Source organism: Pholis gunnellus (assembly GCF_910591455.1).
Source record: "Pholis gunnellus genome assembly, chromosome: 20".
NCBI classification, from domain to species: Eukaryota; Metazoa; Chordata; class Actinopteri; order Perciformes; family Pholidae; genus Pholis; species Pholis gunnellus.
In genome coordinates, this window is record NC_136547.1 from 6,447,934 (window position 1) to 6,592,112 (window position 144,179).

The 144,179-nt window shown below is 41.0% G+C and overlaps 1 protein-coding gene across 1 annotated transcript; it reads left to right on the top strand.

Moving 5' to 3' along the window:
* Window positions 1-35,015: 35,015 nt before the first annotated feature.
* Window positions 35,016-92,886, top strand: LOC306712242 (cadherin-12-like; the record flags this gene model as incomplete). The annotated part of the gene is made up of 11 exons (XM_079181423.1): window positions 35,016-35,261; window positions 51,409-51,703; window positions 55,757-55,876; window positions 58,322-58,489; window positions 61,842-62,029; window positions 74,631-74,884; window positions 78,942-79,078; window positions 83,424-83,545; window positions 87,524-87,641; window positions 89,518-89,769; window positions 92,375-92,886. The coding sequence occupies 11 exons, from the start codon at window positions 35,016-35,018 to the stop codon at window positions 92,884-92,886; spliced, it is 2,412 nt and encodes an 803-aa protein (XP_079037549.1).
* Between the last annotated feature and the right edge of the window lie 51,293 nt (window positions 92,887-144,179).

Sequence of the window (144,179 nt, forward strand, 5' to 3'; positions counted from 1 at the left end):
TTGAATACATTTGTGCCATATCTTTGAGAAATCCACCACAGACTCTCAGCCAACAGTGGCCAGTAGCAGTTGTGGTCATAAAAATCTCTGGAGGCTCAAGTGGATGATGCAGGGTGCTTCTTTGCCAATCCCTTTACTCTAGTTACTTTTCATAAAGTTGTTCTTTGTTGCGTCTCCATATTCGTGGGCGCTGAATAACGGGTTTTTCATCGCTTGCCAGCAGCAGAAAGACAAGGCAATTAGTGGGTTATATATGTAATACCCCCTCCCTTTGCATTTGTGATGAAATGCTTTCTATCCGACACCTTTTAATCATCGGGAGCCATCCAAACAATAAACAGTCATCTCTGCCTGGCCCTCAACTCAAGAACCTTAAACACAACCTCCTCGGCCCCCAATGGCAACTCGGGAAAGATTTCCTGTCACACAGGTGAATGACTATTAGTTTACTGACCCTAGAGGTAGAGGGAGATTGTAATGATTTCTACAGAGGGTGCTAGGGGGCCTTTCATTACAGGGACTGAGCTGCGCTGGAGCACTCCTGCAGTAAAGCGTGAGGTAGAAATAGATATGGAATCCACCATTCTGGTGAATTGATTACATCTCGCTGAGGACTCCAAGGCTATCAGCATGCTACTTTTTTTCTGCTTTTAAAGATAATGGCTTTGAAGCATCAATACAATTCCTACATGTTCATTTCCCCTTGAGTTAAGGGGAAAGAAAGAAGTGGAAATCCTTTGTATAAATCTGTCCGTTTTCCTTTGTCGTGATAAGATGACCACTAAGATGCAATGCTATTTATGGATGTGGGGGTCAGGGCTGCAATAACTACTGTGATTGTCAATTCATCTGTTTAGTCTCCAAGAAACCAAGGTGACAGCTTAACTTTGGTAGTTTTGACCAACCAACAGCACACAATTAAAAGTTATACAATATGTAAAAGTTGTTAAAAAATAATTATGAGATAATTCAAATTGGTTTTTGAGTTATTTTACTGCAGTAGATAAAACGCCAGGTGATAATTTCCATAAAAGCCAAAAATGATACTGACAAAGTAAGGCAAAGTTTAACAACACTACGCATTGCTACTACTCCAAATATTCTGTGATAGGATTGTGACGGTATACCTGTAGCACGGTGTACTATGATATTAAAATGAATGGATATCATAGAGAGTATGTTTGCTTCTCTACATTATTGAAAAAGAACACAAGGAACTGTGTGTGTGTGTGTGTGTGTGTTACAGACAGGAGCATTCTGGCTGTTCTGTCAGACACCTTAAGTAAATTTTAATAATAACAGCACATTAAATTTTTTTCAAACGCTCACAGCTGAAGTTCTTTTTCATCTGTGTTGCTAAGAAGTAAACTAACATGCTTCAGCTATATCAGATGGCCGAAGAGCAAAAGCTCCTATCTACAAAAATGCCTGGATCATTTTGCAGATAGGAGCTTTGGCACTTGGTGCAAGTTGGGAGAGGTTCTACAAAACGATGCTCTAAATGAAGTTTCAACGAAGGGCGGGATTATCTTGCAGACTGAATATGAGCAGCCTTCCTTGTTCTCGTCATCCAATGTGAAATCTGCCAATCAGAAAATTCTGCAGATAGGAGGTTTTTCACTTTGGCCGTATTTGCTAATTTCTAATGTTTATTCATTATAATTATTTTCGCATTACTTTTAAGAGTCAGTGAAACAGTTATCATACAGTGAAAATCTGAAAGAGTTACAACTATAGTATGATCTAAAACATAAAAAGCCGTGGGTTGTGTGGACTAGCAGCCTATATGTAGCGACAGCATTCCCCTCTTTTCAAGAAGCCTCTGAGATTAATTCTATCCTATACTGCAGGGGTTGCCAATAGGCGGACCGCGGTCCGGATCCGGACCCAGACGCTGTCCTATCCGGACCCGGACGTGTAACTGATGGATAATTGAGAATTATACATTTTGGCGGAGCTCTTCTATTTAAACCTGCACAGCTTTTCCAGCCTTTACGGCACTCGTTCAGCAGTCCAGGAAATACACCGACCAATCACATACGTTGTAAATCATCTCACGTGACGCTACTCAGCCAATCAACTATCTGTATTCTGAAACGCATCGTGAGCCGAGTGAGATTTGGACACAGACCAAGACGGAGACGGAGAGAGAGCAGTGGGAAAAGTAAGTCAGAGAATTTTACATGGTGTGCTCTAAAAAGAGAAGTGGACCACGAAAACAGAGCTTTTAACAAAGAATGGACAAACTCTTATTTGTTCATTCTTCCTGCTGGCGCTACTAAACGACTCGTATGTTCAGATACCGTGGCCATTATTAAATGCGCCGATGTGAAACGCCACTATGAGACCACCAAACACACATCTTTAGACCAAACACTCCAGTCTGAACTGAGGGCAAGATGTTGAGATGTGTAGAGATTGTTTATTATAAAGTTCACTGAGACCGTTATGATGTGAAATGGATTTAACAAAGAGAAGAAAAGAGTTCACTCCAGCCACACTTTCCTTTTTTCCTTTTCATTCATTTTTCAAAAATCAAGCAATTTCTTTTAAGATGCAAGTTTTTCAAAAATTCATTTGTGTATTTTATTTTTAGATGGAGCCCTTATTTTACTTGAAATGAGAGAACATTTATTTTTGTATTTCTATGTATTATTTATAATCCATCCAGTTAAATTTTAAAATGTAATTATATATTATATTTTAAAATATAATTGATGTGTACTTTATTTATTTGATTTGACAGTTGTTGACTACACAAAGACTTTGTTACTACTACTAGGCTTCTTGAATATATATATATATATATATATTGCACTAAATAGCGAAAGTTAGATATTGTAATGTTCCGGACCTTTGCACAAGGAGATTTTCTCAATCTGGACCTTTCGGAATTTTAATTGAATACCCCTGTACTATAGTATAACGTACTATATGCCATTCCGACTTTTTTTCGAAATACTTTATGATGACTTTATTTTCGCTTTTTCTGATATACTTTGCCATGACTTTTTCTTGTTACTTTTTTCGACATACTATCCAATTACTTTTTTTGAGATATTATACTATGAGTTTTTTTGACTTCTCCTGACATTCTATATTATGATTTCTTTCAACATACTACACTATGACTTTTTGACAAGAATTTTGACAAACTGTAATGACTATTTTATTACTCTTTTCAACATACTATATGTTGACCGTTTTTGCCATACTATACTATGACTTTTTTAATGACGTTTTCAACATACTATACTATACTACTATACCAAGTTATCACTTTTTTCGACGTATTCAATTCAATTGAATTGAATTCAATTCAATTCAATTCAATTTATTTTTGTATAGCCCAAAATCACAAATTTGCCTCAGAGGGCTTTACAATCTATACACATACGACATCCTCTGTCCCGGAGCCCTCACATCAGAACAGGAAAAACTCCCCCAAAAAAACCCCTTTAACGGGGAGAAAAGAGGGAGAGACCTGTGGGAGAGCAACAGAGGAGGGATCCCTCTCCCAGGATGGACAGAAGTGCAATAGATATCATGTGTACAGAATGAACAACATAACAGAGTTACAACACATTCAATGCATATGACAGAACCACGGCAGGAGACCAGACCAGGGTCCAGGTATAACCAGGATCCATGGACACCTGTGAGGCGAGAAAGCACAGAGACTCCGGTGAAGAAGCACAGTCAGTAATGCGCGTTAATGGTATCGGTAATATAAAATAGTAATGTGAGTAATAATAATAATGATAACATAACATACTATACTATGACTTTCTTTTTTTTCTTCTTTTTTTTTATGACTATTATGGCCATACTGTACTATTACTTTTTTTGACATTCTAAAGTATAACTTATAGCACCAAACATCCTGAGCCAAATGACGAAAAGTGGTAGCAGTCAAAGTCTATTCTGAACCCAAAGTTACAGGTCAGATATGCTACAGGAGTTTGGTGCGAGTATCTTACAACAGCGTCCTACATCGCTGAGTTTCTGCCCCCTGGTAAAATTGAAGACTGGACGACCATCTTTACACAATGCTGACGGCAGCCTGCGGCTTGCCCCACACACTGTGCAGGACTCAAGAGCGCGACTGTGTCTATTCCACAGTTCTAACGCTCACCGTCAGCATTGGCTCAGAGGAACCAGGGCTACTGCCTGGGTGATGAGTTGTTGAAGAGACTGAGGTTAAGTTGCACAAGCCATCTGGCTTTATACAGAAGATGACACGTCAACATTCTAATTTATTCGTGACATGGACACACATGTTCCATCCAGCATTCTATTCTATTCTGTTCTCAAGGGCAGATAATGTCTCCTTTTATGAATTCACTATTTGCTAGTCCAGCGTTCACCGTGTTTTCCATGGCACAGTTTTTTACAAAACTCCACACATTATGACCCATTAGCAGTAATGACATAACACTGTATATTACAAAAACAAACATTTTTGTCTATTGCTTTGCAGATTGCAGATATTTTAAATCATACATACAACAAGTCACAACAAAAGTTTAAGCTGTTGCAAATAACTCCACAATTTATCCTTTTAACATTGTTAAGCTGTCTATGTTTGCAAATTCATAATCAAATGCTAATATATTGCGTCCCGTGTACTGTACGGTATCTATATCCAAACCCAAATCTCACCTGCACCTGATTTTCGGAATTCGTCAATTGATGGATTTAAGACCTTAAAACTGTTTTGAACTGAATTATTTGGTGGATAACAGTTATTAAGACAAATAATAAGTCTTTCTATTCATTCTTTTTTGTTTGGGTGGCACGTTTCACTGCTCTGATTGGAAGAAAAGATTACCCAATTTGCATTTTACTACTATGACTACGATGTACTATACTAAAACGTTTTTATGACTTTATTCAACATGCTATACTACTTATATAGACTTATTTATGATTTAGAGGAATATAGCTGAAACAAGTGGTTTCAATAACCACAGATAAAGTCCCTGCACAGAAATGATAAGAATATAATCTTGTGGCTTTTTTGGGTGACACGACTTCACACCTGAATGAACTGAATTCAAAGCTGCAGGTCAATTCAGTTCATCTTTCTAAAATGAAGTACTTTATTTTAAGATGCACAATTTTTAAAAGCGTTCATGTATTTTATTTTTTACTCCATGCAGTCCATATTTTAATTTATTTAAATTCATGTATTTGATTATTAATTATAATTCATCCAGTTCAATTTGAAAACTGACAATAAATATTGTTGAGATATTATTCAATTGCACTTTCTATATTTGATTTGACAGTCAGTTGTTGACTTCATACAGACGTTAATACAACTGTTCGGCTACTTCGATACATATGGTCCTAAATCATCACGCAAGTTAGACGTTATTGTGACGTTCCGGACCTTTGCATGAATAAATTATCTCGAAATGGACCTCGGTGAATTTTAATTGAATACCTCTGCTATACTGTATGACACATTACATTTTCACTTTTATTCATCCACGTCAGACCTAATCTTCATTTCATTAAAAGAAAATGTGCTCCTTAAATCCCATCATTTTGCAGTGCAGCAGACACACCATCCTGTGAAGTACCTCTCACAACGTATAACATTTTACTGAACACACTTGAGCAAGTTACCCTCCCCAGCATATAGATTACCTCAAATGCAACCAGAGCATTGTATTCATTGTTTATTTTCCATCTGTTCACAATCTCCTACACCAAATGAATGTGTTATTTCAGTGTTGATACTGTGGTGCACACTGTAGAAGATGGCCTTTTCTATAAAGCCACTTTAAGAGGAAGGACAACTCCACAAAACTACAGTTGTGACTGCAAACCAACAGAACAAAACACATTGGGAATCTGCTCTGTATGATTCATAATATCTGAGGTGTAATTCAAAGTCTGTGCGCATAGGACGGCTTGCTGAAGTTTAATTTAAAATAGTTACCCATGGAAGTGGCTCCCTCCGGTCTCTCTCCCTCTAATCGTTATCATGGCAGAGAGGAAAATGACATCACAACTTACTGGAGTAGAATAGAGGCGGAGCTAGCACAGCAGCAGGCAGCGCTTTGATGTGGGACGATGGCAGCTAACTGCAAAAAAACTAAATATAAGCCTGTTGATTTCTATCATTATTATTATAATGATGTTTGGAGTATATGATTAGCCTGCCAGTCATGATGGAGGTCCCCCCTCTGTGACCACAACGACTTTAAAGTCTGGTTAACATGCCATGGGACTTGATTGATGATTTATTCAACCCTACAGAACTATGCATTTGTTTAATATAACATTAGCATCTTTAAGCTGCAGACAGCAGAGAGATATTGCTGATCATCAGAATTAGAATCGGCTTTATTGGCCTTGTAGCATACAAGGAATGTGACTCTGGTTTTTCGTTGCTAAATAAACAGGAAAAAAATTTAAATCTATATTAAAAAAAATCATGTTAGCTTTTTTTATATGATAGGAGAGATGGATGCAACGCCTTTTTTCAAAAGTGAAAATGTGCTAACACACCCGGTGACTGATGGGAGCAATAGACCCACAGACATGTGTTAATGTGATGCAACTTAACATTAATCTGCAAAGAAGAAGTAAGACGTTTCAAAACCAATCAAAAACAAAACAATCTGAACTGTGACTCCGAACTGTGGTCTTAGATGAGAGCGTAAGGACAAAGAAACACTTCCCTCTGTATCCATTCATGCTTATCTTACAACAAATGCCTCAGAGTAAAATGCCATTGAGGAGATATTGGGGACATTGTCATCTGTTCCTTAGTCCCCTATTCAGAAGAGTCCCAATTTAACATGAAATTACCCTCCCCGTGCATCTAAATCATTGTGACTCTTAAGGACATCTTTTTGTGTACAGGCGGTTTCCCTCAACAGCTTACCATTTTAAACGGGGTCGGCCCATATGCCTTCTATAAACCATGAACCTGGGGAGTGATAAAGCATTACACTCCCAACATTAAATAGAATAAGAAATCATCTTGACAGGCCCTAGATCTTGGCCTGGGTGAGTCTTCTTATGAGCGAGACTTCCTCAAGGTCAGCGTGATGGTACTTTCCCCACCGTGTGCAGTGCCTGTGATGAATAGGACACAGTGTGTGTGGGGGGCAAGAGGAGGGGATGGAAGGTGGGGTGTGTTGGAGATTCAGGGGGGTTAATGTATTGTGTTTACCTGTAAGGAGAGGCCGCGAGAGAGTATCCTGTTCTTCAGTGTTCACTAAGATTAAAGAGCCAACAAGAGCCGAGTGCCTTTTCAATTGTTAATGTCACAAAGTTTCAGAAGAAGACATACATCTGTGGCTAATCCATAGCAAAAAAATCAACTCAACTTCATTCAAGCCTAAGTAGGCTTAGGTTGAGGCTTAACTCATTAATGGAGGAGCTTTTTAAAACAAAAGTTACACAAAAGGTTTAAGTTTAAAAAAGCGTCACATCGAGGGGACCTACTGTAAAAGTACAGATTGGAATACTACAGACCACATAATGGTGACACAATCAGGACAGTTCATTCCTAAACTTATTGTTCCCTTAGAAAGTCTACTGAGTTTGACATGGTCATATGTAGAGATGCCACAATCACCATTGATTATCGTTGATTATACATATCGGCCAATACTGATAGTTGTTGATAGTTAGTTTTGTTATAGCAGCTGGTATACAAGACAAACTAACTATTTTCACCACCTCCAAAACTTCTAAATGCTATACTTGTTATTGTTACTGTCACCCATAGTTGTTATTTGCATAAGAACACACAAGTTAAATGATGAGGCAATAACGTATTGTATCTTTATTTAAAAATTGACTGATGAAAAAAAAAAAATCATGGAATTAGTAGTTTGATCTATGTATTAACTGCTTCAAGGTAAATTCTAACAGTTCACTCTAATGTCTATTTTATATTGCTGTGAAAACTTCTCCCTTCAAATAAATGGATTTATTCAAGTTTCTTGCCAAAAACTAAATTTTAGGAGATTATATTTGAACAAATGATAACATTATAAGCATACATTTTTGGACTGAATATCAGGTCATATGACAAAGTAAAATGCAATCTACACATTCAGCACAGTGAAATGGGCAGAGGAGGGTCATGTGCAGTTTTGTGTCCATGGTGGATAGATATACACACAGCGGTTATTTTTTCAAAGCAGTTTTTGGAGTTACCTTGAGAGTCTTTTGAAAGTGAGCTGAGGGCCAACACTGGGCAATCCAAATAACGTATTGCCAAAATGTAACACATTACAGGAGGGCAGCCTTACTTTGGAGGGCACAAATGTGTTTCTAGTGTGCTTCAAAGAAAATAAAAAAGAAGAGGATTGGAATCGAGAGGGTCTGGATTTTGACAATCAAATGCTTTGGTCAGTGCAACAGACAGATAAAAATGTGGCAACAGTATCAAACAGTGTTTCTTGCCTCGTACAGAAAGAAACCTGGCCGGTGTAACTGGCTCCAGGTACCCAGTAGGGAACTTCACAGGACCAACAAATGGACAGCACAAAACATGCTACACATCAGTTTGAGTCCATGGCGTGACACCTTTTCGTATTATTGTTCTTGTTAGCCATGGTACCAGAGTAGTATTGAATGTCAGGTATGAAACTAGATAACCAAGTTGTGCCAGTGTACTATTGTTGTAGTGCCGGATTCACCAAACAATTGTTCAATGCATTCACAGTTGACACTGTTAGTCACTTCAGGAGGCTCCCAGAGATTCAGCTAGTATTGTATTTGATGCAGTATCATACGACCTTTGGTTTCTTTGGGCTGGTGTGAAAACTGTTAATCGAATCCTGGTGCAGAACAAACAACCAAACAAGACCACATAACAAAAAGTGTGTCTGTCCGCCTCCAAGCAAACTCTGGTGAGGTTCATTTGTGGTGTGAAAGCAAACCAACCCACCACAGGACTGTATGAAATAAGTTATGTGATTGTTAGCATAATTTCAACTAATACTAATAAATCCATCTGTTGATTGTGAAATCTGTCCAGGAAGCGTTTTTTATTGTGTAAAAGCATAGCAGTGGTATATACCAGGTATTTCCCCTGATTAATAGGTCAAAAGATGTTAATACTACTGTGCTTTTTAGTTACTGCAAAGGCAAAATGTTGCCACATTGGTGACTGTTTCAGGCTACCGGTTAGCTATACTGTGTTGTCTTCGAAGTGTTGTTGCTTTTATTCGTGTGGATGCACGCAAGTTGGCAGGGAAAGAGAGGAGGAGAATATAGTGGGGGAATCGCACATTGAGTTGCCTGTCAGTCTGTATAACTTTGTGTGTGCTCCTCTGGTTCGTTTGTTAAAGTCAGTGAGAACTCACACAGCACAGGTGTCCATGCGTTGACCCTATCAAACAGCGTCCATACGTGTACATGGGGGCTGGATGTTGTCGTCACTGTCCACATTTATTGTTTTCTCTCAGTTCTAAATAGTATGAAAGTGGACACAGGATCACAGGAGTGGCCATTGTTCTAACTAGACCTTCACCGGTCCGGTCTGACTGCTGTTGATGTGAGCAGAACCGTGAGTCAGAGGAAGGCTCGGGGCTCTGTTCTTGACCGCTGTGACCTAGCCTGCTGAGTTTTACTGATGAGCACAGCTCCTTTTGACTTCATTGTGCAGCGCATAAACAACAACGTGCCCGCTCACCCTTGTGTCTGATCGTCCACACAATCCAGCGGACTGACACATCTATCACATTTCTTATATGGAGCCATAAATCACTCGGTTACGTCTTGGGAAACATCTCAACTTGAAATTGGATAAGTTTGGGATTTAATAACTTTCTGTGACATAACCTGTGTGGCATTATTAAAAATGTATAAAGGGAGCATTCCTTACTTAATTAGCTGTTTGTGTGGGAGGTTTGATCCAAAATGGACTGAGCACATGCGGTATTTTGCAGCTGAGTAAGCACCAACACAAGTAAGGTGGTAGACTTCAGATCTCATAATCTTTGAACCAAATTCTAATAAATATAATCAACCAAATACCAACAAACCTGTGCTGCGCTGTTCCCACAGACTCTCAGTCCTGATTATAAAACTAAAAACCTCTTTGCTACAAGGCTTTTTCTGTAAACTTCTGGTCCAGAAAGTTTTCCATTACGGTTCCACTTGTTCTCAATAAAGTGTAAGTGGGGCAGACTGTCAGACGCCGCTGCAGCTAAATTAGAGGTTATTTAAAGGGTTCTGGCGCTTTAAAACACTACCACCTTTGTCCACAGGGACCGCCAGAATCAACACAAAAAAAGTTCCTCGAGGTAACCAATAACAAACTGTCTCTTATCTCTTGAGAGAGAATTGACAAAAACGTAGCGGTGGTTCACTTTGGGAAATGGACTACAAAAAAGACACAGTTGACGGACATCTTGAGCATTTTACAGGCAACACGCAACCGTAAAACTTGGAAAATCTGATGTCTCCCAACCCTTCCCCCTTTGTCATTATGCAGAACTCTTGGCTTATGCATTCTGCGTTATAGTCATCAACGTAGCCACATTCTGCGATATGGCACATTGACTCTTAATCTATAATTCATTCACTGTAAATACACAAGAAACATAGCACAGCTCTGGGGCTCTGTTATATAGAGATCAAGCTAATCATTCAAGTTCAGTTATCATGGTTTAGATAGAAACGTATGAGGTTATGTTTGGCCCCCCCTCCCCAAATAAAATAAAAATCACGTGGTGCAATAACAACCAGCCACTGCTCTTCCAACAGGCATCAGTAAAATAATCAGTGGAATGATTTACTCTGTTAACTTCACTCCCGGAGAACTAGAATTAAGACACTGCAGATGTTTTTGGGCGAGTGGTGATTACGTCTCCACATGGTGATGCATGTGACAGCGTGACATTTGTACATTTAGATCTACAAATCATGCGTGATAACTGCATAAAACGGAATAAAATCAAGGCAAATAACTGGGACATGTGACTCACTGGAGAAACACATGGATGTGTGTTATCTTATCATTTGAGCATGAATTACATAATTAACAGTGGCTCTGGGGAAATCAGGGTTTGAGGCTTGAAACTGCTGGAGGAAGAGAAGCAGTGTCGTGTCGTCACAGACAGATGATGTCTCACAGCAGCTGCTCATCAAGCCGCGATCAATCCCCCCCCCCCCCCACCCTTACTTTAGAAAATCCTCATATAGATTATTTTTTCTCCATTTATGAGCGGACTCATTACCATTTCAACATGAGCGCTTGGTGAGCTCACACAGACTGGTACACTTGATTTATTTTCCAGTATTGTACAGGTATGGATGCAATTTCTAGTCATTAATACAACCATGTACATTTTGGGGGCGATTTATTAATACACTATTCCACAGTGAATCCAACGTAATGCGAAGATTATAGAAATGACTAACATCAAATGTTTATCTTTCATCTACAGGGATTGAAGTCAGAGTAATGAAATCAATATTAGAACCACTTGAACACTTGAAAGGAAAGATGAAAAGGACTCTTAACCTATTTCATCACAGTATCACATTACCTGTGCATATTTTAAATAAGGGAAAGAAACACTTCATAGGCTAGTTCTTATATTCACTTCAGCTCACAAAATGATGGATAAACAACTTCCATTTATTTTCTGGGGGAGATTTCCCTCTTTTCAAGGAATTTGCATTAACGTGCTCCCGTTTAAATACGTGACAATCGCTTTTCAAAGTTTACTTGCAAACTGGAACTGAATAATGTAGAGGAGAGGGGAAAAGAGCGGTATGTGAAGTTATTCATAAGCCTTTTATAGCCATTGTCAGCATTAGACTCCATCTATTCAATATTTCAATACAGCTTGCAAAGAATAAAGTACAAATGGAAAGAGAGCGAGTGAGAAGGCTCCTCTGTGGGACTTTTAGGGCCAGTATTGTTGCCACACCGACCACAGATATTGCGTACTATCTGGAATACAGAATAAGCCTTTCTAAAACTCAGCCAGTGCAGTATGAGAGAGCTGGTTCCATCCCCAAAAATAATAAAGGGGTTTATCCAAATAATTTAATATCTCAAATTCAGAAGGCAATCATGTCTGATTGTTAAAAACAAGAGCCTCTATTGTCAGACATCTCTGCAATGTCACTTCTCCTTAACTTAACAGAGGAACAAACAGACACACAGGCAATGACGAATAGAGCTTCCCTACACTACGGAAACAAAGTGGTGCAGACAGGCCATCGGCCAAATGAAGCGGCCGCATTCATGAGCAGGCAAAAACAGGAGCGCCTGTTCTCTTTACTTTTCCCACTCGGTGCCTGAGACGTTTAGATTGTTCCCTTCAGTGTGAGTCATGAAGCCCCCGTGCCCATGCTCATCCCCCTTTTCCCCTGATTTTGTATGCGATACCATTAAGCACCATTGACCCGGTGAGACGGAGCCATTGCAGAAAAGACTAATTCTTAATCTAGGATATTGCTTTCTCATTATGGCCTCTCTCCCTGTGGCCACTTGCGTGATAACTGTTTGATTAAGGCGGTTATGTCGCTGGGGAGCCTGAAGGAGCCCACCTTTTAATATTACCTGGCTGACTGATTACAACGGAGCTGCTGGAGGCTAACAGTGTTGAACTGAGATGCTTGATGAGGAATGCTGACGGGCCTTCCCAATTCACAAATATGAATCAATGAACAATGCTAACGCATTTTGCGACACACCACAAAGTGGATCTCACTGCCGATTCATTATTATTGGTGACCGCTCAGACGTCCATCTGTCAGTTTTGTTTCATTCCAATCGGCTGTGTGGGCATCACTTTATGCAAGAAAGAGCTGCAATGACTAATTGGAACAATTAAATGAATCGCCGGCTGTTTTGATAATCGACTTAAATGTGAGTATTTTCTGGTTTCTTTATTCCTCTATAACTGATTATCTTTGAGTCGTGTGACATTTCATACCAAACAAGTAATCGATTAATGGAGAAAACAGTCGGCAGATGAATCAAAGTAAGCATCGAGTTGCCGCCCGAGTGCAAGAGATAATATTTCAGCTGCTTTTTAAAGTTGCACATTGCATCATCCGCTTGCAGTGGAGTGTTGAATGTGGAGTACGGGTAAAGTAGCAGTCCACTTCAGTGGAATAAAGAGACTATCATACCTTCAAGGATGCTTTGATTAAACTCTCCGGCAATACCGCTCATGTCACTTTAATTAAGTGCCGAAAAACACTGGGCTCAGTGCCGCTTTCTGAATGCATTTGAGGTGCGACCGCTCCACTTTAATAGCGAGGCTCAGCTGAGGGTCCATTAGATTATCTGTGATTTGAGGCGGGGGGGGGGGGGGGGGGGGCTTGACAACCTGAAAAGAGAATCTGAGGAAGGAGGAGAGCCGCAGTCCAACCGTGTTCAGGGACGGAAAAACCCTCAGAGGGATAGGTCATCACACAATAAAGAAAGGCCACTGCAGTGACTTCTTATTTACTTTACAAATCGCTTTTCAATTTCCAACAAGCATCAAACTTATGGGCCGTACACTCCAGTGCGCTGAATATGTAACAAAAACAAAATGCTTCCCTTTCAATTGATGGCGCATCCCCCTCGCCTGTCGTAATGCTCTCAGTCAGCTTCGTATTGTTTCCAGTAATCACATACCAGGTGACAGCAGGCGGTGGAAGTGGCAAATAAAGGAGATCAAAACCGTTTCAGAGCCATAATCCCACAGAACATCCGCCGGAAAGTCACCGACTGCCGAAAGGTATCGCAGGTTAAAGTCCACGGTGTTTTTTTTTTTCAGCTGCCACTTATCTGTGAGTAGCATCGCCCGGCATTACGGCGTGCACAGCCGCAAACATCGGCAGCGTGCAGGGCCGATCACTAAAGCAGAGGAAGAAGAGATTCCATGAGGCGCATCGTTTGTAGCACACTGTGGTCACCGAGGGCCGCCTGAGGCAACATCCTCAGCACATTCTCCTCTTCTTCTTCTGAACTGCGTTTATTCATTAGATAATTACACAAAATTTCCTGTGTGTGCAGTGTGCAAAACGGTCCATTAGCTTGAGATGATGTGATCGGACCGCTGACTTTAGAAAAAGCCAAGTCGATGAAACGCTACGAGGAGATGTTTACTTCTTTGTTCCTCGTGCGTTAGCACTCGGCCCGCAGTGATACCATCAACCTCGCACACAGACACGCACGCACGCGTTGATGAACATGACCATTACGCTAGCGCACACGTGGCGAACAGACGCCTATTAACATAACCAATGTGACGCTCATAGCCATACATCAGCGAGTTCCGACCCTAATGCTTTTTGAGTTTATCTTTGCCCCGATAATGAGGCTCAGCTTAATGTGACTCTGTGTGCCTAATAACCCAGAAAGCCATGAAAATATTTGCTTTTTTTGTCTCCATCTCTTCGAGTTGGATTTTGCAGCACAGTTGAGCGGAAAATGGACGGCACGCGGGACCAAATGAAGGAGACGGTAAAAAAAAAAAAAAAAAAATAGCAAGGTTGGAATGGAGCGAGTTGAGGAGGAGTTGAGGTTGACTGGAGGCCACGGCAGGGGGACCAGTCTGAGGTGGATTCACTCCCGGGCCCCCCCCCCCCCCCCCCCCCCCCCCCTCCTGACAGGGACAGGAGAACAGGGAGTTCAACTGCATCACTTTAGGTTCACTGACTTGGCAAAATCTACCGTTTAATGAAATTAGGGGCAGAGAGCTTCGTCTGGAGGGGGTTTCATTTCAAGGACATAACTCAAATGAAGGAAGAATCCGCTCGGTTCTGTTACTGATGCTCTTGTTCAAGCATCCACCTCCCATTTTTCCACCTTAATAAAAAGACTTCCTGCCTGTTGAAGGGTTCTATGCATTCAGATGAGACCGGACACATCAGTAAATAAGTAAGTAGATGGACAAAAGGAGGACATGTTTCCACGGGGGCTTCTCATCCGTTCATGTCTCAGAGAAAGACGTGGCTCCTATTTAAAATCAATGTTGCGGTCGAAACATGTTACTTCAACCAGCTCCATCTGTTGTGACATTTGCAGTATGTTTTTTTTTTTTTCCACCGTGCTAAACATGAGATTGTTACACAACACTCAGGCCGTAATTCCACAGTAACAGCTGGCCAGTTGAGCCAAGCAAACGGATCTGATGCGGTCACAATACAACGTAGCTACAGAAAAGAAAAAAGGACATAAAAGCAAGTACTGCAGAAGTTAAGAATCATGACTCCACGCATGTAAAGTAACGGGACTGCATCTTTCACGGTTGAACAGTGACAAAATCCGTCTGCTATATTCACATGTGGCAAAACTCCAAACCACTTCAGTGGTAGTTCCTGCTCCAGTAGGGGCCTCCAGGTCTAGTTCATTGTTCGGCATGTGCCTTGTTTTTTTGGGTCAGGGTGGCACAAACATGTCGGCTTTCACTTTGACGTAAAGTGTTGTCCATTGAGCTTAATCAACCCGGCTAACCAGGCTAAACCCACTAGCATGCTGCCAAAACACTTCCCTGAGAAAAACAATAAAGTGGCGTTGTCACGACTGATAAAAAAAAAGATCTTTTATTTTATCTATTTTTAGACTGAAAAGAGCTGCGGGGTGTTTAAAACAAATAACAGAAGCTCAAAATATTGACCAAGTAAATGCAAATGTCCCCAGCATGAAGAATAGCCAATGTGCAATGCATAGCCCTGAGAGGAATATTCCAGCTAGACAAATAAGATGACAGCCTTTCTGATAATGTGACAGCCAAATAAGACAACAGAAGTAGAGCCTTGAAAGGTAAAGTCGGGCTGATTAATAGGAGCAGACAGCTAAAAAAACACAACAAAGCCGAGAGCAACACAGCAGCTGCATGCACAATGTATCGTGTTTCCTCTATATTCACTGTGCAGCAGCGCACCGCTGAGAGAGACAGCTGAAGTTAAGATAAAGTTGTCAGCGGCAGAAACAAAGAGGCTCGGTTTGTGTGTTTTTAGCTGAGCTAGTCAACAGAATATTCGGTTAAAACAGATCTGTGATACCTTTTTCCTCTCATTGTTCTCTAAGAAGTGATGCGGTATCGCCCTCTTGACAGCAACTTGGTCCTATGTAACTTTGGAGGCAATGTGGCCTTGTGTGCTCGGATTATTTTGGCATGCGGTTAACCCACCAGTCAAAATGTAGTTTTCTCTCTCCTGGCGTTTGCTGCTGGTGTTCTTCACCACTGCTCTGGAAGAAGTCAGCTTTAAAAATGACGTCTTTTCTTCTTAAGCTGCCTACTTCAACGTGTGTGTCTGAGCTGTAAACTGAATGATATGACCGCACTGTGATAATAGTGCTGGTGGACCAATGACATCTCTTAAAAAAAAAATTATAAAACAACCTTGGAAGAACAATTCTGACAGATTCGACCGTTTTTTACATTCTCTCCAGGGGATGTCTCCTGCCTCATGCCCCCCCCACACACACTTTGCTGCTATCAGCCCCTCTGAGCCCCTCGTTAACTTGTTCTGCAATGATGCTGTAGATGGTATTCGGCTCAGATGTGGGGGTGAAGTTACACTTTAAATAAGTGCTGTAATGAGGATCTAATGTATGGGGGCAACTGCGGCTAAGTGGAGAGCAGGGCCGTCCTTCAGTCAGAAGGCGGCGCGATCCCCGGCTCCGCTAGTCGCATGTCGATGTGTCCTTGAGCAAGACACTTGACCCCAATATTGCCCCCGTAGCTGTGCCTACGGTGTATGATTGTGATAGAATCTGAATTGAAAGTCGCTTTGGATAAAAGTAACTATTTCAAAAATGAACTGCTAAATATTTAAGGAGACTTTGATTAAACTTTCAAGTGTTAACTTTAAGAACACAGTGTTGTGGTAGAATGAGTGTTTTTTGCAACACGGGGAGAGAGATGAAAAGGAAAAAGTATGGTGTCATATATTTTTTAACTACAGTCGATACGACTTTCTCATTGCTAAAACGTGGGCATTGACTGCAGAGTTCCATTATAACTCCAATTAGGACTTTCTTTGTGATAAAGCAACCACTCACTTGTCACTGGCAATCATTGCCAGATGTCTGGATGCCTCTCATTGAGTACTCAGTGTGCTGTCGTATGATGAAACAAGGGATGAACATTATGTAGGCTTTGAAAAGCCATAATCGTCTGAAATTATAATTATATTACCTGCGAATACTACTGTTTACTGCATGAAAGTGACATTGTACACTTTCTAATTTGCCCTTGCAGTACGTGGGGGGGATGTTGCCGATACAATCCTCCGTCTAGCAAAGTAATGGCATCGCATTAAAATCCATTTTGAAGCCGTTATTGTTTATGTATCAGACTTCATTTAGGCTCCGTTGCTCATGGAGGTATCACAATTAGAACCGAGCAGTCGGCATCTGCACTGCATTGAATGCTCACACTAAAACACAGATGTGTTTAATGGTGTATGATGCTAACATTTTAATGTGCAATGCACTCATTCCAGTGTGTTTGCTTGTTTATCAGCAGAACAGAAAAGTTGTTTAAGTGCACAATAAAACTCTCTGCACTCCCCTTAATTCCCCTAATAAAGTCATCTGCTCAGGCTTTCTCATCGAGGAGGCAGACAGGTGTAGAATGTTGCTGACCTTAAGCGATGGATTCCCTTGTTTCCGTCTCTGGTGATCACACTGCTCCCTACACTTGATGTTGGGAGGGTGGAGGGGAGAAAAGAACAAAACTGGTGCAAAAGGACTTGTCGCGTGTGGAGTGACTAAATTGGCGTGACACGCGGTTCTTCAGGTGGTTTCATTTGACTCAAATCCGTTGTGCTGACATTCTGACACTTAAAGCCGAGGGAAATATCGATCAGCAGTCTCAAGGGGCATTTATGCAACTACCTCTGCGTGTTATCTAAAATCTATCAAAAATTTAGATTGTTGAAAATCTATTCATTATTAGAGCAAGACCAGCAAAGCTGCGTATTTCTGTCTGATGCCGGCACAGTGTTGCTCATCAGCCAGTCATGTCATCTGCCTCAGATTCAAAGGAACCTTCACCCTGGCTACAGCCCGTTAAACCCGCGCACTATATTTTCATTGAACTGGCCTTTGAGGTTTATTTTTATTAACTGTTCATTAATGGACATAATGTATCCCAGAGCTCTCTGTGCCATGGAAGAGGTGCTTTGTGGCCCCTCTGCCCTGAAGGATTTTTTCTTTTCATGTACAGTACTGTACGGGCTTATGTTCTTAGTTTGATGGTTGTATTAATTAGCGTCAAATTGGGCAGAAAACAGGAGCGCTGAGACAACCCGATAGGTTTGCTGTAAGTTAAACAATATTATCTAAAAATCATTATTTGGAGGTGAGACTTAACCCTCTGAACACAAAACTCACCGGCTGGATTGAAAAGCATGTTTTCTTTAAACAATCGCCAAAACTACACCGTTTATCCTCACCAGAAGCTATGAAAACAGTTGTTATTGTCAGAGTTTTGTCTTTCTGACGGACCTTGAACACATCATGTGCACGGAGCGTTTCTGTCACAAAAAGCAACCAAACAGAGCTTAAATTTGTGATATTTCATCAAAACAATTTCATTTTTGATGTCATTTGAAATCTCGCCCCCAAAGAACTGTTTGCTTTAATCAGATAATGTGAAAAACAATAAATGATTCGCTCTTCAGCGCAACTAGGAAGCCATGACTGATGATTTTCCTCAGACTAACAGTCACGTGACTGAAACTTCCACTGAACTTCTGGCTGCCAAGGACAGGATTTATGTCATGGTATACTGCACAAAACACATTGTGGTCTCTATGATGGTGTTGTTTCCAAAGAGATGCAGAAATCATATAGAATATATTACAGTTAAAACCAAGGCCCCAGAGGGTAAAATGTGACAAGAGCAAAGAAACGCACCAAAACTGCTCGGTTCAGAGGGTTAAAGTGAATGCATTAAATGTATTACGTGGGAGGATGAACGCATAACGAGGTCAAGTTGAGCAGACAAGTAGGTTTTGTATTGTTCAGATGGAAAAATGCAAAGATATTTGGAATCAATACATAACCCTCCCCACATCATTGGCAGATAAAGTGCAGCACAAGAAGCTTGAAGAACCCCATAGGTTGAACGGTAGATGAAATGCCCTCCAAGTCCAACATCTTCGAACAATAAGAAAGGTGTGCAAAAACATGGCAGACAGCTTGTACACACATGTGATCCATGCTCATCTGTAATGACACTAATCCATCTGGACAAATGGGTTTTATAAGGTCAGGGTCTCCTTGGTTGCCCCATAATAAAATATTAAACTTGTTATCCAAACAACACTGATCAATAGTTTATTCCTTTGTCGCACAGGGTCATTAAGAGAACACTGAATGTGCGTACACACCGCTTAGCGGCTCTGCGTAATAAACCTCGATGTTAGGGTGCAGCTCTCGGTACCAGGATCACAGAGGACCTCCTGCAGTCACTCTGCATCTTCGTCATTATTTGCCGCAGCAGATGTAACCAGAAAACAGAAAGACCTGTGGAGTTTGCTTACCTTGAATTTGTCAAAACCTGTAGACTCCAACATAATCAGAGCTTATCACAGCTTGCCTTTGCATGTGTTCTGCTAGTCGGCTGAGTAATACAAGACGAGTTCATTAGTCTTTGCAGTTGCAACTTTCATTGCAATGAATAAATATGGAAAAACGCGGCGTGAAGTCCTGTATTTCATTATCAAACAAAAGAGTTTTTTTTAAAACTACGGCTTGTCTGTAGGCGAAAATTCAAAAGAAAACACATAATTGACAACAAACGATCAAAAAAATGGGGAAAAGCCTTTTGTGTGTGATGGATCACATGCGTGTCAGAAACTGTGTTCTCTTCCCACAAGATTCAGCTGATTCAGCTGATTCAGAAGTTCTGTGGTGGAATAATTGAGATCTCCTTATCCTCCGTTTGATGTTCATCCATTTGATCTCGCTTACTGAATCCATTTGATGTATTAAATAATTAAGCAGACCTTTCTCTGTGAGTAAAAAAGAAAAAAGATTCTCATTGATTATTCTTAATGCTTATTGTACGACGGAAGATATGCCCTGAACCATACTCAGCAGCTGAAATGATTATAGTGTTTGCATGAACGAATTTCTCTTTCTGATGAGAAGCTCAACATGTGAATGTCAATAAATAGATTATTGGATTATTGTCAAATGCTGACTAAACCTGAATTCCTACGTTTGCTGTGGGGAAGGTTCATATACAGTAGTGATTCTATGTCTCTATATGTTGCCTAGTTTGATAGAACTTACATAATTGAATTATGTTGGTGTGTGTGTTCATTTGCGCTGGTACTTGCCTACCAAGGGGTAACCTGGTGAGGGTGTTTGAGGCAGTTATGTGGTCAAAATCATTCACCTTGTCAATGTCAGTGAGCTGTACTTCCTCATCGTGCTGTGTTGATGATACAAGGGGAAGAAAGACTGTTAATTGCTTTTTTTTGTATCGTTATGTGCACCTTCTCAAAACACTGAGCAGTGCTGGCCGATGCTTCTAGCAGCGATGCTCATTCTACATTCAACAACACGCAACCGAGACAAGACTCCCTCCAGCCTGCCTCACAATAATCTGGAGTTCATTAGGCCGTGGCTAAAGGGTAATTGCTAGTTCACCTTTAAGTGTGTTAAACTATTTCTGGGGTGAAATTGGGTCCAATCATTAGTAATTGTGTTTTCAAGAAAAATTCAATTTACACTCCTGCGTACCTGCCGCTAGATCCTACACACCCTCGAGTCACTGACGTACAGCAGTCTGGCTCCAAAAAGCCAATCTTTTTTTCTCTTATGTTTGATTCAATAAATATAGGAGGCCCCGCATGCATTATTTAGTAGTACTTAAGCTCTTGTTACTGTACATCTGCCTCGTGTTGTACCAATCTACTCCTTAGCTGTTCTGAGTATCCATTAAATGCCAAGATATTAATTGAAACATTAAATCCAACTTTATGTTCCAACACCATGCACACAAACAGCTGAGTTTGTCAGCAGAGACTGTAAAATGTATAATTAGCCTAAATTGAGAGCGCCGTCTTGCACTAATCAGTCTCCTATCAGGTACTTCTGCCAGCTCTCACAGCGCCGACAGTGTTGGCGTTACTCAGGCCTTTTGATTCTCGTCTTCGATTAAAGGAAAAATACTATGTTTTGATGGCCGTCCTATTCAAACATCCCTAGAGGACATTAAAAAAGATTTGGATTATCACAATACACCCGAATGTACCATAGGACTACCTCTACAAAAGATTTTTTTTATTCTGTTGCATACTGTGTAACTTTATGTGTTATTCCTTCCCAAGACAGTTTAAATTCCTGCTGACAATGGACAAAAAAGAAGAAAAAAACACACTGGCAAGCAGACATCTGAAATACTGTTCCATTGCTCTCTCCGAAAGTAAACAGAACTGAGCAGACATTGAGCAGACACCTTCCGCTGGAAGGTAAAACACAAAAAAGGCCAAATTGATACTTTATTTTAAAAACCATGCATTGTGAAAGTTTTGGAAGACGTGGCTCGAATTCATTTAAAAAAAAATCCTGTCTGAAAGCCCGCCAGACTGTGAAAAAGTAAAGAGTTTGCAGTCTTGTTTAAACAGCTTTAACATTTTATATCTGCACTATGCAAGCTGTTTTTTTTTGTCCTTGTATTTATCAGATACTACGAACTACGAATATCCTGCGACCCTTCTGGTGCTTTGGAGCACAATTCTTTAAATGTTTTTGTACAAACAGAAAGCTGTGATGTATTATTGGACACTAATTATGTTACAGGCTAACATTGTGATATAAGCTCATGCGCTTCCTTTCAGATAAATACTTACAGATGCAATGACAATACCTTTTGACAGACCATGTACAAGTACCTAAATTTGGGTACTTGCCAATTCCAAGTACCAAGTAATACAATTGCAACTCTACCAATGACTTAAATTCAAATAAATATACATGTTGCTGACATTTTAACATTTAACTTTATGTTTTCCTGATACAAACAGAGCTTTGTTTCCAGAATGGATGTTACTAATTAACAGTGCTATTAGTTTATTTAAAAACTGAGGTTTCGGAGTAGTTTTATAAACGAGTACATGAACACAGTATGGGACCCGATACAGGTATCGGTGCATCCCTATGAATGTTGCCTAGACAGTGAGTAAATGAATGCCGTGGATGGAGATATTGGACAGCCTTCCCTCCGCTAATGAATAGGAGATGATAAACAAGGTCACAGCAGGCGCCCCTGACCACGCTGATGGAGTACAATCGAGTGGTAATGCCGAAGCAGCGACGTGCAGAGGAAGATTCTTGGTATCAGACCACCAACACGTGGGTTTAAAGTTACACGAGGACAGGCACGTTCCGGCTGCTGCGCTGTGGCTGTATTTACAGTGCCGAGGAAGAGCGGAGATAGGAGGAAGCGACTCGCCGGGTGTCAATCAGGACCATATCCATGCAGGGACAAATTAATGGCAGAGCCAAGAAGGAAGGCAGGAATGATGGAGCCTTTCACTGCTACCAATCTTTATCAGTGCATCCAGGATAGCTGTGGCATCACAATGTGTGTACAGTGTGTATAGTGTGCATTGCCTCATTGCCAGTGCAAAGAAAGTAACTAGACCGACACCTTCAGAGGGTAAAACTCTGCAAAGCTTCCATTTAGGTACGGATGATAAATGCAGCATGTCCCCAATTTATTACATTCAAACATGTTTAACAAGGACTAGATTTATGAAATCTTAGTATAACATTCCCCTCTTTACTCACCCCTGTGGTTCAAAGATGGTCTCCTTGTAAAAAGCCTGGAGTTTGACACAGCTGACTGTGTCTAGCTCTGTATATGCAGACAAGCAATGTCAGAATTTAACTGCAAGGCATTATCTTTTGTTCAATTAGTGGCATCTCTTCTTTTACAATTTGTCAACATGATAAGCAGTCTTCATTCAAGATTAAATTCCCATGTAGAGGTGGAATAAAAGGGGGGAAACACGTCTCTATTTGAGTGCATGTGCTGTGCCAGAAGCATCATCCTGGTGGAAAAGGACAGTTCAAATTTGCATTTAGATTACTGTGGTAATAGAAAAAAACCAAGGTGATGAATCTTGTTCTGAAAAAAAGAGGCTAATGTTGTATTCTGAATGAAACTGTAAAGCTAAACACTGAATCTGTATGAAAAGATAGGAATCTATCACAATTAAATTAACAACAACAGCTAAGTCATAGTTATTCAACATGTCGGAAACATGACCATCCATGAACATGCACAGTGTTCATGCTCTACAGTGACTACTGTGTATGGACCATTTCTAAACAATGACGGCGTAACGCTGGGTGTGCGCATGCAGCTTGGAAGTACGGCGGAGTGCAACAGTTTATCCAGCAAAGATCAGGATTGCAGCCTGAACAAAATGACTTGCTAGATACGTGTGCTGCTCGTGAGAATACATTAGTATGTGGCCTGATATTTAGTGGCCGGATATAGCTGTGTATTTGCTGGAGAAACCGAGCGTGAAATGTTACACGAGTCAAAAACTATGAGGGTGAAAGTCATTAGATTCTTCCAGTTACATTTCAACACATTTAATAGCTTGCAGCCAGAGAAGCCAGCCGGTGTTTCAGATAAACGAGTGGCCGTGTTAACTGACTCCATTGTAGCTTATAGTGATGGTGTTTAAAACACAAACACTCATGAGTGTGTTCTTGTAAAAAAAACCTTCCAACACATTTTAAACATCTGTGTTTACATCTACACCAACCATTTACCCGAGTTACTACGCGCAACAGCATTCTGCTCACAGCCAGCGGTTAACAAGGTCACTCATTTAACTAAAACACCTGTTGCTCTGAAACAGGCAACACATTGTCACGCCAATGCATTAAGTAATGCAGCCTGGTCGCTGGCAACAACCTTCAAACTATGATGCTCTTCATACACCTCTAGTGTAAGCAATACACGTTTGCTCTGTCTCAGGTCAAGTTAGACTGATTCTTAAATAAATACCAATGCCAGGTTGTAATGTCGGATCATTTCCGACATTCTTTCTGCTACCTTACCATCGACATATCATGTCCACACAAGAAACAAGAACATCATATATGAAATATATAACAAAGCCATTGGAAATGATGAATCTACTGTATTCCAGTCAGGTACTTGCCACACACACCACACACATGTGCTGATTGTCATATTCATGAGCCCCACATTGTTTGTCAATAGTGCATTCCAAGAGGGCTTTATTTGTTGTCAGCGACTGTTCCACAGCATCGGAGCCACTTAATTAAGCTTCAGCGAGCTCCTACCCATAAGAGCTGCCCCAAATAATCAAATTATAAGTTCATCGTCTGGGAGTTCCCCCTTCCACTGCACTCATTACCTTGGTGGGGAGAATGTAAACAAAAGGGGGAAAAAAAGAAACACAATTGAACACAAGTTGGGGAAAACGTACCGAGCCGTAACTTTGTCGAGTTAAGAGAGAACTTTATGATGCAGCACAGCGCGGCTACAAGCCGGCTGTTCCTCCGTACCGCACTGTAGAAGAAAGGAGTGTCATTTCTGTAATGTGTAAACACGAGTCTAACAAATGGCCAAGCCTGTACGTTCACATTCCATTAGCATTCAGTGGACAGCAGAGGTGACGATGTTAGCTTCAGTTAATGACCATGTTGAGGAGCTCGCCTTTCATTTATTTGTGAGTGCTTAAAATGAACAGTTGAGCGATTCTATTCAACACATACTTGCTAAGATTCTTTTTCCACTTCACCGACCTCAGGAGAGAGTTTCATCGGTTTGGTGTGACATGTGAGTTATCGCAGAGGCCGTGTAGACAAAGAACCTTTTGAGCTAATTGTTGAATACGAGGTGGAATATCAAAGAAGCCATGCATAATAGCTTCCGTTTCAAGTACGTAAACCGGAGCACTGATTGAGAAACACAATAACAGGAGGAGGGGGATGGTGCGGGGTGGAACGGCTCATAAAACTGATAATTGTTGATTAAAATACAGACTGGCACTTTCAAAAATGCCACGAGAGTGAACATGGCAGCTTTTCTTTTCTGCTACCATTAAACAGGTATTCAGTAATTGTTTAGGCCACTGCCCATTCTCTCTCTCTCTCTCTCTCATATCTAATTTATTGCCATCTGCTCAGCCGGGCTGTTAATCTGAGCGCAGGCTGACTTGCTCGCCCAAGCTTTATCTGTTAACATTTAGCAATGTCTAATTAAGCGAAAATGAGAAACGCGTTGGCTGAGGAATGCTGCGGCCGGATAATGGCAGTCATAATAGTTTGGGATGTATGTCTGTCACAGCAAGCAAATGCACTTATTAGATCAGGGTAATTAGAAGAAGACAACAGCTGTAATAGGCACGAGCGGATTGAGCTGTGATTGAAGAGGCCAACTCGCGCTACAGCAATTGTTTTCTCATAAAAGGACTCGGCTGTGCAAATGAATGATGAAGGTCACAAAAGGAAAAATACCCCAAACATTTCTCCATGACAATACGCAGTGAAGACTTGAGGAACAATTACAAATACAGAAAATGTCCTTTTGGATAATCTGATGAAGGCAACAGTGATCAACTGTGCTGAATCAGCACTATGTTGGCTCAATACAAGGTTGTATTGTGACAATGCGTCCACCGGCATCCAGCAAAACAGCTGAGCACTTAACTACATGCATTACTTTCTAGCTCTACAGACATGAATGGACAGGGTACATTTCTGTGCTGTGAACTGAATGCTTGCTGACTCAGTATTTTGTCTGTGACATGACAAGCTGCTGTTGCAAATAAAACAACATTGTCTGCTAAATAACAGCGTTACCTGGCCCAACGTATCCTCAGCTTAGGAAAAGTGACTTCTCATTTCCTGTGCGGTTTCCTACAAAAGCCTTCAACAGGTGTCAATTTCTGCTTCGTGCGGTCTTTTCAAAATAATGTCTTCACAGCTAACACAGTTAGGTTTATAGTACAAGATGAAATGCTATACTTCGTTAGGTTTAGAAAAGATCGTTGTTTGGGTTAAAATAACCACGGAAGTGCCGTTACTGAAGCACGCAAGTTAAAAGGCTAACTCATTAGCACCAAGCACACCCGCTGAGCAGAAGAAGCTAAGAGAGCTTGTAGCGAAGGAAGCGAGCTCACCGCTTGCTGATCTCCCAGCTGGAGATGTGTGCGAGCCACCTCAGCGGTCCTATTAGTGGTGCAATTGCAAACAGAGATAAAAGCCCTTTACGGTATGTACAGGACTGTCTCAGAAAATTAGAATATTGTGATAAAGTTCTTTATTTTGTGTAATGCAATTAAAAAAACAAAAATGTCATGCATTCTGGATTCATTACAAATCAACTGAAATATTGCAAGCCTTTTATTCTTTTAATATTGCTGATTATGGCTTACAGCTTAAGAAAACTCAAATATCCTATCTCTAAATATTAGAATATCATGAAAAAGTATACTAGTAGGGTATTCAACTAATCACTTGAATCGTCTAATTAACTCGAAACACCTGCAAGGGTTTCCTGAGCCTTGAAAAACACTCGGTTCAGTAAACTAAATCACACGTATGGGGATTATCACAATATTCTAATTTTCTGAGACAGTCCTGTAGTTATTGGGGGGGGGGGGGGGCTTCCTAGTGGGCAGTTCTTCTTAGGGAGTCCCCAGAACTGACTGAAAACGACAGGACAAATGACAAAAGCCTGTTTTCTGGAGACCATTATTTTTTTGTAATGTGCTGATTCTAAATCATTTTTTGTGACTTTATTTTCCTTTTCCACCTAGAAAAGAGCAGGTGCTGGACCACTTGCCCAATGCAGTCCGTCTTGTTATAGTCTGCTTGTCCTCCTATCACCTCCTCTGTCAATAGTTGGCATCGCCGTCGGCCAAACGTAATGACACACTCTGTAACAAAGCAACGGGGTTCAAAATCCAGCCTGGGAGTTTTTTCCTGTCTTTTCTTAGTTCACACCGAAGCAGCACCATGTGAGTCTGCAGTGCACACCCTGTAGTAGCAGGTGCATCACCATTCTCCCGCCTGTCAATATGGCTGCTGGGTTCACAGTCAAGCTGAGTGCTAACAGGTTCTCCACGTTCACTGCTTTTATTGTAATGTACAGTCATTAAGTTCAGATCAGAGAACAGCGGCAGCTCCGAGTCAAACAACAGGAAGCAGGCATCACTTTAGAGCCGTTCTACCTTCAGGCTTTTATTAATTTTTCGGAAGTGTGCGCGTGTGTACAATATGTCACAGATTATCCACAGCATCTAACAGAGAAAAATCCATAATTCAGATCCTGGGTGCCCATCTGAAGTTTATGTTTCCTTTTTAATCACAACCTTTCATTGGAGCCGTATCTGTTGCATCATAGACTCTGCTGGCAGGGGATCCAGACGCGTTCACGCTGGGGAGAGCTGAGTCAGTGTGCTGCTTCTTTACCGCCTCGGGCCACCTTTGTCTCTGCAGCTCAGCCTTCCACATCTTCAGGGGGGGAAAAGTTCAGCGACTAACGGAGAGGCAACCTTCGTTCAGTGGGACACGCGGCCAATTCATTTTTCATCATCACCGGAATATATTCAAGGTAATATACCATCTCAGGGAGCGTATGTGCTCAATGATATGCAGGCTTCCTAAGAAAATTGAATTGATGGAGCCATTTCTTGTCAGTCTACAATCTAGTCCGTCTTTCCTAAATCAGAGTTTGAGGCAACGCAGGGCTCCAACAACATGCCAGAAATGAACATTTTTAAGAAAAAGGCAACATGGCCTCTGAAAAGTCGCTTATCAGTATCCAATTGATTTGTGACAGAAACCGACTTCTCAGGGTCACAAGATGGATTCTGGAAACAACGGATTTGTCCGGCAGCTGCTTCGGCACGGTGTGTCTAACCGGCTGTTTACACAGGACACGTTTTAGAGCTATGAGCGCTGCTGGACGACCACAGAGCAGCGACTGTGACCGAATGCATCGAGCGTCGACACGGAGGACCGACACTGCTACACTTCTGCTTCTGCTGGGCGTTCACTAAGCAGCATCTGGCCGAAACAAGTTGGACATTTAACAGGTTATGTAAAAAAAGAAAAACACAGACAAACACACAAACAAGGATGAGGCCAAAGAGTACAAAGTGAGATAGGAGAGAAGAGCCTCCACCAAACAGGTTCAAGCAGCAGAAGCCCCAGGTCAGAAACTAGTGGCAGCGCTCCATGCTCGAGAACTGTCTGCCCAGATGTCAGCAGTGTCCTGTGCACCGATGGAGCTCCATCCTAGGGGCAACAGGGCCGCTTCATTTTATCTCTGGCTGCCCGTCTTTCACTGCTCCTGCATGAGATCAGGCGTGCCTCCCGACTCTGAATAGCTGTATCTGTCAAAACTTCAGCTGTCGAAGACATGATAGAAGATAGCCGAGCACTGGATTATCAGGATAAAGAAGAGGAAATACGGTGAATGGACTTGCATTTATACAGCGCTTTTCTTTCCTTCTGAGCACTCAAAGCACATTCACACTACATGTCAACATTAAGCCATTCGCACACACCGATGGGAGGAGCCGAGGATCACACTGCTGATCTTCTGATTGGTGGACAAACCGCTCTACCTCTGAGCCACAGCAGCCCCAAAGACTTGTTTATATTCTTAAATGTTGGTGGGTTCGACTGATATGAAAATTAATAAACTAGTTTATTTGAAAAGAAGAAGGTGGTGTGGGCTTTAACAGTGGTCGCCAAACTACGGCCCGCGGGCCGGATGCGGCCCGCCTCCACATTTGGTCCGGCCCCCTGAACAATACCAGAGACGCATTATGATTTTTTTTCAGTCTGCACAATTAATCGAATTTTAATCGCGATGACGATTTTGGCTGCCACGAGTAAATGAGCATGATCGTCTGCGATATTAACGTTTAAAATACGTGCTCTGCTACATATCAAATCAAACGCTTCCTGAATCAGCCAACCACCGGGGGGCGAACGAGATGAGAGCTGTCATGCGCGCACCCTGTAGAAGTAGAAGAGTAGAAGAAGTAGAAGAGCCGAGAGACCGGAGCTTGAACGACGAGTACGTTTGGGGACCCCTGGTTTAAACACATACTATGAAACAAAAGTTATAGTAATACACACCCCCCCCCCCCCCCCCCTTCTTGATTTCTGCTGATGGAGAATATGCACTTAATTGGTTTGGGTTTAGGGAAACACTTTTGTATCCTGCAGAAAAGTGTCAAAGTGAAAACATAGCAGTGATTGAGTGACAGACATGTCATACAATATATATATATAGAGAGACAAGTTGACACCTTTTGTACTTCTGCTGTGACAAACCTAACCTTGTCCTGTTGCTTTCATTGCCAGGCTCTGCTTCCTGACAGTCACTAGTCACAATATTTCCATTGTGAACACTATGCACATCGAACTCAAACGTCTCAGAGTCTGTCCTTCGCTTTTCTAGACAGCCTTTCATCCGATCCTCTTCACACTTTGTGTTCGGTGTTCTTGTTAGCTTTTGCACCCAAATGACACGTATACTTAAGCACAGCCGGGGCTAACGTCACGGCAGGTGTACTGCTCAGGACCCGAGGAAGCGCAGTGTCAGGCGTGTCGATTTTTAAGACGAGCAATGCTCGAGAAAGCTTTAAGCAGAAATACTAAAGGCCAAGCAATCAACCCGTTCTGAACAGGGACTTTTGAATGGGCACTGCAGCACTAGTAGTTCCTGAATTGGGTCCGAGTTGAACATAAATCTGCAAAACCCAATAAGTGGTGATTAAATATTTGTGTGTTATATCTCTAATGTAGATACAATTTGCCACTGAACACGTTTTTTTTTTTTACACCAACATATCCGTAGTCCAACATATTCCAATATTAAATGTGTTAAAAAAAACACGACTGAAACCCTCTGCAAAGTCTCTTTCCAAGCTTGGTTCTGTCGACACAGCAATTTCAAAAAAGGCACATTCATCACAGAAATAGCCTTGGCAACAGGAGTAGTTGCTATTTGTCACTATTAAAAGAATGTGCTTTGGCTTACTGTCTTAGTGTTCTAATGAAGTCAATGAAAGATAGAGGTGCTCTTCATCGGGACAAATCTATGGTTCAAAAAACATAATAATGGCATTCAATGGTGGCATCATTTCTTTTAAAGGTTTTTATTTATGGCTGTTTTCAGTTTTTCAGCAAGGCAGTTAATTCTAAGGGTTTTGCTGGTTGACAAAAAGCCTGTAGTTTGTCAACCAAGCTGCACAAGGTGTGGACAAAAAAAGAGAAACTCTCTTTACACTAAAAAGATTAGTACAAAACCCAAATAAGTACAAAACCACTTTGGAGTATCACTGACACACTGAGGGGCGACTTTATCTCAGTGAAATCTCACAATATTGCTGGTATTAGTGGCCACAGTATGTCACATCCACCACCAAGTTTAACAACTGGCCGGACATAATGTGAGTGGAAGGCATCACTCGGCTCTCCCCAAACATAATGTGCGTGGGACGCGAGAAGAAGCCGGGAAGACAACTCATCACATCATATTAATGTTTCCATTGTTCAGGGAACCTTGTGCTGCTCACAGCTTTGTGCACAAGGCTCGTCTCCGAGCAGCTCTCCAAAGAATACCTTCAAGAAAATGAAACAACAGCCGAGTATCGACTGCAGTGCTTTGCATCTACCAGCGTCATTGTTTCACACCTGGACGGGGATAAAACAGCTCGTTTCCTTTGTTTTGCTAAGCCAACAGAAGGGTTGAGGCCAAACCTCATCGTAAATGTATCCAAGTAACTGACGGAGCCATTTCATTGGCTATTACTTTGGTTGTGCTATAACCTACGCATGAGGAGTTCTTTGATCATTTAGCTCGACTGGCCAGCTGTGTTGTTACTCCCATTTTCATTACATTGCTTCCACCTACACTTCTCTACTCCCACTTCCCCCGAAGGACTCCAAATGATATTACAGTCTTCTTTGGCCTGAGCCGTGCAAAAAGCAATGTCTTCACAGTGATTTCCCTGATTCCCTTTTTTTCCTCCGTCTCATCAGCCTTAACACATTTTCTCATGAGTCAAGAGAGTAGTTCAATTCAGGTCACTGTTGTGATCATTGTGGTGACAGTGCTGACCTCAACACATCTGTTATAATAATAGGAGCCTTCACTGTTATTACAATCTGGTACAAAAACAATATGATCGGTACCAACATGCTGCAGCTCCTTTGATGCATGTGCAGAGAAACATTAACACAGTGACCTGAAATATGTTGCCAGTCGGTTTCTACTTTTATTCTTTTAATTGACGGAAATGTATGCCTTATGTGGTGTTTATGATAGCCATGCTCTGACAGGTGAATGCAAACAGGCCACACACTTCTAGATTCTAGCATTTGTCTCTTGATCGTGTAATTTGAGAAGAAACACAAAATTTGTTGTTAAAATATTTGGCAATAAAAAAGGTCACATGGTCCAATTTCATAAAAAAAATACTATAATTTTGGTGTTTAAATAATTAGCATTCACCAATATTAATCAACAAAGATATAAATATAAGTATAGCATGAAATAGGTTTCTATAAACTGACAAACAAAGTGATGAACCCTCCACATTTACACATGAAGATTCAATATTGTAGTTCTACCTTCACAAACTCTATTAACAGGCTTCTACTCCAAAGGTGAATCACTAAAACTAAATCACAAAACGACCAAACTAACATCCCTGCCCACGCATCCATCAGGAAATGAACGAGTATGCAAAACAAGAACTTGATCCAGGTGACTCATCTCTCCCCTCCATTCCAGAAGTCAATGCCGACCCTATTTGTTTGTCATGTTTATGGCAGCCTTGACGACTGCTAACTTTCGGTGGGAGTCTCTCGCGGGTGGTGATCTGCTCCAGCAGATCGGCTGGCCATATGCTCTCCGGTTGTTGAAGGTGATGTGTGAGAACGCTGTCAGCCCACTGCGCCGCGTTGTCTGAAGTAGACGCGTGGGTCAAGGCTCGCAACCGGAGCCCGACACATGCTAATGAACTTGCCTCATACAATATGCATGGGGTCGTCCGCCGTGCAGCGGCAGAGGCGTGATTTTGCAGGAATTACGGGAACAGTCATTTTCCATTATGTCGGCGCTAAATGAGGAGTGACCTGCGGGAGAGGCATGTCTGACCCGTGTCAAGACAGTTCCTGCCAATTTTGCACGGGGAACTTTGCAGATCAGTTCTGACTTTTAAGATAGTGCGGTGACAGAGAGAATAAATGGATCTAGGTGCGCCGCTAACCTTGTTGAAGTAATCTCCCTCTGAAGTCGATGTTCCAAGTCAGGATAATTAATCAACAGACAATGATGTCAATGAGGGCCCCGGTTATGAAATTAGAGGCATGCCGGCTTCCATTACTGTACAGCGTATAAGTGCATCAGGAGGGAGAGAGGAACAATAAACCAGGTGTGGAAACCATTAGCTCCCTTCTTCATTCCAACCATTTGTGGTTCCCTTCTCTTGTTTTGAGCACAATTAAGTGTCTCGTGATAAGGCCAGAGCCGAGCGCCCGGGTGTTGATATGGTCGTCTGGCTTGAAAACGAGGTGTGAACAGCAACAGTTGTTTGCGTTGTTTGCTCAATAATGAATGAGGCTTCACAAATGAGGTTATTTCTGTAATATGTCTTTGTCTTTCTGTAATACTTCTAATACGCATTAGTCTGTGTAATGAATGATGGTTAATTAAGAGATCACACTTAAAGCCTTTTAATGATAAAAAATGTGCTGCCTGTCCTAACATAAGTTAATACAGGTAAACAACTTAACAACGCAATTTGTAGATTCAGCAGTTTATTAGCTGAGATTAATCTACACACAGCTTTCAAAGGTTTGCAATGTGTAGAGCAACCCAATCTACCTAGATCGACTTTTGTAATCCTGTTTTTCACCTCATTTCTCTTATTGCTGTTGTAATAAATGCGCTTACACGTACTACTAATACGACAAGTTGTATAGTACCTGCAGTCCTTATAGGTTTGTATTCAAGAACAATGGATGCACTGTCTGTATTATGTCACTACTCTGAAGTATACCACAAATGGTCTGTTTTAAGACTGATCAGAGATCAACTTGTATTGTTCTAAAATGGAAATCTGCAGAATAAACAAGTGCTGTATTTCCAAACTTTCTGAATACGTTCGGGGTTTTTTTCCTGTCTCAATCGTGCTTCACTCATGCATCCCAAATCAGACTCAACGGCATGACATCCATCTCACAGCCCGTTGGTACTTCAGCTGAGCTATGCGCAGACTAGAACAAAGCACATTGGAAGAAAACAAATTAAATATGCTTGTCTGTGAGCTGGATTATATATTAGTAATCTTCTGTATGAGTTGCCCCTTTCATGGAACGTGTCTCTGACAAATGACATGCTGCGGCAACCAAGACAATCTCCTGTGGCCACCGGTTGTCAAAATCTGTTGTGCTCCTCACCGGAGCGATGTGTGAGAGAAAAGCACCTTAAAGGAATCACTGCGAGCACGCCGTGTTGCACCGGCATTCCCGTACAGTACACGCGTCAGTTTGAACTGCCAATGCATCATGCTACGGCTTCTGATGGGAACAACTGCACATTTGTGTGTTTTTGAGAAGAGTTCATCTCCATTCACAGGGGCCTTCTGTCGGGTTTGATGAAAAGCATTAGGGCGAGGTTTGTGAGGCCAAAACAGAAAAGCTCCTCAGCACCCTCTCATCAAAGTGTCATTAAATAATATATGACTTTCGACCTCTCTGGGCAATCAAGGAACTGCAATAACACCGACAGGTCTGCGGCACAGTGTGCGGTGGCCGATAAGCGACGGGAAAAATAAAGTCACAGTTTCCACTGCAGAGACGAGTAATCTAGCTAATTAGAGGATAAATCCCAGAGAACTGTCTAGTACACTTGTGTTTATGATCGAGAACTCCAGTACAGCGGAAACCACTTATAGAGGCCACGTCTGTACGAGTCAGATGAATCACTAGAAGCAGAAAATGATGACTACTTTTACTGTTGTTTTCCTTTAGGCCTATTTCTCATACAGAAAACCATCTAATTGACATTAGTATATTTATTACATGAATACAAAATAATGCTTGGCTAATTATTGGCTCACTGCCAGTGGCTTGTGCCGTGTCCCTCACCAAGGGCTCACTCGGGGCGAGGCTTTCCTGTTTTTCCGGCTGGCTCGGTGTCACTGCAGCGTGGGTGGTGCATGCAAATGAACGGCGAGCCTTTTTGCCGGGGGATCCTCGCTCACCCAGTTAGTGGCACGGAGCAAGGCGTTGTGTAGCCTTGCGTTATCAATCTAGGGCGGCTTTAACCACAGGTGCTTTTTCCCTGTGCACATTCAGATTTTTACAGTCATGATACGAGTGTCCGCATAGCTCCAGCCTCAGCTTGCCAGCCGGAAAATGGGCAGGAAGGGAGGCAAAATATCAAGGGAGTAAAGTACGAAAGAGAATTTGGATCATCAATAGCATACTGTAGTTTTAAAAAAAATATATTTCCATATGTTGTCATGTATGAAAAGACCCAAACTGAACACTTGAAGCGGATTGCTTGATTATATGAGCATATTATATCAACAGCATTTGTGGAGGAAAGATTCTGTGCGGTTGATCACTTTTACCATAAACACTAAAAGTGGTTCACACTGAACAATCATTCATCATTGAGCTGGTGAAAACTAAAACAAATAATTGAGCCATGAAATACCACGAAGACATTGGTATGAACAACAACCACAAGAACTGTAGGATGACCGTGTGTACTATTGGACAGTCCTGGACTGTCTGTAATCAGAGTAATAACATTGCATCATTACATTAAAGAGCAAAAAGCTAACTTTCTAACTATGTATTTGTTCTGTTTCCTTCAGGTGATGAGCTCCATATCTCTCTGAGTGGGATCCTGCTTTTTGGGCACCGGCTCACCCATTCCCCTTACCCACCCACACAAGTCATTTCAGCGTGGCTCAGCTCTCGTCACTGGACTTTAACTTGGGGACCTGAACCTCACAGATCGCCAATGCTAACAAGGAACTGCCTGCTGCTGTTCCTTTGGATTCTTGTCAACGAAGGCTCCGTCTCTTCTTTACGTCCACCTTCGCCGGCACTGGGACGGAGCAGGCCGGGGCGGGAGCACGCCAGAGGCTTGGTGGGCCCGATGAGGAATGGGGCGGCTGGATTTCAACGGGTCAAAAGGGGCTGGGTGTGGAACCAGTTCTTTGTACTGGAGGAGTACATGGGGTCAGACCCGCAGTACGTGGGCAAGGTAAAAAGCCTCATTTTTCCAGCTTTTTATGGTGCAGGAGAAGTCATAAATCACATAGTAAGGAGCTCGGGAGAAATTGAATTGGTGGTAAATGGAGGGAGCGATAGAATGTGAGGGTGATAAAATAGAAGAAAAGGAACAGAAAAGCACTCTAATATATAGCGTTTGAACTACTTTGGCTTCAGATGGGCAATATCAACTACATAAAATATCACAATATGTTTATTTATAATTTATACTTGTATAAAAACACTGTCACAATCTTTTAGGCAAGGCTGTCCTTTTGAAACCAAATAACATACTAATACAATCACACTGCACCATCTCTGATGGGCAACTGTTGCCCATTTTCATTTGGCCCCTATAGAACTTAGGCTGGACCTTTTTAATCTAATAATGGTCTTGTTGTAAAGCTGTCCCCGTTTGTTAGTGTTTTAAGACATAAATGGACTCAGGCTTTGGAGGAAAATCTATACATGCTAATGGAGCTGTGCGTTCATTTCTATGTTGGACTAAACATGACATTGAAGTGTTGAGCGAATCGATGGACCGGTAGAAATAAATTGAAATTACGGCCCTTGTAAAGCTGTCAGAACATCACAGTTATGAGCCTGGGGATATGCTGACAGCAATAAAAAGACAGCAGAGAGGGCCAATAGCCTGAACTGAATCCTGACTGAGATATACATCCCGTCAGACACACTTTATCTGTCCCCACTCAAACCTCGGCCATCTTGGTTTTTAATGATTTTATATATATTTTTTGGTCTCTGCTGTGGCTTAACACATTCACGAGTAAACTCTGTTGGGGTTTAAGGCTAAAGTTGTAATTTGGCACTCCTGGCTTACATAGGATAATAGTAAGACTGACTTATCTGCCCCAGTGCCGCTGCAATCAGCCCTGACAAGCCATGCTGTTTGTGGAAGTCTCTGAGGCTATGAGCTGCTGTCTGCTGCCCTCCTAAATCACTTAATCCTGGGCTGGTGCACTGCTTCAAAATAATTGACTGATTCTTCACCATATGAAGAGCATTTGTAGATGAGATCCTCGGACCTTTGTCAGGACAACCTTAAGGGAAGCGCTTCTGCTCCGAAATGATTGTAGCTTTACCGGGATACAAGTTAAACAGAATGCCTGGAGACTGGGAGAGCAGGCTGTTAGTGATATATCTTCCAAGGAGTTATCAGGTACTGTCACAGAGGCTTGTGAGGGTAACAGTTTGGCTTTCAAGGCACATAAATGATCTCTAATGGACCGTGAGTCTCCGTGCAATGAATGCTTGTGCTATAATAAATCAATGCCTTATTGTGATAATGTATTCACTGTACAGTGTAAACACGATTTCCATTCAGTGACCTGCAGAGAGTGGCGCTATCGTGGCTCAAGCGACTGCTGACCAACCATAAGAATAAGAAATGATCTAAATGATTTTAGGATTATTTCTGAGGTGTCAGCTTTCATTTCTTTCAGTGACTGGATTTAGTCAGTAGTTTTCCCCTCTACACGTTTCTTTCTTCGAGCATTATGAGCTCATTCCAATCATGTCTGTGATTACCTGAGCAGTTATGGTTGGTTTGCTTGAAATGAAAGTTCTGTGACTATTTCACTCTTTGGTTCTCATTTATCCGTTAATTAGCACACCAGCTGGCTGCTGTCTAAAAAAAGTCGTGCAGCAACAACCTTAAGAACACACTTATTAATCAGACACTTATGATATTGTAATTCATGTCCATACATTCTGCTCAGAGTAAACGCATGTTTTTATTGTTAAAGCAAATATTTCTTTCTTATTTTTTATGTACAGTGGGTACGGAAAGTATTCAGACCCCTTTACATGTTTCACTCTTTGTTTCATTGCAGCCATTTGCTAAAATCAAAAAAGTTCATTTTATTTCTCATTAATGTACACTCAGCACCCCATATTGACAGAAAAAAACAGAAATGTAGAAATTTTTGCAAATTTATTAAAAAAGAAAAACTGAAATATCACATGGTCATAAGTATTCAGACCCTTTGCTGTGACACTCATATTTAACTCACATGCTGTCCATTTCTTCTGATCCTCCTTGAGATGGTTCTACTCCTTCATTGGAGTCCAGCTGTGTTTAATTAAACTGATTGGACTTGATTAGGAAAGGCACACACCTGTCTATATAAGACCGTACAGCAAAATTTAAAGGGGTCTGAATATTTTCCGTACCCACTGTACGTTATGCAAATAGCCACTATAGATGACAATAACAAAGCTGGAAAGATAACTTCTAGAATTTAGTTCGTACCGACTTCAGGATGGTTGAAATTATATTTCGGGACTCTCTTGGAAGGTGGTGAAACGAGTTAGTCTGGAGCCTTGCTGTAAATGTGCCATTCCCTAAGCCCCGCCCCTTGCTTCTACTCTGTCAAGCTGTCAGAGCTAACATGGAGCCCACACTGTCACTAACTGCAGACACTGAATACATACTATCTAGGTCTAATTTTGGGGTAAAAGAAAAAGCGATTTTACAGAGAAGCAGGCAGAAGGGTATACAATAATCATTTGAAGGATATATTCAGGATGTCAAACTGATTCAGCAGCGAAGACAGGTTAAACAGATAAAGAGAGAAGCTAAAGCTACAGATCACCAGGAGACCGAGACACTGTTCCTGTAAAGCTGAGTAAGTCTTTATTCACGGTTATTATTATCAAAAAACAAAAGCAGCATACATTCAGTATACCTTCAGAGGCTAGCGCCGCATAGATATGCTAACGTATACGTACTCTGCTAATCTTAGCTCCACAGGTGTATCTCTAAGTCTTTATCAGTTGAATCTTGCAATTCTTTTTTTAACAACATCATTGTTAAAAGAGCAACACACATGAATTCTGTATGATGTCAGCGCTGACATCATACAGAATACAAGACAACCACTAACGGAGGAAGTGAGGAGGGGCACAACAACTAATGAGCGGAGCTTCAGCGTAAAGGTGTTACGGATCAAATGGTTTGCCTATTAACTGGCGTCTGGATGCGCCAGTGGTTGCTTGTAGTGACGGCAGATGTTTGGCGACAACATGATAACATTTGGTTGTCCTAGTGAATGCCTAATTGTTTTCTTTTCATTCAAATATCAAAACATACTCATCCGAGTCTGAGACTGCACTGAACCCCGTCAACAGCCAGAAGGGTTCAGGCCCATGTTGTGCATTGTCATCACCATACCTAACATAACGTTAATTATCTAATGCTACTCCATTTGGCCATACCAAATTCAGCCGTTTCAGTTTAGTCTCTGCAAAAGGTAGGACGATCTTTGAGTAAGGGGACGTCTTATCAGTCTCAAGAAAAACAAAGTGGAAGTGAGAGAGCTGCAGCTGCAGCGCACCAATATACTTACATTCATGGTGAATGCATTAAAACCGTCCGGATCGAGCTGACAATAGATGTCTATACAGAACAGAGCTGACGGGGAAGAGCTAGCGATGGACTTGGCTAAGTTAGCGGAAGGATAGATGTGTGACTTTTGACTTGAAATGGCTACATTTGTGAATATTTAAGGCAAAACACATTGATCCAACACATTTATTGTATCAATTTGGAGATTTTCCACAGTAAAAAAAGTCTGTAGAAGAGTAGGATTCAACTTTTTTTCAACTTTTTTTCCCATGGTCCCATGGTCTAATAAAGTAGGCGCAACAAAAATCCTATCAACTCTCAATATTTGTAGAATTGCAAAACAAAAAATATTGCAATACATATTCGAATCAGGACCCGGGCATCATAATTGTATTGATTTGGGATCTAAGCTCAGAGTCCCAATTTACTTTAAATTCTGGTCAATGCTGGATTGTTGAGGAAAGTGAGAAGAAGATATTAACAATAAATTGATCAGTTGATCAACTGAAAAAGTATCCCCAACTATTTAAAATGAATATTTGTAATGAAAGTAAACGTTAGTTACAGCTCTTCAAAAAACAAACTATCCTGATAAGGATTCTTTGTTTTGGTTTTACATTTTGACAGAGATGCATATTGAGCAGAATATTTCACAGGTGAAAAGTGAACTCGTCGGTGCTGCTTGATGTAAAGGTGACATCTTTAAATCACCTCAAGCCTAGTTTGGCATTTCTGTACTGAATTTTTATTGCGTGACAACAATACTGATATATCGACAATAGGCCAACATCAGCATATTGATTGAATTATTATGATTGCATATCATTAAAACATACATCCACAATTTATTTATATGTACCTTCTGTTGCAATCGCATGAGGTAGAGGTAAAGAAGATTAGTCCTGAGCAAGGAAGGAGTCCTAAAAAACATCCATCTTTCCAGGCTGTGGTCTATTTCAGATTAATGAGTGCAAGCAGAGCAACATTTCTTTTCTTCTGCGACACAAAGACAAAAATATGCCATGACTGCATTTCCACTTGTTTTGGTGGTATGGTATGACTACTAAATAAAGAGAATGAATTTAGACTCTGGCTTTTATACCATTTAATGAATGCGACCCAATTTGAGAAATAAAACTGCAAAAAACAACAAGAAGCCGTAATATATTCATTTGACACAGACAATACTAAATCTTGATATTTATGCCAGAATTTATATATTCTTGCTTCTTGGTGAGTTAAATTGAGGTGGAAACTTATTCGACACATATAGACTCGGAGCCGGTTAGAAAACCTACAGTCAGGCCTCAGACTGAGAGCTGCTACTTGCACTGCTTACTTAATTGCCCTCTTTGCTCCCTGAGGTGCAAATAAGGTCATGACAAGATTCAGTGTGGTGTTTAGGACTACTAGTCCCTCCTGCATCCATTAAGAAGGGAGCAACTGCCCCGGGGCCTTGCTCAAGGGCAACTGAACTGCAGTTGTTAAGAAAGGTGGTAACTGCATTTCTTCCTAAACCACAGTGTCTCGAGAGTCTCTGAGGCAATAAGATACCTCTGTGGAAAATGCAACCAGAAACCTAGAGTGAATCAAATGTAATTGCAGTAATACTGCAACAAAGGGGTTCAAGTTGATTTTGAGGCCGCTTTTCTAAGTGGATATCAGTTCTGTGTAACTCACGGGCATTAACCGCCGGTTGTGAAACGGGAAAGCAATTCGGAGGTGCCTTAAACTTCCTTCTTTCAAATGGCCATCAGAGGGCTACTCCTCTGGGAGGAAAAGGAAGTTTGAGCAAGATTGTATAGAAGTCTATGAGAAAATGATCCGACTTCTGACTTTTATTGATTTATTATGTCAGTAAACTTAGTAAACATGAGTTAATGGTCTCTAGCGCTAGTTTCATTTCTGCTTCAATACAGCATGATGTTCATTTAGTAAATTATGCTCCAATGTGAAGTAAAATAGATGAAAAAGCCGGGTATACTTTAAGGCCTGGCTATGTCGTGATTGACAGCTCTCTACCACGGCAATGTCCGGTCCGGGAGTGATTTTGTAGAAGTAATTGTAACATTTTCTTTGCCAAAAACCACGATGGCAATGGCTAAAAAAAAAAAATAATCAAGATAGCACGAGTGAAAGAGAGAATGGCAAACTGAAGGCATTCAAATTGTTGTCCACACACCAATGGGTGACATCAGGGTGAGTAGGTCCACTTATACTCACACAGTCTAGGTTGACTCCGTACTTCCAATCCCATTAACAATAAATAAACTGTGAGAAATCATAAATTTATGACCGTCTTCCTCTACCGTTTTTTAAAAGATATAAATAAAGACCCACAGGAACATATTTATTAATAGAACTCACTTTCAGCACAACCATTTCACATTGAATACAAGCCCACATGCAGTGAAACTTCCGACAATCTCCTGGTGAAAACAACCACATTATTGCAGATTAACAATTAAAGCCCAGAAGGCTTAAGGGGGTAAATGTAACAACCCTGTGCGCTCACAATTAGATAATGCTGGGTGCCTTTCCTATGCTGAGCAGTGATTATCTGCAAGAAAGATCTGCCATTAGTGGTGTGTCTGTATATAAAGCCAAGCCGCCTCATCTCACCCTCTATTAAACTCTCTGCAGCTATTTTCACCATTAATTTCTAGCATCAAGGCACTCGCCATTTGAACATAATGGTCATAAATTGCTGTTTGACATATTGTCTCTAGAATTAAAGTAATTTGGCATTTCAGAATTCACTTAAGGAACTGTGCTTGCCATTTCTGCGCAGGGCAAATATAATGAGCACTTACGACCGGTGGGGGTTCTTTTGCTGAGATTTGAGTCTATATAGTGGCTTTGCTGTTGTAAACATTACTGTTGCACAACTAAAGTTATTATTACTTTAAATATGTCAAAAAGGAACCGACAAGAGTGTTGATAAAGAAGCGTACAGAAAAGGAGCAACGAAAAGAGTCGATAAAATCCTAACAATACCCATCTCTACAAATTCTACAAAACAGCAATGAAGGTTAAAGACAAATCCAATCAGTTTAGACAGTCACACTTAGGAAAAGGAAAGGGGAAAAAGTCTCAGTACCCTTTACTGCAATACAGAGCATGTGATGGCATGCAGTGGCATGCTCCAATGACCCGTTTCACACACTAGCAGACAAAAGGTCGCTCATTTAAATACAAGTCAATAAACCACTTTCCCTAGAAAGGGCAGTCCTGTTTCTCCCACAACTTGTTTATTCCTTGGCTTCCTGGGTGACAAGGAAATCTTTCTCTTTATTGATGGCTCTTCCTCTCAGTCCCACCCCACACCTGGCTGAGATTTATTACCGACGTGGAGCCCGCAATTTAATCTTTCAATGAGGACCTATAAGAAGAACATAAAAGACGTTTCAACAAGACGTATGCACCAGGCCCAACAAAGACGGATTCCATCACCCAACCGGATGAAATTTACCGGCCCTGCTGGTGATACCGTGTTACACGCTGTTAAATATAGTTCAGATTAAATGCTCAACTGTAAAATGCATGAAAACCTGAAGAAAGGCTGTATAAAAGCAGCAAACCTGTTTACATACTACGGTGATTATAGCCGACGTTGTAAAATACTTCAGCTGGACGGACTGCAAAGCCAGCAGGTAATTAACACTGACTGCAAAATCACAGGCTTTGTCACTTGATTACTTTGCACTGTCCCGTGCAGAGGTCTATTCAGTGCCATACAGCGGAGCGAGTCCACTACGTGCAGAGTCTGAGAGGCAAAACAATAATCTCGTTGATCTATCCATGAAGCATGTCTGAAGTAGTGACTGATTTTCTGACATAAATAATGTGGACGGGGAACATGTAGCACACAAATACATCCGATATCAGCATAACCCCTTGACTCTATTGTTAATACAGTGATTTAATGGTACGTATACACAGAATATCGGTTTAAACTGCAGTAAAATGTGTGGATTCTGTCTATTAAACGCTCTCGAATGAAATGACATGATCTTCTCCCTAAATTCATGTGGAAATGTGCTGCCGTAGTGATTCACTGTCAAGTGCAAAGTAATGTGAAAGGATCGCTCTCCTGCAGGTTTTGCATGAGGTGTGCCAGTGATTCAGCAGCTCATTAGGACATATTAAGAGGTTGAGGGCCTTTACAATTGTAGTGCGTGTTGATGATGAATATCGCGGGGAAATTCTGAGAAGAACATGTGAAATAAAAGCTAATGACGCCATTCATCTGTCCTGCCAAAGTAATATATTTCACATATTTTGTCCTCATGGATAATGGACTTTCCTCCTGAATTGCCTGGATGATATTTCCAAACGGTGTGCTAATGCCCCCAATCAGTATCACTTACTACCCTGGTCAACATTTTCCATTTGTTCCTCGACATTGATGGGCAATATTGTTGTGATTCTGGGTAGAAAATTGCATTCTGTATGTTGTATCAATATCACTGGATAGTTTAATCAAGTGTGATATGAGAAAGGGGAATCAAGCCTTAACCGCGGCCTCTGAGATCAATAACAATCATGTACATTAATGTGATGTGTCAAAAATCATTCTTATACCATGTTATTTGCTATGCAAAAGATAACCTCACATGAAAACACGCTTTTGGAAACGTTTTGTACGGTATGATGAAGCTGCCTCAGATTGTTGACATAGGTAGCCGTTATATCAACAACCATGTTTACAGGTTCTGATGAACACCTGTCAACAACTGCAGGTGAGACGCACTGAATTTAAATTACTGCAATATAGTTTCAGATGTAGCAGCTCAGGAGCTTCAACCTCGACTATAGATGTGTCAATCAATCAAATTTGGTCCTCTCTCCTTCACACTCATCACGTACACACACATCCCTACGCGTTTTCTTATGTTGCATATAAACCTCTTGTGTGTGTGCGTTTTTCCGTCCGTCCCCATTACCTGACTGAGGCATGACACAACCCAGATAGCATCCTCCGAGCTGTCAGCAGCAAAGAAACGGCCCGCGAGCCAATATCGATCAGCTATAATAAGCCCCGCGGCGTTTGACACAGAGTTTTCTTTCCATCAGCAGCTCACCGGCGCACCGCCCGCCCGCCCGCCAAAAACTTACCCTGCAAGCAGTGGTGATGCGGTATGACAGCAAGACAATGCACAAAGTCGGAACAGATACTGACACTCTGTCATCACTGGGTTGGTAGGTTGAACGCTTGTTGGATTGAAGGGTGGCTTCACAACTAATAATGAACAGCAGCATAAAAATAAATTCATGACAGCGGTCGGGCCAGGGAAGCACAGAACGCCCCAACGGATGCAGAATGATTTACAGTGATTAACAGCACGTTGTAGGAATTCTGATGGGGGATGTGGAGTGTTTTTTGCATAAAGCGTGATATGGATATGTTTCAGAATGAATTTATTTACACACTTGTATAAATATACAATAAATGGCCTTGGGGCATCAGTAGGGTTTACATATTTATACTGCCTGCCAGGAAATACCGCTCCAACAAGGTGCAGGACAAGTTGTGTGTTTTTAGGTTAGACAAGATGGAGACTTTAGTTAGTGTGTGTGTGTGTTAGTGTCAACACAATACCAAAATTAAGACTTCAGTACGACACTCTGCCTAAATATCGGTTTTAACAGCAGGCTATTGCCCTACATGTCGAGTAACGTGGGTCGTTGTGGCTCTAGTGTTGTGTAGCAGGCTGCTGCCTCGCTCAGTGTGACCATCTGATAGATCGCTGAGGTTACTGCTTTATTCAATATCTAATTGATTGTATCGAAATGAGGCAATCATCTATGTGTCTGTGTCTGATTAATGCAAAACTAGGTACATCATGAAAGCAAAGGCATTAAATTATCCGTTTTTAATCCACACACATATTTAGACTAAAGTATGTTGCGACCCTTTTCAGACTGTGTACTGATACGTGGATGTAGTCGCTGGTGTACGAGGTTGCTTGGCCGTTCAAGTATGACACCGTCGGCTCCCTATCGGCAACGACTCGCAGCCTTCCATACGCATTCCTGAGAGGAGCGCCGCATTATCCTGGCTGCAGGAATCCAATTACAGCATTTTCTACAGAGGTTGGCTACATTCTCCTCCCAAATCACTCAAATGAATCAATATGCGGGTTTACTGCATAACAAATGAGGGGCCGTGTGCAGCAAATCCTGGAAGGAACCGGGAACGCCACCGAGCCAAGAATTCCCCCGTATGGCGCAATCACTGACCTGAGTGTGTGACTGTTTCACAGCCAGCAGAGATGAGCCATCATTCTTCCCCGTAGTTGAGCAGCTTCGGTCAATACAAGTATTTTCCCCTAATAGGAGGCGAGTAATGGGCCTGCCGATATTTGTTTTGACAACAGTGCTGATGCACTGGGCTCTGCATTGCCTCTACTGCTCCAGACAGGGCAAGATGGCCTAATATCTACAGAGAACACTGTGGAAAACCATAGGGCACGGCTTTGAAGCCTACAACGTCTAATGCAATGTCCATAAACGGCTACAAATCCGGGCAACACTGAGGTGAAGCAAGACTCTGAACAACAACAGCTCCATGATCACTGAAACATCTGTTTCACAAAGGCATTAACTAACTGGCCAAAAAGGCGAAACGTTTGATGGTCTCGGAAAATGTGTGAACACTGAGAAAACAACAAAAAAAACCACCTTGAATGCAAACACCATTACTCAAAGAGATGGTGCGAGTTTGGCTGGTAACAGGAATCTTACTTAATTTCCTCGCACTACCTGTTTCTTTTTATAGCTGCCGCCATGTCAACTGGCACCCGGAGCACAGCGTCTTGCTAATTACGCTTATCATGAAAAATGGAGTGTGAAGACATGCTCGCCGTAATACGGGTGCATATGATCACAGCGTCTGTACGAGCCGGCTCTCGTTCACTCATTCCTCATTCGTGTTAACCACATTTGCTTTTGGGATCGACATACGGTTTATCACTGAAGCCATCATTTCTGCACGCAGAGGCTCCCTTTTTGTCGATGCAATTGTTATAAATTGTGAACTGTTATGGGAGAAGAATGGACATTTCTTTTCTTTGCTCTTTGGTGAAATCCCTCTTTCTTTTGACGTTCCTTTTGAAAGGCGGCTGTGACTGATTCTGCCTCTCCTCTATTGAGCCCACTGAGTGGTTTGTAGTTTAAAAGAAGCCCTCGTCTGCCTCCCTATTAATGAATCTTTTTTTTAATATAATTAATTGCCATTGTTAGAGTAATGGGATTTTTAATTAATATATTAATATATTAAATATTAATAATATCAGTCAACTTTCTCTTGGCCTATAATTAATGAGTCAATGTGCATATGCTTTTAAATATTTGCATTTCTTCTTCATCTTGAACTGTGCGGTGCCGAGTCGTTTGCAGGTGCCTCTCCTGGGTACTTGTATTGAATAAACTGCAAACGGGAAAAATATGCTCAAAGTTTTTTTTCTTTTTCTTGTCAGTCAAAGGACAACCACATATACACACCCCATTAATCATCAATACAAAATGATAATTCATCCAGCAGTACACACAAATATGAGTCTGCGCACGTTACAGAGTACACTAATCCAGCTTGCAAGTATTTTGTGCTGATGATTATTATTATTAGCACTGAACAGCTCGTTTAACTGAACAGATTGAGGAGTTACCAATACACAGCAGTAAGTGTTATTTACAGTGTATTGGTAACATATGATGAACACCTAAGCAACAGTATGCAATCAAGGAACAACTGCCCTGCAACCGATGCTGCTGGGAAACTAGCAACGCTTCAGAAAGGTGTTGATTAAGCTCTACAAGGTACGGACTTCATTGTCAGATGTCTGTTATTTTGTCTATTGGGAGTGGGTGACAGATAAATATGAACATATTGTGATGCAATGCAATGTGTCACTGTATCAAAAAATTCTTAACAAAAAAAAACTGATATTCACAACAGTAGTTGTTGCAACGTGTGTATGAGTGATATGTCTTCTGTCAGCAACGCGTTTGTCTCTGCTCGGTCTGACAAGTAAAAGATTGCGGGTCCCATAATGCCTCCATTGTTGCTACAGTCCATCTGCCACTCTGATCTCTTCTGCTACGCCTCAAGCAGAAAGGAGCGACAACTTTCGCCACGCTCACAAACGGGACTGCTGCTCACATGGTGTCGTCATGTCGTCGGCCTGATAGGACAGAAAGCCCACTGAATGACGCTGTGGATGGTGGGAATGGATTGCTGGAAAGATTACGGGATTACAAAACAAACTACCGTCTGATGTAAGCGTGGGGCGCGGGAGAACGCGCCACGTTTTATTAAAGACAAGAGCACACCTCGAAGCACAAGTTCCTGGGGAGCACCGGAGGGCAACAACACTCTAACCAGACTGCTGACAGACAAAAGGCCCACAAGAAATAGTTTGCTCTCATTTGGCTCAACTGAAAATGCAATTGCCGGTTGATTGTATTCTGTCTGTATCATCTATGGCTACAAAAAAACATCTTGCATCCTGTATCGACACTTTACAAGTCAAAGCTTGTAAATGAGAACACTTAAGAAGACTCATACCACTCTCGCTCACTTGTTGTTTGTCAAGGATTAACACACATATGGCTGAAATCTCAGTGGGTTTGTGTGAGTAATTATTCCTCTGCAGCCTCACCTACAGACGTGCCAGACGCTTCGTTTCACACAACCACACGGTGATAGAGTACCACGGTCATTACTGCTCCAATAAGCACTTCACAGGTTTTTTTTTACTCTTTTTTTTTTCCTGATGGGAGCACTTTAATTAGAGAGGGGGCTCTCTGCCCAATTTTACAGTAGACTGTGTAACCCATTTCCAACAAAGCCAGATACAAAGAAATAGTTGCCAATAACAGACACACACAAGCTAATGGTACAGTGACCAAGATAATGGCATGACAGACTGAACCCAAGCAGCATTGACAAGATCAGAATACAAAAGAAGAATAGATGTATACACAGAAGACATGTTGAGGGCTGGGTGTACATGTGCTGCAGTTCAATCCACCACAGTAACCATTTGTAACTTGCCATCAAAGCTTCTTCCCGGGAATAAAACACTCCTGCACTAGCGCAAGTACATTTCACCAGTCAACAATTACAAACCAAAACCCCCACAGCAGGTGGGACAAAACCATGACATACATACATACATGCATACATGCAGACAGGCAACTGGGAGGCGCAGCGACCAACACCTGCATCATGGCACAGCGGCCAAGCAGCACAGAATAGAATAGAAACACATTATCCTCCCTTATTTGTAGTCAGAGGTGTGTGCGAAAAAAGACACATCAAACAAGCAATGCAAGATTTGTGATCAGCCAACAATTCACACAACAGGCAAATGAGTAGCCCAGCAGCCAGCCACAGCCTAGTGGAACAGCAGCATAGCACGGAACATGGAACCCAACAGCATAGCACGGAACATGGAACCCAACAGCATAGCACGGACACGCACGGAACATGCAATCCAACAGCATGGAATAGAACATGGAACAGAATGACACCACCAAATACATGCCTGTGCATATGTGCCACACCCAAACAAGCACATCAGACTGGGCGACATGTTTGACATAAATATCCCACTATTAATATGATTTTTTTTTCCAATATCATGATGAGTGAATTCAAGGTCACATAAATAAAATAGGCTGTAGACTTTGATGAATGCATTAGACTGAGTTGCACCGCATTACGTCAGACAACATCAGCAAGTCATGTTGTTAGCCTTAGACATAATACTTTAATGACATAATATGACTAGAATCCTGTTATACACACACAACAGTCCCTCTGCAGGTCAATGCATAGTTATGAGTTATCGCCCAGCCCCTCGTGTACTCTCACCACACACACGCACACACACACACACACACGTAGCAAATGTACCACAGCCAGCAGCAGAATAATGATCAGCACGGCGGCTTTTCACCAAGCAGCACTGTATGCAACAGGAAAAAAAGACCTGTCAGCCTCCAAGAATTATGGATACCACCCTGTCCACAGCCAGCTCCATCCTCGGAACCCCGTGTTGACGTGAGAGGCCTACCTGGAGATGTCCACTGAAGTTCACCCTCCGCAGTTGTGTCCTTTTTAAGTTCAGGTGCAGAACAAGAACCGGTTGTTCTGCGTGCATGGGTCCCGTCACTCATTCCGGTATTAGTTTAACGTGTCCCAGGTGGGAAACCTCCACAATGTAACGTTAAGCTCGCGATGTATAGTTAAGCACGGACGTGTACCTGCGTGGCTTTATTTATAGAAAGTCATAAAAGTCAGCAACGTTACTTCCACATTAGTTCATTTTCCTTAAACATCATGCAATGCTCTACATCTGTATCCAGGTTGCATTTTTAACTTTCAATCCATTTTCTTTTTCTAATGAGGGTTCTCATTTTCTTTCAGCTACCTGTCCTCCTTCTTCTGCACCTGCACCTGCACCTGCGCAGTTTAGCTTTATCGACGCTTGTTCATTCGGCCCTTCTTATATACAGTCTAGGATTCAGCCAAGTGAAACGGCCACACTCTGCAGCCTCGAAATAGACGTGTCCATGCGGGTTGTCTTGGCTTTGGTAAACCGCTGAGTTTGAAATTGTCCGACAAAACGATTGCCCCCTCGATCGGTTCCAGTTCTTTTGAACTCCCCTCGTTTTGTCTCCTTGTAGCAAGGGTACAAAGTGTTGGCTGGATTGAATAATACGATAAACAGCCCGGGGTTAACTCTACACTATTTTCCCGTTGTTCATGTTAATCACAGTGTGCCATAGATGGGGATATTTACCATTAAACTGGTACAATTCTAAACCTGAGTATAACACTAATATTATGTTAACCCTCAGCTTGAGCGCCCACAATTCAATTGTAGATAATACACATTCTAAATAGGCTACATTAATTAAGATATTAAGATTAAGATGTATCTCAATTAATCTTCTTCAACAAGTGTATCATGATACATTGTTGAGTATGGATTATTAGCGATTTAAGTTTGCAATCTATGTCGATATATTGGTTTTGATTGTATTTATTATTATCTTTTAGCAGTATGTTGTCCACAGTATTTATATAGACAATACTAATAGTCTACATTTCAGATTTTGTGCTCATTGCATACATTGTTGTGGGACCTAGTTGTCATGCAACAAGGGTCATACTTTGCACATTTGAATATCGATGAATAATGCATTATGGGTGAGAACATCATAACGCCCTGCTGTGCTTGTGTGAACTGGGCAATTTGCACCGAATCACTAACTTCTCCCCGCGTGTCTGCGCTTGTGTCTGCGTGTCTTGGTTTGTGTTCAGTAGTAACCTACAGAGAATTTATAGCTGCATCCCAAACATCCTCTCCTCTCCATGGCTGCAATTATCACAGAGATACACCGGATAATTGGCCGTGTGCAAATGACAGCTTATTTACCTGTGGGGCAGAAAGAAAGAGACTGTACAACTAGAAAGAAAGAGACTGTACAACTACAAAAAGAAATACAGTGTTAGTGTGAGGACTCATTCAGTCATTAGCTCGTGCATGGCAGCTGCACCATGGTTGAGGTTAGCGAAAGCTCGCGGCTATGGCACTACATGCAACTAAAACATTTAGATAAGGATAGGGAAAGACAGTGGTCTGTGTGACGGGAGGCAAACTCACCAGCATTAAATTGTCCTGCATTGGCCCTGAACATTGGCATTGGGCATGAATATAATTTTTTTAATATTATATAATCATATATACGGCCCAATATGGACGTAATTCCAAGGCTAATAAATCAGAATGTGATTACAGGAAATAAACGGTTTGCTGAAGTCAGCATACTAACAGTCCCAATATCAAATCAGACGAGTTTGACAAAACATCCCAAAGCAACCGAAAAAAAAGTAGCCGTGGCCATTAGCAGTGCTAGAAAATAACCCAAAGTCAATCCTAAAGTGTGGAATTAGAGGTGGCTAAATGGCCCTGCTTCAGAGCTTAAAAAAGCTGTACTTGTCTCAAAGAATAATACTGCCGTTCAACGGTGTAGCTGGAAATTCCATGATAAGAAGGCAAAAAATCCTCATCCATATATGGTGATGATCACGTTGCATTAGACCCCTTAAATATTTAAAAGGCTTTGAATTGTATGACTGATCTCCCCGGGGAGGTAAACATAACTATGTCAATAGGCTTTCTGCCACCGGCCCAGAGTGTGTTTGTCTTGTACAAAGAGAGCTGCCGTGGCCCTGGGTCTATATTAACAAAGATGTTCTCTGGCTGCAGTAAGGAGATTTGGCAACTCTGAGAGTCATCTGGTCACAGACCTCCGCTGTCAGGCGACAGTATTAGAAATTGTTCTCGTCGAGTATATTTACCTCTATTTTTCACAGCTCGATCTGTGCCACTTTGAGGGGAAAAAAAACATCTTGCAGAAAATGTTGGAGTCCTCCCTGAATAGAAATGGTCCATGATGTTGAAGAGTTATCACTGCAGCGTAATTGCACAGAGAAGGATACATTATTTATGAGAGATTTAGCCTCATTAATCTGTGAAACGTTCTGAAAGTACGATCATTTCATTTTTCCTCATGACTTAGTGTTTTGCAGATCTTTGCAGAGACATGAATTTGCTCTTTGATGCGCAGCCAGTTTCTTTGACTGTCTTCGTGAAATAGTGTCCTTTGACAGCTCTTCCCCAGTGCTTTCAATGAATCATTATCTGTGCCAATGTTTGCACTCAACCTGTCTTTTTTTCTCTCTTTTGTCTTGCAGCTGCACACTGACCTCGATAGGGGGGACAGTGAGGTGAAGTACACTCTCTCGGGAGACGGGGCTGGCTCCATTTTCACAATTGACCAAACAACTGGGGACATCCATGCCTTAAGGAGCCTTGACAGGGAGGAGAAGCCTTACTACACCCTACGCGCCCAAGTGGTTGACATCGACACCAATAGGCCCCTAGAGCCTGAATCAGAATTTGTCATCAAGGTTCAAGACATCAACGACAATGAGCCAAAATTCCTGGAGGGCCCATACACGGCCAGTGTCCCCGAGATGTCCCCAGTAGGTCAGTGACCATGTGTAGGGATTTGAGAAGCCAGTACTTTGCTTAGTTTATACGTTTCATTTGCACTTTGTTTTCTCCTCTTGAACTACAGAATAAGAAAGTTTCAGGAGCATCACAGGTACAACCAGAGGGGCAATGCTGCTCCCCACGAGATTTTGACATTTCACAGTTATTCTTGGTGTGCCCTGAGTGTTTTCCACAGCTTTGTCTTTATACATTCTCCCCCAAAGGGAGAACAGATCAACGTAATTTGCCGCAAGAATGGTTCCTCTTGATCTAAACGCAGATGAAACCCTCAAATCTCTAACACTCAGCAGTCTCTAGAGTATGTATGAGTATGATAAGAAAAAAAACAAGCCAGTGAACACTCATAATAAGCAGTACAACAGTTTACTTTAGAATCAGAGAAGATTTCCTGTTTGTCATAAACACATTTAGAGGGGCGACCCGATGGGTTAGTGGCTAGCAATGGGTCTCGAAACCGCTGGCTGGACCTTCTGGGCGATGATTGCACGTTCTCCCTGTGTTGGCGTGTCTTCCTCCCACAGTCCAAAGACATGCAGCTTAGCTTAATTGATGACTCTAAATTGCCCGTCGGTGTACATGTGAGCGTGAATGGTTATCTGTCTCATCTGTTGACGGTGTCAACCCTGTGACAGTCTGGCAACCTGTCCAGGGTGTACCCCGCCTTCGCCCTATGTCAGCTGGGATAAGCTCCTCTGGGAGCCTGAATAGGATGAGCGGGTACAGATAATGGATGAACGAATGGATGGATAGATGGATGGATGGATGGATGGACATCTGGTGTGACCATGGAAGCAGAGTCCAGAGATCAGCTTAAAAAAAAATAAAAAACATCCACAGAATGAATCAAGTAGACCAGTCATCTCCAAAGACTGATGACAGGACATATTTCAAATAAATTAATAATAATAATGAATAATACAATTTCTTCCATAGTCTTTTATTTAAATTTGTAAATCTCCAGTACACCTTTAAGCCACTTGAAGGAGTCTGAATATTTCTATTCATCTGATAATTGTAGCCTATTTATTAAATTGTATCTAATATGAAAAGCTAGCGGGCAATCTGTTTGTTTTACTGATGAGAGGATAAAAAACAAGGACCTTTCATTTAGATAATCACATGCATGTTATCACCTTTCAAGTGAATTTACAAATCATTTTCAAAATGTTTCTATCCTTTATTATAGGATACATGCTTTATCAGTATAATTATCTAATTTGATGCTGGGCCATCTGCAAAAGTCATTTTTAAACATCACTTTGATGCTTTCTTTGTATGAATGGATACCTGCCATTAACGTTAAAAGGGTAATCCATTGATTACGGGTTTCAGTTTCATTTAGTTGTACTTTTGAGAGACAGATTCAAAAAGAATGGTCAAAACCAAAAAGCAGAGGTAATGGTATCCTGACTTTTAGTCCCTTTATAGTGCTGCAGTTTTTGTAGGCCAACGGGAAGTTAGCATCGCTCTGGTTCCCCTGACATAAAGCCAACGGGATTTTTCCATTGGAATTTGGATTATTGCAGAAAATAAGCTCTGTGGCAAACACAAGTTTGTGATACTTACATGTTTTGTTCAGCAAGATAATCTCCACAAATGAACACCACTTTTATCATTTTTGAACATGAATGCATTCGGCAGAGGTAAGAAGCTAACATGAGGCTACATTGAATAGTGAGTGAATATTCACAGGCGGACTAGTTGGCATTAATGACGTTTAGAAGTCTCATTTATCCACTTGTTATCAACCGCCTTTTTTAAGACATGTAAAAACTAAAGTCATGTATTCACTGATGTATTCAAAAAACACATTGACTTTGAGACGAGGGAACAGGAAGTGGAACTCATTTCAGAGCTTTAGGACTCATTTTCTGCACTCTGTTATGAGTTATGCTCCCCAAAACTCTGGATCCCACATTTCCCATTATACAACAGGATAGCATCTTTCATTAGATGCCCCCTGTCTCATGTAGTGCATAGCATGGTATGTCAGACGCATGAAGCATAAATGTGATCAAGATCTACAACTGCACTAATCCTTAAGTGCTTCTGTGTCATGGAACTGGAGATTTTGACTTAGTAGAACAGACTTAATAGACTGTAGGTTTAATACAACCCCCCCCCCCCACCCACACACACACACACACTTTTTGTGGGAAGTTGTATAAAAAAGAATCATCAAACCAACTAAAGTCTTTATCAATATTTAAAGCAGCAAGACTTGTGTGATCAATGGGTTCATTAACTGTTACGTCCTCTTGATGTCTTTGGCTAGAATCCCCCTTTGGATGTTTTTTTTTTATGTTAGCAGGGAGAAAGAAGCTAAAACTAAAAGGGAGAGATGCTGAACATAAATATGCACTAATGGTTGGTAATGAAGACTATGGATAGATATTATGAAATCACTCATGGCAACAATCCCTCAGAGTTGTATGCAATTAGTTTATCCCTGAATCACTAAGACAGCGACAGATTAAACAAAAATGAATTTGTTGGTTCCACTCCTCGTCGCCAAACATTTCTAGTTAATATCAGATTTGTACATGTAACTCCACAGAAGTCCTCCCCACCTCGGATCAGCCTTTCAGTTGCACTCCTGCTCTCTTTCTCCTCATATTTGAATACAAAATCTGTATGCATTGTGTATTGTGCCATGTTAATTGGTTCCCCCTGCATTACATTTCAGTAATTTGTTGAATATTGTGATATAAACAATATTTAATTAAGTCAGATAGATAATCCATATTTCGCTGAACTCTGTATTCTCCTCCTGTGTTTATCAGCGATGACCTTTAAAGCCATTTCCTCCACCTCGCTCTCACTCAAACACACCTGAATTTCCACAACTGCGTGAATAGAATTTAATCGTGTTGTTTATTGTCTCACACTGAGGAGAGAGGCTCTTGCCTTTGTCACCTGGATATGCATGGGTGTCTACGAAGCTCAAAGGCATTTCAACTTTCCCTGCATCTGAGCTCACGTATCTGTGGATTTCCTCTCTCTAGCTGTACTGAAAAACATGTTTTTATATATAAACATGTATTATCTCATCTGGTGTTTATGTGTGTTGTAGTACGACGCTGTCCTTCCCCGGTACGTCTAATCAGGCACGAGTGGCTCTGTTAGGAAGAATTGAGACACTAATCTCTCCCACCTAATGTTTTAATGCAATTGTTACCTTCTGCTCAGACTGCAAAGCCTATTTAATGTACAGCAAGTTCTTTACAGACGACTAGGAGCTTACCGGAATTCAAAATGACCATGTAGATGTCCTCAGTGTCCTCACATAAGTGCTCCGCAAATCCTGCGGTTGAAGAAACATTTTTTTACATAGCATGTTTGTGATTGACACATGTGCACTGAGCTGTCTTGCCTGTGAAGTCATCCGTGTTAAACTTGTCTGCTACTAGTCTTTCTAAAAAACCAGGCGTGTAGAGTTATAAAATAGTCCGGCTGATGAGGCATTTTTTTATTGGTTACCCCTCCCCTTAAACTGGAAACTTCGGATTGAGTCTGCTGAATTTAAATACATCGTAAATAAGTGTCCAATGCCAGCTAGTTAATGAGGATGAGCCAAACCTCCAACAATTAATTATTATGTCCTCTTACCCCAGCAGTTTGGAACACTGCCATGCTAACGCTAGTCTTGCCATGGCCCTTTGTTTTCTTAATGGTAGCATTGTTTAATGAATAGCCACACAAGAGCCTTTTTTTTACCCTTCCTTTATTTGTTTTTTCAAACAATGGCCACTTAGTAATGCTACAAATGTGCAACTTACATACACATAAAGCAGGATAATCGAGCTACACCTCGACACATCCCTTCTCCTCCACGCTCCTCCTCATTATACCCTATCAGCGACTTTGACCGTTCATTATTAGCTGCGGCTCTCTCGGCTGTTCATCATTCATTAGTGTCAGGTGAGATCGTTCGGTAAACTGATGAACTTCAAAGAGTTTGGATTGCAGTCTCATGAGGAAACAAATTAAGTCAAAGTCAATATGTCTTCCCGCTCCTTTCCCCAGGGACGTATGTGACGCAAGTGACAGCCACAGATGCAGACGACCCGACATATGGAAACAGTGCCAGAGTGGTTTACAGCATCCTCCATGGACAGCCGTACTTCTCTGTTGATCCTAAAACAGGTAAAGTACCTTTTTCCTTGCTGATTTATGTGACACAAAAGTGATTCAGTCAGTGTAAAGTTCACAAACATCTACTTGAAATAAACACGCCAACAATAACTACCTCTGTTTTTTTTGTGCACCTGGCAAATGCAGCGAGGCAATGGTGCAGTGACATATGTTATTTTGTAATATATGTATGATTGAGTGTGTTCTAAACCGGTCATTCCCACAGAATATACGCAGGAGATTTTATTAGGGTAGCCAAACAAAATTTGCATAAATTCTTCCACAGTCTTTTATTTATTATTTATATCTGCACTACCCCTTTGAGTCACATAAGGTTGTTTGCATTGTTGTGATAATTATGGGCTTCTTATAACATTGAAAATGAAAGGCTAGCTTATATTGTGTTTGTTATACTGATGAGAGGGGGGAAAACAAGAGCCTGTTAACTAACCTATTTGTATGTTGTTTAACTTATACATGAAAAGAATGAGATGCATTTATTTGCTCTCATTTATAAAGTATTTAAAATGAGACAAAGTTGCGATTTATAAACTCTGTATCTTTTCAAAATGGCTGGTTTACCTACTGAAGATATTATAAGAGGATTGCGGAAATGAACGTTACTCACAAATTGTCTCCTCACACGATTGATAGATAAAGCCTATGTCGTGAAAGGCCTATTGGGAATTGAGTCGCGATGGTTTGTCATTCTTTTAAAAGTGGGTCCCTCAACAATACGTTTCGGGAACACAGTTCTGCACAATGTGGTGTGGACCAGTGCAAGCATCATGAGAATAAAACTGGTTCTAGAATCAACCCCACAAACTCCTTATCTCAAAAGCACCAGTGACTTTCTGAATCTTTTCTGCAAGGATACTGAGTAGTCCGTGTTGTGTAGAGTTAGCCAGCAATCCGCTATAGCTGGTAGCTTGAATTGAAACGACAAATGAAGCTAGCATAAGTTCATGCAGGACACGGAAGTTATACGCCCCAGCTGTAACCAGCTGACAGCCAGCCGATTGAATCATAGCTTCCGATCGGCCACGCACCAATCACAGCCCACTCTCACTTCACGGAGGTTTATTTAAATATGGCTTCCTTCTCACTGATTCATTCTACATCTACGCTGCTACAGACCACACTGCTGGCGAAGCTTCGTCTCCTCCACCCCAGCCTCCACCTCTTTGTTAGTTCATCTTCTGGCAAATGTTTGAAATGTATTTAAAAAATGTACCCCTGTCCTGTAAACCCAGGGGGGTTATTGTTCGGTGCTCCCAGTCTTGGCTCAGTAGCTGCTGGCTAATCCGGGGAGCATTCAAAGAGCGGAGCCATTATCACCAAGTTTAACTGTATTCCATTTGTAATAAATGGTTAAAATCTATAACGAGAGTGTTCCTGACTGAAATAACACAATGACATCCGGTGCTACATTACAAACACACTTTGCTGGTGTCGGCGGCTGGTGTCGTAGGAGGGAAATGGCAGTACAAAGGGTTGCAGAGTCGCAGTATGGCGGGGTGAGGCATACGACTGCTAAAAAAACCCTGCTAAATCTGAAACCCCTTCACACCACCAGTGTTCGCCGGCGGTGGGCTGCTGTTGGCTTCCTATCTGGGGCAGTTCAAAGCATATGAAAATAGGTTCACACGTGGCAGATACGGTGGAATCTGTTGCTGATTACGCCGCTCATCCCTGAGCTTTACAGAGCGCGTACTGTGACTGTATTTCAAACTGTTAAAGTAAATGTTTGCCCTGCTGGGCCTGTATATATATCTCCAAAACGCACATCAACAACAGGAATAAAAACTGCAAGGGAAAGGTGAACAAGGGAAGGGGGTGACAACAATATGCTGAAATCTGCCTGCATGCTACAGAACTTTTCATCTCAGAGACAGACACCACCCTTCTCCAAAAAAAAAAAGATGAATTGAATTGAATTGATTTTGTATCCACACATGTTAGGGGTCTGCGGATCAAATTGTACATCCTCACATCCTCACTGTATTAAATGGGAAAAAAGCGGAGGGAAAAAGTGCAGACCCACCTAGCTGCCCACTTCCTTTTAGCCTGCCAACCTCCCACTGACCTAGCTATTAAACTGCAGTACAAACGCTCTCTGATCTCAGGGTCTCTGATCCTCAAGTGAATCATTATATGGCTTCTCCAGAGTTCCCTATTGAATGCCAAGTGTCTCCAGTTTGTGAAATGACCTCTATTTTAGCCTTGGTGAGAGCCGCACAAGCAGCTTCGTCCTGGGGAGTGAGCTCCTTAGGTGGAAATACATTGTGCATTTTGAGGAAAATTGTGCAATTGGCATCAAATATATTTTAAAGGATTGTATCTTTACCATGTCTTCCCTTTTGTCTTTTTTTCCTCACACTATCTCTATCTTCTTCTCTTCCTCTACGTCTCTCTCCTTTATTATCTTTATTTCCTATTAATCTTGCTGTGCACCAGGTGTTATAAAGACAGCCTTGCCCAATATGGACAGAGAGGTGAAGGAACAGTACCAGGTATTAATCCAGGCCAAGGACATGGGGGGCCAGCTGGGGGGGCTGGCCGGGACCACCACCATCAACATCACCCTCAGCGATGTCAACGATAATCCGCCCAGGTTCTCTAAAAGTGAGTGCCCTTTTGTTGATTATTGTGAACAAAAAATGTGACTTTTATTATTCCAAAACAATAATAATGCAGATGACCGCACGCAGGTTCACTCATTTTATGATCGGGAAATAAACACTGTGCAATTACAACAGGGCAGGGGGTGTTCATCATGTCTACTCCCTGTAATTGGTTTTCATTATTTGTCATTATGTGCTGTCGTAAGCAAACGCTGTTTATTTAACACGATTGCATCTACATACTGCTGGCAAATAAACCAGGATTGGTGTTATTCTGCTCATGGGGCACCCTTCTATATTTAGATCAGGTTTGAGCAGGATGGTGCTGCACCAGGGATTGAGTCAGTGTATTTAAACACTGTATTTCATCCGGTATTTTGAATAAGCTGCTAAACCAGATTAATTCGATTGTACCGTTCACCAGGTCATGTAAAAAGCCGAGCCGGGAAAATAAATATACTGTAAATACGTTGATCTGTAAAACCGTCTCTGCTTATGCTCAGCATAACGGTTAAATTATGTGCAGAACATGTATTCAAAATCAGCAAGTGTACAACAGGATAGCAAAAATGCCGCTCTGTATAAGGATGCAGTCTCTCCAGGTATTGTGAGGCGACACCGAGTGGTCTCCTCTGAATTTAAATACGAGCAGTCTGACGGTCAAGCTCCTCTGGCTGCGGGGAAAAGATGATATTTCCATAATGCTGTCACAGCACAGAGGTGTGGGCCAAGTATGGCGGCGGCTCTGCCCCGTCCCAAATCCTCTCTTTGTCGCCTTCTCTCTTCTATCTATAGAGGGCTTACAGGTTAGAAAATAACAAGAAGATACATGTGTGGTTGCCATCCTGGTGGACCTCATCAGATGATTCAGTTTACTTATATTATTTCTGCATGGATCCATCCCACATCCGTCTTTTCTATAACCCCCACCCCCCCTCTAGTTATTATAGATTAAGTATTTGTAAACCATCAATCCTCTGATGGCACCAGATGTGGGTGCAAATGTAATGCCTGTAGTCATGACCAATAGGGGTGTATATGTCTCACTGCCTGTGACTTTGTTGAATTATCATAGACGATAGTGAACCCACTGACAGCGACATTTAAGGGGAGAGGCTAATACATGGTTTTTCATGCACCGATCCATTTTGAGATTTGAGACTATTTTGCTTCCATAACACGACTTCTTTCAGACTAGTGGAGAGATTCCAAAATACACTTTAGATGTTTTTACTACTTTGTATATTTCTGTCTGTAGTTTTCGCCAAAATTGACCTGGAGTGTTGTAATACAAATATATTTGTCTTAAGTAATCAACTGGGGAAGTGTCATGATGATATCTATTAGTTAGAATATTGACCCTATTCATCTGCACGTATGGAATTTTACAAAACTCTCTTTCTCAGACCCTGATCCAGAAATGTCCACTTCAGGAGCTCTTACATACACCACACTTTACAGTTTCATCCCTCTCTATAGTCTGAGGGTTACTGCGGGGTTTGTTCATCTATCATTCATGTGTTCATTGTGCTTTATGTTAAGGGCTGTTGGATGCATTTTCTGATTCATTGGGTGAGACAATTTGTCTAATATGTCAACAAAATGAAACAAGAGATTTCAAACCTCGTTTCATCCAATGTTTGGATTTCTGTTTTGGAAGCGTATCCAAATTAGCACATACATAGTAAGACAATGCCTAATTTGCATATTTAAACATACAATTTGAGAAAAGTCGAATGATAATTGTTTAAATATAAGTAATAAACTGGGGAGTTTCCATAGAGGTGTATATATATATATATATATATTTAAATCGTTCACCCTCTTCATCAGGGGTGTCTGCCCTTAACAGCTGTTTGTTAAACAGCAGCTCCACGTTTTGGCACTGGCGCTGTGTCCTGTCTTTCAAAGGACATGAACCTTAAAAGACTTATGAAATGAATGCATGTCCTTGAAAGTACTTGATTATTTATTGAAATCACGGCAGCCAAATTCATCCGTTTGCCTCAGCTCACCTCTCAAAATCCTAGAATCAACACTGAGGGAAAAGCTCAGATCCATAGTAATATTGAGGAATAACAAATGAGAGGGAGTGCAATGACATGGTGTAGCATAAAGTATAGTACTCATTAGAAACAACATATATTTTATTTTCCAATAACCTAAGCAAAGGCTGGTATTTTGGTTTTGATTCTATATTTTGGTCCTCCACCAAAAATAAGAAACGCCTCAGCCAAGCCGCTTCCCTTGTCACACTAAGAGTGCCTCGACACTCTTATTGTAGACATGCATGTTCAAGTTCATCCATCTCCAAGTCTGATGCTATTTTATGTCAAGCAGCACTATCCTCAGAAGGAGCTTCAAAGAGACTCATACACACTTTTCTCTCCTGCACACAGCCGTCCCCATTCTTAGGGTTTGTTTGTCAAATCAGGGCCAAATGAATCAAATTCCAAGAAGCAAATCATGTTTGTTTTTCTAGAACTTGTTGTGGCTGAGTCTCTGTTGCTGCAGCAGAGGAATGTGTCAAGGTTCATCCAATGGAGGAATGTGTTGAGAATGTGTTAAATTAATGTTAACAATACAGCGACCGATTGCGGGCGCTACACTGTGAGTTGGAGGAATTCATTCGCAGCGAATAGTCCCAAATATATTTAGTTATAGTTTGTAACCTTTTGACATAGCACCAGTTTCAGAATAAATGTTCAAAATGAATGGCACATTGAAGTCCGTAACATTTCTTGAACTGACAAGATGGAGTGCTATGATGAGGGATGTAAAACATTCCAAGTCCTCAGAATAATTTCAACACTATCATAGTGTTTTACTGAATTGCCAGCGGCATCACCGTGATGCCACCAGGTGTTCTCACTGGATTTGTAGCGCAAAACTTTTCCCGTCTCTGGCATGAGCAGATGCTATTGTTCAAACAGCTAGCCGTCTCAGAGAGTGAAGCAGAGAAAAAAAAAGATGAATTCCCACCCATTGTGTGGCGTAAGTGATAATCAATCAATCCACACAGTTTCTTTCATTGTAGATTCATCCCCGAGTCCTCAGCAGCGCTTGCTGCTGTTGGGAGCATCAGAGCCCCACGGCTCTTGTGTTTGTAGTACAGGTTGAGCCCTCCAATTACATGGAGCCGAGCAGCCACGATGTCCAAACACGTTAGCTTTGACTAATGTCGTGCCCACAGCCACAGGGCCGACTTCAGACAGAGCATATCAGCTGCTTGCCTTTGGGTGATTAAGACTGGTGTGTGAGAGAGACTGCATAAAGGACAGAGGTGGAGAAGAGCTCAGTATTCCATCCGATGTCGAGTAATCAATAAGTCCAGCCTGTTTGTTTGTTGACAGGTTTCTTCCACCTACGAGTTCCCGAGTCTTCTTCAGTGGGGTCCGCTGTCGGCAGAATCAAAGCCCATGACTTGGACGTCGGGAGAAACGCCGAAGTGGAGTACACCATTGTGCCAGGTGACGGAGGCGCCATGTTTGACATCACCACCAATGAACACAACCAAGAGGGGATCATCATTCTCAAAAGGGTATGGAGCCTCAGCAACTAAGACAAACATATGCTGTGAATTCTCATAGAAACCTGTATTCATTGTTACGAATACAACATGAACAAATACAAACTGGTCACTATTATGAAAGATTGTGAAATGACCTGGAGGCAACAGCAACGGTCGGGCCACACTCACCTCTTTGCTTTTTAACATGAATACCCGTGTCATCCATCTTTTAATTCCACTTCTTCCAATTTTACATTTTCACATTAAAAGCCCACCAATGAGAGGAAAGCCTGAATACTTGTGATGTAAAAAAAATCTGCTGAAAATGTTGAATTTCATTCGTTCTACACAAATCGGTGAAAATTAAACAGAATGACAGGACAGGAATCAAATGGAAGCAGCAGTTGGAGTACAATGATCTAGCTTACAGTTGGATGTCCAAAAACCGGCAGGTAATAGGTTATAATCAAAATGCTAAACACTGTGGGAAACTAAACACACAGTACAAGGCAGGAACATACACATCAGCAACAGATGCAGACAAGCTGACACTGAAACACAAGGACTCAATACACAAGAGGCTCATCAACTAATGAAACACAAGTGTGGTCGAAAACAGGAGGGAAAAGACAAAGACAGGAAATGAAATCAAACATGACGCCTGAGGAGAGTAACTTTCAAAATAAAACAGGAAACGAACTAAACAAAAACCCAAGATTGTGACATTATAAAAAGATGATTGTGCATTACAACAATGGGAACTTGAATTCACTTTGATCCTTCTAAAAATATGTCATGAGTGCAATATTATGATCTTTGAAACCATTATAAAACACTTTATAATATGTCTTGACTATTGTTACAAAGCATTATGAATATCTATGAGGGCTTTAACTATGATTAGCAATATTATAATCAGTATGTTTATGCATTATAGCCTTGGGAGTCATAAAAAGTGCAACCTTTTTTTTTCTAATTTAATATTCAGGAAGTATCATGTTTGCCAATGTCATTGCACATACCCGGAGGAGAGAGGGGGTGTTTTTTTCAAAGCTTTAACATAAAACACATGACACATGAAACACATTTACATTCAAGCTTAATGCAAAATATATATGCAAAACCGCGCCGTATGGGCTCCATGAAACATAAATAAATCACATCACATCTTGACAGCAACATACCGAGTGATGTCAGTAGACATCAACATTGACATCATAGGACAAAAGAATGCAGGAAGCACCGATTGGAAAAAGATCTTAAAATGAGACGGCCTATATGATAAAATGAATTCTAACGTGTGTGCAGGTAGCACTTCCTTGTGTTACATAAAGCTGTACCAGCAGGACACTTGGCAGATGCCAGGGTTGAACCTGTGATCGTTCACTTGTGTGACGTTGCTTGTGTCCTTGCTGTCCGTGCATTAAAAGCACAGCTCAGGGCAATGGCGTAGCTCTCTGCGAGTGCCTGTGCTATATAAAGCATTCACTCAGCACGTCGGGGCCCATTTACTATGCCATATGTTCTTTTTCGCTAAATGGATTAATGCATCAAGTGCATGGTGACCCACAGCAAGAGGCCCCGGCCTTTGGTTGCACTCTCTTTGAACCACATAGCATCGGTATCTCATTTGATATCCACCTTTTGCCACACGCAGCTTTTGCAGGGCTGTAATATCACCTCGCACAATGGCACAAGTGGCACACAGGCACCAGCGATATTAGAGACATGTATTATTCCGAGCAGAAACCCTTTGAGATCCACCATCTCATTTTCAAGGAGGACTCAAAGCTGCCGGAGGTGAGAGGAAAAGGACATTACAGCCGTGGACTAAAATGAGAGGGAGAAATAGAGCGATCCAGCCGGTGCATTGAGCGCTCATCTACTAAATATCTAGGCTATAATAATGCTTATTATGCGAACATATATATGTGAGACATTAAGACCGTAGGAGTGATTTAACCATGTATGGATATTTCATTTGAAATAAACCACTGTGCAGTTTTCTCTAAACAATTCCATTAATAACTATACTAATTTTAAACTTGGAAACAAGAACAAATAATAATAGAGTAGGCGCGATACAACTGCTTTATGGAAAAGCCAGCTTTCAAAAATGTATTCATGTTGTTTTGGTTTATGAAGTGAAAATCTCCCCATCTCCAGACCGCCTTCCCTTCATTTGTGTTTATTCTGAGCTCTCCTCAGGGTATGGGCTGGTTAAAGACGCCAAGATCCATAATATCCAAACACACTAAATAGAAATATTATTATTACTCTACCCACAGGCTTGACTGTAGAGAGCCAGAGTATTATTTCTCTTTGGACATCGAATGCATTCGGCTGGCGGACGGTGGGGGATAATATGCCTCTATGAGAGAGAGTCGCAGTATTTCCTCATTAAGGTTCCAGGAGACTACTTTTAAAAGGCACACCTACTTTTAAGATTGTGATAAGCATCAATGCGACACAGAGGGCATGAATAAGATCATTTGCATTAATGAAGTCATCATTAGACTGACTCCTAAGTGCTCTGTACGGAGGAACCTTGGCTCACTGATGTGTGTTTGTTTGCCTCTTGAATCTGTCTGGTTTTAAGCATTGCACACGAGCCAGGTTGGTGAAAAAGACTGTGCAATGTGCAGCTTTTCAAACTGTAATTTCTCTCTGCCATTTGAAGCCACCGCTAAATAACAGAGCTGCTCGCGCTTCCACACGTCTGCCAGCATGCTATTCAAGTCGGCATCTCTAGAACAGCTGGCACATGTTTGGCTCAGTGTCTCGGAACGCGCCACGTAACAGTTGAGAAGCACAATCACATGAATGTGTTGAAGTTAGTAGGTCTCGCCCCCACATCAAAACTACACAGGTGCACACATTCGCAATTCCTCGTGTTGGATGCACAGTCTGACGATTCCTTCACACTCTGCACTGCATTTCCCTTTTGGCAGGATGAGGTCGACCCCTGTGGCGAGTTTAAACGCCATTTGTTGTCAGTGCTATTGAGCTTCAATAGGGGGGGAAAAGAAGCTGCAGAGTTTGCATAATGCATCAGCCACGAAATGTCTCTCCGATATGGGAAAAGGAGAAAAATGTTAACGTCAGAAAGGGAAGATTTTTGTAAGCATTGCTGTGATGCATAGAAGAAATGGATTTATTTTCCGGAATGACTCATATTCTATTTTTCCCAAAATGCTATACCTGAAACACTTTCAATGAAAGCGTACATACACACAGTATCTTGTCAGAAAAGGTAACAGATAAGTCAGAACTTTATGAACCACTCATTCTGCTTTACCGCCACAGTAACTATTATAATATAAGTTTCAGTCACAATGAGTTGTATGTTAGAAAATAACAGTCCTTCAGATTTCAACGAAAACATGGTAGCTTTTAAACGCAAATTCACTTCTGGAAGATTCAAAGAAGTGGGTTTCTCATTAAATCCCAATTCTTTCATGCAAATTCACCTCTACAAAATACTTTAAGGAGTGGTAATGCATCATTCTTTTGTCACTTTTGTTTCATTTCGGGAACACAGGGTGTATTTCCTCTGATTGCAAAAGTTGCCAATTCTATCTGTTCTTCAGGGTGTTTCTGATGTAAATGTCTAAAATATTATTTTTGGAAGAGTGCAAATCTGCATTTGTTTAGTTTTTTTTTCAGATGAAAGAGACCGAGGTATTTGTTAACTGGTACATTTTTAGTACATGCCCTAGCGCACAAAGGTGTGTGATCCTTTGATCCCCACAAATATGCAGCTGAGTGAGTAATTGATTCCCTGCTCAGTGTAAAAGCTGCCTCGGGATGCTCCGTGCATGTGCATGAACGTAGGTGTGTAAATCACGTGTGCGCGTGTACATATATTGTATGTACTTAATGTGATCATAAGCACGGCTATAGATCATCATATAGTGACCTTCTCATTGACGCTAATGGTATAACAGAATGAGACAAGAAGCAATTATGATGTTAATGAGGACAGTTATTTGTTTACATCATGTATAACCTCAATGGATGGCGAGGATGCATCTTTCCTCCCATTGTTTTCCTCGCAGTGTTTGATATACTGCCATATAGCATCCAGGCAGCATGATGTATTCCCTGCAGTGGTAAGCTACCGCACAAAGGCATCGTCTACGGGGGATACTCTGAGCCCCCTTAACTGACCAAGCCTTCCCACCGCAGTGTAATTTACGAAACAACATGTGCCTCTACGCGTGTGGGATTGTGATATTAGCAGGACATGGACGGAGTGAGATAGGGAAAGGAGAAAGGATGAGCTGTGCCTTGGAAAGGTGTGGGGAGCTGGAGATGAAGCCTTTATGAGTTGTTCACCGTGTTCCAAGAATACTGACCCACCCACAGACTTGTCTCATTTCAGATTGGTGGAATATCCCCAGAGACAGGTGTGCAAATGCGTGCAGACGATCCATCTCCCTCCCTCTCTCTGTGTCTCTCTTTTGACTTCCCTCCCTTGCACCGACATTGAAAATAAATAAATAAAATAAAACCCACAGCGGGACGTAGACGAAAGCCACATTGTACACCGAGCACAGTTTGGCAGACCCCAAATTAGACACTCCGGAATGTTGGTTATGATAAGAGGATCAGGCTGAGTAATGGGTTCAAAGGATGATCATCCGTTTCCCAGTCTGACGATACAGGGGGAGAGGAAAAAAAAGAGTCACCGAGGCATGGAGGGGGGTTTGCACATCCCATCTGCAAAACATAGGATTACGGGAGACAATAGGTAAATCCACCAGTGAATTCCCAGGAAAACGTGCAGACAAATGTGTGCACACAGAGCGTTGTGCTACACGTGGACCACTGCAATACATACAGTTTACGGACAGCAAAAGCACTCCCACATGTTGGCTGCACCGCCATGATAACCTTGGGTTGTGTTGGTAAAATAATTTTTCGTCAGATTAAATGTCATTTGTCCATTTGCATGTTTATTCGCCTCCTCCTGGGAGAAGAAGAGATGGCAGATATGCGTAATTGAAATGTGCTGTTCTAGGCCTAGAGGAAGGGCTTTGTTTAATGGCAGCATGTGTGGCATAACATTTGCTGGCTCACATTCAGGGAATCCATTTTCAAACGGGACTATCGCCTCCCTGTACAAACTGAATGCCCCCAGCGGCCACAGTGCATTGAATGAAGAGCATCTGCTGCAGACCTCTGGCACTGCCTCCAAATCCGTTGCCCCAGAGCGCCAGAGGGGTTCAGAAAAACATTGTAGAGAAGGGCAGGTGACTTGTGTTGTGCAAAGGGCTGCACTCACAAATCAACCACTGGTTTAATCTAGCATTTAATGGTGAATTATTTAATGGAAGTCATATATACACAGTATATATATAGTGTCTGTTATATAGCAAACAGCGAATGAGACAAGACGCAAGGGAGAGATGTCTGACTCAACCAGAAACTACATTCCAATGTTTCAGCACCATGGACAGAGACAGACAAAGGCAGTCTGAAGGATTCAGAACAATGGAAGGAGACAACAAAATATGTTATAATAACCATCATTATTAAATGCTAAATTGATCGGTATTTAAATTGTAGTTAATAGCTATCCTGATCATGTTTATGACTCTTTACAAACAAATTATTAATCAAGTGTTACAGCTATTTTGTCCATCAATCCATGTAAAGTTTATAGATGTTTAATAATTTCTTAGAGGTTTACAAATCTTTTGGCTATCATTAAAACATTGCTGATGCAGTAGATAAACAGTAGTAATGTGTGCAACAAGAAAGAAAATAGTTCCTACATAAAACTGCTCACAGCAAGACGTTGGTGCCGTGTAGTCCCATTGTATTGGAGAGGAGGCCGATATCTCAGAAACTAGGCAGCTCGCACCAAAACAATCTAGATTGATCAATAGTACAACAGGGGATGTAAATACATTGATTTTGGGGGGGAACTGACCCTTTAAAAGAACATAAATTATAGCATTACTAATAATATGTTAACAGTAAAATATCCATAAACTAAATGTGAATTGAAGTGTGGTTCTCATCAGGTGACACACTTAGAAAAGTGGCCTATGATTCATCCAGCTTGCATGAGGTGACATTGTTTTTCCACGCTTCCAAAGTACAGCACATCCCGGTGATTAATGTTGTAGTGTTGCATGGCATTTAAGAAAAGAGCTTGTCACCGACAGCGATGCAACACTGATAAACATTTGCATCCACAACAAAATGCCACTAATTGCCCAGATTCCCTACTTAGACTTCCCTGAAGTCAGAGCCATTGGCAGCATCGAGGCAAGATGCCCTTTTCGTCTTCCCTGCCATCAATTAAGGACTTAATTTCACTGAAGTCAGACAGTGACTGCAGTCTAATTTCTCTATCAGAAATGTCATTACTGGGCTCTTTGAACAGTAAATCATTTCAGAGAACGGAAGCTGTTACTGCCTTTCGATCTTGATGAGACACTTGCGGGCTGTAAAAAAAGTAATGTTCAAATGACGAGAGTAATGAACAAACGGCTAACTTGACTGAGGGCCAGAAAACAGTGAAGGAAAGTTGGTTTAAAACATAAAATGCAGTGGGCTCTAGTGTAATATAGTTCACAGCACACACAAGGACACATCCATGCATTGTAAAATTACAAAACGTCCTTACCTTGTGAAAGTGGGTTGTATAATCTCTAAATTGCCACAGGGTGAATGCAATATATAATAGCTTAAAACTGATAGCATTAAGAGCTCATCCGGCGGCACGATACCAACGGAGCCTTGCTCACAGACAGGGGTTGAATACAATCTATTGATTATAGTGCTGAATGTTCCAGTGGGAGGCGAAATGAGTTATTTCAGGCCCCGGTGTGAAAGGGAGTCGAAAGAAGGAGACGAGAAGGGAACAATACCTGAGAACAACAGGACGTCCAGCTGCCCAACACGGATGTATAACACCTCACCGAGCAACCAAGCAGGGAGCAATGTGTGTGTGTGTGTGTGTGTGTGTGTGTGTGTGCATTTCTTTATGTGTGGTGTGTGTATTTGAGTGAATTAGTACAAAGAGGGGAAAAGAGGCGGCTGAGGTGGTGCTCGGAGTCGTCGAAGTGCCTTCTCTCTGGCGGCCTGGGGAGGCGTGGGTGTAATAGATTAAACCAGTGTCTCGGGGCTCATCCCAGGGCTAACCCTGCCCGATTAAGAGTGGCAGCGCAAGTCTTTCACAGTCACTCCACTCCACTCCACTGCAGTGTGGACAGGGCTGCTGGCAAGGCTCTCAGATGGCACTCCACTGTTGTGAGTACTCGGAGGGGGTGGGGGGGGGGGGGGGGGGGGGGGGAGATGCCTCGAGGCAACAAAGGACACAAACCCATGTGACTGATGGCAGCACAATAAAGTGAACATCGCCTCTCCACAGTGCTGGGACCCCCCCAAGTATTCAGAGGGACAACAATTCACTCTCTGGGGCATGTAGGCTTTTCTCTGCTGCTGATAAGCTCATTGTGCTCCATGGTCAGTTGACTGCTCATGGCGCAATGATGGCCAGAGGTCTTTAGCATTCTTCTGCATGGCAGGGTCTTGCTGAACTGTCAGTCAACGGCCGCAGTGACCTTATAAAGAAGGCACTCATACGCAACAGAAGGGCAAGACTCAAAATCTCAGTGGGAATTTTTTCACCTTGAAACGGCTTTGCATCCCAGAAAATAACTTGTTTAGCTTAACGGGCGTTGTTGGGACTATTAGCTCTTGCTGCAAGCCAACAGGCAAATCATTAGCTTCCGGATGATGGGGGTGATCGTGTGGGATCAGGAGGGTTTTGGCCTCGCTGGAATTAAGCATCCAGACGCCGCACGAATGTGGCTTTGTGGAGAAATGTACTGGCTCACACGTCTGCAATTAGAAATGCCCGATATTTTCGGCATGTCTGGCTGAGCTTTGGTTTACTCTCAGAAGATAAATCGTGTGAGTGGGTGTTAATGATTCATACGTGGTATTGTAAAAATATAATTCTGTGGTAAATGGATTCAAGACTACTCTGCACATCTCAGATTAAACACTTGCATTATTTTTCCACCCTATTTAATCTCTTCAGGTAAGACCTGTGTTCAGCACAAACAAATGAAATCAGCCTGCTAATGACTCGCTGGGGTGTGATAATGATTCTTCAAGGGGAAAGGCTCGCTTCAGTATTGAACTCTGCTATCCTAATACTGTACTGAACACACAAAGACGGAGAACCTATTCGATATGCACATATCACCCTGCTTCTCCCATCCCCAAAATAACCAGCAAGCTCAACAAAAAAAAAATCAAAAACAACTGCAACTAACACTTTGCAGCGCGCAGGGAGCGCTTGCTGTGGGGGAGGGGACCAGAAACAGACCTTAGTATCAAGTCAGAAACAGATTTCACTTCATGGATTTCCTCTTAGCACATCATCATCAACTGGCACATCCATTGTTCAGTATTCACGAGTGTAAGCCTGACAATTTGATTGTGTTTGAAGCGAAATACTGTACCTGCGAGACTGTGATGCCCTGATTAGTCCGCCCGTTATGAATTAACAAATTCCCTTGGAACATAACAGGTTCAACTGGCAGGAAAAAAAAAAAAAGTTCCTTCATTCAGTATCACTGCCAGTGCAATGAAGGTGCACATTTACATATCAAAGGGCGCTGCACCATGCCTAGAATTTCAAGTGTGTTCTGTTGTGATGTTGAAGAGCAGCGGCACTGACACGGGAGGAACTCGGTCTGTCCTCCTTACAAATTCCTCCGCTGATACACTTCCTTGTTGTGTCCGCAGTAACCCATAAAAAGGTGCAACACAACTGGAGCCGTAATGAGACACTTCAAACGTGTAAATGAACATGCATAGGTGTGTGCAACTTGTTTAAGGATGATATATGTGTGGGTAATACTTACTCATACAGCAGTGGTTCTGAGCGCATAAGTAGGTCATCTTCCAGGAAGGGGGAAGAAAACTCGAAATGAAACATGCAGTCAGAGAATGAAGGGCCGTTTTATTTTTTTTTTCCTTTTCTGTGAAATTTCCCTTATGGCCTCCAGATCTGATTTGATTCTCCCCAAGTCAAGCGTTGACACATTAGCACGTCTTCTCATTAACTCAGAGTTTCTCATTACCCCTTCCTGGCCCCATTTTATTCCTAGTTAACAACAGATATCCCAGACATACTTGGACATTGGTGAATATCAGACACATTAAAAAAGGCAGTGAAGCTCTCAACATTACTGTTCCACACCTAAAGCGGGATATGTAAATGAATCCGCCAGACATGCTTGACAGTTAATCATATGGCTGTCCATGCATTGTTCCATGGGTGTCAGCAGGGCCACTCTCTCCTCCATCTACTGAGGAAGTGAGCTGCAATGTGTCGTCATCTCTTTCCTTTGCTGCTTCTTAATTAAGTACCTTTAAGAGCAAAAACTTTTCCGTCCTGACTACAGTGTGTACTAAAATAGATATATATGTCAAATTAACTGCTCTGTGTTCAGTGATGTGATAATTGAGTGTACAAAGTCATCTGACACAGTTCAGATGTGTGCTGTCATTCAGCGCAGAGACTTTTAAAAGGTCACGTAACCTGCCCTCTGGTGAAGGCACACTTTGGGAAATAGGGAAAATAATCAGTTTGAGTTCGTTGACGCTGTTAGCTTATTAGCTACAGCTTATCAAGGCATTTGCTCCACTAAGAATGGCTCCCAAGTGAAACTGTTGTCAGAGTGATCTGCCTTTAACAGCAGTGAGAGCATCTTATAAAAGACGTTGTTAATTTCTGTGTGAGATAGCAGATAGCAGTGAAGCAAACTTAAGGCCTCCATTTTGTGTATTTTAGTTTTCCTGTCCATTTGAACTAGTATACAGAAAATAAACCTAATTGTTCTAGTCAGGGGTTCATTGGTATCTAATGTATATGTTTCACTAGCAAGCTCTATTACTAGCTAGTTATCATTACTAACTTTTTTTCCCCCTTAACGATGGAGTTTCAGTGCACAGCGGCTAGCTTTTAGTTGCTAGCTATGTAGTTTTAGCTGCTTACTTGGCTCTACAATCACGACTTGTATAGTACACCAAACCACTCTTCACTGGGTTTTGAACAAATGTGGAGTTGTGTTCTGGCTCTGTAATGCTGGATTAGCCTGCTAGCAATTATAGTTAGATCAAGATAACTGCATGAGTCTGACGTAGTGTGACAAGGTTTAAAACCTTAACTCTATGCATAGCAGAACACTACTGACCACCTGCACCTTTTAGAATATTATTTATGTGCAGTAATTCGTCAAATGTAACTCTTGGATGCAAGTTGTGCAAGCTCAGAGAGAGATTTGTGTCAAAACTGCAAAGTGTGTGTGAAAAGAGCATTTCCTCATCCCACAACACAACACAATGTCCTCCGGTAGCAGACCATTATATACAAATTAGACAGTTATAAAAGGTTGAGAGTTTGGGCCTCTATCCTAACCGTGGTGAATGATGCAGCATGTTGGGGATGGAAAGCACTGCGTCTCCTCGTCCCCGCGAGACGCTGGCTAATGAGGCCTGCGTCATGTACACCTCCTGCTGTCCACCTCACCAGCATCGCCTTCCATCCTCCTCCCCCACCTGTGTGAGGATTTCTGCTGAGCTACACTGTCCATATGGTGGTTCGGGCACATTATGATGTACAGTGCAAAGAGGGCCTCTTATTAGGTAATCATTCATTCATATCATATTTAATTAGCTTTTCTTTGGTCCTGGTTTAGAATCACATACATTCCAAACAGTAAAAACGTCTTAATTTAATTATTGACTTTTTTCTTTCTGTGTCCAAAAATCACTCTCTGAGAAGCAAAGTACATTGAGTTCCTTTTGATGCTGATTTTCCAGCGATTCCCAGCAACCAGCAGGGAGCTCAGTAAGCTGAAATAATGCTGTACATTGTAGGCTGCTTTGGAGGTGTAAGTTGGCAGGAAGTCTTTTAGTTTGATTGTGGGGATCAGCATTTTAATGACACCCGCAACGAATTCCATTTTTATACGTGAATGTTGCTTCGGGGAGCTCGGTCTTCTCCGTGTTGTCACTTCTTGAAAGAGATTGAAAGGGACAGAGTGTATTTCCTGTTGAAGGATCTTATAGCTGCGCCTAGCCAGTTGCATCTGGCGCACTGTAATCAAACCAATCATGGTGGTTGATGGTCAATGATTGCTTTCAGATTGGCTTGCCTTCACATAGCTCTCACTTCTTCTTTTTTTCTTTTTACGGACACCTGCTGTAGCAGCAAGACTGTGAAACCATGGAGATGGAGGGGAGACAGAGGGCTCAAGAAGCATCTGCTGCCGCCGTGTAATCACGACCGCACGGCCTCTGATCATTTCTAGTGGTTGGACTCTAATTAGATCCCTAATTCATGTGCATTTAATTTGGAAAGACGACTGGCTGTGTTTATCTTGCCTCAAAAGAAAAACTTTCCTCCAGTGCACCTCCCCTCTCTCACTGTCTCTTAACAGAAGGACATTTCGTTGAGTCGTTACCAGCTGTTTTCAGTCGGTGTCTTTTGCAACAACTTGCCAGAGGAGCCCAAGTCCTGGGGCGGGAAGATAGCATTGATGCCATAGTGGTTACATGTTAGTCAATTTGAAATACACAGAAAGGAATGTCTCTCATGTGACCGCGGGGCACCAGAACGTGACCGACGGCAAGCTCGCCAAGTACAGTCGGTCACACATGAGAGGGCAGGAGACGGGCAGAAGCACGAACACGGGTGTCACTGCCGTCGGATGTTTACACCTCAGCTGCAGACATGCCGAGGATTCACATTCCACCCCTCGCCTCAGACTAATTGACCCTGAGCTGATATGTCAGGAGCTTGAGGAGGTAGAACATATGAACCTCGAAGCTCTTGTTGGGAGAAGTCTTGTAAAGGGGCGTAGTTCTTGCTGAACCAAGAAAGAGCAGCTTGACGTGTGTGTGTGTGTGTGTGTCTCACATGAAATGCTGTACAGTAGGTACCAAGCTGCTATTGACTGCCATTCCACAGCAGGGGATCGAGGGGGATCTGTTGGCAGAAATGTAATTTATTATCAAGTATTGTTTTTTCTTAAAGTGTATAATAACCTGTATCTACATACGGAGCGACCACCATGTTTTTACAGTAAGCCAGAACGCACAAACCAAACACTGGCTCTAGATTCACGTTTTCGCGTCGGCCATCTTTTGCCGTTGGTTGCGTTCTGCAACCTGCCGCCAAATCCTAAACAGTGCACCTTCAAACAACGAAAGTGTTATCATCCTCTGTGACGTCATATCTGTGTTTTTACTCTCTACGGCCAGGTTGAAAACAATGCTATTTCAATGAATTTTGAGTGACAACATAAACATTGGAAATCATCCAAATACTGACATTCATTGGATATGAGGAGGCTGATGTTTACAATTGATTGCAGGTACTCATCCTTGAAAATGCTGACAAAATAAGCAGAGGGCAATCTCGCTGTCAACACGGATGCTCTTCTTCACTTACTGCATTTCTTCAAGTGCTCTTACAGGATAAATGCTACAGAGAAAGTCAATTACAGCAGAAGTGCCTCCACAACACGATTATTATTTTAAAATGAGCTGTAAAAGCAACATTAACTGGCCTCTTTTCTGTTTCCTTATCAAGCCCCTGGACTATGAAAGCAAGAAGGCGTACACCTTTAAGGTAGATGCCTCCAACGCTCATCTGGATCCACGATTCCAAAGCTTTGGGGCCTTCAAAGACACAGCAACAGTGAAGATTAACGTTTTGGATGTGGATGAGCCCCCGGTGTTCAATAGGCCCTCCTATGTGATGGATGTGTACGAGGACACACCCGCGGGCACCATTATCGGAGCGGTGACGGCACAGGATTTAGATGCCAGCAGCAGTCATGTCAGGTAAAGTTAAACTCTTCAGCCTGACACAGTCAACACTTTACACATGAGTTTCAGTAACAACTGTGTTGTACAAGAAAAAGTATCAAATGAAATGCCGGAAACATTTACGCTGTGCAGTGAAGTCAGGTGCACACTGTTATGATGAGCCCGGCGCACGCTAGTTACAAGATGAGAAGCACAATAGCACACACCCCATTAGGTGGATAGGTATTTTACCAGCTGCATAGCCCTTTTTATTTGTCTCCAGCAAAATGTTAACATTTTCAATCTGTAATAGAGCTGAATTGAAGTAAAGGGGGCTTTAGAATGCATACAGGGCAGTATAAAAGGGCAGTTTAGGTTTTATTTGTGAATAATATACATTTCTTATAGAAATTAGTTTGAAGAATACATTTTTCCATTGCTGTAGATGGGAGAGATAGAAATAGACTGTCAGAGACCACCGTTATGTATTCTTATATCATCCAGAAGGACTAGATGTTACTCTGGGGTAAATACTGATAGTGAATGAAGTGGATCTGACTGCACATCTTCTTCTTGAGAGGCTTTACTATTGAACCAAATATCCCTCGTTACTCCCGCGAGGATAAAAGAGCTAAAAGGGAGAAGTCCTGCGATACTGCAGCCAGTGATTGAAGGTTTTAGAACTCTAATCCATTCGTCAATGTCTCCAGTCTCCATTCATCGATGTCATCATGGCTTCAATCTTGAGAGTATTGTCAGCTTTACTCATCAGCGGACTAATCAATCCATGTAGAACGTTTGACATTGTCATTGTCGTGTAAAATCCTGCTTGCATCATCTCTTGGCAACGTTTTCGTGACGTTATATGTTGCAGAGACGACATTATAACTTTACTAGTGGCCCCATATTTGCATATCTGCAATTTTTAGAGTGCAAATATTTTTTGACTTTAGTTTGAGAATGAACTCATATATTCAGTTAAAAGGTTTTGTATGTTTACTCACTACAATGTAATCAATTAAAGCATAATATGTTTTGCCATATGACTTATTGAACAACTCAGCTCTGGCTAACAGCGTCCCTAACTTCCTCTTATTAACCAGCCATGCAGTTTGCTTTATTGTTGCCTGTTGGATGCAGAGCCTTTGTGTTAATGAGAATAAGTTTAAAAACGTTTAACTTTAACCATTTTAAAGTCCCAGTGAAACAAGTTAGCGCGTCTTTAGCTTCTGTATTGTGACGTACTCCTCAATGGAACTGATTTTAATGTTTGAGGGAGCATATATACTGTAGGTCATCCCCTTTGGCTGACATCCACTACGGCTTGTAATGATATAACTGGTTGTCATTTTGAAATGTTTTGTCTTAACAGAGTGTCCAACTGTTTCTATGCAGTCGTTCAGTAAATCTACTGTATATATTAGTGTAGTTGTGGAACTACATAACATTGAGCCCATTGTCTGTGGAGCTGCATAGCGAAGTGGATGTATTGTGTTTTTGTCAGAGTTGTTTTGTACAACATTCGTGGGAGTAATTCAAATGGAACAAGTCTAACAGACACAGCTGTCTTTTTCTGCAGTGGTATTTTATACGCTTAAATACATGTTGATTGTTTTTCATAGAACTCAAACATTAATCCTCATCTAAAGAAATTCATAGCCTAACAACATGTCCCCAGGGTCCTAATTCATTTCACAAGGCACTGTGCTGTAGACCGCTAGTCTCTGCTGGGTAATTATCAGGTTGGACATGCCAACATCCCTGCTCTGTTTTGTTTTTTTAGATCTGACATGCTGGACTCAAATCCTGATTTGTACTCTGTCTTGCTGTGTTCACACTACCACACAAGTACACACACGCTATATATAACACATGAGTGGCAGATAACAATAGACCCTCATTGGCAAAGACAAAAGAAGTGCATTCTTAAAAAATGCATGAGAACCCTTTTGTTTTTGACCTCCTCTCACAGTCGCTACTTTTGCTCAGGCACGTCGTAGTAATGGTTCTTGGAAGATGTATTGCTCAAGCGTAGCACAGATACAGCAAAAATACCTGTTGCATGCACAGAAGTTGTTTTATTATGAATATTTTATTCCGGAGAAAACAAAAGAATAGAAGAAGTAGCAATCTGTACAAAAAGGAATCGTATTTGTCTCCAGCACTTTAAATATTCATCAGTAGCACATCTGACATTGTTCATTTGTGTGCATTCGGAGAGCAGCCTTGCATTCTTCACTTCAAAATAATAGACCCGATGACCCATCATGCATAGGGAATTATGCTTTTAGACTTTAGCCTTAGACTGATTCTGCTATTTAGCGGTAGAGAGCCGAGTTAACTCTAGCTGGGGAAACAAAGGGGCCTCATGAATTCTGCATTGTTGGCCGCTTCTCAAGAGCTTCCTAAAGTTTGAATTGACTTTTAAAGACTGAACTTTTGGCCTCTGTCTAAAATGGTGGTATCACAAATCACACTGAAGACACGAACACTGCAGCAAACTGGAAGCTCTAAAAATCGATAGCTGTGGAAAATGAACACAAAACTGTTTCTTGGATCACCTTTTGTATTATGCGTAATCTTCTCTAGGCTGAATTAACGTTGCGTCAGTTCAAAGTAGGTGATAACGGCGTAATTAATTTTCATATCTGCATTTCTCAGTACTGAGTTGAGCTTAAGTAGTCTCTTTAGATCTGTGATTTCTTTCTCACAACTGTTGATGAGCTCCATTCTCCTTGAAGATAAATCTGAGTTTTATCCAATTACAAGTAAAACAGTGTTGATGTTTTCTTTCTCACATGTATGAAGGGAAATGTAATTTCTGAGACATTTTTTTTTTTTTGCTATATATCTTTTTGCAAGTGCGGTGGTTGGGGTGTGTTTTCTTGCTCAAGGAAATTGCAAAAACATTCATACTATGTGATCTAATCTGTAGTATTCTGTGTGTGAGGCGGGCTGTCTAACCACTGGGTCACACTTTCACTGTAACGTATGCTTCAGTAGCAGCTTGCCTCCAATAATACCAACCCCCCCCAAAAAAAGCGTTTGTGCCCTGAGGATAAATTGTGAACCATTGATCTTTTGAACTCTTGATGGGAGTTTGGCCGTAATACTTATCAAAGACACTCACACTAAACTAGTTTGGACACGTTCATGTTCACTTCAAGGCTACGCGCCACACAGAGTTTCAGGGAGGACGTGGACGAAGTAACCAAAGCTTGAAAAAAAAAGAAATCTACTGAAGTGGTTTTTAAATAATGTTCATTAATGACTTGGGGGTTTGAATGTACTCTCGGCCTCTTTCTATTAACGACTCAAGTCCAGTTTGAGTCTCTATAGTGTAAAAAAAACAAGTATGATGAATATTAATAGTTAAAGATCAAATAGATTGCCACGAGAAAGATGAGGCTGAATGGTGGCATGGAGAGGCTTCCCTTAATGTGGAAAAGTCCAGGCTCAAGTCAAGTAATCAAGCCTCTCTCCAGTGTAAGTGCCCATGAGCAAGGCATCGAACCCCCTAACCTCTGACCTTCCTTGTGAAGAGGAATAAAGCACAACAACATATTTTCTCCTCGGGGTACTCACAAAATTATTAATGAAAAATAGCCTTTTAAGATCAAATAGCATGGCATGATGAATGGCGCTGTCAGCGGCATGCTGTTTGGTTTCAGATCTCTTTTGTATGTCATCGTTTGCATTCAGAGCGACTGGGCGCGACCAAAGATGTAATTCTCAGAGAGGACATTGCACCCTCTGTTCTCAGACACCAAAACAACATTGTACGCCTGTGCGGTGCGTCGGCTGTGCGAGATTGATACAGTTTCGACGGTGCCTAAAATTCATTTAGGTTCCCAAGAAATTCGTTTGCTCAGCATGGCCAAAGTACATGCGCCCCATTATAGGACTGGAATGTATATGCGATCCTCAGCACATTTTCTGGAAATGACCGTTCAGAATGAGTAATGAAGGCTATGCCAACATTACATTACACCTAACTCATATACATGAGCCCGGAGGGGAAATCACTGTGGTTTAATTCTCTGGTTTATGTGGGAAATGGACGCCATTAAACAAACGTTTTTTTTTCTTTCAGGTATTCCATTGACTGGAAGAGTGACTTGGACAGCTACTTTGACATTGATCCAGTGGAGGGAACGATTTCCACGAACGAACTCCTTGACAGAGAGAGCATCGCCCGGCACAATATCTCCATCGTGGCGACCAAACTTAGTAAGTATGACAACAAGATCGATCGTGATTCATGCAGGTGTCGTTGTCCATCCCCTGCCATAATCTGTGTGAAGGATTTAACACACTTTTACTCAAGTCAATACTCAATCCCATTTTGCTGGAAAGGTTTATAGGTGACTATAAACCATGATGGCTCTCCCGGAGGAATGTATCTTCACGACATTGTCTCCTCTAGCATACCCTCCTCAACTCTGTTTTCATTTTTTCGTACCTTTTTAAACACATTTGATGACATTGGCATGGAACGAGAGCGTGTCTTGCCAGAATCAACTTTTACTTACACGGCATTAACATTTGAACCTTCTGGAGCTGTACAGCAAGCAGATGCAGTGGCGTCACAGCATGTTGTGAAAGAAGGAACAGACGCGGAGCTGCGGTTTTTAAGACGTGTCATCAAGCTAATTATGTTTTTATGAAGGAAGTGGAGCAAATTTCCGGATAAATAAGCAAATCCATCGTCATCAAGTCATCAAATCTGCGGAGAACCGTCAAAGTCATTATCCCAGAGGCTGGCTGGTGCTCAATCAAAATTACACACGCTGTATATTCATTAGGACAGACTGTGAAATATGAGCCGTTAAAACTTGAGTCATTGTCGCCTTGGAAACTGATATTACTCACTTCCCCTCAAGGTCATGGTAGTGACATGCTAATTCTGCTCCCAGTGTGTGTTTGCGCGTATCTTTGTGTGGCTTTTGTGCATAAATGTCAAGGAACTGGAGGATGAGGTAGACTGAAAGGATGTGGGGTGATGGAAGGAGGGAGTTGGTGGTTTAAGAGTACAAGTGCGTTACATGTTTAGTTAGTTTATCCAACCTAATCTTAAGCGAAGGCGTATAAATAATCTCCCAAAAAACTCATTCTGCATTCATATTCAGAACCTGTCGTCAACAGGACAAGATGTTGGTATTGTAAGCGTTCTGGTTGCAGTTTAGTACTAACCAATCACGTTCGAGCCGGCTTGGGTTGAATGCAGGTAAAAGGTTCTTGTAGAGGAAAGAAGAGGCAGAATTCATCGGCCGGTATGCAATCTTGGAACCCACTGGCCGTCGTCTGAGGATGATTAAGCCTTTTTATTGGTTTAAAACTAGCTTAGTAAACTGGCTACTTGTGAGGCAATCCTGTCAAACACGTCGTCCCTAAACTCCAACTCCAGCGTTAACAATGAGCAGCGCACGGAAAAGGAAGTCTTGGCCTGGATATCTGGTGGCAACACCAGAAACCCAGACATAAAGACCCAGAGGCTTGTCTGTCATCAGCTGATGGGCTCCGGTGTGTAAATAGCAAGACATTTTAAGGACATTTTTTATGTCATGATAACACGTTTTAGGCTTTTCACATGTCACCTTACGCCAGGTTGTTAACGGGAAACGGCGGCGGTTAGGTTTAGTCAACAAAACCACTAATGGTTGAGTTTAAAATAAGTACATAAACTAAGTAAAACCTAAACAGCATAACATTAGTATGAAAAACACGTCAAAATAACTCAACAAAACTTTGTGGCACAAACAGCGGCCTCCTAGTTGAAAGTCCTGTGTTTGTTCCCTCCATAAGTTGTCTCTCACTTTTTATACTATGGCACTGCTCTGAGCGTAGCATGTTCTGTATTCTGTGTTTGCATTGCAGTTAGTACAGAGTACACGGCGTAAAATGTCACGCAGAAAGCAAGAAAGGCGATGTTATCGCACGCTAAATGACTTACAAATGGTTGTACAACTCATCGACATATGGCGAGGCTGACCTGGTTCATCATACTTGATGCAGGAATTGAGAAGCATTTCTGCAAACCTTGCCCTTGACCACGTTCTTATAACCTCCAAGTGAGCCTCTGATCCAGGCCTCTGCCTTCTCTGGTTCCCCTCGAATTCACATCCGAAGCCAGTGTTGAAGAAAATAATGGTTGAACTGGTGAAACAGGGATGGAGATAAAACCCAGCAAACTGGAGTTTATATCCCAACTCTTGAGTTGATATCTGTTTTTGACCTTGAGTGAGATTTGGCAGAACTTTGTGCTCTGAGTATTGGAAAGCTGTTACGGCTCCTCTGAGGTGCATGCTATTATCATCTTTGGGATGTTGTCTGGCTGTTATTCAGATTTTAAAACCATAAAGAACAGCAATAAATACTCAAGCAAGACACCTTGAAAACCCACAGTAATAATTGTATGAACTGGAAAAAAAAAAAAACGTTCTGACATTTGTACACTCTCGAGCACCCTCAGTTGGCCCTGCAGAGCAGTTTGCAATAAATAGTAAATTCATGCAGAGCTCCACATTTGACCCGTTTCTGCTTCGACTGTGTGTCCTTGCTGCTAATGTTTTTCAACATTTCTCCACCCACACCTTTTATTGCCCATTACGGTGACTCAGAGGAAAATATCCAACAATACGAGTTGTCGGATGACATTTGCCTCGAATAAAAAGGCGTTTGTGCACGGCTATGATTAGTACGACACCTGAGTTGGAGACTTTTCACTTCAGAAAAGCCTCAGAGATTAGTCCGGTCATTGCTAGACACTGCAGTCATGCAGCAAAATGAGAGCAGTCTCTGCTGCTCTCCCGAGACTCAGTGCACAGCAGAGAGCGTGCTAAATAAGAGCCGGGGTTAAATTAACGGTTTTGGCATTTAAGCCCAGTGGCAATTTTTAGGAGTCAAAGAGAGGGGAAGAGCTATTAAATGCAATAATAACCTTGGCAGGAGCGCGCTCTCTATCTACTTACATCAATTGAGTGTAGTTTCACACCGAAGATGGAGTTTGTGAGTTTAATAACTTATTCTAAACAACGTTGCACTTTCAACAGATTGCTGAGCATAAGGAATGCTTCTATCTCTGTTTTGCAGCACATTTCATAGATGTGTGGTTGATTGTGTGCACGCTTGCTTGCTTGATTATTTTTTTAATAAAATGAGCTCAATCAAAAAAAGTAATATCCAGTATAAAAGAAGTAAAAAGCAGGTAGCTTCATGGCTGACCAATCAAGCATTCCGTAGCAATACAGAATTTGGTTAAATAAAAATAAATAGAGCATTTGCTGTGGAGCTGAAACGCTGACTCCAGTCAGATTTGAATATAAGCGCTATCCCATTGCTCCATCTAGTGGGCTGAAAGATACATCACCGATGACACACAGAGGCAGTCAACAGTTATGGAGATGAGGTTTTGAGATGAGATGAGGGGGAAATCATAAACTCTTGTATCCAGAAGCCAAGGACTTTAAAAGACATTTTACACATTTCACACATTTCATTGATCTAGATTTGAAGTCGTTCAAACTTTTTAGAGGCCAAAAAACCTCAGGACCTCGATGACAGGAGAGATCAGTATTTTTTGCTGGCTGAGCATCAATGTTAGTAGTTCAGTCAGTTCAAAGCAGCAAATCCCATGCTCAGTGTCAGTTTTACCTCGGTGGCAAGATTGCTTTTCCATCAAGGTCAGACACAGGTTACTAACTGAGCTGTGGCTGCGTCTCCAATCCCCTTGAGACGCTTGCCCCCCCCCCCCCCCCCCCCCCCCCCTCTTGCATTCTTCTCAACCACCCACCTACGCACCCATACACTGGCACTCACACAAACAAGTGCACACTAAGCCCCCCCACTGCAGAGCAAAGCCTATTCCCACACCAAATCCATAAAGTTTACCTTACTTGGGCTTTCGCACAAAAAGAACATTTCCCCGCTGTGCCCCTGCAGTGAGGAAACATTGTAACAAACAACCCAGGATTCCAGTGGGTCCCTCTCAAGGGGGCTTTCACACTATAATTAATATGTGCTGCACAACTCATGGCTAAAACCCATAACACAACCTGAGGAAGAAAAAAAAAGAAGAAGCTTGTAAAGAAAATATTCTCTCTAAAGAGCCATATCCCATAATGAGAGGCATGCTTTATTTGTAGTCAGTGCACGGGATGTATCTTCCGTGTTTTTAATTTAATTCTCCTTTACATCGTCAATCAAAAGCGCCATAAAACGGCAGCGTCCGGGTGCAGTTCGTGCACCAACGTGTTCTAGAAACATCAAAGGTTTTTCGAGCAGACGCACGACAGTGGGCGAGCAGTTAGGCGGTTTAACATCTGCTCAAGGACACTCTGACTGGACACTCGGGCATGACAGTCTCTTTAACCACTTGGCCATCTTACTGCAACAGTGATAGACCTTTATGCTTGGGCTCATCGTGTGATGGTAGTACTTTCCTTATCCACATGATGTCAGTGCTTTGAAAAAAAATCAAAAACAAAAACATACCAACATTGTATCCTTTTCTGCATTCGTGTCACAGTGTGCACACTTTATTTAAAACACTTGTGTGTTGTGTTTTCTTCTCCAGATAGTCCAGTTCTGACCAGTCGGGTGGCCGTCACTGTCAACGTGCTGGACATCAACGAGTTCCCGCCTGAACTCGCCAGTCCTCATGAGACCTTTGTTTGTGAAAATGCCAAAGCGGGACAGGTACTTATTTACTCTCTCCTCTGCCTCTGTCTATGCACACGTCATGCGGTCGTGGCATTTAACACAGCAGGTTTTAAGACGTGTTGATTTTTTCATCGAGTTGACAGCTGTTGTTTGTCCTCCCGCAAAGACGATGCAAAAAGTGTTAAACTGAATCTGAAAGGTGTGGATATCTAAATAAATGCTAGCGAAGTGTCAATGTTTACACATAGGCTGATCTTGAGGTGTGTGGCGATAATTTGTTCTTCCTTTTTGAGCACCGCATTGCTGTAATAAATACACATATTTAGCTCTCACTTTGACGCCTAACAGAAGGTTGATTTCCAGTGTTCTACTCAAGGTCACTTGAATAAAGCAGAGACCCCTTCAGCGCAGACTATGAATCTAAATCTTGAACGGATTGTGGCGTAGAGTTCGATTCAGCAGAAGAAGCAATCATAAAGCACAGCAGTACTTTGCATATCAGCAGCCTGGAGTACATTTCAGATGATATATTTGAGATGCAGTGGAGAAGTTGCCTGTGCACATTGTAAACCACCTGTGCCTGTAAATTAGCCCATTAACCAGCATCTATATGCAGTTAGCGTTCGGAGGGAGCAGCTTCCTTGGCAGTCTATCAAATTGCTGTAGACTCCTCATCACGTCGAGGATGTTTTTGTTGGTCCTCGGGCCTGTCGCAATCAAAACAACGGCTGTGCCCTGCAAGGGAGGGCATCGCTGTCTTCCTAACAGGAAGTTGGCTGGGATTTTTTTGTCACGTCGTGAGCCTTTAAGATTGACTGAACACTTTGAAATCCAGCATCAAATTGGCCTCAAACCCCATTTCTAACAAATCAAATTCCAAATGCAAAAAATTAAAAAAAACACGAGTACTAGTCAAAAAAAGCAGAAATCAAATGCAAGACTAGACAACCACAGCCTTATGTTCACATCAGCTGCAATCACCATGCAATATGTGCCGTGGATTCAAAAAGGCATCCCCTCTCTCGCCTTCGCCTCCCTTGCTCTCCAGAGAAGAACATACACTTTCTTAGAGTGTTTCCACAGCATGATTCCTCCAGGTGTTGTGCACAGCTGCTGGATCATAAAGAACTGCAGATCCTCTCTTGAAAGAAATCCACCACACGTCTCCCTAGACGATTATCTGAACTCACGCTGCTGAAAAACATGCAAACCGCCTGATTTAGAGAGTCTCCCGCTGTGCCACAACCTCCCATTCGAAATAATCTGTAAGCAGGACACGGCCAATCGAGAGAAGCAACTGACTATTTTCATGCAAATATGTGGGACGATCGGGAGGGAGAGTGGCCTGAGACCTTAATAAAACTGAGATTTGCTAATTCAAATGCTGTGGCAAAGTCATACAGCAGACTGTTCCCTTATTTCCTTATTTATTGCACTCACAGAGTCCTGACTGGTCAACTGGTCAAGTGTGAAATGAGAAAAAGCAACCACAAAGGAAACATAAAACAAGAATATTTACTGCTCTTCGCATTAGATCTACTTAGGACAGCCAGTGCTATTATGTGTTCCTCACTCTGTAATGTATTTCGTTTCACAGGCTTTTTATAATGCCACGTTGAAATGCTAACCCACCGAATCAGTCTTTTATGCTGGCATAATTACATTTACATTTACAGCATTTAGCTGGCACTCTTATCTAGCGTAATTTACAATGCGGCTGAGTGCAAAAGCAGAATGCACTTAAAGCCATTAAACATATACAATAGAACCCAGCAGTTACAGCATCCACGGCTCCACTTGTGATCGAGAAGAGGTGAGAAGCACTTTAAAGTCCAAGAAAAGGAGCATTTCTGGCACTATAGATTATAATTAATACTGTAATTAGAAAATCAAACACACCTCATGGCTTTTAAAGGCTAATGCCAAATACTGATGATGAATTCTCCCCTGAGGGATTAATACAGTATGCCTGCTTTCTTCTTCTTCTTCTTTTTTTTAGCTCTGAAGCTGTCATACGCTACACACATTTCCATATGCTTAGCAGTAAAAAGGTGCTTAAATATGAAATTCTGAGCATATCTATTGACTCCACATGGCTCTCAACATGGCGACAGCTAAGCTAACATTGCCCACGGATCTAACAGTGCTGACAGAGCTAACAGCACTTGGGGGAGGGGTGCTCTTCCGCGATGACACAGTCGATAGAATGCCTCTGAACCTTTGAAGTCCCAGTGAAACAGAAGATAGAGCATCTTTAGGCTCTGTAATAAGAGGTATTCCCCAGCGAACCGCAATATTTGAGCAGTGCACAGTTAAAAAGAAGGATTTAAATCAAATCCTTTCACATTTGATTAGACTGCTTAGAATGTGATTACAGGACCGTGCCTCCACACAAACCTCCCTTGTGGCTGAAGATGCAGATTGATTTAAGGGATGGATCTCATGAGATTATTGCCTGAAATTGTTCGGTGATGGTTTACGTAAGCACACGTCATATTTTGCTTTACGGGTAGAAAGATGATTGGAGTTTGAAATAAGATACACAAATAAATAGATTTTCTGTAATTGTTTTTGCATATATTGTTACATTTGTGCACAATATGACCGTGGATATGATCTAAAAAGGTTCAAAAGGGCATTTTTTAGGGGCAAATGAAAACAAAATTACAGATAACTAAGCAATTGTTTTACTGTCGTGTTTGTTGATTAAACAACTGGGCAGACGACAGATAAATGTTTAATCAAAACTGCTATTAATTCATTGTCAGCTTTAGTCTTATCTGTTATTGTAAATTGAATACATTTAGTGGGTTTTTTTGGACAGACAATAGAACAGCTAGTCAGAACATGATGGGAGAGAGACAGTTGTATGACATACATCACAGGTCCCTGGCCAGTTCGAATCGAATCAGGGACACAGCAGCTTCATGGCAACTGCTGGTCCTCTGGAACACCCTGCATAACATGCAATTTCAAGACATCACTTTGTGGTCAATTTGGATGGACATTAGACAATATTTCTGAAAAAAAAAGGATTGATAGATTAGATGCAATTAAAAGTAATTGCTTTTTGCAGCTTTAGATTTATTCGTCAACAAGCCAATTCGGTCGCTAAAAAAAACAGTGCAAAGTGTACAGCTGCTGTGGGGAAAACAACAGAGCATTCATCACACCTGGTGTCAGGTTAACTCCTCTGGAGGGGATTTTATTCAAACACTGAGAGGGGAGAGAGAGAGACGGAGAGCAACACATTGGGGGTGATGTAACAAGGCAGGAGGGCTGATTGGTGGCTCCTGCACCAGGGCCGAGGCATCAGGTCTGAGCAGGTCAAGTCCTGTGAGCAGGGGGGGGGGGGGGAGCAGACTTGTAGCACAGCCGGCAGGACAGCCGGTTTCAGGCGAAGCTCTGAGACGTTTGGGGAAATGAAGAAAGTCGTCAGCAGTCTGGTACAAAGGCAGCTGAATCAGCAGTCTGTGTCTGACACGGTGGAAATATTTTTGTTTCAGTAAATACTTTCACACATTTTCAAATATAAGTCTTCCTGTTTGTTGACGTGTCGTAGTTGTACAATATATAAAAAGAACTGGTTTTGTTCTCGACCCTTGAAAAAGATCCAGCAGTTCTGAATTACCTTTATCCATCACACTATGTGCCGAGGTGATCTAGAAATGTTAACAAAATTGCTCAGCGACTGCATCTGAGAAATATTCACTGCCTTGTTTCAGCACTGACAGGTCTGACATGCAGTCAGTTCAGGACTAGTCGACACCTTCTGTTCAATGGTGAATATTTTCACATTTTCATGCCAGAACATTTTGACCTGTAGGAGTTTTATTCCCCATTAGAAAGACATATTTGACATTCATAAAACAAAACCTTCCAACTGTCAAAATCTGGACAGTTTCCTGTTTACCAGTGTACCCGATACAGGCAGTACAACTAGAAAATTCAAACCAAGTGAGAGAAGAACGCCTTCCTTTTTAAGTACATGATTTGTATTTTCATTTTTAACAGGTGATTCAGACATTCAGTGCAAAAGACCAGGATCTACCGACTGCTGGACAACAGTTCTCCTTCAAATCACCAAAGGAAGACATGAAAAACAAGAATTTCACCATTCGGGACTTTGGAAGTAAGTCTTCCTGTATTTTGACAACAACTCATTTTGGTGACATGGCAAATCATTGCAGTACAGTGTGAAACAGCAGACTGATTATATCACCTGGAGAGATATTTTTATTTATATAAGCTTTATTTTACCAGGATATTCCAATTGAGATTTGAAATTTCTGTTTTGAGGGGTTTACACAACACGTATGTTTACACTTTATGCAGCTTCATCATGTGAACTATGGAAACCACAACACTCACAGCATGACTCCTGAGAGATTACAAATTAGCAGTATGATAAAGAAATGGTGCCTGCAGGCAATTACAGTTTCTCGGAAAGAAATCAGATGATAAATAGAAACTTTTTGAATGAAATAAACACAATTTAAAAAAAAACACAGCTTTAAAATATCTGTAAATGGCATTGAAAGTGGCGTTGATAGTGATTAAAAAATCTACTTATTGTATATCGTAAACAACAGCTGAATTCGGGGGCAAATAATCCAACAAATAGAACCATTATTCTTATTATTGCATCTCTACATGAAGGTTAGTGTGGAATTTGGACACCCATTTGCTATTTGAAAAGGTTGTTGCTCATAGCTCATGGACTGACACGTCCCAGTACTAAAAATAAGTTAAACACATGCAGTCAGACGTTGTCTTATGATAAGGGCATATATGACACTCTGCAGTGTGCACTGGCCGAGCCCTTTGAAGTCTAACCAGAAAGACGGGTAATGAAAAGTGGGACATGGCAGGATGAAGCCAGGGGAAACGAATGCATTCACCATCCTTGACAACACCGGGTCCGAACCTCTGATCCAGTTTTCCCTTTTGGACACACCGTCTTGCAGTTTCCTGACTGCCAGAGGCCCCTGCAAGCACACTCTCCAGATACAGAGGGAGATCTGATGGGCAGGGACAGGAAGCACAAACACCACAGGCACCGCAGGACAGGTTCGGCAAGAGAGGGAGCGAGAGAGAGAGAGAGAGAGAGAGAGAGAGAGAGAGAGAGAGAGAGACCAAACAAGATCACGGTTGTGCACAACATGCAAGGTGTGCTAAAACGCCTGACCTGTCAGGAAAAAGTGCCAGGCTCCGTCAGTGGAACAAACCCGGCGTGACAGGGGTCAGACGGTCTAGCTGTAGAGACAGACCCGGGCAGGTCCGACCTGACACGTTCTCTCTCTCCGTCCTACGCACTGTCGGCCTCTATTCCACTCGCCCATCCTCACACCTCCGGCTGTCTTCCCAAGTTGTTCCCATTGTGTGCTTTCATTTATATTCTGTATCTATCATCTCTCATCGCTAATCTGCTGTTTCTCTGGAGTGATGCTGCCTGCACTCAGAGATAACAAAACAACAACCGATCCCAACAGTCCGCACGGTGCGGTGCGGACGCAAAACGCTTTGCAGTGTTTCCTGGGGAATGATGTTCTGGGTGTGGTTGGGCTCTATCGGCTTTGAAAGAAAGCGGTGTAAAACGGCGAGAGCTTTGATAAGACCACTCTTTGACACGTTGCAGTTTCTCATCACATTCAGGGAGGCACATTGGGTAGAGGATTTGGTATCAAACATAAAGGGTTATCAGACATTGAAAAGTTTTATCTCTCTCATACACATACTTGGACCTCCCGACTTGTAATGTAGCTCAGGAGGATCGTCTGATTGATGTGAGGTAGTACTTGGGGGGTGTACTTTATTTTGCTTCGGTCAGAAAAACTCTCTAACCTGTATAGATCAAGGAATAAGCGCTTGCTGCACTACTTCAGGCCTCCCCATGCACATTTTGAAGATTCGTTTAATCTCAGACCACATGCCCTTTGTAAAAACAAAAAAATCACCGCCTGTTTTGAAGATGTCTTTTTGATTTCACCCCGCCCCCCATCATCTAGACAACACAGCTGGGATTGTGACAAAGCGGAATGGCTTCAGACGGCGTTTGCAGGAGATCTACTTCCTTCCCGTGGTGATTGACGATAATGGCTACCCTCCTAAGAGCAGCACCGGCACCCTGACTATCCGTGTATGTGGCTGCGAATCAAATGGCTCCCTGCTAACCTGCAGCGCCGAGGCCATCTTTCTCCCCGTGGGTCTCAGCACAGGAGCTCTGGTCGCCATCCTTCTGTGTATCATCATCCTGTTAGGTGAGACCTTCTGGCTTGTAAACATCCTTCGTTGACGCACTGGGTCATTTGTGATCATGATACTATCAGAAAGTTATTGAAGTTATTGCTTATAACATATATACATATAAGCTGTATGCTAAGTGTCCATACTACTACTTTGTCCAAACCAGCAAGTCTGTGGCGTCTATAATTTAAATTGACGTGTTCAGTGAATTTGTACCTTTAAAATCTGCCTCGGGTAGTTTTTAGAGTTTGATTGGCTTGTGATGTAAAAGTTTAAGCTCATTGTAAGACACTGAGCTCGACATCTAAAATACAACATTTCAAAACAGCCAGATCTATTAACATTTTTTACACCAATCCAAACACGCTGAGCTGACCGTCAGACTTGGTCTGGCGTCTCTCCAGGAGTGTCCGCAGTTAATTACAGAACCCATATGAATTTGGTCATTCAATGAGACGTTCAAGATTGGAGGGAGGGACGCTTGGCTCTATAAACTAAATCCAATCTTGCTGCTCTGTGGCTACTTCCCAGGCTACAGCTTTTATATTTCCCACAAGGTCATGGTTGTAAAACTCCTCCTTCATTCTCCGCTATTAATGTCCAAACTCATTTACATAGCGGGGAGGAAGTAAATGTAGCTTTATGGGATCATTTTCTGAATTATGAATATGTGATAGTCCGTTGTTACGGTAGCTCCTGTTTTACAGTGGAAGTCAAGGGTAGCCATGACCTTTGAATTGAGCTCTATTTACTTTTCTCTGTCTCTTTCTAATGCTCACTCCAGCAAAGAATCCACTGTTAAATTTCAGCTGTGTCTCGTCATAAATCCTCTTTCATTATATTCATGTGAAATATCTGCTTGTATCTAATTGCTTTATATGTGAACATAAAAGCACACGGCCCATTGTTGCGGTGTGTGCGGTAGAGCTGTGACGGTGTGTACCCTGGATCTCTGAGGAATGTCTTCAAAGCTCCAAGTTGACTCCCCCCCCCCCCCCCCCCCAAAGGCTGCCGCCAAACAGAACTCACACTGAGAACATTTGCACAGAGCCACTTAGTTCCTGTGCAGGATTTGTCAGGATGACCCAGTTGTCCTGTGAGGAGAAATGATGAGTTAAATTAAACAGATCAGCGCATGGGACTTTCATCTGCATTGCTGTTTCTACCCAAACTGATGTGGATTGGCTGCACACAGTGACGAGCCGTGTTCAACCAGTGTGTCCTCCAATAACTGACTGTTGTTGAAGTCTACGCTGGTGCCACTGGGGGGAGCTGGCACACTATACACAGGTAGACACAATCGCATGGTAGTCAAGGGAGGCAGATAGGAAGTGAGATTCGGCAAGGATGGAAAGAAGAGACCTTCTGAAGCCTTTTTTTCTTATTTATTGGGCTCATTCACATGAATGATTACAGTTTTATCCTGGCCATTGCTCTTATGCCTGGATGCAACTGTATATTAAAAACCCAAAGGAAAACATATTTTACTGCATATTTCACAGAGGAGACAGAGAGAGGGACACAGAGGGAGACAGATTGCACTGACAGGAGAAAGGCAGAGAAGGAAATTCATTGTAACGTTAACTGTTGAAGATCACACCGTGGCACGACTACAGTGTCTGAAATATGCAGAACCTCGGGCAACCGCTGAAGGGTTGCATGAAAAAACGTTAAACTGTGTGCTTTGGGTATATTCTCAGCGGTACAATTTTACCCAGCAGTGCTTGCAGTTCTCGTGCTATCTATTGAAAGCATATAACGCTGCCAGCACACTTCATTTGCCTTGAGCTACAAAAGCAGTTCAACTCCCAGAAGGCATTGAATTGCAGGTCAAACTGGGATGAAAACTGTGTTTTCTATGTTACTTATAACCATAGTTTCAGTGGGATTGCATTTGCTGTATATTTACAGCCATAGTAGCATCCCTGTGAGGCTGTACTAGGCACAGAGGTGCTTTGAGCTTACTGTCAACACCTGAATGCTAACATGCTCACAATCTTATCTTAGTTTGTAAGCATGCAAATGATAAACACAAATTACAGCTGAGGCTGATGGGAATGTTACTCGTTTTCCACATACGTGTATAAACCAAAGTGAAAATAACATTTAGACCTGCTGGTGGTTCTAGCTACAATGTCAGGGTATCATCGAAGTCATAACAATTCATGCTGAGGGGGGATTTGAATAAATGTGACATTTAATGATTTTATTGAGATTTAATCTATTCAAATGTTGTCTGGACATTTCACTGCAAAACAGCAATGCTCAGCAAACAATGGCGCCTTATGACAATTCACCCAAGTCATATGGGTTCGTCCTCTGGGGAACTTCAATGCACAAAATTCCATGGCAATCTTTCCAAACGCTGTTTAAATATTTAAGTCTGGTGGTGGACTGACTGACCCTGCCATCCCTAGAGCCATGCTGGTAACATGGATACAAAGTGATGTCTTAACATATAAAAAGCACAAACCACATTTGACCCAGTTGTAACCCAAAGACCATAACTTGTACCCCATAATCTCTTTTTTTTCCTGACAGGAAACACGTTTAAGGCTCAGTTATGTGGATGTGTCAACAGTGGACTAACATGTAATTTTCTCGATTTCTTTCCTCCAGTAATCGTGGTCCTCTATGTGGGCTTGAGGCGGCAGAAGAAGAAGGAAACCCTCATGTCATCCAAAGAGGACATCCGGGATAATGTGATCCACTACGACGATGAAGGTGGCGGTGAGGAGGACACGCACGCATTTGACATGGGGACACTTCGCAACCCCAAGGTTGTCAAAGAGAATCTGTTCCGCAGGGACGTTAAACCTGAGCTGAAGCGAGGTCCCAGGCTGCCGGTCTCGCAGGACAGCGCCGACATCAGAGATTTCATCAACCAGCGTCTGACAGAGCACGACGTGGACAACGCGGCACCACCCTACGACTCCCTGGCCACGTACGCTTACGAGGGCGACGGCTCTGTGGCAGAGTCGCTCAGCTCCATCGACTCTCTTGCCATAGACCTCGAGGAGGACTATGATTACCTCAATGACTGGGGGCCCCGCTTCAAGACACTGGCAGGGATATTTGGGGAACAGTCAGAAACTCAGTCGGACTCAACCACTACGGAGAATACACATTGATGTTATTCACAGACTCGAAAAGCAAACATGTAACAATGGTCTTTAAGTTGGCGTCACACACACACACACACACACACACACAAGCACGTTTTCCCATTGTTTTCCTCCCATGTTATCAGTTCTCATCTTTTTCCAGCTCACCGGTTTCTATTTTACGTGGTACTTTACCATGCTCAGTCCCAAAATTGTAAAAAGAAAAAAGAGGGAACATATGGTAACAGGATTAGATGAGCCAGGCAGCCAATCAATTACCTTTCGATTGAATGTTCTCGTCTTACATTTTGTTTCCTGTTGGGGAATACGCATACACATGGAAATGTTGTCATTTCCTTGAACATCCTTAAAAGTGCCTCAATATAATTGTTCTTTCACTTGCTATTTCATGCCACATATCCAGTGTTGTTTCTTAGAACCCCATAGGTTAAGCTGATTCAGCATACTGTGCTCTGACTGGCTGAATCATCTACCAACACCAATGTCAACTCTGTGGGGACAATGAAGTGGCCCAAGTTTGGCCAAAGATGTTTTGAATGTTATTTATTGTTCTATTTATTTATTGGCTGATTGAGTTTGATTCAATTTTGTGTATTTATCTATTTATCTCTCAGTCATCAACCTGTATTTTTTATTTTTGGAGACACTCGAGGAATTTTGTAATTAAAAGGCCCACATGAAAATGTATGTTTCTGTTAGGTGGGTCCTGTGAATAGACTTGTACTAGAGTTGTAAAAAAATGATTAGGGCTAAATACTGCAGTTCAGTCATGTAATAAACACAGTTTTCTTAAATAAACCACACTTGGACAAAATCCCTTTCTGTGTTCACTTATTTTGCTCTGTAGGATCTCTGAATATTTAAAGTCCACCACTGGATTACAAAAATAATGTAATGTGCATGTTGATGACTTTGAAGTGATCGATTCATTATATGCCTCCAATATTTAGCTACATTAGGACTGGCAATGTTCCACCACTTTGGTCCAAAATAAAATATCTCAACAAATATAAATTGCCAAGGAGTTTTGTATAGTCATTCATGGTCTCAAGAGGATGAAGCATACTTCCAGCCCCATTATCAGGTCAAACATTGAATTTGCCCAATATTTTTCTATCGCATTAGCCTGCATTATGTTAACATGCTAAACTACAATGATGACCATGGTAAACATTACCTGTATGTCAGAATGTTGTTAACATGTGTTAACGTATCGCTGCTAGCAATTAGCTTACAGCAGCTATTTTAACTCATAGTAGCTCAAAGTACAGCCTCACAGAGCCACTAAGGTGGCTGCAAAAAACCCGAGCGAGCCCCATTTGGGGTTCAGAGCGAGACAGTTTAGTGTAGAGCATGTCATAAAATTGACTTTTCAGAATAAAATATAATTAATGCTTCATACATGCTATATACCAAATTAACGAAGAGATTCTGTTCTACACTGTCCTGCAAGCCAGTGTACACACTCCAAACACAATTCTAACCAAACTCAAATAAGCAACTAAAAGAATGTTCACAATATCACTCTTTTTTTGCCATTGCTGAGCCGACCACACACTCCGGTAGGCGCTAATAAGAAGATGCTAAATGCTAACACAGAAAACCGAAATAGCAGAAAACACGCCAATAACACACTGAATCCAAAGATATCTTCAGTATTTCTCTAAGTCAAACCACCACAGAGCTGTGAGCAAACAAGCACCAGAACAACAAACCGCTTCACCGCTAATATTTCATAAACTCCTTACCTTTGTGCTGTTTTGATGTAAACAAAGGCATATTTTCCCGGGTCCTACTGTTCTATCAACATCCTGTGACGGCTCTGAACTGTTTCCTGAAGAAATTGGGATCAATCTAACATAGGGGAGCAGGGGGTAGGCATTTGACTCTCGGCGTATCCGAGGACGGCTTCACGAGGGACAGCGAAGTTATGGTTCCAACTGGCTAACAGTGCTGTCAATCACACCCACGAGGTTATATTTCAATTCCATTGGTTCTAACAAATCCAAAATGGGTTTTACCTTTGGAATTGACCAATCCCTCGCAGAGTTACAAGCATGCGTAATAATATCTAGCTCTCACAGCAGCTTGGCATTACGCACGAGGGCTTGGCATTACGCACGAGGGCACAGAGACTACTGCGCCTGTTTCTTTGAGCTTCGTGTGTATAACTTGTACTGCTCTTTTTCACTACTTTCGTAAAATTCATTTTGAGAAAGATGTCGAGACAAGCAGCTAAGACATTTTTCTCTAGGGACGATGTCCTAAACATGCTGGACGAGGAAGAAGAAGTAGAAAACCTCTTTTGTCCCCAAGATTCGTCTTCAGAGGATGACGATCTCATTCATCCCGAAAAGGACACCATTGACTCGGACTGTGAAAGGTATGGATTGTCTTATATTTATCGATTTATTAGTGTCAAATTGTCTATCTAGCTCTAATAAGTAAGACGGAGGGGGAATGCTATTGAGGACTCCATGCGGTTGGGAGATGGAGGTGTGTGAGAGGAGGGGATGATGAGGGGAGGAGGGAGGGGACGTGCACTAGCTAGCGCTAGCTATCTGCTGTATACATGTAAACATAATATAGATGGATAGATAGATAGATAGCTATCTTGCTAGCGCTAGCTATCTTGCTGGCGCTAGCTAGCGCTAGCTATCTAGCTGGCGCTAGCTATCTATATTATGTTTACATATATATAGATATAGCCTTTATGTTTACATGTATATAGATATAGCCTTTATGTTTACATGTGTATATAGAGTTTGGAAGGCACTGACAAACAGTCTTCCTGCGGATCAAGTAACATATCGATAGGTCATTTTGGAAGGCAATAGCATACTGTTTTGTTAAGTTTGGGGACTTGCTGCTCTGTATTTGTTTTTTTCGTGGCTTCATAACAAAGTATGTAGTTGCAGCAATGAGCTTTCTTCCAAACGTCTCTACCTTTTATAATCTTTATAGTTTGTAAATTCTGTTTAATTTGCACTGCCTGCATTGCATGTATTTCAGTTCTGTCCCAAATGCCACCTTCAAGACAGCACAACCTTCCTGGAAGAGAGAAATTACTTAACAGTCGACTGGTTTTCGTCAGACAAATCAACAAACAAATGCTTTTAAAGTGAGTGTTTCCGGATTTGACTAAACGTCCCCATGCCAAGGAGACAATCAAAATGCAAGAATAACAAGTCACACCAAGGCTTCAGTAAAGTATCAAGAGGGCCAATTTCCCCCATCTTTGAGTAGCTCAGACCTTTCTCTCCATGGTCTGGTGATGACATAATGGAAGTTCTGGATGAAAGCCAAAGCAGTCGGTGACATACAATGCAGAGCCTCTACCAATGGATGCGAGGTGATTCTCCTTTCTGTCTCTCTCTATCACATCCAATGGGTATCCCTCAAGGCCGAGCTTCAGTAAATGTGCAATGAAGTGTTTGAATTGACATTAAGCAATCTATGACCCTTGCAGACAGCAGGAATTACAACAACAGTGACATAACTGACCTTCTACACCCATGCCATCCTTTTGAGTTATAGTGGTCTGACACTGACACCAACATTGTAATCACATTTTATTTTCAAAGACAAACTAGTGATTTAGAGCCAATTAGAGGAGAAATCCAACTGATATATCACCATAAAATAAACTAGTTATAATGGAAACTGCCCTCATCAAAAGGCGTCGACTAGATTTAACTTAAAATACCAACGTTTATGTTTTCCTCTTGTGGTCATGCAAAGGTAGAAGCTGTAGCACCATACCACCTTCTTTTAGGAGGGGGGTTGAGGATTGTTTCTTTTAACTGTGACAACACTCTTTCCCTAACCTTAACCACGGTGATATGGCAGTTTGGAAGGCACTGACAAACAGTCTTCCTGCGGATCAAGTAACATATCGATAGGTCATTTTGGAAGGCAATAGCATACTGTTTTGTTAAGTTTGGGGACTTGCTGCTCTGTATTTGTTTTTTTCGTGGCTTCATAACAAAGCATGTAGTTGCAGCAATGAGCTTTCTTCCAAACGTTCAGTCTTACCATAAAGGCCTCTACTGTGGTCATTGTTGTACTACTTAGTTTATTATTAGAACCAAAGTGACCTGCAATCTTCCTCTTTCTCAAAACTGTGAGTGTAGCACTGAAATGATCAGTCAATTATTCGCTTAGGGGATAAACAGAAAAGTGTTTGCTCCAGCTTTTCCACTGTGAGGATTTGCAGTTCTTGTATACCTCATACCATTACAAGCTGAAAGGCTTTGGGTTTTTAGGCATGCTAGTGACTTATCCTTTGAAATATCTCAACATGTACATTATCAATTGGCTTCAAATTGAGTAAAGGCATCAATTGTTTTCAGGAAATAAATCCAAATGGCTTTGGAGATCCCCTGACTTATCATCTAGAGCTACCATGAGGTTGACATTCGTGGTTTGAGCGGAATTTCTTGACACCTGTAAGATGGATTGCCATGAAATTTGGTGTGCACATCAATGTCCTCCTCAGGAAAAACTGTAATCACTTCAGCTTTCCTCAATGGTCCTCATCAGGTCACAATTTAAATGTTTCCAATATTTAATGCAAAACTAATGACATTCCCATCGTCCTCAGCTGTAATTGGTGTTTAGTGCTAATTAGAAATGTTGGCAAACCATGCTAAACTGTATACGTGAACATGGCCTGTGCTTCACTGTGAGCATAGTAGCTTATCAATGTTAATGCATAGCTCAAAGCACCAATGTGAACAGCCCCACAGAACTGCTGGCAGCATCTTGGGCTCTGCACGTGTGGTCATGAGTTTTGAACTGTTCTTTTTATAGACATAATGGTGACTGAGACTGTATGTTAAGGAGGTTTCTCAAGAGTTCCGGTATGAGTACCAAAACTCTTGTTAACTTTCATCCTAGTACCATCAAGAGTGTCTTGACAGGCTGTGTTACAAGTGCGGTTTGGCAACCTGCCTGCACAGGACTGTAGACTGCTCCGAAGAACTTTAAAAACAGCAGTTAGAATCAGTGGCAGAGAACTGCACCGATGTCATAACATTTACAGTACACCACTTGCTGCAAAAGCAAAGCCCGAAACATCATCAAGGACACCAGCCACCCCGCTCATGTTCTGTCCTTGGTCCTTCCATTTAAAAAAAAAAACACGAGTACTCTTTCCACAAGTATGTTCAGGATGCTGAACAGCTGACAACCATATGCACCTCCATTTTGTGTTATTGTGTACTCTACTGTTGTGTTATCTTGTACTGTATATTGTGTATGACTCATTGTATAAATACATAGTTTGGCTCTCTCTGCCTTATCAAAAGAGGCATAGAGTGCTAGAATTCATTGTATTTATAATACACATGACAATGAAGTTGAACAAAATCTTTTAATTAAAAAAATAACAACAATAGTTAGTTGCAGCCCTATGTGAGTAGTCGGTTTGGTTAAAGCATTCTTGCAATAGATACAGCAGGCAGTTGTGATCCTTAAAGACGAGGCCTGATGTTTCCTAAAACACATTTCCACATGACTCATCATGTCTATAGTAGTCCTCGGCAGTGTAGACCAAACAGAGACATCAGCAGTAAGAGGGAGGAGTGGTGGGTGTGATGGGGGCTGCCATCCTATGCATAAACATGAGAGAACTGGCACAATCCACACAATAGCTCAGGGGAGAGCTACTATTACCACGAGCCAAAGCAAAAATAAGTGATGGCATTGATACTGTTCATGTTGGATCGGGTTCAACCCTCTGTGCCCCAGTGAAAAGCACTGTCCAGTCTCATTGTTCAGTTTCCTCCCAACTGCCAATACTCCACCAGAAGCAGAGTGACTCCATAAAATCTAAATATCCTATCCAATCAAAATCCTCTTCCTTACAATTTCATCACAACAGCTAACTTTCAGTGCCACAGATGAGGAAAACATTTCACTTGGCGACATAGGGAAACATCACGACCTAAAGGGCTTTCAAATGATGGCAGCATTGTTTGGTGGGAACCAAGGGGTTTACAGCGTTTCCATATCTGAGTCATGGAAGTCTGTACAAGCATAACTGTCATGATTCAAGAAAGACGAGTTGTCACAGCACCTTTTGAATAAACTCTTCTATTGTACAATTTGCTTAGCCCAAAATAAATGAATACACAACATCACAGAGACCACTCTCTGTTGTTACTTCTCAGTTTGCTGTGGAAATGTGCTTCAGTTTATAATGAACCCCTGTATTGCTCACTTCTGTGGTTAGGGATTGTAGTGCTGATGCATATGGATGCTTTAATTAATACCAGTCACTTTGCATTATTCTACATCTGAGGGTATTTTCTGAGAGTGCTTATGCATATGGAAATCAAGCTGTCACCACTGCTGCCGAGTGCTCTCTAAGCTGACAGGTTTTCTTTACAGAAATGTGCTGATCTTGGTGTGCATATATTTGTAGCCACTAACCTTTGTTAACCCTCTTAATAATGCAGCAGCAGTGGGGACCAACCTTGAGACAGTGGCATGGAAGTAAACACAGCAGTCACACTTTGCGAACATGCTTACGGAGTGTTATGCAATAATTAAGGCATTACACTGATGGAGAAAGAAAAGCAGTTGCTAAAGAAAGGGCAACAAATTAACCTGTTAATTAGGTAAACTTGGCGTAAATTTGATGCAATTTAATTGGAAATTCCCACAAGGTATTTTATCTTTAAAAAGCTTAAAATTCTGACTTGTGTCACAGCCCGGCCCAGAGACTGAGACAAAACAAGGGCGACAACGAGCTAGCTGCTAAAAATAAGCAATTTATTCTAACAAACATCAGTAACCCAATTTAACCAGCAATCAAACATAAACAGAGGCAGCGGTGTTAAGCCAGTGACACTTCCTCCCAGAGCCCGGCTGCCAACTGGAGAAGGTTTTTTAAGGCAGAGCCACACCGGCACAGGTGTGGCTCATCCAGCTGACGAGCCTCCGATCAGCACCTGTAACAAATTAAACACAACAGGGCACCTAGTGTATGACAGGAGGAGGAGGGTCGTCACACTTGTTGTTGACAATATGTCAGAGAAGTCTTGATTGAAGGGGTGATTTTGAAGGGAGTGGGTCTATGTTCAGTACTTCCCTCAACCCCAATAGTCTGAAAAATGTCATTGATGTCAAAAATGTAAAAAAAAAACATTGGACAGAAAGCCTATTTGCCAGGCAAAAAGTTAATGAGGGAACATTGGACTGAGGGGACATAGGGCCCTTTCTTGGATGGAAAAGAAAATGATAAGTGTTGTGGGTACACAGAGCTGAGGGAACATACATATTGGCGTCAAGCTCCATTTAAATGAGGAGGGGTGATAACTGATAGTGCACCGCCAATGCCACTACAAAGTACGCGTGCAGCTCATTCACTTAATCACTTAAGAAGTCTCAGCTACCAAACACAGCCCTTCCCCTGGTATTACACTGGAGACAGAGTTGAAAAGGATAGGGTGAAAAAGTCAGCCAGTGAATAAAAAGCTTTGTATTTTTACTTTAAAGGTATTACAGAAAAATTAAGCTGCAAAGTAAGGTTTTAAATCCAGCCACACATTTCTGAAGGATGTGTGGAATTCTAAATTCTTCTTTTATGTAGCAACTTTGTTTTCCAACTTGTCACCGTTCTCCTGCAGCGCTGTGATTCTTGACTTAAAAAAAATAAATCAATGTCTTGCATTCATTTTTTTCTAAAGAACTGCTGCGGAACAAATCAACACATTCAAACGTTAGACCAACAAAGAGAAATTGTAAACTCACATGACTTGTTAAAATCCACAGCTAGATGCGTAGTCGTAGTTAGTAGTTTAAACACTTCTTTATAACACTCATTGCCTGGGAAGCGCATCGTATATTTCATGGCAAAAAGACAAAAGGAATATTTGCTGGGACAAAGAGGAGCCATACCGTACAATAAAGATAGCAATGTGAATCTATTTAAATAGGACCTTTCAAATACAGAGGCCAGGAATAGTTTACATCTGGAAAAATACATCCAGGGTGAAACATGGTGACACAATGGAATAAAATAGAACTCTCACATCTTCCATACGACAACAGAATGTAATACATCAAAACTTTGCTTTAGTGACATTTTTTTTTTAATTCATCAAGCAACATGTAGAGGTGGAGAAAGTTCTACGTTGAATATTGATCTTCACCTCAATTCTAAACGACACTTCTGTAGTTCAGAATGTCCTGGATATTACTGCCCCAGGCGATAAATGGCAAGAGTAAAGACAGATGCATTAAACATTAAATGCCACAATAACCCATGCAGCCTGTACTCCAGCCCACACTCCTTCTCTCCTGCTTGAATATAGCAATGACACACAATATAAACAGGTCAACGTGCTGCGCAACGCAGTCTAAAGATATGCCTCTTGCCTCAACTAACAAGCAATTCTCCCACCTCTTCAATCATGCTTGGCTGAGTAAAAATAAATATAAGATGTATGATATCGGCATGGGTAACTTAGTATCAAAGAGCAGAAAAGCTTTACTTCAGCCTTCTTCAAACTTCAAAAAGGAATAATGGGATGGCAAATAATGGTTAAGTGTTTCACAGGGTGCCACTGAAATGAAATACAGATAGTCATTGTTACAAATGACTTATGGCAAAGGGAAATTGATGACAGCGTGCACGTCATTCACTCTGTTTCCACTAGACTGAAGGAATTCTTGCCATATAGTTAAAAAGGTAAAATACACTGCTGCTGCAGTTGTTATAATAATCATAATAGGGAAAAAAATAACATACACTATTTATTTATGGACATAACATGTGCCAGAAAGATGCTTTGCTACTTTATCATGTTCTAAACCAGGAAATGCAACCGTAACACCCGGGAATCCCCAAATAGTCATCTTTAAGACACCATTGTCTTTGCCAGTTCATTAACTAAGGAGAAACAGCTTCCCTGTTCGCCACTGAGTGAGTTACGGGCCATATGCTCTGTGCTCTCTTCAGTCTTAGCATGTATAAACTTATTCCTCCCCATCCAATCGGCTGCTTGTGTGCTTTATAACGCTAACCGACACAGACCATTTCCTACGCAGTTAACTGTCCCAAGGGGGATGTGTGCTTTCTTTAAAGCAACAGGTTGAGCTGTCTGCTGAGATACAAACGCACATTTTATTACAAAGCCTCCTACTAAGGAGGAAACAAATGATGGGTTTTATCTCAAGGATTATTGGTCAGGGCTGCTCTGTCTGCCATCACCTTCCTCTTAAGACTTCTTTCAGTGTATTTAGGAATTGTTCTTTTTTTGAGGGTCCACAGCTGGTTGCCTCTGTGATACCCCAAAATAAGGATGGACACATTTAATGCTTAAAGCAGTTTATTCGACCAAGTCGTCAGAAGAAAATGTTGCCATTGAAGGTTTCTGCAAAAACCACAGGATGCGTTGAATGACGATGTTTCTTAACCAAAATGATGTACGTAATTGAACGTAATAACGTACCAGAACGTTAGTACCGTAAATGAACAACAACCGTCCTGAGTGAACTTTTGGTTTCTCATGGGAAACAAACAGCGGCCTCCTGGGTGAGAGTCCTGTTTGTTTGTTTTAGACTAATCTGTCATTTTTAACTCATGGGGCACCAAAGAACCACACCAAGATGGCTTAAAAATGCAGTGGCATTTTAGTACAAAACATAAACATGGACACCAGTTTGTTTTATCATCGGTGTGTCTGGGTTTTGTGTCTGAATTCACCTTGTTACTGTACCGTGCCACCCAATTTGGATCTGGGTCTGCTGAGAGTGAGAGCTTCAAGAGTATTAGCAGGGCATCTGTGCTTGAAGCTTTCTTCTATGCACTACTGGTACAGTAAATGATTTGACCACAGATCTGTGAAATTGAACAAATTACTGATTAACACCAGCAGAAAGCTCTCAGAGAGCGTATACCTCGCCAAGGCAGCACAATTCTCTGTCACACTGACGGAGGACAGACTGTCCGGGACATGCGACACCACCGATCACTTCCTGTTTCCTGCTGACAGCTGCATTATCGTGACCTTAAACAAGTCAGAACATTTAAACGGAGTCCTTGGCCGATTGAAAACGAGAAGATTTGAAGTGATACCAGCTTAATTCGGTTTAACACGCAGCTGACATGTCGTTGTGGCTGCTGAACAAAACATGACAGACTACTATGGGGTCAGATCAGTCTCAATAATTGCAAATGCACACAGATAGACTCACAAATGCAAACAGAAAGATTCACAAATGCGCACAGAACAATTCACAAATATATTCGATTTACAAATGCACACAGAAGGATTTACAAATATATTCGATTTACAAATGCACGCAGAACAATTCACAAATACATTCCAATGCACAAATAAATAAATTACGATTTATATAAATGTAAAAAAAAAAATCACAAATATATTTCTGCATTTGTATGTATTTGTGTGTGGATTTGTATGTATTTGTGTGTGGATTTGTATGTATTTATTTGTGGATCGCACTGCATTCATTTGCAAATCGCTTCACATTCATGTACGGATTTTTGAGACTGTTCTGCTGTCGCTGGATTCACAAATGCGTTTTTTTCAACATAGACCTGTCTGTAGCCAATCAGATGTCAGCCTCATTTTCAACCAATCACATGAGCGCAGCTTCATACATATTCATACATATTGTAGCCGTCTGTGTTCACCCAGAGCTCTACGATACCTCATATCAGTAGAGACCGGACCAAACTATGTGTATAAATGTTATTTCGGAGTTCCTTTTTGTTGGTTTATTGCCGTTAAATCATAGCCAAATCAGTTTATGTTGTGTTCATACAGCTATGGTAAACAGCCGACGTGTGGCTTGCTAGACACAGTGAATACAGTTCGATGAAATCCACGGAGCTCCTCCGGACTATGTTATGAACCAGACATGACGGCGTTTGGTTCCCCGTGATATCTGGGACTTCCACAACACATACTAAGCAGAAATAGAGGTTATTTTTTCCACAGTTGACGGCGGACAGTTGAACGGCTATCAGGGCGATAAGCCGCGCTCCCTCACCGGCGTGTCCAGCACGATTCACCGATTCACGCGAATGAACACAAATAGTCCCCCGGCGAGAACGGCGGCGCGATTAACGCGGCGCGAATCGTGTTTGGTGTGAACCGCAGCATTACGCTAGCAGCCTCGTGGCCTCATTGTTTGTACCATATGGTTTACACACACATAGTTTGGTCCGGTCTCTACTGATATGAGGTATCGTAGAGCTCTGGGTGAACACAGACGGCTACAATATGTATGAATATGTATGAAGCTGCGCTCATGTGATTGGTTGAAAATGAGGCTGACATCTGATTGGCTACAGACAGGTCTATGTTGAAAAAAACGCATTTGTGAATCCAGCGAAGGCAGAACAGTCTCAAAAATCCGTACATGAATGTGAAGCGATTTGCAAATGAATGCAGTGCGATCCACAAATAAATACATACAAATCCACACACAAATACATACAAATCCACACACAAATACATACAAATGCAGAAATATATTTGTGATTTTTTTTTACATTTATATAAATCGTAATTTATTTATTTGTGCATTGGAATGTATTTGTGAATTGTTCTGTGTGCATTTGTAAATCGAATATATTTGTAAATCCTTCTGTGTGCATTTGTAAATCGAATATATTTGTGAATTGTTCTGTGCGCATTTGTGAATCTTTCTGTTTGCATTTGTGAGTCTATCTGTGTGCATTTGCAATTATTGAGACTGATCTGACCCCATAGACTACAGAATCTATTTAAAGGCTGTATATTTTTGTTATAGCGAAGTGAAATAACACTGGTTATAATTATCATAATCATAACCTTCAGGAAAGAGAGAGACATTGTTGCATATAATAACATGCCACATCGACTGAACACATTTCCAAAGCACTAATTTCTATTGAAAGAAACCACAAAAATAATACCTCAACCATATAAACAGTGTAACGACGCCTGTGATTATACCTTTCTTCTAATCTTTTATCGTTTAAATTTAAATACAGAAAAAGAATAACTAAGTTAATTTGTTCTAGTACCGTTGCAATTGTTTAGATGTTTGTATTTTGCTTGAGAATTTACATGACTGCTACTTTCTAACATTGTAAGATATTGGTTGGTGTCATCAGTACATCTATATTTCTTCTACAAGTAACATCGTGATACACAATGAAAACAAACTAAGACATGCCCTGTTACAGTACTTTATTTAAATAATGGCTGCTTTTCCCTGGATCCACACAAAGACATGTCATGTTTGCTTTTATGCACTGGCTGCTTGACTTGTCGGTGGAAAAGGGACATGTGTTGTGTTGTTCAGACAATTTGATGATAGTCATTATGTCTTCATCATTCAAACTGGTACTGATGAATAGATTGTATTTTTCCCACGCTGAGAGAGTTGAATGTATTATCTTTTGATTTACTACATTTTATAGGAGAAAATAGTCAGAATTTGAAGGTATTTTTTCATTATATATATATATATATATATATATATCCAAAACGTGTTGATATTGGCCGACAAATGTTGTCATTTATTTGTATTCATTTATTTTTTTCCTCCCTTTGGTTCTTTCTAACTTCTGAAGAGGTTGCAGCAGATTTATTATGTTTTTGTAATTCTGCCCAATTTCAGTATCCTTTTAATCATCACAGACTCTAGATTTCATCAGCTGGAATCCTCTGCCATGTCTGGAAGGTGTTTTGTAGTATTAATGTGAAATACTAAAATCCCCGTGCATAGATCTGAAAAGTAACTGAAACATTTATTTAGAGCCGTCTCGTACTCGGGATGAACCAGTCTCGAGGTGAGAGTGCTGCAGATCTTTTATCTGCATGGTCCCATCTTGATACTGTGTGGACGTAAGATCTATTTGACCTTCATAGTCAAAGATGGACACCACCGACAAGATTCAAGCTTCAAGATTCTTGTTGCCTCAGTCTGTGTTCACTATAAGGAGATTGAACCACACAGTTCTTTTAATCCTGCACACCAAATGGGGAATATCTTCGAGGGAGGCTACTGCAGCCAAGCATATTCATTTATTCAATCTCTCTTACAGTTTGAGGCATCTGTTGTTTTTCCTTTTGTGTTTTGGTAACTTTTGTCTAATGATCACGATTTTATGTGTTTAGTTATCTGTTGATCATCACACTACGTTCATCTTAGTCAACCATGAATACACTCATGAGTCATTACATTGCTGACACCTTTGCAACACCTCCAGTGCTATCCTAGCTGCCACCCACTGTATTTAATGAAATGAAAGTTCACCACCTCTGCCAGGTGAGGTAACTGCTTTTCTGTGTTACAGAAGAAGGCTGATGAAGGTAAACAAACTAAGAATTAATAAAGGTGAAACATTTTGAAACAATATTTGTGTGCTTATATAATATTCTATCAGACATTAGTTTAATGAGTATGTTACTTTTGCATTTAACTTGGGATGAAAGAAAAAAAAATAGTCTGGGTAAATTGCTTGACTTACTTGAGACTTCACTAAAACGTGGTGCAGAAAATACCAGCAGACAGCGGCACAAGTTCAGCTCTAATGACTTTGCCAAAAGCACCTACATCGCTGAAATAGAAACTTGGCAAGAGAAAATGAGGAAACTCATTACCCATGTCAGTTTTATTCACTGATGAGAAGCATACTATTCTAACTCAACAACTGCCAGAGGGGAAGAGGGAAAAGAAGAAAGAATGGAGTAACACAGAAATTGGCCACTGCAGTCAGGTGTAAGTGCTGACGTTTACAGTGTAATTCGGCGCATGATGAAACTCTCTTTATCACTTCAGCGAAAAGGGTGAAACTTATTCTTGATGCCTAACTAAGATGGTATCAAACCCAGCAAACATTGTTTCCTCTGCAAACAACCTGACTGAAGACACTAGACTGCAGCAAATGTGTATGCAGTGAGTGTTGTTTCATTGCAGAGAGGTTTTTTAAGTCTTGTCAAGTCCAGGAAGACTGTGAAGTGATATTCCGCCATCTAAACATTCACTTTAAAAGTCTTATAGCTTGTTTCTTTACAAAAGTGCATTAATAACATGCTTCAAACAGGATTCCACCTTTACTACTGGGTCCATACCATAAACTGTATATTAGAAGTGGACATAGACACTGTGATGTCACCCATTGGTTTGTGGTCCAATGTTTGAAGTTCTGAGTTTTGTATTTTGACCATCATTTTGTGTTTTGTCCGCCGAGATCTACGCTTTTTGCAAACACACGTGACATGAGAGGGTGGAGCTAAGTACAAGACAATTGAACAAGGCATTTATATGCAACCGAACAGGTTACAGTTATCTTTCCCCAACTGAAAACACAAAAAATGTAAGACACAAAACACGGACAACGCTGTGGTAGCAAGCCGTCAATCACTGTGTAGCCCCGCTCTAAAGCATATCCTACTTTTGGTCTGTTTGACTCTAAATGGACCATCATTCACTAAATGAACATCATGCTGTATTGAAGAAGACTTGAAACTTGAGATTGAGACCATAAACTCATGTTTACAATGTTTACTGAAGAATAAATGCACGTTTAAGGGACGTCAGCATTGGCTTCACTTTTCAGACCTGGACGTTGCCGCCTGGTCCATAAAACCTAAATGTACAGTCATCAATTATAGAAAATAAGCCAACTACTAACTAAAAGCAGGGCAAGAATACGATCAAACCGCTGAGACTTTGAGAGCTGGTCAAAATAAAACGGCTATCTTATGATCTTCAAGTGTGGCGTCAGCCCATATTGTGTTTACTGTTACACTGTGTGTACTTTTTGATAAACCGTGTATTGGTTTAATCCAAAGTGTCAGAAACGAGACAATCTCCAGTTTAAGGGAAGTCTGTTCATTGCCTGTTCTAACGGTGCTCATTTCTTTCAAATATTTAAGAAGAATTCTTTAGTTTCCATTATGCAGGTGCTATATGCAGCACAGTTGTTGTTTGCATGCTTCTGTGAAACAAATGATACAATAGTTTTTTTCTTAAGTGGTTCTGATTCATGTTTATCTGACAGGATATACACATGTCAGACTATAGCTATGTTTTTGTTCCCAGCTCATTCAAATGATCACAGTATCTTGCTTTAAAGTACTTCTCAAGGGTCTTCACTGCGTGCATTTGAGGTTTTCTGTTTGTTCTATTTCTGTTCAGGATATTAAATGTAATATGCACTCTGGGCTTTCTTAGCGAATGTGTTGTTCAAATAATGTGTGAATCCAAACTGAAAGTTCAGGACTGGACTTGATAGGACTGGCAACTGATAATGTATATCATGTACTTATTTGTCGCATTGTCCAATTATGACACCAATACGTCATCCATCACATTTTTATAGAGGAGTTAGTTTAATGCCTTCCATCTAGCGTTTTTCTGATGCAGGTCATATCTGCTTAATAAGCTACTTATACTTTCAAGTGCAATCTTTTTTGCCACTAATTGATGTTTGTGTTCACACCAATATTGGTTATATTGCTATTGTTAAACATGAAATGCTAAATAGATTTCACATTCATCTGTAAAATCTAGGTATTTTTCATGTATAACATCTTGGTACTTTCTTGTTGTAGCTTCCTTTATGGATATTGCCATATAGAATTACACTTTACATCTAAATAGTGGTAATATGCTCACATGTATGCAGTGTGCACATCAAAAACAAATTTCTCAAATATTTGTATCCCAAAAGAACAAAACTAAACGTCTAAACTCAGGCAGAAGCTGTTTCTCAGTAGTCGTTCTTCTGACATGATTCTGTAGAGAACAATCATGCAAATGAGTGCAGGAGTTTTATTGAAGTTTGATTGTGAAGATGGGTGCGCAATCCAGTCTGTAATGAGCACAAGAGTTTTATTGAAGTTTAAATTTGAAAAGCTTCTTCAGTATAATATCAGTAAACAAGTGGAACGGATCTACTGCTTCTCTTATGCCTTTTCCAGATAATGAAGGGAACTCTGACTGGAGGCAATAAGCACCGAATACCTTTCTAATGAGGAGATGAACTACAGGGAGCCTCGAAGGCTAAAATGGGTATGAACTATGCATACATTCTTTGCGGGTTCATACCGTCAACTTCAAAATAAGATTGTCCTTTTTATGTGACCGAGGCAGGTTGGGGAGAGCCGGGCGAGTTTAGCTTGTGGGTTAGAACAGCCAGTCCCTGTCTCTAGGCAACTTAAACAAAGTGCTTCCCTGCTCGCTGATGCAGAATCTGTGGGGAACGGCGGTAACGAGCAAGGTCAGAACATGTGGTAAATCAATCAGCTATACTGAGATGGAGATCCTGGTGTTTAAAGCGTTATTGAACACTGTATTATGGTGGTCATTAGTGCTACGTATGAATGTATGACGCAGGGGCTGCGAGCTGAGATGAGCGTTGTGTCTCTGGCCTTCCCTCGAACCAATTAAACTCTGATGTTTACTTTACCTAAACACATACATGCGCCTGCGTAATATTTTTGTAAGCGTCATTATGCCGTGAAAGAACAAATACAGAACAAAGAGTGCTTTACCCCCCGAAGGAACTACACAAAGCAGCTATGAAAAAAGGCTGAAAGACAGTTGATGTTATCAGTGCCAGGGAAACAAAACATTGACAGAATGTCCTCGAAGTGACATGCTCAGTAAATAAAAAAAAGTTAAAAAACACACACACACCATTCTCAGACAATATAGATTATGTGTCCTTGGAGGCTGGGCAAGCTCTAGTGAAACAACTGAAAATGACTAAAATAAAAAGGTATAAGTTGTGCAACTTGTCTACCATTTCTTGATTTGACTTGTTTTTTCATATTGAGGCCAACAAAAGTGATTGAACACAGTTTGAAATGAGAAAGGTTGCGATGTCTTTTTGCTGAAGACCCTAAGGCACTATTCTATATATTCTGGGCACTATGGGTCTGGTAAAACGTCCGAGAACTGAGTATTTTTTTCATTAAAGACAAAATAGGTTACCGTCTCCAATAATGACCCATATGACTGTCACAAAAACAACTCACACTGTGATCATTTTATGCCACCCCTTTGCTCAAGAGGTTTTGAGTTTGTAGGTGTTCTGTGTATACTTATTTAAAGGGGAACTTCACCTATTACATTCATCAAAGTTTGTTTACCTTGGGAGCACATCTTTATATAGTTGTTTTTAGCTTTGTGTGTCTCCAGGGAGCTGCAGGAAGTCTTATAAATGTTGCCAAGTGATGTCAGTTGAGTCAATCCCGGATTTACCTGAGGAATAAAATGTGATAATGAAAAAGTGTTAGAAAGAAGGGAGCCTTACAGACCTACACATCTCTGCTTGAGGCTAGCGGCTACATTAGCCACAACCAGCATAACTCAAATATTCGACTGAATTGTTGGCAGTCACGTTGCATCATGGGTAATTTAGGCGCCCGGCTTTGACAGAAGAAGGATGTGTGGAATAAAACATATGATAGCTCTGGTTCTGCTGCATTGATTTTGATCCTGTTTTTTTTTTTAAAGGATTGTGGTCCTGGTTGTGAAAGATTTCTCTCATAGCTGAGATAAACTGTTGTTGACTGTTGGTATGATATGGGACATGAACAGAAATAGCTCAATGTCAGAAGTGAAAAAGAAATCATTAATTACAACCACAACAAAGACATCTTAGTCCGAAAATTGTAACTTTTGAAAAAACAAAATAGGACTAGATTGATAACACAATAAGGACACATATGTGAGATCATTGGTTGAGTTTCCCCTCGCCAATTTTGAGTCAATCAAAACTGAAAGGAGAGGATAAAAAATGTCTGATGTGATTTGATCCTGCTTGAGACCATACAGTTGTGATTATTGTGTGTTTGGGCCATGCATTCATAATCTCATGAGTTCACCATTATGTTGTTTAATGTCTTATTTGTAGACATTAAGAAATTATTATTTGAGGGACATTATGTCACCCCAGAATGCAACCTTTGTTTACGCAAGTCTTTTTTACCTTGAGTGGGAAATGGGCTGTTAGTCTTCCTCTACCTCAGTTAAACATGGTCAATTATTTTGCCGTTTACCTTGTTATGCAGCCCAGTCTCAAGGCAGTTCATGAAATAGTCACACAATCAAAACCCGATTCATGTACATGAACAGAAGCTTGTCCTGCTGCCAGCACTAAAGCAAAAGTCAAGGGATCACCAGACTCATTGTGATTCATCCTCTAGGAACCATGGATGGGTGAATGAAATCTTCATAGACCAGCTAAAAATATGTAACACCCAATAATAATGATAAAGTGAAATGGGCAACAAACACAAGACAAGATAACAATGGATGGATAATAACAAAAGGGATAAATTGAAACTTGATCAAACATCAGATAATTACAACTAGTATTTGTAGCTACAGCTGTATTTGTGTTAAAGAACCTTAAGAAAATCCTTGCGTTTCTTCCTCAGGTTTCACAGGGTCCTGAGAGAATCATTTATCATCACCAGATGCTCCCTTGGCAATGCTATTGCCCTCTGGAGTGTGTCTTTTATTCCAAAAATATTGTGTCTTACTCATTGATTCAAATGTATTTGGCTCTTTAACATAAACAAAACTACACCAAAGCAAATTGCTAAAAGCTTTTTGCAGATGGTTAAGAAAGCCCATAATACTCAGTAAAATAATTATCATTAAATGCTTTAGTTGAAATCAAATTGCTTTTGTGCCGGAGGTAGAACTATTCAAAGGCTACCTAATCTTTTCCTGAGTACTGCTATTCTCAAACATACTAACTAATGTTTTTAAGCTTCAGCAAAGCGTTGACCTTCTGAAACAGTTTGCATCAGCAAATCTCACACCCATAGGATGTGTGTTAGTTTATGCTAAACCGCCTTGTAAACCAACAAATAAAACATTAACTCAATTATAATCCATATTGTTAGTTTCTCTCTTCTCAAAGGCTTCATGCAAATCATTTCATTGTAAGACAGCAAGCAATTCCAGCTTTATCTATGTGTGCCCCCCCCCCCACGTGTTCAGCTTGCCACCTTTAGGTGTGGATCAGCACAGGAAAACAAGATTTGCTGGCGTAACTCGAGCTTTGTGTGCCTGTAAACCAGTGCTTTTCGAGCATGGGAGTAAATGGCGGATTATGCATGAAGCCCCTTGCAGCAAAGCAGTCACACAAGGTGACCCCAGAGAACAAGGCTGTGTTTGCAAGATATGGAGATCAGTGTGGTCATCCATGACTGTCAGTCTCTTACTTTGCACACCACCTTTTCCCATTTCCCGTCAAACTGCTTAATTCAAGATATGGCTGCACAGAATCCCCACTAAGCAAGCACTCAAACATGAACAACTGTATCTTCGCCAATACTGAGTGCCATTTTATTCAAACACAGATGGTTATTTGCCTAATAAAGGGAACGATTCATTGAGGATTATAATCATGGTTTAAAGCTCACTGAGAATGTAGCTCTTCACCAAGAAGCACCTGTCTGCACGGCAATTATTAAGTCATGTTTGAGTTCTGTGAATCAGAAACGTCTGGAAAATCATTAATGGCCAACACTCCAAACTCCTGTTGCCAATATATTTGCTATATAGTTTAAGCTTGTGCATCTGGCACAACGAAACATGCATAATTCAGTATTGCCAGTCTAGTACACAACTGACAACTGACGTTTGCATTTCAAATGGAACAAATACATATTTGCACTCATTATTTGACAAATCCATAATGTAAAGTAACCTTGCTTGTGTGAGCATTTTTCATAAATTCAAAAGAAAAAAAAACATATTGTATTATAAGTCAGTAAAACTAGCCTACAATGTAAAACTAATGTATTGATGACAATAGGGTGGAACATTGTTTTATGTTTTATTAATAAATATACATATGTTCCAGGTTCCAGGGATGAAGCAAGTAAAAACAGGAACAATGATGGTGCATTTTGTTTCCTTAAAGGTTGCTTCCCTGGTTGTTTTGTCAAACAACTCAAAACCATAAAAACACAAAATATTTCTGTCAGACGTATTTCTAATTTAACACGTTCTCACTCTCAACTCATTGAATATACAGCCTGGTCAGTAGCCCTACATTCGAGCTATGAAGCTCTCGGTAGAGTTTACATTTACTTATGCAACAAAACCACTTGGTTCGCCTAAGGAAAAAAAGGGTGGTTTGTATTCAAATAAGTCACACTATCTTACAGCAGGTACGCCACACACACACACACACACACACACACACACACACACACACACACACACACACACACACACCATTAAGAACATTAATGTAATACACTTTATTTACAACTGTTATCCCCAAAGTCCGCACCAACCCTTTAGATTAGAACATAGAAATACAAGAACCAAAACAAAATTCCCTCACGCAGTAAGTGTCCATCACGTCATGTTTATGCTTGTGGGCAGGTCCGTATATCTCAGTTAACTATTGACAGTCAACTGCTGTTCAGCCAAAAATAGTTATGCTTTGGCTCCAGAGCAATAAACTTTCAACAGTCCTTAACTTTTTTTTTTTTTTGCTTTTGTTCCGACACCTTTGAGAGATCATTTCTTTTATTTCTGTTCCCTTAAGATGCCTCCTGAAATCATGTCAGAGTGTTCAAAGCAACTCAGGCTGACTCTGCCCTATTTCAGTGACAAGACAGGCATGGGAGCGGTATTCTACTCAAAAACAAGGATCCGCTGTGGAGATACTCTCAATACTCTCTTTTTTTTGTGAGTTGTGAGTGTGAGGGAGTGGATTCACTCACAGTGCTACAAAGCTGAGCTTCAGTAAAGTTGAGGCATCAAGAAGGAATCCCCTCACTCAAAAGACGGTCTTTGAAAGTGAGGTTCTTATCCCTCTCCATTGGTGGCTGCTTAAACTGCGATATCATTCAGTCCGACTGCCAAACATTCCCACATGGTGAGGGATACACAGAAGAAGAAAAGAAAAGCGTTGGAAGCTATTTGAAAGCAAAGAAAGCAGACTTGGCCTACTGTAAAGCCATTTTCTGATGTGTCCTCACTATCCTCTCCTAAACCTTCACCCCTCTCAACCCCATATTAGTCTTGTCTGAAAATCACCTTATTACAGTGAAACTCACCAAAGGCCACACGCTGACACTCTCCTCATGCAGGATCAAATTAACAACAGTCCACTCACTTCGCGTTCCGAAAGGAAGTTTGAGAGCCAAGTAATTATCGTTGGAGATGTGAGCCAAGGGCAGCAGGCTGTCTCTGTGAAGTCTGCTCAGGCTACAAAGCAGTGTGACCTCCCTTTTTCTCTCTTTGTACACATGTATTGTATAAAATATGGAGGCAATGGGCTCGAGTGGTTTCATAACCACGGCATTTTCTTTTATTTTGTAGTGGCAAATGCTTCCAAGTATAGTACAGTAATTAAACCCAAACTTGTGAAGTCAAACTTTAAAAATAGCTTTGCTTTAAATTCAAATGTATTCATATGTTTTAGTTATACTTGCTATGTGTGTTTTTTTATTAGATTTTTGTCAACTTCCCCTGGCCCCACCGCTGACATATCAACTTATACGGTAACATTTTATTTGTCAATTAGCAAATAATTGCCTTTTTACAAAGCTAGCAGACACAAGGGCAACATCTGTAGTCCCCCTGAGTAATATTTATTTCCATCCAAGCGGAAACCTGCAGTCTTTCTAATGGCCATCAGGGGGCGACTCCTCTGACCTACAAACAATACAGTAGGAAAGTCTGAAATAAAGGATGCTGCTACTTAATTTATTTAAAGATTTGCTCTTTCATAAAGATTAATTGATGGTTTTTCAGCAAATTGTTGGCAGTCTGATCAAAAAGTGTTTCTAGGATTGTGTCGTAAAAAGTAAAAACTTTTACTTCTCTTCTAATAAAAGTCAATACATTACACTGGTGTTTAAATCAATAGTTGGACATCTTTAATGCACCTATTGTATCTCTTGCTGAGAGTTAGAGAAGATTGATACTATTTTATGGTAAAAAATATTGCTGGAGCCATCAGCAGAAAAAACAGGGAAACAGGACTGTCACTCTCCAAAAAAGAATTTATACTTTAATATGAAGGACATGATTTTAGTTAATTAGTTGTTTAACCAATGGAATTCTCTGATTCAAGTGATGGCATATCTCCAGTTATGGCTCAGGGTAGCTTGCTGCCAAAAAGGAGGAATGTCTTATCAAATTTGGTTTCTCATAACTCAATATTATTCAATAAACACCGTGAAGACAACCTCAACAGCCAAATAAATGACATTATATGGCTCGAGATCAGCCAGCAGCTGGGACAAAATGCAGATGGTAATGCAGCTGTTATGCACCTGATATATATGTAAGATAATGCATGCAGGTCTTTCATATTCCTGCACCACTCTCTACCTGTTAGAGGCTCTCCTCATACACTGCTTTGCGTGTGAGTAAATGTCAGCCTGTAAAATTATACAAGTTCAACATTTGCTGTCGCACAGTGGAAAATAATCACGTTACAGTGTACAATATTTGCTGTGTGTTGATGAAGCTGTTGATCCGTTTAATCAACAGTTTTCTAGCTGCTGAGGCTTTTTCCATCATTTATATTACTGATAGAAAAGTTGAGGACTCTTTAAAATACCACAAGGCATCGCAAGGTTATTTACCTGCAAAATACTTTGAAACACAGCCGACATTGACCATGATGCTCTTTGTGTTATTTCCTATAAACTGCAAGGCACTAAAGAGATGCCATTGCATGAGACGGCATGCAGGGATGTGAACGATGTGTAAGCGGGAGATGATTCACCAGTTATCACTGGCAGAGAGATTTAATTATCCGAAACTATAAGCGTGCAGAATATGTCAATCACGGCTACATTTGCACTTTGTTCTACGCCAGCATCCCATCTTCTCACTTCAAATGTGATAGAGAAAGGAATCCACGTGTGAAAAAAAGAGATTCTTTTTAGTTGTTTTCTGCCAAATTTGTATTTAACAGACACTGTTGTCTAAGAAGACCTTCTCCAAGTGTTCAAATATAAATTGAATGAGGGTGAGGGTGCATATGGATATGAACATTACACCATGTAAAGACAAGATGAGGGCAGCTGGAGACCCTTGTTGCATGTCACGGGACAAAATTAAAGCTTGACCTGATGATAGGACGATATGAAATGTCATGGCAATCTGTCCAATTGTTGCTCAGATATTTCACTCAAAACCCCAAATGTCAACCTCATGGTGCAGCACTAAAGGAAAAGTCAAGGTGGACTTATCCTGTACGGAGACTTTCAATATCTCCAGCAAATTTCACAGCAATTAATTGAATAGTTGTTAAGCTTTTCACCATGAATGTCAACCTCATGATGTAGGCAGGGCAAGGGAGTCCACATTGGCGAACTAGGCAATCAATTAGGACGACACTGTGAGAAAATGATTAATGAGCAAAACCACGGAGTAACCAATAGTAGTAGCTGCATCATGCATTCTTTAAGCACAATGACTTGCTAAGGAACGATTCAGGCTGCTCCTGCAGCCACCTCCAGCTCTCATGAGCCAATGCTAGCACGGCCTACTGACACCACGTTAGCACCGAGTAGCACTGAAAAACATACTATGTGTGAATATTGAAATAACGCAACGTGTCTCAACGTCATCTGAATTACCTGAATAAAAAAAAAGCGATAACGGAGGGATTCATTGTTAAGATATATTGATCCCAGGAGTGTTAGCAAGGATGACGGGGCACCTTCAAGTCTGGTACCACCGAACCAAGAGGCTGCTGGCGCTGCTATACAACTAACTTGCCGTTGATGAAAAGCTAAGCTTTAGTCTCTCTCTCGTTGTTTAAGTTGCTGATGAAATGTTTTGACGTGCATTAAAATGAGGTGTATAGGAAATATTTGCTATTGTTTTGTTTGAGGAGCTGAAATTGTATTATTTTGAAATGATTTAATTATAAGATTATTGGAGTTATTATGCAGATGTGTTTAATGCATTATGTGTATATGGATCTGTGAAATGCCCCACACTATAAAGGAGATAGCAATGGCAACCTCTAAAGCTCTATACAGTACTTTCCCTTTAATCCCCATTCTGGCAAGAGGCGAGAAAAGAGAAGCTCATCTTAGCTCTATCATCAACCTCACTTGACTTACTAGAGATCTTTATTGCAAACAATAAATGATTACAATTTTAAATGTGAGCAGACATCATTTCAGCGCGATGCCAACAAGCAGTGATGTAGCTAATGGAATTTTGGAAGAGGGCCAAATTCTCCCGGAGGTGCTGTGATAGCTGGGTCTTCAACAGTTTCGGTGGAGCCAGGATATTGACTCGCCGCGAGTTCCGTACCGTGATGAGCTTTGGTTTCTTCAAAGGAAACGCAGCACCTTCATGATTTCCACTCTCTTTTGCATGTTGCAAATGAGCAGCACTTGTCACTCGTTTTGTGTGCCGCACAGACAGATATTGCTATTTTTGTGTCTGACCGTGCTTAAATATATCCAAAAATGCTCCTGTTTTATTAACAACGTGGTGTTTTATCTCCTCTAATAGCTGAGCGGATGTCAGATATAACTCTCACATCATGTAGAGACAACACAGGGATATATTATGCGTATGTATGTTGAATCTGTCGTTGCTTATTTGCTCAAACGTCTTTGGTATACTTTTAGAATATATTAAAAATGAAAACACATACTTTTCACACCCCATGGGAAGTTACTTCTTAAATACTTTCCTCTATTCAATGTCTAATTAACACGTCGGATACCTGACAGCTGCTAGCTGTCAAATCCATCATGACTGTGCAATTATAGCAGCGATACAACAATTGATGTAGAATTAGGTCAGAAAAAGGAGGAGGTGTTGATCACTTTGTTCAAGATCCCGACATTCTGTAAAACCGGTCTCTGTTCCTTCTAGCAAGGAACCTTGATACTACGTCTTTTATAACTCAGAAATTACACACCAATTCTTAAATGTTTCTTTTACAATTTAGGTCTCTCGTTTCCTGAACCCCCAGATGTGTGAGATGTCTAATTGAACAGTGAAACTCCCTACAAATTCGCCTCACTAAGGACAATAATTATTCACCGAGGGGTTTACTCCGAATTCAAGTTGATTCACATGAAACATCCGAACGAAGCCAGTATGCTGTGTTCGTATGAATGTGCCCAAGAACATTCATGAGATATATGCAAACGGGAATCTTATTGTAAGCGAGAAAACAGACTTTACATTTTATGCACTCATTCTAAAGCCTTGTTTCAATACCTTTAAGCTCATTAAAATAACACACAGGGGGTGGACATGATAGCATGTACATGTGGCTCAATTTGATAGCATTATATTGCGCGCTGTTCATGTTTGTTGTCTATGCTCTGTAGGTGGACGTGGCTGCTGATCCTGAGTCCTGCATACCTCCCACAGAACACCTCAGGGAACACGGTTGCAAGCTTTTTTTTTTTTTTAGATCCACAAAACACATCTGGACTGGGTTAGCTAATTCCTGTGACTTGAGCATTGGAAACTGGTCCAAGACTAAAACAATACACATAGAAAATACAGCCGCTTGAGTCACAGCAGAGAGGGAGTTCCAAGGACCTCTTCATACATGTCACAAAGCTTACTTGTCATTCACACATAATAGCCTGTACTAGAGCATATGGGTCCGGAAGAAAAGTGTGCAGAAGGTGCCAACACATGGCCGCTTCACTAGTCCTTAACAAACAGTAAATCTCAGAGGAACTTGTGAAGTGTGAATAGCACTAAAGCTGTCAGCTTTTGTTTGAAGAAGCTGCCTGAAGTTTGTGCATCCACTTGTTTGAACATAAACATCTTACATTTTATATATAAGGACACAAAAGACTTAATGAAGTGTATGTTTGGGTATTTTGAAAAATAAAACTATGATTCGTGTAGTTGTGTGTGTCACCCTATCAAGACAGTGGTAAATACTTTTAAAACCACAGATTCAACTCATTGTTATTATCAGCTCATTTCAGTTGTTGGAGAGACTGAGCTGTAACAAGATGGTCCACACGTTCAAGGCTCAGTATTCAGATTTCTGGCAACATATTGCCAACATTACCCTTATAAATACGTGTTGGTAAAGTCTGAATAAAAGCATCAGTGAAATTCACTTTCTATCTCACAATGAAGGAATACAAACATTAAAAGAAAACCTTTCTTTGATCTTACGGTCATGACATTTCATGGGGAAGAGAACACAATAAAGTATAAAATATAATCTTGCATGCATCGGACATTACTAGGCAGTAATATAGCAATATTGGTTGATGTGTTTTCAGTTGCAGTGGATATCCTCATGTAGGAATTAATGTCAGGGGTGGTGTGCACACAACTAATGAGATCCTACCTGCATTGCCCTGGGGTCTACAACTCCATGAGACTCTGTGCGAGTCCCTGAATTATGCGCGTACACACATATACACACACTATTACCACATGTGAATATGCACACCATTGAACCCCATATGTTGGTCATCATAATTACATTTTTTTAATTGGAGCTGCAGCATGTTGCAGAAGCGATCCAGGAGGTTCAGCAGCAGATTCAAATGAACTCCATAAATCTTTTTTTCTCTCGGAATTAATCTCAACATGCTCATTACCTAGTGATGTCATCCTGCAAAGCAACTCCGATTAAAACAAATATATATACTGTATCATACATATATGTATGTATATATATCACCTATATTGGTGATAAATTAGAGGAACAACCAACATACATTCTGGAAAGGTGCTGTGCTGCTACGAGCCTTTAGAATGGTTTCAGTGCTCCTTGGCATATAAGTCTCTGGAACTTCATTCTCTCATTTGTGTTTTGGTGAAGGTGGTGGAGAGTGCTCTATAATACCGTGGGCCCAAACTAAAGTTTTTGTAATGTTTTTGGGTGACAGATTTGTAAATTTCAACATGTTTTTTTTCCTCGGATTTCTTTCAACTTTTATTTCTTTGAACCCTCTTTCAAAGTGACTTTGATTTTGGATGAAGATGGCCTACTCAGCATTTATATACATGCAATAGAGCATGATACGGTGGGTAATGCCTAATGCTATCATGCTGTACAACTCTACGGAAGCAGGTGTGTTTCTCTTAATTTGATAATTCCTTTAATTGTAAGTTACTATGATGAGTTTTAACTGGTGACGAAACAGTCAATATAATACTCATGCCTCTATATGACCTACATACAAAAAGAGACAATCAGCGAGGAGATTGGCTGTTTCTATAGTTATTCGTAATGCTGGTCATTGGAGCCACAGAGCCTTATTCCGACAAAATCAAGCTGGCTCATCAGAAACCCTTTCAGCTTAGACTCCAGCAGGGCCTCTGGCAGCGACCAGCCTGCTGCAAACAGACCCTGGTCGGGCTTTGCTGCAGCCTTCGACCTGAAGCTGCCAGAACAGAGCAGACCTTCGCTATTTGCCCCACTGGGAGTCACCACAGACACCACGCTGCAGGGACCCAGGCTGTATTGTTGGGCCCTTTGGAGGGAAAGGGGACAACCAGCAGACAGTCAGATCATGCTGCAGTAAGGTGAGAGGTTTTCTAAAGGGAATCTGGTGCTTGGAAACATACCACTTGTGTCCTCTGGGACTGCCAACATCAAACACAAAATTAAGATTCCTCATAGTAGCTTTAATCGCAAATTGTATAACTTGTAAACATTGTATCACTTTTAGATTTGGTCAAATAAATATTTGTAAAGACAGGGACAGAGTATTTGGAAATCTAAGGTTGAGCATGTCAACAGTGTCATCCTTGTTCTGACAATTAATTGTATTCAATTGTTTGTTTTTTTTACTTGACATTATGCTTAGAAAATAAGACTTTGGCTTCATTAAAGTGTTTGAATATCAAACTAGTCATCAAGTTATCTAGCTTGGCCAGAAACATGTTCAAAAAGTCGTAACTAACCCTCGCAGCCTTTGGTTGTTAATTGCCTTCACACACTATCATTCTGTTGACTATTTTAGTCTGGCTTTAGGGCCTCACATAAGTGGTTGTATCTTAGTAAATTAATTTAACCAATCACTTGGATAATTAAAGGGTTCGGGGGCAAAAGAGTAGAAAAAAGATTTGGCAGAAGTGTTGAAGATACAGGATACGAGGGCTAAAGCAGTAGTTTTAATTTGGATGCACCAAACTAGCATCGCACTCACTTTGAAGAAAAAAAAGAAAGGGTTATTCAAGGACAACTTTGAAAAATACTTCAACTGCATCTTGTAGACAGAAACGTGTTGGGGCATTAATCACGTTTCTTGCGGACGCTTGTTTTCAGACGTCACGATAAACTATCCTACGACAAATTAGATTTTTGTTAGACCAGTCCAGAACATGACTTTGTGTGGCCCCCCACTCAGACTTGGTAATCCTTTATTTCAAAGACACACCCCAGAGATCTTTAATAATGAAGGACCTCTCACTATTTCAAAGAAACATGTCACGGTTAATTTCTCTGAGATACGTCTGTCAGTGAGGCGGCACTGTGTCAAAGACCTACATTTTTTATGAACTTTCATGAATTTGATTGAATAATTCAGCAAACCACTTTGATGAAGGCGACATTATTCTTGTTGCTCTCGCCGACGTCAGTTTTCACACTTTGTCTAAACAAGATTACCCAAGTGCACTACGCAACCCGTGTGCATCGCACGTGACTCAACAGCCCTTTCAACAAGTCTCCTCTGTCCTATTTTTGTTTGTATATCTTTCACTAGTTGTACAACGGTTATTATTTGATATGACCATACAATTCAGACATCTACAGATGATTATGAAGAGGATTGCACCAAAGACTTTGTGACAATATTTCTATATGATGCGTATAAATGCAGCAACTTTCTCAGACTAGCAGAGTGTGCAGTGAAATAAACTCCTCTTTGGATATCTCCCCCGCATCCCTTAGACGCCAAACGGGGGAACGTAACACCGATGTATATTACTCGTATTTTCACACTTCCACACTCCCACAGAGCCTCCTATGTGGCTCATATAGACTTATTTTGCATGATTAAAAAAAAAGAAATATATATATATATAAAAAATAATAATTTATGCACATACATTTTCAACACAGCCTAATTACTATCGCTCCATTTTTCTCAGGAATATAAACTTGTAAAGTTGAAACCATCCTTGTGACATTTGCTAATAGTAATCTTATTTTTAAACCAGTACGGTTTAAACAATATTTTTCTTCTGTCCTATGATTAATTTTCCATTTATCACAAAAACTGATCCAACATTACTGATATTAGTGGACATAAATATATTATTATACATTATTTTCTCCCACAGAGTGTACCTGTAGACTGCCCTCCTGTTTCAGTGTGACGGTGAAATGTACTGCTCTGCTACAATAAGCAAACTACAGGCAAAACAGAATCCAGACTTTGCCAATGAACTTTTCAGTCACAGTCGCAGACTGTGTACATTGCATTGTAAAAATTTAGAACGTACCCTGTCCAGTCCAATAAACAAACCAAAGGGGCCTACTACGTGGGTGTGTGAAAACCCCTGAAACCCCCCCCCCCCCCCCCCCCCGCCCCCAAAACTCGGACAATCCAATTGTTAACCTTGTGCTCCACACAGCCCACCTATTCAGCGGCCTCTAACTTAATTTTCTCCAGACCTCTTGAAGGAGCCGGTGTTGTGGCTGTGTCAGTTTACTGCTGGTGTGATAGATGGCCGAGCTTCTGATTGAACTGATTCAAAAGTGCGTTTTTGAAGGGGACAAATATGTATGTGCTTTCCCCAAGAGAAAAGTTAAACTGCTTTTGAAACATTTTTTACTTTTTTACAAAGTTTAATGGAATAAATACAAAATACACTTTGGTATATTCACTGCTGTATTTGTTCAAAATGTTACTTAAATCCCCTCAGCAGCAACACAATCACCTCCACTTAAGCTGCATAGGCTAATCAAGAATCCCTAAGTGCTTAATGAAATAGAAATGGTAGGCTGAGAAATGAAATGCACTCTTAATTATTTAGCAAACTGCTGAATGGAGCTAAAGCACTGTTCTGATCATCAAGCTGGGTGATGCACAGCACACATAGTGCACTCAGTCATGAGCCGACCCTCTCCAAGCTGTCTGCTTAACGAACTGCACGGTCCCTGGAAAGTTGCAGGGAAATGCTTCAGTTTTAATGGATATTTAACTCACAGCCACAGCCTTGCTCATAACCTCCCATCCTTCAATGCTTTCAACATAACACCTTGGCAGAGAATCAGCTTGTTTTGGATGGCGATGTCAGATGTGGTGCAGGAAAAACACAATTCGGCGTTAGTTAAGGAACTTCAAAACAGAGGGTAGAAAAGCAGCCCATTTTTATTTTTATGATTGACTTGAGGCCTTGGGGATAATTACTGTTTTGGACTAGCAGATGATTAGAGGTCAAAGTTTTTTGTTGTACATCTAGTGTGCAGGATTTGGCGACATCTAGCGGTGAGGTTCCAAATGACAACCAACTGAAACTTCTCCCGCGTGCCAAGTGCCTAGAACTACGATGGCCGACCTGTAAACGTGAATCGGCCCGTCTAGAGCCAGTGTTTGATTTGTCAGTTCTGAGCTACTGTGGAAACATGGCGGCCAGCTCGGTGAAGAAGACCCATCATTGAGGTGATTAACAGTAAAGAAAAAAATACTTGTTGATATATGATCCATTTGCAGATGCCCCTAAATGCTACACACTGTTCCTTTAAGTGAGCTTTTATTAGACACACACCCTCCCACAGCGTATTCTCACAGCTTAAGCAAAACACCTCAACCATGGGAAGCCTGTGAATATGCAGACTGCCTTCATATACTCCTCCAATTTCTGATGCAAAAAACATTTTCAAACTATATGACGATAAGGTTGTTGTGCGTTTTGTTTTCTCTACTGGTTCCCCTTTTGTCAGGATGACATTTCTATCAGTGCTCTCCAAAACTCACCTGAAGGCTACAAAAATGATTCACACAACCGTTTTCTGTTTGAAGTTCTGTACCATACAAAAACTTGATTCAAGTTTGAAAAAGAGTGTAGTGCTGGTTATTAAAAGAAACAATTTGGCACGTTGGTAGGAAACAGGATGCAAACATTAATCTCCTGTGTTAAACTCTGAGGCCTAACCATCCACCCCTCCGGAAAGTCCTCCCTGAAAGATCTTATATAACAAGCCACTGAACTTGCACCTTTTCCTCTGAGTCACAACACAATCACATGGCCACACAAATGAACTTGTTACCAGCTGCGACAGCGTGTTGCTGGTATTGTTTTCACCAATTGTGAGTCCGTGTGTGTCATTATGGCAAGATGTGGTCCTGGAGACACCTACTGTAGCGGGGACTACTGCAGTAGTGAGATCGAGATCAAAATGAAGGCAGAGTTTGAAAAAATATGTGGTCCAAGTAAGGGCACAAGAAGTAGGTGGGTAGGAAGTGAGGAAGGGGCCATTGGCCAAAATTGAAATGGGGCATATTTTGATCAACATGAAAGAAAATTCAAATGCCTTTATATCTTCAAACACAATAGCCTGAGCCTTTCAAACAGGTTCAATAATTGATTAATCCATCGCTCAGGTGAACAAGGTTGCTCTTTCCTATGACTCTAAGCTAATTTGATTTAAATATAAGGATAATGAAAATGTGTATCCATGATATTTGATGCCCAGAAGCAACAGACTTTACCAGAAACATTCATAAGACATTTAAAATCAAGGCTCCATCAATGCTCATTAAAATTACATCTTCAGAATGAAGAATAAAAGAGGGAAGACAATGGCCTCAGGCTGAACTTTTACCTTGGTGTGACATCATCTGAGCATCCCCATTTGCCTTAAGATGTTTATGTCCCTCAGAGCTTCAAGGAAACACTGCTGATTTTGTATTTGTGCATGTGGGAGTGCTTCCCCACACAGATTCTGTTCTAGTTTATTTCAATATTCTCCACTCTGATTCAAATCCCAGCGTACAAAAACATTCTTAATCTCAAGGAGAGCTGGCACGAATTTAGATGAAGCGGAGCAGCTCTTTTGAAATAAGGTTTACCGACAAAGATTCAGCAATGTATCTTTGTTATTACTTTGCAAATGTCACTTCTGTGACGAGGCCCAATATATTATAGTTAAAAGGATTATTTATTTCCCCTTGAGCAAATTTGTTTTGCAGAAGAATCAATTGTGTTCTTATTATTAATATATTGGGCGTTTTATTGAATAGGGGTGAAAGGGACGGACGATTTTTATGATGCTAGAAATATTGAAGTTGTGTGAAGAGGGGCCTCACACGAAGGCAGTTAGTTGTTTCAACCCCACCACCCTAACCACACACAGAATATTATACATTTCTTGTTTGGGGTCTTGGAGAACCTTGACCGTCTTTAACATCTTAAAAAAAACACTACGATATTTCATAACTTTGATACATTTTTTCCAGGGACACCAGCTGTAAAACATTATCAAATACAATAGCTTTTCATAGACTTAAGTTAACAGGATTTTCTAAGCAACACAACTTTTGGGAACGCAATGCTGCATGCTTCGTCTAAGTCAGGATAAGATACTGTACTTTGTTTGTTGTATGAATTATTTTTTTGGCAAGCAAAAGGAATATACTGTAAATGTATTCGAGCATTGCCCATATAGCATATAAAACAACAAATTGAATAGAATAGAATTAGAAATGAAATTATTATTGATTAAATATGAAATTGCTACTACTACTACTACTACTACTACTACTACTACTACTACTACTACTACTACTACAACACAGACCAGCGTGATCAATGAAATTCACACCCATCAACCTGTACGACCGTATGTAGGGTCACGCTTTCTGAGTCTACCATGTATGCTTTTATGTATGTATGTATGTAGGACAGATGTGTTGTTGTTGGCTTTCTGGAGGCTGCCTGTATCGGCTCTGTCCTTGCACACTGAGACAAGGAGGGGGAGGTCACATACGAGTCCCAGGTGGGACCATCAGTGGCAGGATGCATTTGTGCAATAGAGTGATGAAGCGCGAGGGAAGGAGGAAGTCTTGAGGAAACTTAAAGGGAAAAGAGAGGATGTAGGGAAGAGAGAGACGGGGAGATAGAGAGAGGGCCTGTTGGGGTGACCTCTCCTGTCCCTTTAAAGCTGTAGTTTACTTTTTGATTCCCCACAGAGCAGCGAAGGGGGATATACACACACTGCGCGTCCCTTGAGGAAGTTAAGGTGACAGTGGAATTGATACATTTCGTGCTCGATGGGTTAAATATGAGATTGCTGCTCAGATAGTTGATTCTTGAAACCCACTTTCCACCTTCATGTCAGACATTACTGGTCGTTATTTGAAACTAGAAATGCCCCAATAAAACAATAAGAAATCCTCAATATGAGCTGGAGGTGGCAAACAGAGAGGTACAGTGTGCTTGCTTTGCATTTATAGCGAGGCGTGCTCTGTAATTGTTTTTCGATCTGCTCTCTGTGTCTGTTATTATTCTTGTTTAGCAGCAACTTAATGCTGAGGCGCAGGCTAATGGAAATCACCCCAAGCTTGCCTGTAGCTAAAGATGCCTGGCCAAGTCTCTCCTAATTGGGGAGGGCCTGTATATATTCAGCCACTTTATTAATGTAGGAGATTATCATCCACTGGTTTAGAAAAGCACTGCTTTGTATTTTTTCTTCTCAAATGTCCCCTGGCTTGTTCCTAAATCGCAGAGTATCCCACACTAAATGCCCCTACGCAAATGGAATTCACTAGAGCTCAGTACCTGCACACTTTCATCACCGTCATCCCTAAAATGAACCAGAACAAAGTTTTGTTCGAGCTGCCCCGTTCTTCTCGACCTGCCAAGGGATGCGGCAAACAATCTCTGCAGACAACTGCAGGGGATGCGGTGGAGTTCAGCAACATCAAGGTGTTGCAATGAGATATCAGAAGTAAAAAACTCAGCCAGGATGACATGCTGTATTGGGGGGGGGGGGGGGAATAAGAAAAATCTCCGGGAGCAGATCTGATCGGTCTCGAGCCGCATCACCCCAAGAATCAGTTTAAAGAAAAAGAATGTCAGAGCTGGCAACTTGACATCAAAGAGGAATCTCCCCCTCAGATGTTTTTCTCGTTTTACCTGAAAGGCCACACGATGTTCCCCCTCCTGTTGCATATAGAGAGTTGGCTAGAGCTTGCTCAACCATTGCAAAAGAAACAGAATGCACACAGTGAAATTAAACCTGATCACTCTCCATGAGATTAGATATTGATTTGTCTTCCAAATGACAATGAAGCGATTTCTCTCTGAATGATGAGGCATTTATACTTCATACCGCCGTTTCCTTTTCCCCCGTGTCCACCATGAATTGAAGAATCTGATTTGATTGCAGAGCTTATGGCGTGGAAATATGCACTAACAATGAACAATACCTTAGATTTCTTCATGCGCCATACGCTTTTAGTCACTGTATGGCATGTCACTGAATTGAATCCCTCCTCTTTTTCTTCCATTTTAAAATATTTTGTCTTTTCTTTTGGTTCTGCAGTTACTTTCCCCTCTGACAGACTCTGATGGAGGAGTTTGAGCTCAGCACCGTGACCCTGGAGCTCTCTGCTGTTTAAATCTCATTTCTCCTGCTTGGTAGAGAAGGGCTTACTCTGGAGAAAGTAGTAATAACCACAGAATATGGTGAGTCACGTGACCTGAGAGCTTCATGGACAGTCCGTATATGAAGATGCAGAGGCAGAGGCACTCACGCTGAAGATCCAAAAAACCCCAATGGGCTGACACAGGAGGAGCACACGAGTATGCGAATGAGTCACGGACGGGAGATGTTAAGGGACTTACTGCAAGAGAAAACACCTCCCTAGAACTTCACTTAGGTGATTCATTGACTGACTGATATTAACAAAACACAATATATTTGTTTTCTTGCATTATTTGAGCTACACTATGCAAAGAAGCAGCCTAATACCCTTGAGCCGTTTGCATATCATGAGTCATGAAACATTTTGTCAGGTAATTCTAAGAGACCCAAGGTCTATACATTTTTCATATGATTCATTTTTCCTGCAGCAGCATGGCGTCTAAACAAAACAAATTACTCTCCTTCAAAAAGGAACTTTTTATGCACCTCAGTTTGTGAACTGAAAGCAGGCTCCGGTCTGGTTTCTTGTTCCTGCGAAACAAAAGAGGAAAATAACAAACGCAGCTACACTTTTGTACATTTATGAGAAAGGTTTAACTAGGCAGCGACATAAGGTCCGGACTAGTCCCATAGCACTGACCAGAAAAACAGCCTTCTTTCCATTTGAGAATGGATCAATCAATTGTATTTCATTGTGCGAACGGGTGCCCTGTACTCTTGTATTTACACGATACCAACACCCGGAGGCAATGAATATCCACATGGCCACGTCTTCAAATTTTGACAAATTTGTGCATTCATTATTCTTTTCCCCACAGAAATCAAACACTTATACCTTCTCTACAGTCTAATGTACATTTTATTTCTTTACATGTAAATTGTATAGAGAAAACGTTGATGTATGACATAATTCTTCATCAACACAAATAGTAAGTTAATGCTTACAAGTTTCTCCGGTACATGCAAACATTTGTATCTATAGATCAGGGTAACCTGAGGCCCGTGTGCCACCATTGGCAAGCGATATTTAACTGATTAGCACACCAGCAATAAATGTGCAGGAGAGTTTTTTGAAAATCTGCATGCAAAATAACTTCTTTTACAGCCAATGGCAATTGCGAGGTCTGCTATTTACGGTAGTAGAATGTTTTTTCCCCAGGTGCAAAATAATCTTACTCTGTCTCTGATTGGCTAGTACTCGTTTCCTTTTTCAAATAGTTTGTTAAGTTTATTGCTGATGAACAAGATTGGTAGAAAGGCTGGTAGGGTTAATGATTTCAACTCAGATGTGGATGTTTTTATTCAAGTGCTCTCATATACTGTATAATATACTGATTATGGGATGAAGAGTATTTAACAAAACAAGTTGCTATGCATGTTGCCACTATGAATGGAATCAAATTACAGATCTGTTGGAGATCTATATTCAAATGTGAAGACATAAATAAACCTAATGTCTACCTTAATGTTGACATGGCACATTGAAACTGAACTCAAAAAGGTCACCGACCCCTGCTATCAATTTTATTGTCAAAAAATAAGTTAAATAAAAACTATATAGTTCTGTACAAACATCATTTCTAGGAGTAACGTTGATGAATGAGTCTAAAACGGGTTCATTTTCAATAGATCCGTGTCATGCAAACGTCTGCTATATAATAAGGGAATAAACCTCCAGAGATACTGTAGTCAGTCTTTGTGGTTGTCGTAACAAACTCAACTGTCAGAATATAAACCTATCATGAAGGAAAAAACATTTTTAAAAGAACAAGCCGTTCCATAGGGTGACTGAAGAGGGTTAAACCTCAAATCCTTGTCATGGTACATTCCATCTTACGTTATTTCACTGAAGGAAAGTGACAACAGAGGAATCGTCCTTCACACGAGCCTGATCTAATTTCACAGTGACTGTCAGACTGACACCGTGTGCTTGTCTCGCTGCAGAGCCTAGTATTGTCAAGACAGTCAGATGTGCAGATTTCTTTTTTTTCCCAATTCAGAGAAAGCAAGATATAGATATTGTGAGTGTAAATCAGACTCGTGACATCTTGTCTGTTCAATCCACCCTCAGTATAGGAGGGTGGATTATGAAGGACTTGTTTCTTTGAGGTGAGTTTAGCTGCAGTTTGGAAAGAAACAGCCGAGTGAGTGCCTCTCAATTAACCAGAAAAATCAACACAGGGAGCATTTCAAGATTGCAGCTGGTTAGAAAAAAAAAGGCGTATCAAAAAATGACACATGTCAACACCTCTGGAGGCTCAGCCTTTGTTTCTCTTTGCTGTCTCCAATTAACTTAGGGAATTCCCCCCCCCCCCCCTCCCCTCACTCTCACTGGCACCATTTCAGCACAACCTTGATGAATATCCTCAGGCTATTTTTGTAATTTTCTTTGCTTATTCATTTATGTAAAAGAAGATGCAGAGATACTCATGCGTGGGTTTGAATGGCAGAAGATATACCGGAGTCTTTCCGCAAAAAGTGAGCATCTCTGTGCTCTCGGAAAACAAAGGAGGATAAAACAGCCAAAATCGTATTGCTATTTGATGAACTAAGTGAGGCAAGACCAAGTGCCAAAGAAATATCGAAACACATTTTTGGATGAGTCTTGATAATGCAAATTATTAAGTTAAGTTTTATTTGGCAGCATATTTTCTCTGCAACCATCTTGAGCCTCAGCATACAAATGGAAAGATGCTCCTGTGGTTCTGTGAGGTCAACTATTAAATGAGAGGGCAAGGTCATTGAGGAGGAACACAAAAGGGCGCTGGGGTGGTAACATCCATGGCAAGCAGAGTCCTTCCCAAGGCTGACCTTTGACACCTGGGAGAGGCTTACTGTAGAAACACAGCTTATTATCACTATTTCACTGTATACCATATACCCCTATAGATACCTGGGATTTCCAGAGAGAAAGGTTTTGAATTTCTCATCAGCTCCAAACAAGAAACCCTAGCCTCGGATATGCAACCGTGAACTGTGTCAGATATCAGTGGCGGACAAATATAGACTCGGTGCTCCATAGAAAAGGTGCATTATTCACTTTGTGGTGCTATCTTATTCCTTGGACAGGCATGGGCAGACGATAGATTTGCAGTGTGATTAGGCTGCTTCAGAGGACATCCCAGTCACAGCAATCTGACGGATTCCCAGGGAATGTCATCCAAGCAGAATGTGGATTTGAACCAAGGAGCCAAGAGATGCATCCGTGAATTCCAGCATTATCCGATAACCCTGCTGAATATATATCGGCTGGTTGTTGTTATGAGAAAGTGTTCTTTTCACTGAGGGGGTTTTGTTATGTACATTCCATATAGGGACGTTAATAAAAAGGTATTACTCTAAAGCAAGAATAAATGTTATTTTGAAGAAAATTCATACTGGTTCATTGCTTAAAATGGCTAATAATAAAACAAAATCATCTGTATGGCCACAGCTTACATTGAGGACACTGACGTCATGTCTATTGATGATTAACCTGAATTGTGGTCACCTAGAGTCTAACTTGAGATTATGACCTGGGGGACGATACAGCAGGCATCCAGGAACATTTCTACAGGATAGAGTGTAGTAGAAGATACAGAGAAAGGGTTTTTTTTAACGGTACTCAGAGCCCAGACTCTTCACCGTTTTGACTGTTACGATTTACTCCATATCACACATAGCCCTTTCATGAAATAAAAAGTTTATGGTTAATCCTTCATCACTCTATCATATGTCATCCTGAGACTTCTGCCAGAGCCTCACTGAGAGCCAAAGCTCCGTCCTGGGAGAGGTGCACCTGCATCTTAACTGGTTCCTCTTCATCAATCTTGGATGATGATAAATAATCACAACAAAAACACCACTCTGTGCGTGCTTCTGACAGTCACTCACATACTGTATGGATGGATTTTGTACTTTTTGAAGTCAGGACAGGCACAAGTTAGGAGCTAAATCTTAGCTCATACATTATATATATATATATACGCTGGTGTAAACCATTTGTGCTATTTAAGGAGAATTAGCCCTGAGGCAACTCAAACAACCTGCTCTTCTTTTATTAATAAGTGGTTGTCACAAAATGGCCCAGTGCCATACAGCGTGAGTTCTCTCTAGAGTTATCAGAGAAGCGGCAGCATCCAAGAGTAATAGAATTGAAATGTCCGCTGAGGTGTGGGAAAGCAGGATCAAGGGACCGGACCATGAATTGGTTTTAGGCCATCAATGGCTGGAAGTGCAGATGGATGTCTGCAAGGGCCACGGATGAAGTGAAGGTGAATAGCCAGTGGACCAATCAACCATTACTTTCCAGGGCGCTCCATGACCACCTGCTTGATGTGATCTCCATGTTGGAGATTCCCAGCTGCAGCCGTGCACCTGCCTACGAAGAGAAGCTGCATGCAATGCTTTAGAAGCTACATAGGCGATGCCATGCATTGTAGCCAGTCTTGTCTCCTCAAAATTAGATTCCCACAGTGAAACTAGATCGTGAATTATGTTTGGACAGAAACGTATTTTGCTTTTAAGTTTAAGTTTCAAATGAGTCTGCAGAAGCCCACACAGGGACCAGGTCAGGGTGGTGGATTGGAGACAGCTGTTTGAGTCCAGTTTGGATTAGTATTTTTATACTTCAAGTATTTTTGTAGCCTTAATAAAACCACTTCCATTTCAGCTGTGACACATGTCACCAGTTGTGGTGTGTACTACATTAAACAGAGTTATTTAATGTACTGTAATGGATCTTTTTGCTGGATGAACTCTCTAATGATAACCTCCATTTCCCTGTATTTCTTTTTCACCTCTTACAAATACATTCAAAATAATTGGTGCATAACAGTGTCTGTCGATATCACATCATGTATAAGCATCATTTTGCAGGTTTGGGGGATCCCTTTTGTTCAGCAAGTCCTCATTTCTGAAAACATTTTTCTAAAGTTGTTTTTATCAAACACTTTGACGTTTGAGCTCAAAAAATATTACTGCTGTGGAACCACAGCTGTGCAGAAATGCCTCAATCTCAGATAAGAAACCGTATTTCCAAACAATAGCTTCATTTAATCATTCAGTCACAACATCTGAGTGAGAAAATTAATATTTAGGCTTCCCAGTTTCAGCAGTCCAGCACGTTCTGCAGTTTATCAACACATGGTTAGCCCCTGCAACTGAACGGTGAGATGCTAAAAATGCTGCATGAATTTTGTTGCAAAATAAAGTGAAGGCAGACAACACAACAATGAACGCAGACATACAGTATACAGACGTTGCATCTGTTTCTGGCTGTGGAGGCTCAGCGTGCGGTCTGTTCTGCTATGATAAAGGCGATAAGGATGCAGACCAGCTTCACAAAGACTCACAGTTCTGGCTTGGGCTCAAAGATTAACACACACAGTCGCAACTGTCGTTACAATGCAGCCCACAATCCTCATTCACACGTCTAAACATCATCCGACGATCTCCTCAGCGCTGCGTTGGTGTGGACAGATGCTCAAACTGAATATCAGGTGGCGATACATTTTATTTATTTGCATCACAGTGTGAGTTGAGCTCTGTCATTGAAAGCTCAGCGTGCGTGAGTGGTTCTACTTTTGGTTAAAACCTCTTTGAGTTCTTGAGGCTTTTATGAGAAGGGGGTTTAAAATGTTAATGCTGTTTGAATTTGGTTTTGAAGGCGAAAGACTAAAACAAACCGGAGGTCCTTTGTTCTCCAGGGATACTTTGACAGGTTTATGTTTATTTGATGAACTGAAATATGGAAAAAAAGGCCTCTGAAGCAGAGCTGGACATACAGAATGGGTTATGATATCCATGACCATATGATAAAACGTGGTGGAGATGAGGCTTACAGTAAATACAACATCCAGGATAGTTTACTGTGAACAGAAACTCTATGCTGTTTGTAGTATTCATAGTAGGAACACATGCTATATGAATGAATTCAGGAAATATTATATATTGTTTTGACATTTCAGCCCAAGAAAATAATGCCAGAGGATGTAGATGTTTAGAAAACAATAACAAAATATGAATGTCTTGCAAAAGGTATAGCAAGGTACGTATATAATAATTTTTCTTTACTTAACTGTCTATTATCTGTCAGTTTATATCCATACATAATGCATTTTAGAATGAATACATTTATTTGGATTTGTTTTACTAGGATTATATCCCTATTCTAAAATTCTTGTTAATTGTATTTTATTTTTAACAAGGTTTTTGCTCATTTTTTTATTTTTAGAATTTCACTTGCAGCTAACAGAATGAGTGTTTTTTTATGGCTAGCTTAAGGGCAACGTATTTTAAAATAATAACAAAACAATTTTGTTGTTTTGTATCTGAATAAACCTCGGATGTGACTCTGTGTTGTCCCACAGGAATATTAAAAAGGTGTGAGTGACTTTCAAAGAGGCAGCTTCTCCTCTTTCCTCTCCTCTGCACCTCTGTTCAACCCTTACGGCAGATGTTTCTTTGAGCCCTTCGCAATTTCAAACCATGTTTTACTATGCAAAGACAGAGAAGGAGGCACACTGCCGAGGAAGCTAGGAACGACGACAAAAACAACTTTAATTAAGTGCACCCATCTATCACCCAGATGGCCCAGATTCAAGCACTCATGACAGCACAGTCCCTGCTGGAGTGTCCTTGAGCAAGACACTAAATCCCTATCAGGAGCGATCAATGAGTTTGGTTCTGTACAGTCTCATGTGTCCGTGGAAAAAACGACCTTTCAGAGATCAATTTCCCCTCTTTCAATTTCACATCACAGTATCAAAGACACAAAACCACATTTTATTTTAAGTAAAAAGCTGTAAGTGTGTAGTTTTATTTTGTATTCATACTCTATGCTTTCTGATTCAACTTTCTGAAGCAATATGAATACACATTTTATATCACAAGCTTTGCAAAAGTAGGGATTTAGTGTACACTATCGTCTAAGGCTACAATATTGTGCAATGTTTTTCATGCCATTTTGTCGACCACCTGCAGAGTTTCAACCCATCAATCTTTGTTTCTCTACAGTAGGTGTCAACAGATCTTTCCAAACGGCTGCATTGTCTTGTGGGGGTGAAAATCGTTCATGTGTCGTATCAGCGTGGGAAACCCACCGGACTCGTTCATTGTCATTCTGTCATTCGATTGGAAAAACCATGTTTCAACTAAAGGGATGACCCGCTGTCATCTCTGTCACTCACAGTGAGAGCCTGTGTCCACCAGGAACCACAGAGCGCTCACTGTTATTATCAAAAGGAAGGTGTGCGCTGAAGCACGTTTCCTGTATTGCTGAGAGACGCCGAGAGACTTCTGCAAAGCACAATTCAAATATTTAGTATATTCTCAACAAAAACAACCATAATCCTCATTTCTCTTACCCATTGCATTGGCTTAGGACTGGTATCTCCTCCCCACAGGCTTGTGTTGCATTGCATTGCACTGACAGTTGGAAGTCAGACATTCACAGATGGTAGTTGGTATTTACAGCCTCTGTGCATTATAGCAACCCAAGTTGGAAACAACAGGAGACAAACATGGATGCCCTTGAGTTTCTCCCTGAATACAATGCACTTTTTGAAAAGCAGCGGTGAGTATTCATGCAGTTGCTCTACCGAGCCGAAACTAAATCCTCTAGAGAAACCCCCTACAACATTCAGATTATGTACAGTTAGTGCTGTTTTTCACTGTGCTGATGCATTTTGTTTCTTATTCTGACTGTATATATTTAATGTATAATCTAAGGTACAATTTGAATACGATTATCACATGAAATTAGGTCCAAAATGTTACAACATTGTTGCTATATTTTCTGTAACAAGTCAGAAAACTACAAGTCTTAAGTAACAGTATCTAACATTAGCATTGATTCTTTGCCAAAGTAGTTATTCTTTGTCCACCCGACAATATTGGGGCCAGAGAACACACTTACCACCTCACCAAACCCGGGCTCTTATTAACCGTTAAATAGAACTAATTAGGAACAAAATGTCGCTTAAAATGGAGTCTCAGGCAAAAATAGAATAGAGTAATTGCTTATTAAATCAACTATGAATAACTGCTGACATTCTGTTCATTTACAGACAAAGAGAAAAAAGGTGAAGAGGGTAAAAGTTCATTTTCATTTTAATCATGAATATAATAAGCAAGAGCAGCATTGTCTTTAACGTATTAGAATAACAGCAGCAAGAAAAGCAACAATGTTGTCAAAAATGTAATACATGTTTTTTACTGATGTGGTTGGTTGGTAGCAACTTGAACCACGTTGGCCCCTCGTGTGGGCCTGTCCCTTTTTTGTGTCAATATTCGTGCGTTACGTGCATAGCGTCTTTTCAAAATAAACTTCCCCCTTCACAGGAAGTTTAGGTTTCGGCAAAAAAACAACACCAACTGGGTTTAGGGAAAGAACGTGATTGATGTTTACATGAATGACTTGAACCACTGACGTGACTAAATGTTAAGTTTAATTTTAGTTTTGCACGGTATACACAAACCGCAGTGTCACGGATGGAAGCCCCGTTTTTGTGTTTATTGCATACACATGCTAAATGGGGTCTGTGTCAATGCCTAGGAGCGCTGAACCAGCTGCGTTATTTGATGTGTTTGGAGTGAGTAAAGGCTGTGCAGGACTAGTGTCTTTTCCAAATAAACCTCCGTATTCACAGTAGATGTACATTTGCAGCTCGCTACATGCACACAGTGTCTTTTCAAAATAAACTTCCAAGGTATATTTACTTAGTTTTGACGTTTACTTTGTTAGGTAGACGCAAAAAAAAAAGTATCTTGTTAGCTTTAGGGAGAGATGATGTTTGGGTTGAAATAACGGTTTCTTATTTTACTGATGCACATGGCGTAAGTCACTTAAACAAAACTTGTTGACTTGGTTTCACATGAGACACGAGTACCGATCTCCTGAGAAAAAGTCCTACCAAACCGTCAACCCTGACCTCCTCCCAAAGCAGACTCTCTCTCTCTCTCTTTGCCAGTTGCTCTGACTGTCTTATACTGACAGATGGTTTTATGTTGGAGTAAGTTGAAAGCCTGGTGCGACTCATGCAGATGCTGAAGGGTCCCGTGGTGCATCTGCATCAGACGACGTGGACCACTGAACAAGTGATGGGATTTGACAAGTTGGGAGTTAGAACGGGATGGTTATTTTGAACTGGAGTTGTTGAGTTTACTACTTGTAACTCTGACTTGAAAATATTTTCAATGGATTTTTTTTTTCTTGGAGGAAGTTTGAAATTCTGATAACATACTGAAATAATTATCCAACACAGCTGCTTGCCTTTAGTGCAAATGGTAGAAATACAGTGAATAGCTCTGTACAGTATATACCAAAAGGGGACAGCACAACAGTTTGGATTTGCCCAGGGTGCGTTCCCCCGGTACACAACAACAACTAACATATTTGAGAGCTTGGTAGTAGAGAGCTGCACTACAGCTCAGCATTCAGCTGCAGCACTGATAATGTTTTGGCTTCTACCCCTTACAAGAATGATTGATTTACATGGCAAGCAGCATATTCAGAGCATGTCTCTCCCCGTAGCCAGATTTATGATGGTGCAAATATGCGCAGAGGTGAAAAAAAAAAGAAATACACACAGTAAGACTGAATTTAAAAATACTGAGGTTGAGATGGTAGTTTGGAGCCACATAAACCTCTACAAACTCAAAACCATTAAAAATAAGTGGAATTACTCCTCCCTGCTAACCGTCTCTGTAGCCTGGGCTGAAATATCCTTCTAGATGTTGGCTGGTTGAGAGCGAGACATATCTTTCATCTCTTTGCATTTATATTTCAGGCATTTGGCTCACTGCTTGTGCAGGAATATGGAATTTTTAAGGGGTTGCGAAGCTTCTCTACTAGCTGGCTGACTGGATGCAGTCAATCTAATGCCTTAAAACAACGGGGACAGATGCAGCACGGACAGTTACGGGAGTGAGGGACATGAAGCACCTGTCTGAGAAATGTGATAGAGATAGAGATATATATATATATATATATATATATATATATATATATATATATATATGTTTTATATTATATGATATTTATATTGTTATATTGACAAAAATATGATGTCCTGACGTGTTTGTTTCAGTGTTATTTACTGCTTTTTTTCATGTTGGAATAAATGTTAAATATTTAACTGCAAAGTAGTAATGCGTGTTTGATACCTTAATTTTGTTTGCATTAAATCATTCTGGGATGTTTGCTGAAATTGATTGGATGTGACACAGCCCTACCGAGAACATTTTCCACCAGCCGCCACTAGGACTGACATCACATTTTTTATTTGATTTTCATGTCATTGTATTGTGATGATTAAAATTTTGGTAGAGTGTTGTGAATATTACATCGCCTATTGGGGCACTTAGCCCTCGAGACATTAATACAACCCTTGCATAATTTCCTCAGGGGTACTCCCACACTACAGACATTACAGTTAATTCTTTGGTTGGTAGGTTACGGGGAAAACGGTCTCATTTTATTCTGCTGGAGGGAAAAGATGAGGATACACTCTTGATTATGATAAAGAAACAGGATGGGGACCAAGCTACATTCAGCAGACCCCACAGCCGGGGCAAGAAAGGCAAAAAATGAATAACTCAGTCCCATACACAACCACCGTAACTCTAACACTTAATATCATCTTGCTGGTAAAACTCAAACGTAGGAGAGAATGTAGAAAAGGTAAATATTAGAGCTTGTCAGTAATGTATTTTAGTATTGTTGAAATGATCTTTCCTGGATGTTTTAAGACTGTAATTAGCCCGTCTAATTCGGGCCAAATGAAATGCTCATTGTTTACATTCATTATGACATGCTTATGTTCATATTATATTTTAATTTATGGGGAGTGGTGTTGGAAGAAAGCCTGAAGGGATGAGCTGTTGTGACTTTTCTACATTTTGCAAAGGGTTGGCAACACTGTTTTTTTTTGTTGAATAATTCAAAAAAATTAAAAATTAAGTTTAATCTTGATGGTTTCTCCAATGTCACCTACACAAGCTTTAATCATTTTTATTTTCCTGAAGCATACTCTAAACTGTGCTCATTCTGCCACATTAGCCGTATCACTAAAAGTAATCCCACAAATCCCCCTTAGCTATTAAAAAAATGATACCTATTTCTCTACTTTTTGACTGAAATTGAACAATAGCACATTTTAATCCTCCATCACATCACACTACATTAGCATTTTTATCCCAAAATGCCATTCGTTTGACTGCATTGGCTGACTAACTGTGTTGGCAGCATCACCCAGGGGTAATTGTTTGAAAACTTTACCTCAATTCCCAGAAGTTATGTTATTCTATGCCAGCAAACTCTACAATCGTGTTTACTCTTGTAATGACTTTCATAGCAAAAGGGGACAAGGGAGGAAAAATACCCAATAAAAAAACATTAATCTGAGCAGATTGAAAAAGGAGTCATATTTAGCTGGGCTGGCTATGCTGTAGCTATAAGAAAATGACGAATATCAAAAAAGTGGATTTAGCACATACAGCACTGAACCTATATATATTCTTTACTGCTTCAGTATTATTTTACATTAAAAAGAGCCTAGTGCAGCTTAAACTAAAACGTTACAGTCAATTTGATTTATCACAATACAAAGTACATCTCAAAATATGCTGATCAATCCGCTTTAGAATAAGCAGAGTGATTTATAGACAGTATAAGCTAGCCAACTTTGCACACAGCTAAACCAATTATCCTCTCTTGATTGTACAATATTGAGAAAATTTAAACTAGCACAAAAAAAAAAAAAGTGTGGGATGATTCATTACCCAAATGTCCATTTATTTAATGTTGCAAGAGATGCATTAGCTACGGTGCTGCAGGATGAAATACATTTTGAATGTATTGAAACATCAGGGTGCTGAAACTGGTATCGCTAAGCGCAGTGCTCGCACTGCGAGAAACTGATGTGACAGTTAATTCATATGGCTTTCATATTTAACGCTGGCTCTCATTATGCATTGGATGTGCTGTAGTCGATCGCCTGTGTTCAGCCCTGTGATATTAACATGTACAAGGAAAGCGGAGGTCAGCTTAACCTGATGTTTTTTCATATTTTTGGGACCAAATTATTTGCACAATACAAACCATTGTTGCTGTATTGTATTCTCGGTGCTCTCTCTTACCCATCACACACAGACAAAATCCCTGAGGAGTTTGTGATGCATTCTTTCAGTTTCCTCTTCTTTTATCCCTCATTTTAATATCCATTATTTCATCTTGGTTTTTAAGCATTCCAGTCTTTTGTTTCCTTTTTAAACGCGTCTCTACAAATCTGTTTCAAGTGCTTTGGGATTGGATTTGACCTAATTTGACTTGACTGCTGGATATGTAGCTCTGCAGGCTGCATTTAGCTCAGCAAATTAAAGCGAAACAGTTTATTGGAGGATAACGGCGCGTAAGGATAAACTCTGTGGTGAAATGACATTCCGTCAGTCACAGAAATGTGTGATTCTCTTTGACAACACCATGGGAACTATCACATCATGATCAAACAGCTTCAGCAATGATATAAACTATTCCAGGTACATTTTTGCTCATATTTACATCCGACAAGAACAACAAGTAGAGTTTTCAGTTTATTCATTTCACAAGTCTTTCACTGTATCGTCTGCTGTGCACGGCTGATCCACGGCTTGTGATACCTGTAAGCTGTTTGAAAGAGAAATGATCCTGAGAAGAAGGGGAAAATGGAGAGGCTGGATCGGGAAGAGTTCTGATAGATTCGTCACACTTTGAAGTAAAATTATTTTGCCGAAAGGCCAAGTTGCCAAGTTGAAGAAGATGCATGCATTCCACCAAATCGTGAATCCAAGTCATGGTTCACAACCAACAGCTTATTATCATATTTCTACTGGAGGAAACTGGGAATAGTGAAGCTTTGACTCTCAGTTCATCCAGGCATACTGACTTGAAAAGCCACTGAGACGCTGCTTCTGTGTATAGTTTGGATATGATGCATGCTTCCAATTACATGCAGAGTTTAGCCATAAATGAAAAGCTAGATTTATTGTACTTTACCAAAACTTGCATGCAAGAGAAGTCAAAGAGTGCCGAGGGTCGCAACTTGACTGATGGATTTACACAAATCATTGCAACGCTAGATATCTTTTTTTTTTTAAACATTGAAAAAAAAACATGAATCAAATATGATAGTAAAAAAAGTTTCAGTAGAAAAGCTGTGAGGTGCAAGGCCTGTCTTCAGGGGCTCATGAAGCAGTCTCACGCCCATGCAAAGTTGACGTGATGATTGTGAACATGTCTCAGTACATTTGCCCAAAGTCGCTTTTTTTCTTTTTATAATACATCTCGCAAACAGCTACCTTAATTTGTTAGTTCTTTTTTATATTTCAATTATCTTTTTTTTCTAATATTCATTTCCCTTTAGTATTATTTCAAGTCATTTATTTATTTTGACTTATTTACTTACCATTGCTGGCGTTTGTCCACAGACCAGGTTACCATGATGGCAAAAGTGATTAACATGTTCAAACAATACCATCCCCATCTTTTCACACTGCTATGGATTTTGGCATCACTATTATTGATCCCCAGAGGTTATTAAGTAATAATTGTTATGACTCCTGACCTTCCTTTAATGTCATTTATAGATCTATCACATATCCTGAACATACTTAGAACATATCAGTTGTTATTGATTTTCCCTTGTACTGTTCAAAAACCTTTCTGTAACAGAAAGTGGGGGCTACCTAAAATATATTCAAATTCATACTGAAGAGTATATCACCATAAGATGATTTAACAAGAGCTAACTCAATGCATGAAGAGCAACTGAACTTTGATCTCAGTATTAATAATACATCTTACATATGATCTAAATTGTTCTTGTCAGGTGGGCAAATTGTTAACAATTACGTGTCCAATTCAATTCCATCTTTGCTATCAGCAACCAGCTCACAAAGTCCCATCTACTTTTGATCTGCTGGAAAGAACCCTGCTGTGCAGAACAATAGCTGCTTTAACCCTCCTGTTATGTTCGTTTCTTAGGTACAGCCATGATGTTCGCGGGTCAATATGACCCGGTGCATGTTTAATCATCCAAAAGTTGTCAGAAACCAGAAAATCCTAATAAATATAGTTTGTACCTCATCACCAACACCCTTACTAACAATTCAATCAGTATTTAGTGGAATGAAGTAATTCACCCGTCCATAGATCATAGTTCAATGAGGGTAACTCACTCGTTTTAATGAAAAATACATGTTCAAACAATTTAGGTACATTGGAAAAACCTAGATGTAAATTGCATTAGTCTACCATAACATGTATTTTTCTCTAAATTGTTTTCATGGGGTGATGTAGATAAATGGAGATGAGACACCTCTGCTGTTAAGAAACAGACATTTACAAAAATTAACAAGTGATGAGCACAATGAACGAGGTGTGTGTGCGTTTGTAGGGAGGAGTAAGAAATACTTTGTCTCACATTTTCAAAGAAAGAAATGGTCTAAACTTGACCCTTCTGACCCCTTACAGCCTCCACTTTCACTGCCGGGTCAAATTGACCCAAACATCATCTCTGTAATATAAACCTGCAGGGGGGGGTTGCAAATGCATGATATTTTTTATTTAAATTTTGTTCACGTTAATTACACTAATTAAGGCAAGCAGAAGAAGTTTCATACAGAAAAAGTACTTTAAAATATTTTTTCTAGATTTTCAAACGGATCAATTTGACCCGCAACATAACAGGAGGGTTAAAAGGTGGATATGGATTCTGCACTGTAGCTCTAAAATTGTCTGCTCTAAAATGAAGGCTTATTAGTCTTTTGACACTATAATGCTCGGCTCAAACAAGTCTGTCATGAACCCGCTCTGTGAAATAAAATGAAAAGAAACTGGAATCCCAGTGTAAACACCAAAGACTTATATAGAGGATGCAAGTTTCACATTTAATATCCCTCAGGGAGAAAGGGACGCCTGCTTGTTCTGTGACTCTCACTCTCTGACAGTAAATGTAACATCAATATATGAGAAAACTGCAGCAAAGTCAAAAAGTTATTAATATCAGCTGAAACCTTGAGCCCATAAATGCTATTAAATCTACTTAGTACAGTTGCAGCGACAGGGCACATTAGTATACATTTCTGTAAGTATGCCAGTGTAGTGCATTGACAGGTTTAAGTTAAAAATAGGATTTTATTGTCATACACATACACACACGAAATTTGACTTCTGTATTTAACCCATCCCTAGCTTATCGGGAGCAGTGGGCTACTGAGAAGCGCCCGGGGAGCAGTTAGGGGTTCAGTGTCTTGCTCAGGGACACTTCGGCATAGGACATGTAGCAGCCGAGGATTTCACTTCAGTGTAGTGGGAGAACTAAATGTCCAGTCTGTGGAAGGCAAACGTAAAACTCTGTATGACATCAGTATCCTCTCACGTCCCTACCAGAGGACTACCACTAAATCAGCTTTTAATTTCCCTTGATGAACAACTTAATAACCAAGAATGAATGAAAGTATTAAAAATACTTCATCTTTAGGATGCAATGGGACTACAAGATTAGATTTATAAAGTAATGGTTCATTTAATTTCATAACCTTAAATTGAGTTAGTGTGGAAATTGTTCTCAATTGTGATATTCCCCACCTACTCTCATAGACCGATTTGTACCAAAATAAGGAAGAGGACTTTTAAAGTCATTGTTGTTTTCGCAATACATGACTGACCAATGATAGGGATCACACACACACTACATTTCACCAAGAGAAGTAACTTTTGCAACAACTTTTGTCCGCATTGCAAACAAAACACAAAGCACACGGTTGCAGACGAACGAGGCTGACACGCTAAAGGCACTTTTCTGCGAAGTAATATTGCAATCTTCTCTTTTTGAACTTCCTGGTGGGACAATACGTATTGGTTCTTCTGTTGACAGAGCAGCAGTGGAGCTTAGTGATGGAAGATTTTGTATACCAAGCACAAGTTTGCATATTTTATTACATCATCCCAACTTAAAATCTGATACATTAGCATGCTAGATATGTGAAATGCATCGGTTAATGTCTTTGAACGGTTCACACAAAGAGTTTCAGCGCCAATCTACGAGTGCGAGTGTCTGATGTGGGGCCTTTGTTGGGGAGCTCCATAAAATACCAGTAAGTGGAAGATCAGGACGTAAGTCGTGTAGTGTACACGAGGCATCAGCATAACCAAATGCTTTTGTTGCCTAAACCTAACCAAGTCGTTCTGTTGCGTAAGTGAACCTAAACACTCCAAACGTAGGTTGGAAGTTTACTTTGAACAGACACCGTATAGAATGGAGGCAGGTCGCCACATGCTCGAGGTAACTGAAGAGAAGCTAATTAGAGTCGTCAGGTTTGGGAAACCAAATCCTGCCAGCTAATCCGTGTGAGCTGTGTGTGGAGAGTGCCATCCTTCCAGTTTGGCTTCTCACACAGTGAAATAAAAAGCTAAATCACAAACTCCAAACATAAGACTTTACTTTCATTTCCCTGTTTAAGGCCAGAAAGCTGCCTCTCTACTGAAAGAACATCTAACTGTAATGCACACTGACATAAATGCTGGTTTCAACTGTTGGAAGTGGCAGAGGCCACTCGTGGGCCACCAGGTGTTGCTTGCTACCTTTAAACACACGCACACTCTGAGCAAAAGTGGAGGAGGGAGTTATCGGTCGATTCAAACATTAAAACATGTACGACCAAGGTGGGATCCTGAAAACGAATA